Genomic DNA, 119,744 nt, shown 5'->3' on the forward strand with positions numbered 1-119,744 from the left:
GATCCTAAGGAGATTGGCTGACATATGGCTAGCATATGGTTTCAGTTGTTTCAAGAGGACCTTTCATATGATGTGCCTAACGTGGTGGAACCTGGGCCTTACGGATTTTACGGAACAGGTTGTACGGCTGTTTTATTGTCAGTCTGATAATTGGTGTTTATATCTGTGACAACACTTGGACAAGCCTTGTTTCGATGAAGCACACTCCATGGCGATGAGCTGTGGGATGGAGACGAGGCGCTCTTAATGACGGGGTGACTGATATCTCTAATGACTGTGAATGGCCAAGCTGGCTGTGATGGATGAATTGTGCCCTCCCTCCCGCCACACCCCATGTCTGTTTTGAAGTCCTAATCCCCCAGGACTTCCAGGATGTGAAAGACAGGTCTTTACAGAGGTATCAAGTTAGAATGAGGTCATTAGGGTGGCCCTAACCCAATACGGCTGGTGTCCTTATAAGAATCGGAGAATATGGACACAGGCACGCACAGAGGGAAGAGGATGTGAAGAGGCAGGTAGAAGATTCTGGAACAGATCCTTCCCTCTCAGCCCTCAAAGCCTGGTGACCACCCCCCTCATCCCCTCCCCCCACCCCCTGTGACCCACTAAGAGCTCCTTCTTCTCTTAGTCTCAGTCCTTGCCAGTTGGTACTGGAGCAGGGTCTGACAGCAAGACTCTTATTACAAAGGCACTGTGGTCTCTATTACTGCTAGGTCTCTAAGACCTAGCCAAGGCCAAGGGTGGTACCTGCTGCACTGCTGGGGCAGGGCCTTGGAGTCAGGCAGCCTTGCAGCAGCATGCTTGGGGAAATACATGCAGGAAGCACTGCAACCAGCAGGGCCTGGGCATTTGGCTAGAAACCCACAGGGGCGACTCTGCCTTGCTGTTCCTTTGAGTGGCATTTACTGTTATGAAACCTGAGGCCAGCACTTGACCTCGCTTAATTAGCTCTTTCCCATGTGGTGTGACCCCAAGGCCCAAGAAAGTTACTCTGGTTTTTCAAATGACTTGGGGGATACAGAAGAAGTTGTTGAGCTAGCTGGTCAGCGGGGTGCATTTTTGGGGTTATGGGAGGAGAGACAGAACTGCCCCAGAATAGCTAGGAGACAGAAGGAATCCAAAGTGAGGGATTTACTGAGCAAGTGCTTGCTGTATGTCAGATCACTGTTAATTAAGGAGCATATTACTGCTTTTAGTTCTTAAAACTGAAGTTGAGTACCACTGACCACATTTCAAAGAAAATAGCTTCAACAGTGAACATTTAAATTTTATCAAAAATCTCAAGTTCTGGGGGGCACCTGGGTGGGTCGGTGCTTGAGCATCTTCCTTTGGCTCAGATCATGATCCTGGGGTCCTGGGATCAAGTCCCACATCAGGCTCTCCACAGCGAGCCTGCTTCTCCCTCTGCCTGTGTCTCTGCCTCTCTCTGTGTCTCTCATGAATAAATAAATAAAATCTTAAAAAAAAAAAAATCTCAGCAGCTGCCGAGAAGGGCAGTCTGGCACTGGGACGCCCACTCATACCCCCTGCACTCCACCTTCCACCCACCAGTCAGTTGACACTCATCTAACCATAAACTTGCCCGAAGTTAAGTAATCATCATCTGGGGCTGCCTTGGAACTCAATTGTATCGAAAGTGCTGTTGCATTCACTCAACAAATGTTTGATGAGCATCCACCCTAAGAAAGATATTGTGTCCATCCGAGGAAAGATAACATGCAGTCTGGAGACCAAAACCCACAGTTCCTGCCCAAAAGGAAGACCAGCATAGCAGAAATACCATGAAGCAGTTACAATCCTGCTCGATGGACGAAGGTGTGGAATCCTGTGAAATCTTATAAGGAGCCTTGGGTTTGCCTTGAAAGTCCTCACAAATGAATTTATGTTGGAGAAAAACCAAACAAAACTGGTCAGAAATCACCTGCTTAAAAAAAAATTATTGCTGTAGAAAGAGAGAAGAAAAGCAAAATCACTTTTTAAAAAAGATTTATTTATTATTTATTTATGAGAGACACAGACTGTGAGAGAGAGAGGCAGAGACAGGCAGAGGGAGAAGCAGGCTCCTCGCAGGGGGCCCGATGCAGAACTCGATCCCGGATCCCGGGATCACGACCTGAGCCAAAGGCAGGCACCCAACCACTGAGCCACCCAGGCGTCCCAAGAGCAAAATCACTCTTAATCACATAACCATACAAGGAGCCTTATTAATAGCCTTTGAGTCTAAAAATAAGCTTAGTAGGGGTCCCTGGCTGGCTCAGTGGGAAGAGCATGGAACTCTTGATCTTGGGGTTGTGAGTTTGAGCCCCGATTGTGTATGGACATTACTAAAAAAGCAACAAAAACAAGAAGCTTAGTAAACTACAGTTGAATCTTTTATATTATCAGATATGATTTTACAAACCACCTCTAATTTTCAAACCAACCATGGCTTTTCATTTATGGAATTCATCTAAAAGTGTTTGGGGCCTTAAAAAGAATTCAGGTATAAATATCCTTAACAGGAAAGAAAACCTAGCAAGTTTCATTAGCACTGGGAGTCTTCTCATCTTTTTTCTCCTTGGGTGTTAGAAGCTCAAGAACAGTAAATACTGTGGAATTCAAAAATACATTTGCTTTGAGATTTTCTCTGGCCTTCAAATCCAGCTAATGCTTTATTGATTGAAAACCAATTTCCATTCATAAAGGGGGAAACACATCTTCTGATATGATGTTTTTCTCAAAAAAAAAAAAAAAAGAGGTTTATTTGTTTTTCACCCAGATGCAGGAATAGTCTATTTGAAGCATAGCACCTTGGGAATATGATTTGCTTTAGGAAACAAAGATTTATATATTTCTGGAACATAAAGCTCAGGAAAGGGGATGAGGCCGGGCTGTAACTACAAATAACTTTGTTATTTGTTTTGGTTTATTTTGATTTTTAAAAAATAATTCTGAAGAGCCTTTGATGCCTCATAAAAAAGCTGGAATTTAGGGGTCCCCCAATGGCTCAATCTGTTAGGCATCCAACTCTTGGTCTTGGCTCAAGTCATGATCTCAGGGTGGTGAGGTCGAACCCCTCATCAGGCTTCATGCTCAGCAGGGAGTCTGCTTGAGGTTCTTTCCTGTTCCATCTGCTCCTTTTCCCACTCTCTCACTAATATAAATAAATAAAATATTTTAATTTTATTATTTATTCCTGAGAGACACACAGAGAGAGGCAGAGACATAGGCAGAGGAAGAAGCAGGCTCCCTGCGGGGAGCCTGATAGGGGACTGCATTCCAGGACCCCAGGATCACACCCTGAGCCAAAGGCAGACGCTTAACCACTGAGCCAGCCAGGCACCCTAATAAAATCTTTATTTAAAAAGTTGGAATTCTACTGTGATTGGCCAGTAGGCAGTGAAAAGGAAAAGTTCTATCACTCATGGCCCTACTCTCAGTACTGGTCACTGAATGTGCAGGGAGTGGGGGGGTCCCACAACTGGAAGTTTTCCAGTTCTCTGAGGACACCAACTGGATGTCTTACAATTCAATTCACTTCTGACTCTGGAGTTAACATGAGACTCCACAGGTCCAGGTCTCATTCCTGCAAGACTGGCCCCTCCCCAGATGCTGATTGCAAGTACTGGGTCTGCAGGCTACCTGCAACTTCTGTCTGACTTGGTTACAAATTGTGGTTCCTGTGACCCCTTCCATGGGGGTCCATAATTTGCTAGAACAGCTCATAGAACTGAGGAAGACAGTTTATGTACTGGACTACTGGTTTATTATAAAGGATACAACTTAGGGACAGCCAGATGGAAGGGATGCCTAGGGCAGGGGGTGGGGAGAGGGATGTGGAGCTGCCACACGCTGTCCAGGAACGCCACCCTCCCAGCACCAACCTGTGTTCATCAGCCTGGAAGCTCTTGGAAGCTCTGAGTGAGGCTCATTGCTTAGGCACCATCACTAAAATCATTGCCCTTTGGGGGACCCCTGGGTGATACAATCAGTTAATCATCTGACCCTTGGTTTCAGCCCAGATCATGATCTCGGGGTCGTGAGATCAAGCCCCTCATTGGGCTCCTTGCTCAGCTCGGAATCTGATTAAGACTCTCTCCCTCTGGGGCACCTGGGCAGCTCAGTGGTTGAAGGTCTGCCTTTGGCTCAGGTTGTGATCCTGGGATCGAGTCCCATATCCGGCTCCCCGCAGGGAACCTGCTTCTCCCTTTGCCTGTCTCTCCCTCTCTCTATGTCTCTCATGAACAAATAAATAAAATCTTAAAAAAAAACAACAACAAAAAAGAAGACTCTCCCTCTTGTTCTGCCCCTAGGCCCCTTGCGTGCACACACACTCCCTCTAAAATAAATAAATAAAAATTTAAATCATTGGCCTTTGGGGATTAACTCAATCTCTAGCCTCTCTTCCCTTCTTGGAGGTCAGTGAGGACGAGGCTGAAAGTTCTCAGAAGTTGGTTCTCTGGCAAACAGCCCCCATCCTAGGGGCTTTCTAAAGGTCACTGCATTAACCTAAAACACAGGCGTGGTTGAAAGGGGGCTTGTAATGAATAACTAAAGATGCTCCTTTCACTTTATCACTCTTACCACTTAAGGAAATCCAAGGGTTTTGGGGACCCTGTGTCAGGAAGGGAGACAGAGACCAAACATATGTTTCTCACTATAAATTGCAAAGTCACCGGCAGCTACTGAAAGGTTTCTGGCAAGAGTCTGAAACAATGAGTTTTACCTATGTGTATAGTGTCCTTGCTGTCACCCTCTCCATCCCCCTGCCTCTGTCCAGGGGATGGAACCCAGAGGACCAGGAAGACTGTGAGGAGTCAGTATCAATGATGAAGCTCTTCTCGCTGAGCTCCAAACCCACCCTCCTCTGCTTTGCGTTGTGATGCTGAGCTGGGAAACCACATTTCTGCTTTGCCAGATGGTTCTCTGTGAGATCCTGGCAATAGGGTTGTTAGACTGCAGAAGTTGGGTGATGAACTCATTCTGGTTGGCCTAGGACTTTCCCAGCTTCAGCACTCAAAGTTCTGCTGCCCAGGAACCCCTTGGCGGGATGGTAGGACACCCTAGGCAGAAGGAACTTGCCTGCTGTTCCTGAGCGCGTTAGCCCAGCCGTGCTTCTTTGCTGTGCCAGCACCCGAAGCCAGGCTGTGGTTTGCTAGCTCCTGCAAAACCAGGTTTAGCGCAAACATCAGCACCAGCGGGTGGGGGCCCCCATCGTGAGTGGCTCTGTTCCCCCCGTTCTAGGGGCACTAGCTGCTTCCTGCAGCTGCTACTTCTGGGGCCCAAACTCCTAGGCCCAGTTTTTAAAAATTGTGAGCGAGGTAGACCATATCTTTATATCCTTAGGAGACATTGGCATTTCCTTATATGGTGAACTTTCTGTTGGTATATCTTGCCTACTTTCAGAAGGTTTCTTGGTCTTTTCCCCCCTCAATTTCTAGATAATTTTTTTTTTTGTATTTTAGGGTTATGAATGCTTTGTGATACAAAGTGTAAGTATTTTTCTCATTTTGTCATCTGTAGTTTTTAGTTTGTGCAGGGTAGGTTTAAGTTTTGAAGTTGCAAAAGGGTTTCGTTTTTGTTTGGCCACTCAACGAGATTCTCTCTCTTTTTAAAGGATTTTATTTATTTATTTGAGAAAGAGAGAGAGAGAGAGAGAGAGAGATCACAAGCAAGGGTGAGGGGCCGAGGGAGAAGCTCCCTCGCCAAGCAGGGAGCCCAATGTGTAGAATTCGATCTCAGGAACCTAGGATCATGACCTGAGCTGAAGGCAGATGCTTGACCTTGACCGGCTGAGCCACCTAGGCACCCCTAAGATTCTCTTTTCTTGCTTCTTTTGACAAAATTTTAGAAATTCTGATAAACAATTTGGAAAATTTACCCAGATCCTGCATTATTGGGAAACTCAGCAATGTTTTCTTATATCATTTGAGGGTTGCATGTTTTCACTTAGATCTTTGATACACTTTGATTTAACATGATATCTAATGTGAGGAGTGAGTTCCAGCTTTTCCTCCTAGTTGTCTAATTGCTCCATTATTAGTACGTTAAAAACTTCCCCAAAGTCCCTTCCTGAATTAAAAACGATTATAGTATCATATACATTTACATAAGCAATTGGTTCTATTTCTGGATTTTATCATTTTCCCCTTGCTCTGTATGCTTATTCGTGCACCAATAACACATTGTTTTATATTGGTTTTAATATCTGGTAGAGCTACTTTCTGGGTTTTTCCTTCTCCTCCTAATCAAGTTGTTTGGGTCTAGGAAGAAACTCTGATGACATTTTTATTAGGATTGTGATACATTTGTAGACTGAGGGACAATGGATCTGTTTATAATGTTGGTGGCAGCTTGGTTTCCATCCTTGGAGTCTAGACGCCATCTGGTGGCCACTGTGCACAACAGCAATATTTTCTCTTAAGCTGCTCAAAGCTTTCGGTGGATCAGGTACTGGGGAGGCTTGGATGAATGGCTCTGGCTCGAAGCCCTGACAGTGAAGACATTTGCAGGGCTGCCATCATCAGAAGGCTTGACTGGGGCTGGGGGATCCCCTTCTAAGATGGCGCAGTCACACTCGTGGAAGACAATGCTGGCTGTTGGTAGGCCTCAGTTTTTCTCCATAGTGTGCTCATGACAGGCAACTGGCTTTCCCCTAAAGCAGGTAGAACCAGCAACGGGTGGATGGGGAATTTGAACTGTGATCCAGGCCTGAGGCTGGCCTTGACTAATCCTACAAGGCACTCTGGAGCATGGATAATCTACTACAGTTGTCCCTTGTTTGACCCAGAGCCTATTAGAGTTGTCCCCTGTGTGGCTCAGATTCCTGGGTCTTATATGTCTGACTCCCTCAGTCACCAATGGGGATGTCCATCCGTGCAGGGCCTGCCTTTGGGCAAGGTGGTTCTGTGCACCTGAGCGATCTGACACCACTCCCAGTGGCTGGAGAGGCAAGCCTGACCTTGGAGGGGGATCTGGGCAGGGGAATCTCCACATCCAGCATCAATCCCAATTTTCTGTCTCTGGTGCAAACCTACCTCCTGGATTCTTCCCTTAGATGTGTGATGACAACTCTTTCCCTGTTTGTGTCCAAGATCAAGTTCCTGATCTTCTCTCCTAAACCTGCTTATCCCACAGGCTTCCCTGCCTCAGTTACTGACAACTCCATCGGTTCTGGTGCTTATGCCAAAATCTTTGGGATTGTCTTTGATGGACTCCTCTCTTTATTCCATATGTCACCGACTAGTCTGTCAGCAAATCCTGTTGACTTTATTTGTGAAAGATCCCAAATGTGAACACCCTGGGCCAAGACACACATCATCATCTCTCTCTCTTCTTTAATATTTTATTTATTGATTCATGAGAGACAGAGAGAGAAACGGAGACACAGGCAGAGGGAGAAGCAGGCATCCTACCGGGAGCCTGATGTGGGGACTCGATCCCAGATCCTGGGATCACACCCTGAGCTGAAGGCAGACACTCAACCGCTGAGCCATCCAGGTGTCCAGACACACATCATCTCTTCTCTGGGCTTTTACAATTGCCCCCTAGCCGGGCTCTGTCCTTCCACTCCTGCCTGGCTAAATTATTCTCTTGTTGAAATGCAAACCGGATCATGTCCTTTCTCTACTTATTACTGCCAGTGGCTTCCCTAAGAGCAAAATCCAAATTCCCTCAAAGGCCTAAAAGGCCTGGCATGATTGCCCCCTAATCCCCTCCTGGGCCCTATCAACTCTGACTTCATCTCCTCTTCCCCTCCTTGCTCACTCAATCTGTCTGGAATTGCCTTCCCCCAGGATTCACATGGTTCCTTCTCTCCCGTCCCTCAGGCCTCTACTCAAAATTTGCCTTCTGGGGCACAGTGGTTGAGGTTGAGCATCTGCCTTCGTCTCAGGTCGTGATCCCAGGGTCCTTGGATCGAGTCCCACATCGGGCTCCCGGCAGGAAGCCTGCTTCTCCCTCTGCCTGTGTCTCTGTCTCTCTGTGTCTCTCGTGAATAAGTAAATAAATTTTTTTTAAAAAAACAGTTGCCTTTTGAGTGAGGATGTCTGTGGCCACCCCTTTAAGTTCATAGCTCTGCCTCAGTACCCCTTGTCTTCTTGGTATATAATCCCTCCATTGCATTAATCGCCACCTTATGTAATTTACTCATCATTTTGTTTGTTATTTGTCTCCCCATCAGACTGCATAAGATACACAGGGGCAGTGAATAAATTTTCTCCCTTGTGTTCTTGCTGAAACCCCAGCATCAGAACAGTGCCAGACAGAATAGGGGCTCAATAAATATATTTAAATGAATGCAAGAGTGAATACAGCACTTACCACTACCTTAGAATGAATTTGTTCCTTCTTTAATTTTAACTGTACTATTGGTATGTGGATGTATTTTTTAAAAAGATTTTGAGAGAGAGAATGAGCTGTGGGGAGAGGGAGAGAGAGAGAAAATGAGTGCATGAGCTCATGAGCTAGTGGGGGAAGGGGCCGAGAGAGAGAATCTTAAGCAGTCTCTGTTCTGAGTGCAGGCCCCAAAATGCAGACCTTGAGATCATGACCTGAGATTAAATCAAGAGTTGGAGGCTTAACTGAGCCACCCAAGTGTTCCCCTCTGAGTGTGAACATCTTGGCAAAAGTCGTACATTCTTGTGCTTCCTTCAGATCCTCCAGACACAGTATGGTATGGTTAAAAGCAAGAGCTGGCTAAAATCAGACCCTGGCCCAGACATTTACTCGGTGTGCGCAGTACTGAGCAAAGCATTGTGCTGCACCTCAGTTTCTTCATCTGTAAAGCAGGTTACCCACCCCCTAGGGTTGCAGTGGAGATGGAATGCAATGGTGCATTTGAAATACTGAGGACATGCCTTGCACATAATACATGCTCAGCAAAATGCTGCAAGTTGCCAGGGTTGTTTCCAGGAAGGTCTGATGTAGTCAGGGGGAAAAGTTTAAACCATCTACTTAAAACCGAGCACCCACTCATCCCAATTCAATGTCTCAGGCATAGGGTGAAAAAGAATAACAAATAATAAGCGAGACTTGCTTATTAGAAAACTGTCCTTCATGTCTTTGCGTTACCTGGTGCTGACTGCTGTATTTGTGTAAGTTTAACATTGTGCCTTACTACTTGTTCAAAATGTATAATAAAAGTTATATAACTGAGCTTGTATAATTCATGGGAGAATTGAATATAGGAAGAAAGATAAATGGACAAGTCCTGGATGATCATTAGAAAATTGGTAGAAAATGTCTGAGTATCAGTGGTAATATGCTGCGTTTTGGCCAGTGGGATGCTATAATGGTGGCTAATATTTATCAGGTGCTTGCTAAGTGCCAGCCTTTACCATGCTATCTGTCTTGTAACCCTCAACAATCCTTATAATCCTTATAGGTGCTATTATCATCCCCGTATCTTAGATGGGGAAACTGAGGCTCACTGTGGTTAAATGCCTTGCCCAAGAGCCCAACGCTGAAGACCTGAAGCTAGGAAATGGCACAACCAGGATTCTAACCCAAGTCAACCTGACCCATAGTTTATATTGTTTTTAACCATTCTGCAAAAGCCTCTGGTTATCTGTATTTCCAGGAAGTTCTAGTTAACAGTGACTGGATCAGTACATGCTACGGATGAATAAAATCGAAATACTCGTTTTTTTTTTTTTTTTAAGGCTATAAGATAAAATATGAAGCAATGGCAAAGACCAGAGATTTGGGGTCAAAAATACAGTTACAAAAGTTCACTCTACCCTGTGTGATCCCCTCACCTTTTTTAGGGCGGGGAGGGGAAAGGGAGAGGGAGAGAGAGACCTCAAGCATACTCTACGCCCAGCATGGAACTCGATGCGGGGCTCAGTCCCAGAACCCTGAGATCATTACCTGAGCCGAAATCCAGAATCCGATGTTTAACCGACTGAGCCACCCAGGAACCCCTACCCTGTGTGATCTTAAGTGAATTACCTCATTTCTCTGAGCCTCAGTTTCTTCAGCCATAAGATGGGGTCAACCCAGCACTTACCCCCTAGAATTGTGGTAAAGATGAAATCCGACTGAACATATACAGGGAAGCACACAACACTGGAAGCAGTATTGACAATCAGTCTCGTTAAGAACAAGGGCCAATGGGTAAAGGCGGGAGAAAGAAGAGAATTTTGCATGCTCAGAGGTGGGATACCTCTTGGGGGTCCTGGACAGCTAGTCACTCCCCATCCAGAGGAGATTGTTCTTACACCAGGGGGTCTCTTTTCCATTTCTGTGTCTGGCTAACTCTTTCTCCATGGACACTCCAAACTGGTTGCCCCTACTCCAAACAACCTTCCCTGATAGCTAACTCCCTAGTAGGCGGGAAGGTTGAGGGGATGGGGAAGTGCTGAGGTGCCCTTGGAGGCACTTATCTCCATGGAGCAGAAACTGAGAATGGTCTAAAGAATTGGTAACTGTGGAGGAGCAGTGATGGGGGCCCTAGTCCCAGGGTTCCTGAAAGACACATGCCCTGTGGACCTCAATCCTGATCCCCCAGCATCTGAGGCAGTGGTTCTGAGTGTGAGCCAGGGATCCTTTTGGTACTATTTCTATAAGATGAGCATGATATAGAGGTGCCTGGGTGGTTCAGTGGTTGACCATCTGCCTTTAGCTCAGGTTGTGATCCTGGGGTCCTGGGGTCGAGTCTTGCATTGGGCTCCCTGCGAGAAGCCTGCTTCTCCTTCTTCCTGTGTCTCTGCCTCCCTCGGTGTCTCTCATGAATAAATAAATGAAATCTTTTAAAAAAAGATGAGTATGATTTTTTTTTTTTTTGCCCCTGTCACTGTCATTCTCTCACCAGGACTCAGCAGAGTCTTCCAGAGGTTACATGTCTGAGGGTGCCACTGCTCTGTGAGCTAATGGGATGTGTGCCCAGGTATTTGTGTATGTGTGTGTGTGTGTGTGTGTGTGTTGTTTAAAGATTTTGTTTATTTATTCATGAGAGACACACAGAGACAGGCAGAGACATAGGCAGAGGGTGAAGCAGGCTCCCTGTGGGGAGCCTGAGGCAGGACCTGATCCCAGGACTCCAAGATCATAACCTGAGCCAAAGGCAGACGCTCAACCACTGAGCCACCCAGGTGTCTCGTGTGTGTGTGTTTTAATAACAGTTTTATTGAGATATAACTCACATTCACCCATACAACTTACCCATTTGAAGTCTATGGTCCAATGACTGTTCTTATGTTAGCTATAGCTACAATCAATTTCTGAAGGTTTTCATCACCCCAACAAGAAACCCATCACCTAAGAGCAATTACCCCCACTTTCCCCACCCCTGGCCCCTGGCTGTGACTAATCTACTTTCTTCTATATAGATTTGCTTATTCTGAATATTTCATATCAAATGGAATGATTTCAGCATGTAGTCTTTTGTGACTGACTTCTTTCACTTAGCAAAATGTTATTGAGGTACATCCATTGTAGTATGCATCAGTACTTCATTCCTGGTTGTCTTTTTTTTTTTTTTTAAGGTTTTATTTATTTATTTGAGAGAGAGAGAGAAAGAGAATGCATGTGCGAACAGTAGGGAGAGGAGACTCTCCGCAGAGCAAGGAGCCAGATGCCAGGCTCCATCCAGGACCCTGAGATCATGACCTGAGCCGAAGGCAGACACTTAACCGGCTGAGCCACCCAGGCTCCCCGTTAACTTCTAATATAATAAGTACTGATAGAACTCACATAAATATGAGCTCCCTGGGGTCCTCAACAATTTTTAAGAATATAAAGATATTTGAAAACCATGGGACTGCGGTCTGGGGCAAGATTTACAGATCGTTTCCTTCCTGATGTGATGTATATCAGTCAGATACCCACAAACGATCTACCCACAAACTCAGCGGCTGCAGCCAACATTGGGTGACTGCGTCAGGCCCCTCGGTGGTGGCTGGGCTTGCTCCAGGCTGTGGGCTGGTTTGGGGTTTGTTCTGTACGTGTTCATTCTTCGGGCCAGGCTGAAGGGAACATGCTTCTGCCCAAGACTTGATTTTCTCAAGCCAACTGCCACAGCACCTTTGATTCCTCCGTGCCCAGAAGTGTCTGCTAATGTTGCGTTGACCAAAGCCAGGCATGTGGCTACGCCCACCACCTCCTGGGGCGGGTAAGCCCCGCCCACTGCGGAATGGGAGGAGCCAAGGTTTGCTGAACCTAATCCAATCCTCAGAGATTCAGGCAGTCAGTTCCCGGCTCCCATTAATTAATTAATTAATTTATTTGTTTTTATTTATTTATTTATTTATTTATTTGAGTTCGATTTGCCAACATATAGTATAACACCAGTGCTTATCCGGTCAAGTGCCCCCCTCAGTTTTAAAGTGTGGGGGAGCTGACTTGCATCCCTGGCACAGTGTTGCCCACGCAGGACCCCTTCTTGCGCTTGGCCCCCTGTCGCTTTGTACCGCATTCCTAGGGTGGGCCGGCTGAACCCCGAAGGTGATCTGCCAAAGTTGTCATTTGGGGACCTGCAAGTTCACGCTCTGTTTTAAAAAAAAAAACTTCACTTGAAATCTGGCATTGTGATGCCCCCAGCTATGGTTTTATTTTTTAAAATTCCCCTGGCTATTCGGGGTCTTTTCTGATTCCACACAAATCTTAAAATAATTTGTTCTAACTCTCTGAAGAAAGTCCACGGTATTTTGATAGGGATTGCATTAAACGTGTAAATTGCCCTGGGTAACTTTGACATTTTCACAATATTAATTCTTCCAATCCATGAGTATGGAATATTTTTCCATCTCTTTGTGTCTTCCTCAATTTCTTTCAGAAGTGTTCTGTAGTTTTTAGCGTATAGATCCTTTACCTCTTTGGTTAGGTTTATTCCTAGGTATCTTATACTTTTGCGTGCAATTGTAAATGGGATTGACTCCTTAATTTCTCTTTCTTCAGTCTCATTGTTAGTGTATAGAAATGCCACTGACTTCTGGGCATTGATTTTGTATCCTGCCACACTGCCAAATTTCTGTATGAGTTCTAGCAATCTTGGGGTGGAGTGTTTTGGGTTTTCTATGTAGAGTATCATGTCATTGACAAAGAGGGAGAGTTTGACTGCAAAGCTGTGGTCACCAAGACAGCGTGGTACTGGCACAAAAACAGACACATAGATCAATGGAACAAAATAGAGAATCCAGAAGTGGACCCTCAACCTTATGGTCAACTAATATTCGACAAAGGAGGAAAGACTATCCACTGGAAGAAAGACAGTCTCTTCAATAAATGGTGCTGGGAAAATTGGACATCCACATGCAGAAGAATGAAACTAGACCATTCTCTTTCACCATACACAAAGATAAACTCAAATGGATGAAAGATCTAAATGTGAGACAAGATTCCATCAAAATCCTAGAGGAGAACACAGGCAACACCCTTTTTGAACTCGGCCACAGTAACTTCTTGCAAGATACATCCACGAAGGCAAAAGAAACAAAAGCAAAAATGAACTATTGGGACTTCATCAAGATAAGAAGCTTTTGCACTGCAAAGGATACAGTCAACAAAACTAAAAGACAACCTACAGAATGGGAGAAGATATTTGCAAATGACGTATCAGATAAAGGGCTAGTTTCCAAAATCTATAAAGAACTTATTAAACTCAACAGCAAAGAAACAAATAATCCAATCATGAAATGGGCAAAGACATGAACAGAAATCTCACAGAGGAAGACATAGACATGGCCAACAAGCACATGAGAAAATGCCCCGCATCACTGGCCATCAGGGAAATACAAACCAAAACCACAATGAGATACCACCTCACACCAGTGAGAATAGGGAAAATTAACAAGGCAGGAAACCACAAATGTTGGAGAGGATGTGGAGAAAGGGGAACCCTCTTGCACTGTTGGTGGGAATGTGAACTGGTGCAGCCACTCTGGAAAACTGTGGAGGTTCCTCAAAGAGTTAAAAATAGACCTGCCCTATGACCCAGCAATTGCACTGCTGGGGATTTACCCCAAAGATACAGATACAATGAAACGCCGGGACACCTGCACCCCGATGTTTCTAGCAGCAATGTCCACAATAGCCAAACTGTGGAAGGAGCCTCGGTGACCATCGAAAGATGATGGATAAAGAACATGTGGTTTATGTATACAATGGAATATTCCTCAGCCATTAGAAATGACAAATACCCACCATTGGCTTCGACGTGGATGGAACTGGAGGGTATTATGCTGAGTGAAATAAGTCAATCGGAGGACAAACATTATAAACATTATATGGTCTCATTCATTTGGGGAATATAAATAATAGTGAAAGGGAATAAAGGGGAAAGGAGAAAAAAATAAGTGGGAAATATCAGAAAGGGAGACAGAACATGAAGACCCCTAACTCTGGGAAACGAACTAGGGGTGGTGGAAGGGGAGGAGGGCGGGGGGTGGAGGTGACTGGGTGGCAGGCACTGAGGTGGGCACTTGACGGGATGAGCACTGGGTGTCATTCTGTATGTTGGGAAGTTGAACACCAATAAAAAATAAATTTATTATTAAAAAATAAAAATAATAAAAATAAAAAAAACTTCACTTACCTGCCTCATATCTGAACTGGTGGTTTTCATATAAAATCCGCATTTCTGTTTTATCTTGAAAAGTCCTAAAACCTGTTAACACTGGGCACGCCTCCCTCCATGGTGACAGTTGATTGAGCTGAGTGAGGAGAGATCACCAGCCTGACCTCTTCAATTTGCTCCAGTTCCCAACACTCCTTAATGTCCTACACCTGTCTGCACTCACTTACCTTTCCTCTGTCCTCTTTAGGGATATAATTTTTTTTAATTTAAAAAATTGTGGTGAAGTATATATCACATAAAAATTTACCAATTGCCAGTTCAGCCCTTGAAAAGTGTACAACTCAGTAGCATTAAGTGCACTTACAGTGTTGTGCAACCGTCACTGCTAGAACTTACCACTCTAAGTGGAAACTCCGTAAGCATTGAATCGTCCCCTACCCCTGCCAACTCTCCTTCCTCCCAGCCCCAGTAACTGCCAGTCTGCTTCTGTCTCTGTGGATTATGCATATGAATGTTTAATCACTGCTCTAGATAAGCCCCAACTAGTTTAAAATCAGCATATATAGCACGATTTTCTTTTGGTTAAAAGGTATTTGTATATCTCTCTATCTGGAACACTTGCAGATGTTGTCTGTATGTGGCTAGAAAAAAAATGTCTGAAAAACTATGTCACAAATTCTAAGCAGTAATTACCTCTAGGCACTGGGATCGGGGAAATGTTTACTTCTTGGTTTACATAATTAATGAAGGGATGAGAGTGAGTAACTCTGGTTAATTTTTGTGTATTTCTTTCCCCCACCCTGTGCAGAAAGGAAGAGATACAGAAAACATCTGGAGCTGTTTAGCCTATAAACAATGGTGCCTACCCCTTATATGGCTTGTTTAGAAGTGGAGGAACCAAATAAACCACTTATTGTTTGAGCCATTTGATTCAGATTATTCCTCTTGTTTGTACCCTAATTGATAATCTGTGAAGAAGCTCTAACAACTCAAACCAGCAGGTGCTATGATCGTTTCCTACAAAAGGAGCCTGGTGTTAAGAGATGGAAAGTCACTGTCTAGGGACACCAGGTAGTAGATACACAAGATTCGTTTTCTTTTTCTTCCCCCAGATCATCTGCAACTGTCAGAAACAAAAGAATGGTGGAACCTCTGAGGTAAACTCCTCCCTCCACCTGGGCTCTGACTTTGAGAGAGGGTAAGCCCAAGCTCTAGGTCACCAGCAAGGAGTGCTCACACTCAGGGATACTACAACCTGAGGCTCTGGGCCAAGCAGTCTCAGGGAGAACTCCCCATGTGGGGTGGCTGTCCCCTTCTTTTTACCAGGCTGGAGTTTATGCAATTGGCTTTGCTGCCATATGGAGCTGGCACAAGGCACCTTGCTCAGCTATTTATTCATGAGAGACACACAGAGACAGGCAGAGACATAGGCAGAGGGTGAAGCAGGCTCCCTGTGGGGAGCCTGAGGCAGGACCTGATCCCAGGACTCCAAGATCATAACCTGAGCCAAAGGCAGACGCTCAACCACTGAGCCACCCAGGTGTCTCGTGTGTGTGTGTTTTAATAACAGTTTTATTGAGATATAACTCACATTCACCCATACAACTTACCCATTTGAAGTCTATGGTCCAATGACTGTTCTTATGTTAGCTATAGCTACAATCAATTTCTGAAGGTTTTCATCACCCCAACAAGAAACCCATCACCTAAGAGCAATTACCCCCACTTTCCCCACCCCTGGCCCCTGGCTGTGACTAATCTACTTTCTTCTATATAGATTTGCTTATTCTGAATATTTCATATCAAATGGAATGATTTCAGCATGTAGTCTTTTGTGACTGACTTCTTTCACTTAGCAAAATGTTATTGAGGTACATCCATTGTAGTATGCATCAGTACTTCATTCCTGGTTGTCTTTTTTTTTTTTTTTTAAGGTTTTATTTATTTATTTGAGAGAGAGAGAGAAAGAGAATGCATAGGGAGAACAGTAGGGAGAGCAGACTCTCTGCAGAGCAAGGAGCCAGATGCCAGGCTCCATCCAGGACCCTGAGATCATGACCTGAGCCGAAGGCAGACACTTAACCGGCTGAGCCACCCAGGCTCCCCGTTAACTTCTAATATAATAAGTACTGATAGAACTCACATAAATATGAGCTCCCTGGGGTCCTCAACAATTTTTAAGAATATAAAGATATTTGAAAACCATGGGACTGCGGTCTGGGGCAAGATTTACAGATCGTTTCCTTCCTGATGTGATGTATATCAGTCAGATACCCACAAACGATCTACCCACAAACTCAGCGGCTGCAGCCAACATTGGGTGACTGCGTCAGGCCCCTCGGTGGTGGCTGGGCTTGCTCCAGGCTGTGGGCTGGTTTGGGGTTTGTTCTGTACGTGTTCATTCTTCGGGCCAGGCTGAAGGGAACATGCTTCTGCCCAAGACTTGATTTTCTCAAGCCAACTGCCACAGCACCTTTGATTCCTCCGTGCCCAGAAGTGTCTGCTAATGTTGCGTTGACCAAAGCCAGGCATGTGGCTACGCCCACCACCTCCTGGGGCGGGTAAGCCCCGCCCACTGCGGAATGGGAGGAACCAAGGTTTGCTGAACCTAATCCAATCCTCAGAGATTCAGGCAGTCAGTTCCCGGCTCCCATTAATTAATTAATTAATTAATTTGTTTTATTTATTTATTTATTTATATTTATTTGAGTTCGATTTGCCAACATATAGTATAACACCAGTGCTTATCCGGTCAAGTGCCCCCCTCAGTTTTAAAGTGTGGGGGAGCTGACTTGCATCCCTGGCACAGTGTTGCCCACGCAGGACCCCTTCTTGCGCTTGGCCCCCTGTCGCTTTGTACCGCATTCCTAGGGTGGGCCGGCTGAACCCCGAAGGTGATCTGCCAAAGTTGTCATTTGGGGACCTGCAAATTCACGCTCTGTTTTAAAAAAAAAAACTTCACTTGAAATCTGGCATTGTGATGCCCCCAGCTATGGTTTTATTTTTTAAAATTCCCCTGGCTATTCGGGGTCTTTTCTGATTCCACACAAATCTTAAAATAATTTGTTCTAACTCTCTGAAGAAAGTCCACGGTATTTTGATAGGGATTGCATTAAACGTGTAAATTGCCCTGGGTAACATTGACATTTTCACAATATTAATTCTTCCAATCCATGAGTATGGAATATTTTTCCATCTCTTTGTGTCTTCCTCAATTTCTTTCAGAAGTGTTCTGTAGTTTTTAGCGTATAGATCCTTTACCTCTTTGGTTAGGTTTATTCCTAGGTATCTTATACTTTTGCGTGCAATTGTAAATGGGATTGACTCCTTAATTTCTCTTTCTTCAGTCTCATTGTTAGTGTATAGAAATGCCACTGACTTCTGGGCATTGATTTTGTATCCTGCCACACTGCCAAATTTCTGTATGAGTTCTAGCAATCTTGGGGTGGAGTGTTTTGGGTTTTCTATGTAGAGTATCATGTCATTGACAAAGAGGGAGAGTTTGACTGCAAAGCTGTGGTCACCAAGACAGCGTGGTACTGGCACAAAAACAGACACATAGATCAATGGAACAAAATAGAGAATCCAGAAGTGGACCCTCAACCTTATGGTCAACTAATATTCGACAAAGGAGGAAAGACTATCCACTGGAAGAAAGACAGTCTCTTCAATAAATGGTGCTGGGAAAATTGGACATCCACATGCAGAAGAATGAAACTAGACCATTCTCTTTCACCATACACAAAGATAAACTCAAATGGATGAAAGATCTAAATGTGAGACAAGATTCCATCAAAATCCTAGAGGAGAACACAGGCAACACCCTTTTTGAACTCGGCCACAGTAACTTCTTGCAAGATACATCCACGAAGGCAAAAGAAACAAAAGCAAAAATGAACTATTGGGACTTCATCAAGATAAGAAGCTTTTGCACTGCAAAGGATACAGTCAACAAAACTAAAAGACAACCTACAGAATGGGAGAAGATATTTGCAAATGACGTATCAGATAAAGGGCTAGTTTCCAAAATCTATAAAGAACTTATTAAACTCAACAGCAAAGAAACAAATAATCCAATCATGAAATGGGCAAAGACATGAACAGAAATCTCACAGAGGAAGACATAGACATGGCCAACAAGCACATGAGAAAATGCCCCGCATCACTGGCCATCAGGGAAATACAAACCAAAACCACAATGAGATACCACCTCACACCAGTGAGAATAGGGAAAATTAACAAGGCAGGAAACCACAAATGTTGGAGAGGATGTGGAGAAAGGGGAACCCTCTTGCACTGTTGGTGGGAATGTGAACTGGTGCAGCCACTCTGGAAAACTGTGGAGGTTCCTCAAAGAGTTAAAAATAGACCTGCCCTATGACCCAGCAATTGCACTGCTGGGGATTTACCCCAAAGATACAGATACAATGAAACGCCGGGACACCTGCACCCCGATGTTTCTAGCAGCAATGTCCACAATAGCCAAACTGTGGAAGGAGCCTCGGTGACCATCGAAAGATGATGGATAAAGAACATGTGGTTTATGTATACAATGGAATATTCCTCAGCCATTAGAAATGACAAATACCCACCATTGGCTTCGACGTGGATGGAACTGGAGGGTATTATGCTGAGTGAAATAAGTCAATCGGAGGACAAACATTATAAACATTATATGGTCTCATTCATTTGGGGAATATAAATAATAGTGAAAGGGAATAAAGGGGAAAGGAGAAAAAAATAAGTGGGAAATATCAGAAAGGGAGACAGAACATGAAGACCCCTAACTCTGGGAAACGAACTAGGGGTGGTGGAAGGGGAGGAGGGCGGGGGGGGGAGGTGACTGGGTGGCAGGCACTGAGGTGGGCACTTGACGGGATGAGCACTGGGTGTCATTCTGTATGTTGGCAAGTTGAACACCAATAAAAAATAAATTTATTATTAAAAAATAAAAATAATAAAAATAAAAAAAACTTCACTTACCTGCCACATATCTGAACTGGTGGTTTTCATATAAAATCCGCATTTCTGTTTTATCTTGAAAAGTCCTAAAACCTGTTAACACTGGGCACGCCTCCCTCCATGGTGACAGTTGATTGAGCTGAGTGAGGAGAGATCACCAGCCTGACCTCTTCAATTTGCTCCAGTTCCCAACACTCCTTAATGTCCTACACCAGTCTGCACTCACTTACCTTTCCTCTGTCCTCTTTAGGGATATAATTTTTTTTTAATTTAAAAAATTGTGGTGAAGTATATATCACATAAAAATTTACCAATTGCCAGTTCAGCCCTTGAAAAGTGTACAACTCAGTAGCATTAAGTGCACTTACAGTGTTGTGCAACCGTCACTGCTAGAACTTACCACTCTAAGTGGAAACTCCGTAAGCATTGAATCGTCCCCTACCCCTGCCAACTCTCCTTCCTCCCAGCCCCAGTAACTGCCAGTCTGCTTCTGTCTCTGTGGATTATGCATATGAATGTTTAATCACTGCTCTAGATAAGCCCCAACTAGTTTAAAATCAGCATATATAGCACGATTTTCTTTTGGTTAAAAGGTATTTGTATATCTCTCTATCTGGAACACTTGCAGATGTTGTCTGTATGTGGCTAGAAAAAAAATGTCTGAAAAACTATGTCACAAATTCTAAGCAGTAATTACCTCTAGGCACTGGGATCGGGGAAATGTTTACTTCTTGGTTTACATAATTAATGAAGGGATGAGAGTGAGTAACTCTGGTTAATTTTTGTGTATTTCTTTCCCCCACCCTGTGCAGAAAGGAAGAGATACAGAAAACATCTGGAGCTGTTTAGCCTATAAACAATGGTGCCTACCCCTTATATGGCTTGTTTAGAAGTGGAGGAACCAAATAAACCACTTATTGTTTGAGCCATTTGATTCAGATTATTCCTCTTGTTTGTACCCTAATTGATAATCTGTGAAGAAGCTCTAACAACTCAAACCAGCAGGTGCTATGATCGTTTCCTACAAAGGAGCCTGGTGTTAAGAGATGGAAAGTCACTGTCTAGGGACACCAGGTAGTAGATACACAAGATTCGTTTTCTTTTTCTTCCCCCAGATCATCTGCAACTGTCAGAAACAAAAGAATGGTGGAACCTCTGAGGTAAACTCCTCCCTCCACCTGGGCTCTGACTTTGAGAGAGGGTAAGCCCAAGCTCTAGGTCACCAGCAAGGAGTGCTCACACTCAGGGATACTACAACCTGAGGCTCTGGGCCAAGCAGTCTCAGGGAGAACTCCCCATGTGGGGTGGCTGTCCCCTTCTTTTTACCAGGCTGGAGTTTATGCAATTGGCTTTGCTGCCATATGGAGCTGGCACAAGGCACCTTGCTCAGCCCCAGGCTCCTCATGAAGACTGAAGTGGCAGTGAAGGAATGCCTGGTTTGGGTCTGGACATCTCTGAATGATGTATGTCTAGAGGCCACTTCCATCTGTTAACAGAGGAAGCCATCATAGAGAAGGGCATGGATGTACCCAAGATCATTGAGGCTCGAATTTTTTTTTTGGAAAAAAAAAACACCTATGTCCTCCTGCTTTTGAGTCCTTGGTTTCTTTCTTTCTTTCTTTCTTTCTTTCTTTCTTTCTTTCTTTCTTTCTTTCTTCTTTCTTTCTTCTCTCGATTTATCTATTTATTCATGAGAGACACACAGAGAGAGAGAGAGGCAGAGACACAGGCAGAGACACAGAGGGAGAAGCAGGCTCCTCGCAGGGAGTCTGATGTGGGACTTGATCCCAGGACTCCGGGATCATGACCTGAGCTGAAGGCAGATGCTCAAATGCTGAGCCACTCAGGCATCCCAAGCCTTTGGTTTCTTACACTCAATTGACTTTTTTTTTTTTTTTTTAAGATTTGTTTATTCATTTTAGAGAGGGGAGGGGCAGAGGGAGAGAATCTTCAAGCAGACTCCTGGCAGAGCATGGAGCCCGATGTAGGGCTTGAACCCACAATCCATGAGATCACGATCCATTCAATTTACTTTAAAGACAAAAGACAAGTAGTCTTTTCTTCCTCTCATGTCCTAAAGAGATATACGTGTGCAAAGTTGGAAAGAACAGAGAGAGAGAAGCACTGATATTAATAACATTTATATAGCACTTACTGAGTGCCAGGCACTGCTTTAGGCACCTTAGCTTCTCTGCATTAACTAGTTTACCCCTAATAAGGTAGTTGTTATTATCACTCTCATCCCCATTTGACAGAGAAAACCAAAGCACAGAGAGATTATATCACTTGCCCAGTGCCACAGAACTAGTGAGTGGTTGGTCTAGGATTTGAGTCTAAGATGTGTGATTTCAGATTCCATGAGTCAAACCCCATTCTCAGGAAATATGAGTAATTTGGCAATATGTAGACCCCAACCTCACATAGTTTTGTTTCTTGTGTCCTCCATTAAATCAGAGATCTGCAACTTCCTCTGCTGTCATCAGCATGCCATTTCTGGTAATGCTTGTGGCTGCTGTCTGTCATTGAACTCCTACTATGTGGCAGTGCTTTATGTAGATTCTTTTTTTTTTTAAAAATATTCATTTATTTATTTTAAAGAGAGAGAGAGAGAGAGCACAAGCAAGAGGGAAGAGCAGGCTCCCCGCTGAGCAGGGAGCTGGATGTGGGGCTCAATTCCAGGTCCTCAGGATCATGGCCTGAGCCTAAGGCAGACGCCCAACCAACTGAGCCACCCAGGCGCCCCGTGTATATAGTTCTATTTTTTAAAAATATTTATTTATTTATTTATTTATTTATTTATTTATTTGAGAGAGATAAAAAGCAAGGGCGGGTAGAGAGAGAAAGAATCCCGAAGCAGACTCTCTGCTGAATGTAGAGCCCAATTTGGAGCTCAATACCAGGACCCTGAGATCATGACCTGAGCTGGAATCAAGAGTCAGCCACTTAACTGACTGAGCCACCCAGGCACTCCAAGATTTTAAAAAAATATTTAATTAATTCACTCATGAGAGACAGAGAGAGGCAGAGACATAGGCAGAAGGAGAAGCAGGCTCCCAGCGGGGAGCCCAATGCAGGACCAATCCCAGGACCCCAGGATCATGACCTGAGCCAAAGGCAGATGTTCAACCACTGAGCCACCCAGGTGCCCCCAACATTTTTTGTTTGTAAGTAATCTTTACACCCAACGTGGGGCTTGAACTCACAACCCCAAGACCAAGAGTCACATGCTCTTCTGACCAAGCCTTCCAGATAACCTTAGTCTTTCTATTTTTATAAACACACGAAAAGAAGAATTTTATCCCCAGTTTTATTTTAAAGATTTTATTTATTTATTCATGAAAGACACACACACACACACATACACACACACACACAGAGGCAGAGACACAGGAGGAGGGAGAAGCAGTCTCCATGCAGGGAGCCTGATGTGGGACTTGATCCCGGGACTCCAGGATCATGCCCTGAGCATGAGCAGACGCTCAACTTCTGAGCCACCCGGGCATCCCTTATCCCCAGTTTAAGATGAACAGAAGATCAAAGAGGAGGATCAAAGATGTAGCATAATTTGTCCAGATCAAACATTTAATTAGGAAAGGGGCTTCTTTTCCATGGCTAGGTGGACGACTCTGGATGCAACTGAAATTTCAAATCAAAGGAAAGTAGACAGCAGAGTAGCAACACTTAAGCTGATTGCTAACAAGTGCTGCCGAGTGTGTGTAGAAGGTGATGGGCTCATAAACAATTTGGTGGGAATGTAATTCAATATCCTTTTTTTCGGAGAGAATTCTGAGGATGGTCAATGTAGTATACAAACACATGTACCAGGGCACCTGGGTGGCCCAGTGGTTGAGCATCTGCCTTTGGCTCAGGTCATGATCCTGGGGTCCTGGGATCAAGTCCTGTGTCGGGCTCCCTACGGGGAGCCTGCTTCTCCCTCTACCAATGTCTCTGTCTCTCTCTGTGTCTCTCATGAATAAATAAGTAAATTCATTTTAAAAACACCAAAAAACAAAAGCAAATTAATTAATGTTGTTAAGATTATTGTGGGTTTTTAAAAATCTTTTTCTGCGTCTATGGAAATGATCATGTGGTTTTAATTTCCTTGTTTCTTCACTGGGACATCTGCACCCCGATGTTTATAGCAGCAATGTCCACAATAGCCAAACTGTGGAAAGAGCCTCGGTGTCCATCGAAAGATGATGGATAAAGAAGATGTGGTTTATGTATACAATGGAATATTCCTCAGCCATTAGAAACGACAAATACCCACCATTTGCTTCGACATGGATGGAACTGGAGGGTATTACACTGAGTGAAGTAAGTCAATCGGGGAAGGACAAACATATGATTTCATTCATTTGGGGAATATAAATAATAGTGAAAGGGAATAGAAGGGAAGGGAGAAGAAATGGGTAGGAAATATCAGAAAGGGAGACAGAACATGAAGACTCCTAACTCTGGGAAACGAACTAGGGGTGGTGGAAGGGGAGGACAGTGGGGGGTGGGGGTGAATGGGTGACGGGCACTGAGGGGGGCACTTGACGGGATGAGCACTGGGTGTTATTCTGTATGTTGGCAAACTAAACACAAATGAAAAATAAATTTATTATTAAAAAAAAGAAAAAAAATTCTTGTTTCTTTATATCTATATTTTTGAATGTTTTCCTAGCATTTGTCTCAGGCCATACTTTCTTGTTTCTTTGTATGCTTCATAATATTTTTTTTGTTGGAAACTGGACATTTTGACTGTTATAATGGCAACTCTGGAAATCATATACTCCCCTCTTCCCAAAGTTTGTTTTTGTTGCTATTTGTTCTAGTGATTGTTTTAGTGACTTTTCTAATATTTATAAACTGATTCTGTAAAGTCTGTGTCCTTACTTGTGTGTGGAGACTGAAATCTCTGCTCTGTTATCTTATGAATTAGCTAGTGATGGACAGAAATGTCTTGAGATGCCTAGAGCCAATTCCACAGGTTTTGCTGTCTGTATGTTGGAGCATGCTTTCAACACTTAGCCTGGCAGTTTAAAACTCTGCTTTCATGTTCACTTTCTGTTGTGCAGAGCTTCAAGGTCAGTACAGTGTGTAAGCATAGGACTTTCTCAGGTCTTTCCTTGGCATGAACACAACCTTGGGCATATTTATAAAGCTCCATGAACATGTATGGCTTTCTAGATTCTCAGACTATGTCAGAGATTCTCAAAGCTCTTATAAAGATTTTATTTATTTATTTATTTATTTTTAAAATTTATTTTATTTATTTATGATAGGCACACAGTGAGAGAGAGAGAGAGAGAGAGAGAGGCAGAGACATAGGCAGAGGGAGAAGCAGGCTCCATGCACGGGGAGCCCGACGTGGGATTCGATTCCGGGTCTCCAGGATCGCGCCCTGGGCCAAAGGCAGGCGCCAAACCGCTGCGCCACCCAGGGATCCCAGATTTTATTTATTTATTCATGAGAGACACAAACACAGAGAGAGGCAGAGACACAGGACGGGGGAGAAGCAAGCTCCATGCAGGGAGGCCAACGTGGGACTCGATCCTAGGTCTCCAGAATCAGGTCCTGGGCTGAAGGCGGCGCTAAACTGCTGAGCAGCCCGGGCTGCCCTCAGCTCTCAGACATCTCATTCTCCAGCTCACCCTTTTAAATCTTTGGTTAGTTTATTGTTTGCCTGTACTGTTATCCTCCACTTCAGGCAGCCATGGGGTTGAACAACTGCCTGTATCTTTTTTTAACAGATGCCACCACCTGTAAAAAGGCTATTTCCACTGGGAAAAGCTCTAAGTCAAATACAGACAGCCTTGCAAATGGGGCCTTCCAAAGATCCATAGGTCAAATAATGACAACTCTTTGTGAACGTGGCTTTGAGAGAGCTCTGGCCCTGTTGTACTTCATCTGGTGGCTGCAAGGCTGCTGGTTTTCATCTTGAATGAGAGCTGTTATCTTTCAAGGCTCCTGTGAAGCTGAAGGGCTGGAGAATGGGACAAGGATAAGTTAAAATGCCACAAAACTCTGTTCTTATTGAGTTTCTGCCATTTTTCTTGAATGAATGCTTCTCACGTTGCTGCAAGCCTTTGATTAATTTCCAGAATCCCGAAAAAGTTATATTCTGGACATTTTTTTTTGGCCAGTTTTCTCACTAATGTTATGGAGGAGAAAAAAATTTTGGTGGTCCTTACTCCACCATTCATGTTGATGCCACCCCTATAATTTTTCTTATGGCATAGAAATATTTCTGTGCACCCTTGTCCTTATCCTAGTGATAAAAGTAGATTGAAATTTGGAAGGAGTGGTTTTGGGAAAAGGAAATGAAGATGAAGGGGTGCGTATAATGAACCTTTGCTGCTTCGGTGACCGTGGAGTCACTCATGGTGTGAAACAGTGCTGAGCTATAGTCTCTTGGGAGAGGTAAAAGCTGCCAATGGAATATGAAAATAATACAGTTGACCCTTCAACAACAGGGTTTTGAACTGGGTGAGTCCACTTACATGCAAATTTTTTCTATAGATACAGTATAGTGCTTTTCTTCCTTGTGATTTTCTTATTAATTTGAGAGAGAGAGAGAGCACAGAGGGGTGGGTAGTGGAGGAAGGCAGAGGGAGGGGGAGAGGTAGACTCCTTACTGAGCAAGATGTCTGAAGTGGGGCTCCACCCCAGGACCCCAAGATCATGACCTGAGCCGAAGTCAAATGCCCAATCAACTGAGCCACCCAGGCACCCCTCGTTATGATTTTCTTAACACAATTTTCTTTTCTCTAACTTACTTTGTTGCATATATTATATAATTTAATATATAATACATAAAACATAAAGTATGTGTTAATCAACTGCTTATGCTGTCCGTAAGGCTTCTAGTCAACAGCAGGCTATTAGTAGTTAAATTTGGGGGGAGTCAATAGTTATACACAAATTTCGACTGCAGAGGGGCGTGAAGGTTGGTGCCCCTAATGCCTGTGTTCTTCAAGGGTCGGCTGTGGATCACCTCCAGGGCAGTTGGCTCAATGGATGCTCTGGCTACTTTCAGCAGTACTGGCTAAAGTGAGGGGGAGAAAACATCCTGAGTGATGCTTGTAGTTTTTGTTTTCTCCTCCAAAAGGAGGAGAAAGGGCTCCTAAGTCCCCTCTCTCCTTCCCCACTTGCATTCCAGCCAGGATTTCTCCTGAAAGTTATAATATTAACCCTGTAAATGCTAAATTTATTTCTAGAGGTTTGAGTAAATTTTCAATGGGGAAAAAAAGGAGGGATATTTTAATTGCTTCATATCTTGTTACTCTTGTGTATGGATGTATGATAAAAACTGATATAAAATGTTAAATCCTTGGCTGCCTGGATGGCTCAGTTAGTTAAGCATCTGGCTTCAGCTCAGGACATGATCCCAGGGTTCTGGGGTGGAGCTCCTGCTCAGCAGGGAGCCCGCTTCTCCCTCTTCCTCTGCTCCTCCCCTAGCTTGTGCTCTCTCTCACTCTCTCTCAAATAAAGAAATAAAATCTTATTTAAAAATGTTAAAAGCTTGGGTGCCTTCCATGGTGAAGTCAGTTAAGCATGGGACTCTTGGTTTTGGCTTGGGTCCTGATATCAGAATCATGAGATGGAGCCCTGCATGGGGCTCTACCCTGAGCGAGGAGTCGGCTTAGGATTCTGTCTCCCTCTGCTCCTTGCCCCCCAAGTAAACAAACAAATAAAAAAACAAACAAACTTTTTAAAAATATTAAATGCTTTTAATTTCATAGGTGCTGGAGGGATCAGCTTATAGAAAAGGCTGCAAAGAAAAAGCGTTAGTGGGACATGATTTCCTTGCTTTGTGCCACTGGTGGGTGGATTAGAATGAAATTTCTTTAGTATTGGAAACAGAACAAGTGTCCATAGCTGATGATTTTTTTTTTACCGTGATTTTTGTCAGTCTCAGGAGAAAAGGAGACAACATAAAAAGAGAGGCATTCTCCAGTTGGAGGTGTATTTCTGTGGCTTTAAGGAGCAGTATTCAGTTGGTTGATGACAATCCGTAGAGGCTGAGGATTTTCTGGCCTGAGGTATCCAATTTGAGTGGATCAATCTGGACTCTAAGTTTGACAAGCTAAAAAGGGCCTTTACCTGTCACTTGAGCTTGGAACATGGTTGTCTGGTCCTGCAATGGCTTTGCTGCTGAAGAAAATTTCCTGAATGAACAGCTCCTAATTGCCTGGTCCTGACTCTCAGTGAAAACACAATCTGAACTGTGTTGAATACACAGGTATAGGCTCAATAAATAGAACTCAGACTCTGAGACTGTCACAGATTTAGGGCATACCTCAGTGGGGGCCAGAATTATGTGACAACATTGTGCATGCTGGCCGGACCATCTGGGTCACTTACAGGTGCCCACAGGAAAGGACTATTCTCTGATATTTAAAATTGAGCTTCTAGTCAGCTCTGTATTTCTGATGCAGACTAGCTGCCCTCCTAACTTGTGATTCCTGTCTTAGCATTGCAGGTTGGAGTAGGACATCACTAGAACTGTGACCCCTTCACCCACTCCTGACAGATCTGACTCTTGACCCCTCTCCTGGGGTATGTCTTGTTTCTCTTAACTCGTGCTCACTTTTTTCAACTAGTTTCAGTTTGTAGCCATGGACTGAGAGCCTGACTGTTTTTCGCTTCCCTTTCTCCTGGTACAGGTACCTCTGGAAAGTAGTATTAATTATTATACAGCTATCCCAGAAAGGGATCAATCACTTCTAGACTACTGACTGGATAAGGGATCAGGACGAAAGGGGCAGGAGATTATGGAAACTACTTTAAAATTCTTGAAAATTCAGGAATCCATCCGGATCAGTTTCTGAACATAATGCATCTTTCTGCTTGATAGATTAAAAAAGTATTTTTTTCCTATGAAAATACCTTTGTTTCTCTTTCAAACAACCCCTTCAGATGAAAGATCTGAGAGAGAGCAAGGGAGAAGGAAACAAATATAGTGATTGTTGAGTGGGACATGCTAATTTTGTAGTGATGGCAGGGGGAAAAAAGCCCTGAAACATCTATCCTAGGGATCCCTGGGTGGCGCAGCGGTTTAGCGCCTGCCTTTGGCCCAGGGCGCAATCCTGGACACCTGGGATGGAATCCCACGTCGGGCTCTCGGTGCATGGAGCCTGCTTCTCCCTCTGCCTATGTCTCTGCCTCTCTCTCTCTTTCTCTCTCTGTGACTATCATAAATAAATAAAAATTAAAAAACACACACATCCATCCTAGCCTCTGGGGAGCATGGGAATAAGGGAGGACATTAATGGTCTCTTGTTTTTCAAAAATGCTCCTGGAAACTTTCCCCTCCTAAAGAAAAATGCCTCTGTTGGTTTTCCAAACTACTGCACCTGCTTTAAATTCAAACTGACTGTGTTCAGCTCATATCTGATGACTGACCAGGGGCAGGAGGGAGCCCTGGCTCCTGCATGTTTCCAAGCAAACATCTTTAGATGTTGTTCATGCTCAGGTGGCAAACGACTGGTGTCACAGAAAAGCAAAGTGTTTAGGGACATCTGGGTGGCTCAGCAGTTGAGTATCTGCCTTCGGCTCAGGGCATGATCCTGGAGTCCCAGGATCGAGTCCCACATCTGGCTCCTGCATAGAGTCTGCATCTCCCTCTGCCTCTCTCTCTGTCTCTCTCTGTCTCTCTCTCTCTCTCATGAATAAATAAATAAAATCTTTAAAAATAAATAAATAAAAGAAAAAAAGAAAAGTGTTTAGAACTGCCTGTCTCGGGCATTCCCTCTGAAAGCAAAGAGTGAACTGAACCATCTGGACTGGTCTGGCAACCCTGGGGTTCCCTGTTAACCCGTCCTACTTGATCAGTGCGTGTCCTGCTTGGGATGCCCTAAACCTCCTTCCAGGGTGTGCCCTCTGAGCCTGTTCTTCTTATGTGTGTTGTGCCTTGATGATGCCTGGGCCCAGGAGGCTTTCAGGTCAGCTTCCGCCAGAGTATGCCATGCCTGAGTTGGCACCTCTGGCCAAGCAAAAAAAGATTCAAATAGAAACTCAAGGGAGGAAACCACTTAAATTTCTTTTTTTAATTCTAGCGGTAGACTTTTGCCCCCAGGGTAAAGTCTGAGTTCTCTCTTTCTGATTGGCAAATAACCCAAGGGAGAAAGTCACTGTAGATCCTCAGTGGCAATTTGCCACCCCCTAGAGAACTTCCAGATCCCACCAGCTGTCCTCAAGGACCTCCCCCAGGGGAGGAGACTTTGTCTCCTGCGTACCTGGATACCATGGGAAATTCAACTCTGGTTTTCTGGAGGGGGTGGGGATTGGATGTGGTTATTTAGCCTTCTGCTTGGCCCAGTTTTGTAATTCAGCAAATGTCATAAGTAGGATTCAATTTTTTGAAGCTCCTCCACTCTCTAGTTGGCCCCTCTACCCTCACACAATTTCCAAAAGCTCTCTGGGTTTCTCTGTGGCTCCGCAGTGACCCTGTGCCTGGGGAAGCTGGATACATAGTCTTTGGGCCATACCCAGAGTTTGCAAATAACTCCAGAGAGACTTGACAATCCTCAGCATTTGTCCAAAGGAGTCTTCCTTCTCTGGGATTTTATCTCCTTGATCTTCGTTGTTTCCACAGCTCTCTGATAACTTTGAAATATGGTTGTAGTAATTGATCTGGTTTCTCTAGTTGTTCTGATCAAAAGTACTGGTTTGGTTCAAACAACTCCATCCCACCCAGGCATGAAGGTCTTTTTCTGTTTAAGTCAACTTTATTGCAGTATAATCTACAGACAGGAAAATACACCATTATAAGCACGTTGACCATCATAAGGTCAATGGGTTTTGCCAGATGTATACATCCATGTAACCACTACTATGGTCAAGATAGAAAACATTTCCACCATCCCAAAATGTTCTGTCCTGTTCCTTTGCAGTCATTTACACCTTCTTCCATAGCTACGGGCAACTAGGCAACCACTGACGTGCTTTCTGTCACTACAGATTAGTTTTGACTTTTCTAGAATTTCATGTAAATGGAATCATACAATATGTACTCTCTTGTGCCTGGCTGATCTGTAAAGCAAAATGTTTTTTTGAGTTTTATTGTAATTGTATCAGTTGTCCATTCTTGAACAGAATTCCATTCAATCGTATCATTGTTCGTTGCTGAACAGTGTCCCATTCTACAAATATACCATAATTTGTTTATCTAGTCCCTGAATTTTCCCAACTTTTAGCTATTATGAATGAAGCTGCTATGAACATCATGTATAAGTCTTTGTGTGGACGTATTTTTCATTTCTCTTGGATAAATATGTAGAACTGAAGTTGTTGAGTCATATGGTGAGTATAGGTTGAGCTTTATAAGAAATTGCTGAACTGTCTTCCAAAGTGGGTATTAACATTTCATATCTGCCAGCAATACAGAAGTCCAATGTTTGCTGATCTTCAGTCTTTTCAGTTTTAACAACTTGAGTAGTTGTATGGTGGTATCTCACTGTGATTTTGTGTTTCCCCGATGTCTGATGATACTGAACATTTTTCCAAGTGCTCACTGACCATTTATATATCTTCCTTGGGAAGAAAAGAAATACCATGACTGATATTTCGTTCACTTAAAGATGGGGTTGTTTGTATTCTTCTTATAGATTTCTAGAGTTGTTTATATATTCTGGATAGAAGTTAGAGATAGTGCTGTAAATATTTCCTTCCAGTCCATGGTTTACCTTTTTATGTTCTTAACTATAATTTTTGAACATAAAAAGCCTTTAATTTTGATGAAATCCAGTTTTTTCTCTTATGGCTTGTAATTTTTGTGTTCTATTTAAGAATTCTGCACCTATTTTGGGGAAACAAATATTTTCCTCTGGTACATTATAGTTTTAACTTTCATATTTAGTTCTATGATCAAATTTGAGTTTATGTTTGTGTATGATATAAGGTACAGGTCCAGGTTTTCTCTCTTTCTCTTTTTTTCATATGGATGTTGAGTTGTTCTGTATGTCTTTATGTGAATTTTTAAGGTGAATTTCTTATGGATACCTAATGGTTGGGTCTTGCCTTTTTGTTTTTTCAATTTTATTTGCTTAAGTAATCTCTATACCCCATGTGGACTCAAAGTCATGATCCCGAGATCAAGACTTGCATGCTTCTCTGATCGAGCCAACCAGGCACCCCGGGTCTTGCCTTTTTATCCAGCCTACTATTCTCTGCCTTTTAGTTGAAGTATTTGTACCATTTATAATGTGATTATTCATATCATTGAGTTTAAATCTACCTTTTTTGATATTTTTCTAATTTTACCCTGTTTTGTTTGTTCTCCTTTTTGCTTTTTGGATTAATTGAGGGGTTTTTGTTTGTTTTTAGATTGTTATGTCTATTGGCTTATTAGCTGTATATCTTGTTTTACTGTTGTTGCTCTAGGGTTTATAATAGACAACTTATCAGTCTACCATCAAGTAATATTGGACCACTTCACACGTAATATAATAACAATAATATATTATATATATTATTAATATATATAATATAATATATATAATATATATTATATATAATAATAATATATTTTCATCTCTCCACTTATTCTTTTTTTTTTAAAGATTTTATTTATTTATTCATGAGAGACACAGAGAGAGAGAGAGGCAGAGACACAGGCAGAGGGAAAAGCAGGCTCCACGCAGGGAGCCTGATGTGGGACTCGATCCCGGGACTCCAGGATTACGCCCTGGGCAGAAGGCAGGTGCTAAACCTCAGAACTACTCAGGGATCTCCTCTCCACTTATTCTTTATGCAATTGACAGATTTTATTTCTATGTTAAACCTCACAACCTCATAATTTTTGTTTTAAAAATAATATTTTAAAGAAATCAACAATGAAAAAACTTTTGCATTTACCTATGTATTTCCCATTTGCAGCACACATTTTTTATTTGTTTAAATCTAGGTTTCCATCTGGTATCATTTTTCTCCCATTTGAAGAACTTCCTTTAACTTTTCTTCCAGTAAAGTTCTGTTGGTGATAAATTCTCTGTTTTTGTTTATCAGAGAAAGCCTTCATTTTTATTTTTTGGAAAGTATTTTAAATTCCCTTGAGAGAAATATTTTATTTGGATATAAAATTCTAGGTGGACAGTTTTTTTCCTTTCAGCTCTATGAAAATATAATTCAATTGTCTTAGGGTCTGTGTAAATTCTGATAAGAAATTATTAACATTTCTTATTTTTGTTCCTCTTCTTTTTAAAATGATTTTATGTATTTATTTGAGAGAGAGAGCACACACTCAAATGCATGCATTCATAGGGGAGGGGCAGAGGGAGAGAGACAAGCAGACTCCCCACTGAGCAGGGAGCCCTACACTAGGCCTCCGGGGCTCTATCCCAGGAACCAGGGATCCCAGGGATCATGACCTGCACTGAAGGCAGACTCTTAAACCGACTGAGCCACTTTTGTGTCCCTTTTCTTCTTCTAAAGTGTATTTTTCTTTGGCTGCTTTTAAGACTTTATGTTTAACTAGTTTTCAGGACTTCAGTTTTTATGAAGTGTGTTTCTCGGATCTGTGAGTTTATAGTTTTCATCAAACTTAGTAATTTATTATCCATTATTCCTTCCAAAATATGTATTCCCCTCCCCTCTTACAAATATTTTATTAATTTACTTGAGAGAGAAAGTGTGAGCACAAGCAGGGGAAAAGAGCAAAGGGAGAGTGACAAGCAGACTCCCTGCTGTGAAGGGAGCCCATTGTGGGCCTCAATCCCAGGACCCTAAGATCATGACCTGAGCTGAAGGGAGATGCTTAACTGACTGAGCCATCCAGGTGCTCTGTATTTCTCCCTTTTCTCTGAGGATTTTAACTATGTGTATATACCAGCCTGCTTCATATTATCTCACACATAAATGGAGCTCTACTATCTTTAAAAAATTCACTCTTTTATTTTCCTCCTTTGCTTCATTTTGGATAGTTTTTACTGATAATTCTTCTAGTTTACTGATTTTCTTTGTGTAATCCATTGTTAATTGCATCTAGTGACTAAACAAACAAAATATATAAATGGGTCTGTTTTATTGTTTTTTTTTTTCCCTCCTGTTTAGGGGCATATTTTTCTGGTTTATTGGCATACCTAATAATTTTTAATAGAATGACAGACATTGTCAATTTTACTTTGTTAGATGCCTGGTTTTATTTTCTTTTTGAAAAGAAGTATCGGGCAGCCCTAGTGGCTCAGCAGTTTAGTGCCACCATCGGTCTGGGGCCTGATCCTGGGGACCTGAGATCGAGTCCTGTGTCGGGCTCCCTGCATGGAGCCTGCTTTTCCCTCTGCCTGTGTCTCTGCCTCTCTCTCTCTCTCTTTCTCTTTTTCTCTCTGTATCTTTCACGAATAAATAAATAAAATCTTTAAAAAAAGAAAAGAAGTATTAGGCTTTCTTCTAATATACAGTTAACTTATTTGTGGTTCAGTTTGATTCTCTCAAAGCTTACACTCAAGCTTTGTTAACTGGGTTGAGAATAACATTCTTTGTAGAGACATTTAGTCCAACCAGTAAGGCATGACCCCTCTGGTGTCTCCACTGAATGCCCAAAGTGATCAGTGAGGACTGTTCTTTCTGGGTGGTCATTACTTGAAAACTTCCAGCTTTGAATGAGCTCTGGGAGATGTTTAGTTTATAGTTACCCGTCTTTTATATGTGCAACCTGATGGAGTTTTACCCTATGCGTGCACAACATAGTGTTCAGCAAAGACTTAGGGGAGCCCCATGCAGATTTCCGAGGCTCTTTTTCTGCATAGTTCCCTATTCTCACTTATTGCCTCTCAAGCCTGTTACATACATATTCTTAGTTTCCTTTTTTAAAAAAAGATTTTATTTGTTTGAGAGAGAACAAGAGTGAGAGAGATCATGGTGGGGGGAAGAGAGAGAGGGACAAGCAGACTCCCTGCTAAACAAGGAGCCTGACTCAGGGCCCGATCCCAGGACCCTGGGATAATGACCTGAGCTAAAGGCAGATGCCTAACCGACTGAGCCACCCAGGCACCCCACATATTATTAGTTTTCTGTCATGTCAATTTATCCCAATATTTCTTTCTTTCTCTCTGTAGTGTGATTTTCTGGTCAGTGTTTTATTAATTCCAGTATTCTTAATTCTTTTCTTATTTTATCACTGTGACCTGGAAAAACCTCAGCATTAATTGAATCTAGTGTCCATTTCCTCCTTGTGGCTACACATAGCAATTTTGTGCAGTTGAATACACAACTTGATAGGTTGGTGTTAGCATAAATATTCAGGCAATAACCTGAATTCCTTCCATGATAATGCCTGGCAGATCCCTTCTATTTCATCTTTCAACTCTTTCTACCATTATCTGGCCACTGGGCTTTCAAATATTCTCAATTATCCTCAGATCTTATGCTTCTCTCTTTTAAGATATACTTGTCTCCTGCATCATAGAGAGGTTGAAGTTATCTGTTGAGAAATCCCTGTCTTTCCTTCCACAATTCAGAATGATCCTCACTTTACACTCATTCTTTTTTAAAAGTTTTATTTTTAAAATAATCTCTACACCCCACTGGGGCTTGAACTCATGACCCAAAGATCAAGAGTCACAGGCCCCTCTGATTGAGCCAGCCAGGTGCCCCTATACCCATTCTTTTTCCCCAAACTTATGTTAAATGGGTAATTTATTCCTCTTTAAGACTAAGATTAATTTTTTGCTAATGAATGGATCCTGTGTTGTTCCTTCTCCTTCCTCTTTCTCTTCCCCTTCGTCCTCTTCCTCTGCCTTCCTCCTCTTCCTCTGTCATCTTCTTCTTCTTTTCTTCTTCTTCCTCTTCCTCTTCCTCTTCTCCTTCTTCACCTAGTAATGGGCTTTGATCTAATTAATATTAAATATGTCTTTACCGTAATCCAACAGATCCTGATCTACCAGATCTATCATCAGTATTTAAACTCTCTTTTCCCCGTGAAGTTCTGGTTACTCTTTTACAGTTACATTTATTGATAGAGTGATCCATACTCCCCTCCATTTCCTCACTCCCATACACCAAGTGCAGAGTAAATTAGCCTTTAATCACACTGCCTATCTCATTTACTTCATCTTTTATAATGAATCTCTGTCAATACTGCTGCCTTGCTTATTTGCTTTTTTAAAATTTCATGTATTTGTCTTTAGTCACCTCTACACCCAACGTGGGGCTCAAACTCATGACTCTAGGGTCAAGAGTCACACAGTCTTCCAACTGAGCCAGCCAGGTGCCCTTCTTCTGTCTTGTTTAGATATCCCCCACACTCTTTCCTTGGAAGGCCTCTTTTCTCCCTACCAAATCTTGGATAGGTGGAAGTCATTTAGGCCTATGGGATCTACAAATTCTCTCTTAGGAAATATAACCCTCAGAGATTTTCAGAGTCACTGCCTATCACTGTTTAGACCTCACTGTTTAGATCTTACAATTATTTGACCTCATCCCTGTAGGGAGTGCAGAAAAATATTTTCTTCCAGTTCCCTCTGGCAGCATCTTGGGATATTCTCTTGAAAGACTCATAATTAATTTGGATAATTAGTATACTGAGAAAAGATGTTTAGAGATTTTTCTTGGAGGCACTGTCATTGATGCTAGAAATAACATAATAATCACAGCTCTAAGGAGATGAGGTCAGTAAAACCAAGCCTGTAACTGAGGGTTCAGCTTTTCCCTCCCACAACAAATCTGATAAACATTGGGCCTACTACCTTCTCACAAAGGCTGCGCAGGTGAGTGGAGTTTTATTTCAGATTTAGAAACTGTCTGGGAGAGAAAAGGGGTGAATATTCAGAGGTGGGAATCTATACAATGTTTGGATAATGCCTTTTCATGAGAACACACAAGAATCCATGGTAGAGCCTGCTTTACTGAGAAGGGATGTTCGCTAATCATTTGGACATTCTCTTCTTCCTCTTGCCCATTTGTCTATAACATCCCCATAATTTTTTCCCTGCATTAGTTCTGTCCTAATTTTTACTCTGTTCTTTGGTTAAGCCCTAGTCTGATATTCCTTAAGCGTGGGATCAAGATGAATTAAATATATAATAGAGAAAATTATAGGCCTGATGCATAGAATATCTTAAATAAATTAATGTCTTCTATTTCCACTGGACCTTGTCTGGATGTGACTGAATTTGGGAAATTTATTTACATGGGAGAGTGCTATGTGTGCACTTCATGAAAAATTTTAAGACATTGTCTGCATTTTAGATTGGTACACTAAGGAATTATATGTTATTGTAGATTCTGATCTTCAAATCAAAATAATACACCTTGGAATATATGCTAGACCCAATTATGTAGGAAGGCATGCTTACCAGTGAATATCCTCACAGCTGGGTCTTCATTCCCATTAGCATACTTGGGTGCAAGACCAGGATTCTGAGATGTGGTATTGGTCTTATAATCAGAAATCCGATGCACATTCTACCTTCTGCTGTGTGTTCCAGGGGACATAAAAGTCCTGAAAATAAATATGACAGATCAGGGCTGTGGCTAGCATAGGGTCAGTGCTTACAAGGGCTTAAGGATTTAGTGAAATCTCACTGAACCTCAGAGTACATGGACTTTAGGGAGGCGTCTTCACATTTTGTTGCTCAAGCACAGAGACTGTGCAGAATTCGTCATCAGCTACAGTACTCGTTTCATCAGCTGTACCTCTGCTATTTCTATCTGCGTGTGTGTGTCTGATTCCTGCTCTTTCCAATGATTTTTTTTGCCCTGAAATTTATTTGTCTGTTAAAATTTGATTTAGCAATCCAACTTTATATTTTTCAAATCATTCACCAACTTTTCTTGTCCCTCATACCAAGCAGCTATTTTCTAATTTGATGAATTTTCTATTTATAATTTTTTCTGGACACTTCATCCTGACCCATTGATATGCTTGACTTTTCTTCATTTGTACCCACACTTTAATTGCTGTAAAAGTTCTAGGAAATCATGTGGGCAATCCATTGTCATTATTATTATTATTTTTAAAAAAGAATCAATTTCTGTATGTTTGAAAACTTTGATAATAAAGTGTTGGGATGGGGATCCCTGGGTGCCTCAGCGGTTTAGTGCCTGCCTTCAGCCCATGGTATGATCCTGGAGACCCGGGATAGAGTCCCACATCTGGCTCCCTGCATGGACCCTGATTCTCCCTCTGACTGTGTCTCTGCCTCCCTCTGTGTGTGTGTGTCTCTCATGAATAAATAAATAAAATCTTTTTTAAATACATAAAATCTTAAAAAAATAAAATGTTGGGGAAAATGACTTGGATTTCTTGTGCAATTATAGCTAAATTTTGAGACAAATTGCTCAGCAGCACCCCCCATCAAATTGTCTTGCTATTTTGACTGACATTGAATTGAACCCACACATTTGAGGAAGTTTCAAATCTTGACGTGTTATGTCATCTCATTCAAGAAGAACATGGAATGAGTTCCACTCATTCAAGACTTTTTTTGTGCTATTTAATTTTTTTTTACTTTTGTATTTTCAGTACATTACTGATCTAGTTTGGTTCTAAGATTTGAAAAGTGTTCATGCATAATATATTTTAAATTTTTGCATATTTTGTAACATTTGAGCAAATTACTATTATTACTTCCAAAATATTTCAGTATGTTCTTCAAAAGTTACATATAAAATGATCTAATTTTCAAAGACTAATAACTTTTTCCTGCTATTTTATTGACCAAGTCAGAGAAATAATGAATAATTGTGTGCCTGAGGTTATGTTAGTCTTTCTTCCCCATGAAATGAGATTGCTTCTAATATTCGTTGTCATATTAATCATGGGTAGTCTTGGAATATATCTTTGTTAATATTGTATTATTATTAAGATATAATATACTGCTCAATTCAGTTTAGGTCCTTGATTCAAGAGTTGTATTAAAAAGTCACATTTGTTTATAGAAAGATAATGTTTGACAGAGTATTGGATAGGACACAGTGCAACATAAGACATTTGCATACCTATCTCTCAAGTAGGCTAAGCTTCTACATAAATGAAACAAAGCAAATGCTCAAATCAAGCAAGAACATGCAGTTTCAAATAACACAATTAGTGAGCTTAATGCACTATTTTAAACTATTAAGTAGAGAATATTCATTCTGTGTTAAGAATCTGTTAATGTAAAAGATGTATTGAAATAATAACTTTTGGCATGAAAATAATGATTCCATTCATTATTTATTTATTCATGTAATAGGTATTTATTGGCTGCCTACTAGTAACAGATTGTTCTAGACCTTGGATATAGACTGAAAACAGGTAGACAAGACCCCCGCTTTCATGGCTCTTATAGTTCTGTTGGAGGAAATTGTCTTCCTTTGATAGAAATAAGGTAATCCAATAAGATAATTTCAGTTGTTACAAGTACCACAGGAGGTATAGTAGGGGATGAAGAGGAAAAAAAAATCTTTAGGGATCGAATCTGCGCATAAGAAGAGTATAGGGTTCCCAGAAAGAAGTTTTTTTTTTTTTTTTTTTTTTTTTTTTAAGATTTATTTATTTACTCATGAGAGACACACACACACAGAGAGGCGGAGACACAGGCAGAGGGAAAAGCAGGCTCCCCACAGGGAGCCCAGCTCGGGACTCCATCCCAGGACCCCATCCTGGGACCCCTAGATCACGCCCCAAGCCAAAGGCAGATGCTCAACCACTGAGCCACTCAGGCATCCCGAAAGAGGTTTTTAAAGAAATTTGGTGAGAATTGTATTCACTTGACTTGAAGACATTCCTGTGTTCCTTCTGTTTCTTTCCAGGTGCTATGGATCTGAGCAAAATCATCATACCTCAGTCACCTAAGCAATGATTCTTGTTAACTTGGCATTTGGTATGCTCATCCTTGCTCAGATTGGAATAGGTACTGTGGGTAATGCTTTACTCTTTTGTCATTATGTCTGCTCTCATTTTAGGAGACATAGATTGAGACCATTTGGGCAAATAATCAACCATCTTACTTTAGCCAATACTTTGATTCTTCTTTGGGGAGGAATCCCTGGGACAATGGCAGCCTTTGAGTTGAAATACTTCCTACATGATATCACATGTAAATTTGTCTCTTATTTTTACAGAGTGGCCTGGGGAAATTCTCTTAGCACCACCTGTCTTTTGAGTGCTTTCCAGGCCTTAAGTATTAACCCCACAAACTATAGATGGGCAGAACTCAAATTCAAATCCCCAAAGTACATTAATGCTCTATGTATCCTGAGTTGGATGTTTCATTTGCTGATAAATATCATTGTTCCCATGAGAATGACTGGATCAAAGAATAGCAGAAATATCAGTGTGAAATCAAATCTTGGGTATTGCTCTCATAGATTTATTAACACAATTACAGAATCCATATGTTTAGTTATTTTCACCTCTATTGATGTTATTTGTTTGGGACTCATGATATGGTCCAGTGGATCCATGATATTTTTCCTTCACAGGCACCAACAGCAAGTCCAATACATTCACAGCACTAGGCAAACCTCCCAAATATCCCCAGAGAGCAGAGCCAAAAAAGCCATCCTGATACTTGTGAGCACTTTTGTTATATTTCATTCTCTCTCTTCTGTTTTTGAAATGTATGCTTATCTTTTTGACAACCCACAGTTTTGGCTTGCAAACACTATTGTGCTTCTAACATCTTGTTTTCCAACCCTCAGTCCCTTTTTGCTTTTAAAAAGTGACCCTCATGTCTCTAGGCTATGCCATTCCTGATGAGGAAGTTGTGGAATTTACCCAACTACCGACAGCCTTGTACAACATTCATTCATCCAATGATCTCATACAGTGAAGTATATGAAGTATATTCTCTATACTACTGATGTGTTAGACACAGTAGTGAACAGTAAGTGTGTCTGCTCCAATAAAGTCTGTGGGGAATCCAGATATCGAACAATTATATAATTGCAGTTGCACAGGTTGCCACAATGAGGAACTTGGGATAATATGTTTAAGGATCATGGAAAGCTTCCCTTTTACCTGCAGTTTAGGCTACTTCCTGAATATTTTGGAGAAATTTACCAGCCATAGTGGATGCTTTAGGTAAATGGGAAAGCACATTTGAACACCATTTGTAGGAAAGAACATAGAACATACAAAGAAATGAAAGAAACCTCATGTACTCTGTGTGCCAGGAACAAGGACTTAAGCATGATCTGAAAGATGGCATGACAATTTGCCAGGTTTTACAGATTAGGTTAAGACTTTGTACAATGAATCTCAACAGTAATTTCAGAAATTTTAAGGATTTTCTCAAGGAGAAAGAAGCCTTTTTAAAAATGTCCAGTTTGCATAACAATTATGAGCATGGTTTATTGGATTGAGCAAGAGTGAACTTGGGAAGAAGATACAGGAGACATCTGAAGTCAACCAGGTGAGAGAGGACGATGCTTTTTTTTTTTTTTTTGAGGACGATGTTTCTGATAAAGATGATGAAAATCAACATGAGGAAGAGAGCATATGGACTTGAGAAAAACTTCCTTAGAAAGAAGTATGCATTGAGGCATGTAGGTGGCTCAGTGGTTGAGCATCTGCCTTTGGCTCAGATCATGATCCTGGGGTCCCAGGATTGAATCCCTTATCAGGCTCCCTACGGGGAGCCTGCTTCTCCCTTTGCTATGTCTCTGCCTCTCTCTTTATCTTTCATGAATAAATAAAATCTTTTAAAAAAGAAAGAAGTATGCATCGAACTTAGTGATCATTTTACAAATGGTTATTTAAGGCTGGTGTGGACACAATTGTGGCTCACAATTCTTCTAAGACTTGGGCAACTGTATGGATTGTGGTGGTGTTTCTTGATCTTGAGAGATTGGGAAGCTGTCCTTTGAGTATGGAAATACTACACATTCTTTTTAGCACATAGAGTGTGTTATGTCTCTAAGGCATCTGTGTCTTGCATGTGTCTGGTGATGTATCACACACATATATACAAGTAGGGGATAGATGGAAGATTTGCTTTGGAGATACACATTTGGCTGTCAACAACATATATTGGTAATAGGAACTTGGGTAGGGTTGAAATAAGAGAAGGGGCATTTTGAGAGTGGAAAGAATAGGCCTGAGAATTTAGTAAAGCTTACTTCATTTAAAGATCAGATAGAGGAGATAGATATACATTTCTACTTCGTTCATTCATTTATTAATTCATCTTAACAAGAATATTCAATGTTCCCTTACCATATGTCAGTCACTGTTATAGGTGATGTTATATATAGTAATATATAGTAATACATGTGATAGGAAAAAATAGTAGTTCTTGTCCAGTTTCCATTCTACTGCAAGTGGCAGAAATGTTAAATAGATAACACCATAGTATTTCAGCTGCTGCTAAGTGCTCTGTTGAAAAGTAATGAGTAGGAGTGGGACAATGAACACCCTGCATGATCAGGTTTTTTTTTTTTTAAGATTTTTAAAATTTATTTCTTTGAGAGAAAGAGAAAGAGAGAGAGAGAGAGAGAGAGAGAGAGAGACAGAGACAGAGAGAGTGTGTGTGTGTGTGTGTGCGCGGTGCGCGCGCACGTTTGTGTGTGTGTGTGCATGCCCAGGAACGGAAGAAAGGGGCAGAGTGGGAGGGAGAAGGAAAGGGAGAGAATCTTCAGCAGACTGATCCTGAGCATAGAACTTGATCTCATGACTCTGAGATCATAATCTGAGCAGAAATCAAGAGTTGGGCACTTGATTAACTGAGCAACCCAGGCACCCCCTAGGTGATTCAGTTTTAAATAATTTGGTCAGGAGATACTTCCTGAGACTGTGATATTTGAGCAGAGTCCAGAAGAACTTGAGGGATGAAATAATGCATTTGGCCTTTGGCAAGAAGATAGGGGGTGGAGGAGATAGGTAGAGGAAAGATTGAGGAAGGACAGTTATTGGTTTGTTGAGGGAATAGTAAGGTGACCAGTGGGGCTGCTGGGAGACTTGAGAATGAGCAAATAGGAGGAGTTAAAAGTCTAACTATTTTGACTCTTACCCTAAAAGAGATAGGGAGCCATTAGAGGTTTTTGAACAGATGAATGACATGATCCAATTTATTTTTCTGAAAGAATGATGGTGGTGGTTTTATACTGTATCAATTCCAAGAACTCCCTTCCAAAATGATTTCAGGATAGGGTTGGCGGAGGCGATGTTTGTGCCATATTTAGAAGTTGGAAGAGAAGCAACAGCCATATGCTCTGAAGGGCAATGTGGGCTCCAGGTGCTGCCATAGCTCCCCACGGTGCTGCTCATCTGCTGACTCACCTGTGGGCATGATGCCCCAGTTCCTGCCATGTGACCTTGTTCAGCTTCTCCTAGCACTGAGCCAGGTGTGTGTGCAGCCCATGACTTGGTGCCAACTTCAGCAGGTCACCCACATTGTAGGAGGTAGTGGTTTTGAGACACTGACACAGGTTCCAGTTTGTGTTCACTCTCTCATATTTCACATCCAGCTTTTATATCCTGACTATGTGGCTTGCCTACCTACAATGACCTCAGGCCCAGCACTGGACCTGCGTGGCATCCCAAAGACTTCTTTAGCAGCTCCCACAATTATGAAAGATCTAATCCTTTTAAAAAACCTTGTATTCCACATCCTTCCCAGTGGTTCTACTTCTCTGATTGAATCCTAACTGATACAATGATGTTCCTCCTGAGTTCTTGCTCAGGAGATCAAAGAAGGATGCTAGAAGGCAAACAGCAATAATCCAGGTGTGGTGTGATTAAAGTGGTGAGCATTGTGCAAACTTGCATATATTTTTATGCATTTGCCTTTTTCCTTTTCCCCAGGCAAACATAAGTCTTTATTGTCTTGTTATTACTGTGCCAGCTTCCAACACAGATGAGATTTATAAAAATTCCAGGCTCTTGTTTACTCAGCCTGATGTCTTTTTCTTCCCACCATAAATTTTATGGCAGTACAACATTCATAAGGGAAGAGGCCCAAATCATAAACGTACAAACTGACATTCTCACAATTAGCATTTGGTTTCTGATGAAACCAAAATCAAGATTAAGAAGAGACTAATAAGGATCCCTGGGTGGCGCAGCGGTTTAGCGTCTGCCTTTGGCCCAGGGCGCGATCCTGGAGACTGGGGATCGAGTCCCAAGTTAGGCTCCCGGTGCATGGAGCCTGCTCCTCCCTCTGCCTGTGTCTCTGCCTCTCTCTCTCTCTGTGTGTGACTATCATAAAAAAAGAGAGACTAATATCAAAATCCTAGGATTGATTTTTATGTCATAGTGAAGTCACTAATCCCAAAGGTAATCACTATCCATATTTCAAACACTGTACATTAGTATGACTGTATTTGAGCTCTTATAGATGGAGTTAAGCAGTATGTACATTGCCCCTGACTTCTGTGGCTCAACATTATGATTCTGAAACTCACATATTATTGCATGTAGTTGAAGTTTTTAAGATTTTTAAATTTTTAAGTAATCTCTACACCAAATGTCGGGCTGAAACTCACAGCTCTGAGATCAAGAGTCACATGCTCTACTGATTGACCCAGCCAGGTGCTTCTGTAGTTGGAATTCTTTTATTCTCATATCTGTATATTCTTCCATTGTGTAAATACAAGGCAGTCCTTGTGTCCTTTAGTCCTTATGTGTACGTGTTCATCTGGCTTGCTTCCAGACTTGGGTATTAGAATAGTGTTGTTATAAATATGTTTGTACATATCTTTTGAGATGTTTATACATGAATTTCTTCTGAGAATATAGTGAAAACTGTTGGATCACTTGGTAGACATACTTTAGTCTTCATAGACAATACCAAACAGTTTTCCAAAGTGGTTGTACAAATGAATTGATATTTCTACCAGTAGTGTGTGAGAATTCTGTTGCTCTAAATATTCTCCCAACATTTGATATTGTCTATTCTCCCCCCCCCATTTAGCCATACTGATGAGTATGTAGTCATATCACACTGTGATTTTAATTTTCATTCCCCTGTGACTACTGAAGTTAAGAATATTTATGTATGTTTGTGAATTCTCCTTCAAAATGTTGCTTTGGGGATCCCTGAGTGGCTCAGCAGTTTAGCACCTGCTTTCGGCCCTTGACGTGATCTTGGAGACCTGGGATCGAATCCCACATCGGGCTCCTTGCATGGAGCCTGCTCTCCCTCTGCCTATGTCTCTGCCTCTCTGTGTGTGTCTCTCATGAATAAATAAATAAAAATCTTTAAAAAAAATGTTGCCTTGATGTGCCTGGCTGGCTCAATCAGTGGAACATGTGACTCTTGATCTTGGTGAGTTCAAGCCCTAATTCAGTGTAGAGATTATTTAAAAATAAAAACCAGAATGTTGCCTTGTTTTTCTATTGATATTTCTTTTTCTTATTTATTGTTGAGAGGTCTTTACATATTCTTAGTATGAGTCCATTGTAGGAGATACTCAATGCTTTTCCCATTCTTTGGTTTTTCACATTATTATTCATGTATAATTATAAATAGAATTTTTTTTGGAGGGAGGTACCAAATTACTTAACTTGAAGGAATTATACAAATGAAAGAAGCTGAGTAGATGTTTTGGCAGAATTTCTTAATTTTAAAGTAGTCCATTGTATTTTTTTTCTTTGCACCTTTAACCAATTTCCTGTTGAGGAAATCTTTGCATACTCCAAGGTCATGATCATATTCTTTTTTTTTTTTAATTTATTTATGATAGTCACAGAGAGAGAGAGAGAGGCAGAGACACAGGCAGAGGGAGAAGCAGGCTCCATGCACCGGGAGCCCGACGTGGGATTCGATCCCGGGTCTCCAGGATCGCGCCCTGGGCCAAAGGCAGGCGCCAAACCGCTGCGCCACCCAGGGATCCCTCATGATCATATTCTTATCTGCTGCCATCTAAAAATTTTATCCTTGGGGTGCTTGAGTGGCTCAATCAGTTAAGCATCCACTTTCAGTTCAGGTCATGTTATTAGGGTCCTGGGATGGTGTTCCATATCAAGCCCCACACTGGACTCCCTGCTTAATAGAGAGCCTGCTTCTCCCTCTGACATTCCCCTTGCTCATACTCACTCTCTCTCTCTCTCAAATAAATAAAGTATGTTTTAAAAGATGATAAATAAAAATTTTTTATCGTTTATGCTTTCATATTTATGCATATAACATGGATGGTTTCATTGTTGTGGATGGTGTGAGGTAGACATCAAAGACTTTTTACTTGTGGACACCCAACTATCCAAGCACCATTTAGGTACCCCTAGTGCATTTCCATACCTCTGTTGGTTAAGCGGTTAAGTGTCTGCTTTCACTCAGGTCATGATCCCAGCCCCAAGTCAGGCTCCCCGCTAAGCAGAGAGTCTGCTTCTCCCTCTTCTTCTGCCCCTCTCTCCCACTTGTGCACTCTCTTAGATGAATAAATAAAATCTTTTTTAAAAAAGAATTTTATCCAAGAGATAAAGTCGATAATATGAACTACCTTCACATAGTGACTTTTGATCTACATTGATTTAAATGTAACTTCATTTAATGAATGTCAATAATTATTGACATTTGATATTTACTATTTCCTTTTTTTCCAGCAATGTTCTTCCAAGATATTTGGTGTAGCTTAACTAAGAGCTGAAAAGCAATATAGCAATATTCCAGATATGTGTTACAAAGAACAAGATTACATTTTCCAGGGGCAGCCTGGGTGGCTCAGCGGTTTAGCGCTGCCTTTAGCCCAGGGTGTGATCCTGGAGACCTGGGATTGAGTCCCATGTCGGGCTCCCTGGGTGGAGCTTGCTTCTTCCTCTGCCTGTGTCTCTGCCTCTCTCTCTCTCTGTTTCTCATGAATAAGTAAATTAAATATTTTTTAAAAAAAGGAATGGGTGAAGGGAGTCAAAAGTTACAAACTTCAAAAGTTCTAAAATAAAGAAGCCCTGGGGTTGTATTATACAGCATTGTGACTATAGTTAACAATACCATATCATATATGTGAAAATTGCTAAGATAGTAGATATTAAAAGTTCTTATCACAAGAAAAAAGTGTAGCTATGTTTGGCAATGAATGTTAACTAAATTTATAGTGGTTAGTCACTTCACAATGCTTGCATATATCAAATCATTATGTTGTATACACCTAAAACTAATACAATGCTATATGTCAATTATATCTAATTGAAAGAAAAAAAAAAAAGACTTGCTAGGAGCATCTGGCTGGCTCTTGTGACTCTTGATCTCAGGGTTGTCAGTTTGAGCCCCACATTCATTGTAGGGATTGCATAAAAATAAAATCTTTAAAAAAATATTTAAAGGACAGCCTGGGTGGCTCAGCGGTTTAGCGCCATCTTCAGCCCAGGGCCTGATCCTGGAGACCCAGGATCAAGTCGCACATCAGGCTCCCTGCAAGGATCCTGCTTCTCCCTCTGCCTCTCTCTCTCTCTCTCTCTCTCTCTCTCAAATAGATAAAAAATCTTTTAAAAAATACTTACCTATTTCATAAGTCATTCAGAAAATGGGTCAGAGCAGCACATTCAAATGGTATGTATGTTTCCTTTAAACTGTAAAGAAATCAAATAAACATTGTGCTTTTTTCTTTTCTTCTTCTTTTTTTTTTTTTTTTTAGAGAGAGATTGAGCTGGAGGGCTGGGGATGGGCAAAGGGAGAAGGAGAGAGGGAATCCCAAGCAGACTCCATGCCCAGTGCAGAGCCTGAGGTGGGGCTAGATCCCATGACCCAGGGATCATGGCCCAAGAGCAGGACACTCAACTGACTGAACCACCCACACGCCCGTAACACTGTGCTTCTAAGTAGAAGGAGTTGCTAAACACAGCAAAGACTTTCATTTGGGTGACATAGCTGAGACCTCTATACTACTAGCATCCACTATGAGTTTAACCTGCCATCATCTAACACAGAGAAATTAGGAATACTGATTGATTTAATGATAAGCTACAGTCATTGTCCAAACTCCATCCATTTTCAGCACAAGCTAAACAAGTGAAGTAAGGAGAGGTATGATAAGTCACCACATTTGCATCTTTTAGATTTGGATGATGCACTATCCTTGCAATGCCATATACACAGTATCACTTGCAAATTGCTATTCCAACAGCAGATTAATTTCCAAGGGCTTTCCAAAGAATCCTCCTACAATAATGGTACTCACTCTTCATATTAAGCAGTAAATGTAGGGATTCTGCTGTCATCAAACATGCATCAAGAAATGGGATAAATGACCACAGTTTCAATGTGCAAACCTTTTGGACCAACTGTGAGATAGACTCTGCCCCAAATTCCACTTACCTTTGGAATACTATCAGCCGCATACTGACTAGTAGTTTTCTATTACTGCCATAACAAATTACCACAAATTTAGTGGCTTAAAATAACAGAGTTATATATATTTATATATTCAAATTCACATTCATATTCACATATGTATGTATTTGGTGATAGGCAGGGGGCATTGTTCTGCGTACCATACTGACCCAAGGGATCATAGATCCCTCACAAATTTTGTTTACTTGAATGACATTAAACTTCCTATTTTATATAAGGGAATCTTAAGTCATGTCTCTCACATGAAAAAATTAAAATAAGGTTTTGAACTGACAGAGAAAACAATGAGATTGTAACCTAAAGCCTCCTGAATGAGTGTTTTCTTCCTATGTCCTTTTGGAAAATGTAATCTTTTTTTAAAAAAGATTTTATTTATTTATTCGTCAGAGAGAGAGAGAGAGAGGCAGAGACACAGGCAGAGGGAGAAGCAAGCTCCATGCAGGGAGCCCGACGTGGGACTCGATCCCTGGTCTCCAGGATCACACCCTGGGCTGAAGGCAGCGCTAAACCACTGAGTCACCCGGGCTGCCCCTGGAAAATGTAATCTTGTTCTTTGTAACACATATCTGGAATGTTGCTATATTTGGAATATATATATATATATATATATATATGTGTGTGTGTGTATATATATACATATATATACGTATATAGGAATGTATATATCACATTACAATATATATTGGAGATACACATATATATATGTATCTCCAGGCAAAGAGCAGTTACTGGACACAGAGAATCAGAGCTTACCAAACAAAAAGTGATGAGACCTATGGTGTGTGTGTGTGGGGGGGGGGAGGGTCAAAGCCAACCTTGACTAATCAGGTAGAAAGAGAGCCAAGGAAATATGTAGTCTAATTTCACTCTCTTCCCGCTCGCCAGTCTTATACTGGTGTAGTCCACTGATAGAGCCCATAATGATTAGCCTTGGAGGCACAGAGCAATGTAGGTGGGTAGAGAATAGATCTGGGGAGACAGGGAAAACATACATTTTGATGATCCTTTCTTTCACAATCCAACTTATTCACAAGTGCCTTTGGCTCTATTTATGAAATATTACCTTTCTATATATATTGCTTCCACGTTTGTGCAACTCATTATTTTTGCCATGAATTATTGTGATATCTTCCTAACTAGTTTTCATTTTCTAACTTATGCCAGGTTTCAATTCTATTACCTCAAAGAACCAAGTTTTATTTTTTTTAATTTTTTATTTATTTATGATAGTCACAGAGAGAGAGAGAGGCAGAGACACAGGCAGAGGGAGAAGCGGGCTCCATGCACCGGGAGCCCGATGTGGGATTCGATCCCGGGTCTCCAGGATCGCGCCCTGGGCCAAAGGCAGGCGCCAAACCGCTGCGCCACCCAGGGATCCCAAGAACCAAGTTTTATTATCGAAAACTATATGCAACAAAAACCTCCCTGCTTAGAATTCAGCTTCCAAATTTCATGAAACTAGAATTAGAACTAGGAAATAAATAATAACATCAAGCTTAAACAAATTAGAAGGAAATAAATAATAAAGGGCAGAAATCAATGAAATAGAAACAAATGTACAATAGAGAAAAACTGCATCAAAATCTTGCTATTTATGAAATTGGTTAGTCCAAGACAAAAAGAGAGAAAATACAAATGAACAATATCATGAATAAAAAAGAGAACACTGCCTAACTATTTTTGTGAGCCTAGAATAAATTTGAATGCAAAAATCTCATGAGGATATTACTGAAAACAATATAGATCAAGCTCTCATAAGGACAGATGCAAAAATAGCTAACAAAATATTAGCAAATCAAATCCAGTGGTATATAAAAAGATATTACATCATGAAAAAATGAGGTTATTCCAGGAATGAAATATATTTTCAACATTCAATGCATTTTACCATGCTAATAAAGAAAAAACCTCCATACAATCATCTTGGTACATAAAAAATTAGTAAGTAAAGAACATTTGACAAAATGCAAGACCCATTCATTATGAAGCCTGTAGAAAACTGAAGCCAGGAGGCAACTTCTGTTGAGGGATATCTTATCCACCCCCATAAACAAATCAACAACAAACATCATACTCAATATCAAAATGTCAAAATCTTCCCCCGAACAGTAAGGATAAAACAAGGATGTCTGCTATTAAACAACCTCTACTTGATATTGTACTGGAGGTCCTAGCTATTGAAATAAGGGGAAAAAAATAACTAAACGACATACAAATTAGAAATTAGAAAATACATGCAAATTAGAAATGAAGGACTAAAACTGTTATTTTTTTTAAGATTTATTTATTTTGAAAGAGAGTGGAGAGGGGCAGAGGGTGAGGGAGAGAGAGAATATCAAGCAGACTTCCCACTGAGCATGGGGCTGGATGCAGGGCTGGATCTCATGCCCCTGAGATCATGACCTGAGCTGAAATCAAGAGGCGGAAGTTCAACTTACTGAATCACCTAGGTGCTCCAAGACAAAGATATTTTTAACAGGACACAAGAAACATTAACCATGAGTTAAAATATTGCAAGTTGTAATATATTAAAGTCAAGAACATTTTTCATCAAATGGCAACAATAAGAGAGTGAAAAATCAACCCACAGAATCAGAGAAGATATTATATATATATATATATACACACACACACACATATATACACAAATATATGTTTAATAGATCTATATCTAGATCTATAGATCTATATCTATAATTATGTATATATATTACATATTATATTATATATTCAATATATCTATATAACTGATATGGGATATATATTCACAATGTACAAAAAATTTCAAATCAGTAAGAAAAATACATCTCAAAAGAAAAAAGGGGCAAAAAATGTAGTAAACCACTTCACTAAAGAGGATATTCTACAGGTCAGTACACATGGGAAAAGTTGATCAAAGAGACTGCTACCTACGCATCAGAATAACTACACTGAGAAAGAATAAAAATGCCAAGTACTGAGGTGGATGAAAAACAATTGAACTCCTCTACACTTTCCATAAACATGTCAATTCATACAATTACTTTTAAAACTTTATTGATGTATGATTGATGTGTAAAAAGCTGCACACATTTAATGTATATAACTCAATGAGTTTGAGGATAAGTATACACCTGTGAAACCATCACTATCATCAAGGTCATAGACATATCCATCACCTACCAGAGTTTCCTCCTGCCTTATTATTACTGTCATTATTACTTAAGATCTACACTCTTAAAAAAAAAAAAAAAGATCTACACTCTTAGCACATTTTATTTTTTATTTTTATTTTTTAAAAGATTTTATTCATTTATTCATCACACACACACCCACACACAGAGGCAGAGAGAGAGAGAGAGAGAGAGAGAGAGAGAGGCAGAGGGAGAAGCAGGCTCCATGCAAGGAGCCCGAGGTGGGACTCAATCCTGGGACTCTAGGATCATGCCTTGGGCCAAAGGCAGGTGCCAAACCACTGAGTCACCCAGGGATCCCCACAAATTTTAAATATACGTCAAAGTATTGTTATAGGCAGTATGATGCATCGATTTCCAGAATTATCTTTATCAATAATATTTAACAATATTAATTCTTGATAATTTATCTTGTATAACTTTGGGTAACTTTGTACCTCTTACCCATCACCTAACTGTTCCCCACCCTCCTCCCCAAGCTCTTGGCAACCACTGTTTTCTCTCTGCATCTATGGTCTTGACTATTTTGGATTCCACATATAAGTAAGAGAGTATTTGTCTTCTTCTGTCTGGCTTATTTCACTTAGCATATGTCCTCCAGGTTTATCCGTGTTGTCACAAATGGCAGGATTTCCTTCTTTTTAAAGGGCCAATAATGTTCCATTGTATGCATGTGCCACACTGTACATCCCTCCATACTATTTTCTATAGTGGCTGCACCAATTTACATTTCCACCAACAGTGCACAAAGATTCCTTCTTCTTTACATCTTCACCAACACTTATTATCTTTCCTTTTTTTCTTTTAATAATAGTCTTTCTGACAGATGTGAGGTAATATCTCATTGTATTTTGATTTGCATTTCCCTGATGATTAGTGATGTTGAGCACCTTTTCACATACCTGTTGGTCATTTGTACTCCTTCTTTGAGAAATGTGTATTCAGGACCTTTGTCTACTTTTAAATCAAATGTATATATTTGAGCTATTGAATTATAGGAGTTCCTTTTTTGGATATTAACCCTTTATTGTATATATGGTTTACAAATATTTTTCACCTGTATCTTGCCTTTTCATCTTGTTTCTTTTGTTATGAATTAGGCTCATTTATTTTTGCTTTTGTTGCTTGTGCTTTTGGTGTCATAGCCAAGAAATCATTGCCAAGACCAAAATCAATGAGCTTTTTTCTATGTTTTCTTCTAGGGGTTTTGTGGTTTTAGGTCTTATGTAATTTTAATATATTTTTAGTTGATTTTTTGTCTATGGCATAAGATAAGGGTCCCATTTTTTTTGCATATGGATATCCTGTTTTTCCTGCACCATTTATCCAAGAAACTATCCTTCTCCATTATATATTTTGGCACCCTTGTTGACGATTGTTTGACTGTATATGTATGGATTTATTTTTAGGCTCTCTATTCTGTTCCATTGATCTGTGTCTGCTTTTATTCCAAGACCATGCTGTTTGATTACTATGGCTTTCTTTCTTTCTTTTTCCTTTTGTTAGATTTTGAGATTTACTTTAGAGAAGAATGAGGGAGGGCAAAGGGAGAAGAGAAAGAGTCCTCCTCAATCAGACTCCCTACTGAGCACAGAGCCCAACCTGGGGCTCTATTCCAGGAACCTGGGACCATGGCCTGATCTGAAATCAAGAGTTTGTCACTTAGACACCTGCACCCCGATGTTTCTATCAGCAATGGCCACAATAGCCAAACTGTGGAAGGAGCCTCGGTGTCCATCGAAAGATGAATGGATAAAGAAGATGTGGTTTATGTATACTATGGAATATTACTCAGCAATTAGAAACGACAAATACCCACCATTTGCTTCAACGTGGATGGAACTGGAGGGTATTATGCTGAGTGAAATAAGTCAATCGGAGAAGGACAAACAGTGTATGTTCTCATTCATTTGGGGAATATGAATAATAGTGAAAGGGAATATAAAGGAAGGGAAAAGAAATGTTGGGAAATATCAGGAAGGGAGACAGAACATAAAGACTCCTAACTCGGGGAAATGAACTAGGGGTGGTGGAAGGGGAGGAGGGCGGGTGTTGGAGGGGAATGGGTGACGGGCACTGAGGTGGACACTTGACGGGATGAGCACTGGGTGTTTTTCTGTATGTTGGTAAATTGAACACCAATAAAAATTAATAAAAAAAAAATAAACAAACAAACAAACAAAAAAAAGAGTTTGTCACTTAACCGACTGAGCCACCCAAGTGCCCCCTACAATGGCTTTATAATATAATTAGAAGTCAGGAAGTGTAATGCCTCCAACTTTATTGTTCTTGCTCAAGATTGCTTTGGCTATTCGAAGTCTTTTGTCCTTCCAACTGAACTTTAGGATTTTTTTTTTTTCTAAAATGCCCTGGAACATTGATAGGGATAACATCAAATCTGTAGATCACTTTGGGTAATACGGACATTTTAACAATATTAATTCTTCCAATCCATGAACATGAAACGTCCTCCCATTTATTTTTTGTCTTCTTCCATTTCTTTCAAGTAGAACTCAACTCATGCACTTCCTTGGTTAAACTTGTTCCTAAATTTGTATTGTTTTTGATGCTATTATGAATGAGATGGTTTCCTTAATTTGTTTTGTTGTTTTATAGAAACACAATTGAGTTTTGTATGTTGCCTTTGTGTCCCTAACTTTACTGAATCCTTCATTCTGAGTTTTTGGGTGGAGTCTTTAGGGTTTTCTATATATAAGACTCTGCCTTCTTTTTATATTCATTTGCATTTTTCTCCTTAATGAGAAAAGTAAGTTACACTGAGGCTCTAAGAAGAAGCAATGTTCCTTCCAGAGGAATCCTCAGAGTCACCAGCAGCCTGCACCTGCGTGCTCCCGGCGGCTGGGACTCCCACAAATCCCTGGGCTCGGCACCGCTAGGGGCGGGTCCAAGTTGCACGCCGGGAACAATATGAGCCGGAGAGCTCTAGGCTTCTGAGGCATTCCCTGCTTGGGACTTCATTTCCCAGTGGCCTCCACGCCCAACTAGCCGCCACTTCCGGCATCCGGGGGTCCCTGTCCTGGAGGGACGAGGCCCTCGGGTGGAGGAGAGAATTCGTGGCTGCCAGAGGCCTCTGCTGACCAGGACCCCAGCCGGAGGGACCCGCCAGCGTGGGTGGGCAGAGAGAGGCGCTCAGGACAGGGCGCTGACAGGCACCCGAGGGAGGGCGCCTGAGCGCGTGCGCGCGCGCAGCGAGGAGCGGGACTGTGCGACCGCGAGGGGCGGCCGCGGAGTGTGGCGGTGCGTGCGTGAGGGCGCGCTTGGTGCTGCCGCGACGGGGAGAGGGGGCGTGCGGACGTGAGCGCGCTCCGCCGCGGCTGTGTGTGAGTGTGTGTGTGTGTGTGTGTGTGTGTGTCAGTGTGAGTCACGGGACCGGCGGCCCGCCGCTTCCTCCCCTCCCAGCCACGTGGCTGCAGCATGCCCGTGGCCCCTGTAGAGAGGTCAGACGCTGAGCCTAGAATGAAAGGTTTCCTGCAGAAAGCCCGGGCCTGGCCTTGGGATGGGGATTTTAGCCCTGGAAGTGCCTGTCTGGGCCCCCCCCCCCCCCCCCCCCCGAGGGCAGCTACCTGTTGCGAACCACCGCATTCTCAGAGTTGCGTCCCCAGGAACAGCTTCGAACGCGGGGACCGATTCCTCCTTTGACTCCCATCCCATTTTGTGCGAAGTAAGGGAGGTGTGGCCCTGGAGGGTACCTTTAAATTTAGTCTGCGTTCCCAGAAAAGCCTGGGGTCTCATGCTCGCCTTCTCCCTCTCCAGTCATACCATTACCCAAAAGAAGGACTCCGAGAAGGATGGGAGAGTATTATTACCACACGTCTAAAGTCAAGGGTGAGTTTGTGCTTTGTATTGCCTGAGAAATGCGTTTTTGTTTTCTAGAATAGAGAGGTGCCTGTGAGTTTTCAGGAAATGTAGGGAGACGTGCAAATTGATACCCCACCATTTGGTCCCCCATGGCACCTCACCTCTTGACAATATTCCCTGGGTAAGTAACTTGGTAAATACCAAAAACAGTATCGTAAATAGTTCACATCTTCTTGAGCATTCCCTTTGTCTGAGATAACAAGGAAATAAACCAGCAGTTAATGTTAAAGCTTTATTTTAGACTCTGATTTGGTAAGAAGAAAATTAGGTGGAATCACACACTGGGTACCTTTTGCTCTTTAAGGACCTGCTTTTCTTTTCTTTCTCCTTTTTTTTTAAAGATTTTATTTATTTAGTCATGAGACACAGAGAGAGGCAGAGACACAGGCAGAGGGAGAAGCAGGCTCTCCATGCAGGGAGCCTGTCGTGGGACTGGATCCCGGGTCTCCAGGATCATGCCCTGGGCTGAAGGCGGCGCTAAACCGCTAAGCCACCCAGGCTGCGCTCTTTTTGTTTTTTTTAAAAAAATTTTATTTATTTATTTATGAGAGAGAGAGAGAGAAAGGCAGAGACACAGGCAGAGGGAGAAGCAGGCTCCCCTTGGGGAGCCCAGTGCGGGACTCGATCCCAGGACCCCAGGATCATGACCTGAGCCACCCAGGCGCCCCAAGGGCCTGCTTTACAAAGCAAGAGAAGAGTGGAGATGGCTAGCTGATTTTAGTCAGTGTGAGGCTTTCAAAAATGGGAACATGATAGTAGCAGAAGCTAGTATCAGTAAGAGCCAGGATTTTTCCAGGGAATTCCATCAGCTGAAGTTTGTATTATTGGCCACATCTCTTTGAAGTTTGGCAGTTGTGTGTTTGGCTTCCTTTTGTGTGAGCTGTGAGAAGCAGTGTAGTGTGATTGAGAGGAGGGGCTGTAGATCCAGACTATCTGGGTTGGAATATTGGCTCTCTCTTCCTGGCTGTCTCAGGTTTGTAATGAATGGTAGATGAGTTAATATGTATTAAATCCCCTTAGAGCAGTGCCATCCATACAGTAAGTGCTTGATAGGTCTTAGCTGTTGTTCATGTGTGTTTTAACTCATTCCTCTCAGTTTCTATACAACGAGGGCATCAGCAATATGTGATCCATGGTTATTGCTGCCTGCATATTAAGAAAATGAGTGAGATGCTCAAACAGTATAGAATAAAAAATTTTTGGAAAGCCTGGATGGCTCAGTTAGTTGGTTAAGCATCTGACTCCTGATTTCAGCTCAGGTCATGGTCTCAGGGTTGTGGGATCAAGCCCTGTGTGGGGCTCTGTACTGGATGTGGAAACTACTTAAGATTATCTTGCTCTTCCTCTGCCCCCCTTACCCCCCATCTCTCCCACTCTTAAAAAAAGTAATAAAAGTGCTTAACCCTGAGTTGCCGTGATTCTACTTCTGGTCTCCGGGGACCAACCACAAATCCCTTGAAATAGTATACCAAAGGGTTATGGTGGGGTTTGCAGGGAAAGTATATAATTTCATGAGATTATTCAAAGTATGCAGGACCTAAAAGGCTTGGACTCATCAGTATAGATAAGTAATTATTAACAGGGGGTGATTTTGCTTTCCAGGGGACATTTGGTAATATTTAGAGGCAACTTTGGTTGCTGTAGTGGGGGGACAGTGATACTTGGATCCAATAACTGGAGGACAAAAATGCTACTAAACATTCTACAATGCATAGGATAGCCCACCCCACCCTTCTCCCCCCAGCAAAGAATTATCTGGCTCAATATGGTATTAATGCTGAGGATGAGAAACCCTGTCTAACATCAAAAGACTGATACTTGGAGTGATATGTAGAATGATCTTGTACAAACTGAGCAAATCACACTAGACTAGATACTCCATCTAGTGATGGAGTATCATGCACTTAAAAAAACTACGTTGATAAATAATCATGAAAAGAGAAAACATTTGATCTTATGTTAAGCAGTATTCATGTTAGAAGAGTAGTACCCAAGAAGATGTTGTATATAAATCCCATTTACTAAGTGAGGACATTCTATAAGGATTCTCTCCAAAATGTTTTCATCAGTTTTTTTTTAAGATTGATTGATTGAGGGATCCCTGGGTGGCGCAGCGGTTTGGCGCCTGCCTTTGGCCCAGGGCGCGATCCTGGAGACCCGGGATCGAATCCCACATCAGGCTCCCGGTGCATGGAGCCTGCTTCGCCCTCTGCCTATGTCTCTGCCTCTCTTTCTCTCTGTGACTATCATAAATAAAAAAAAAAAAAAAAAAATTAAAAAAAAAAAAAAGATTGATTGATTGATTGATTGATTGATTTATGATAGACATAGAGAGAGAGAGAGGCAGAGACACAGGCAGAGGGAGAAGCAGGCTCCATGCAGGGAGCCCGACTCAGAACTCGATCCTGGGACTTCAGGATCACGCCCTGGGCCAAAGGCAGGCGCTAAACCGCTGAGCCACCCAGGGATCCCCTTCATCAGTTTTTTAGTGAAGAAGAGAACTGAACATGGTACTGTGTATATCCCGTGCATTTTCTTATTTGGTCTGCAGGTGCTGCTTACCTGCATTGTGTTCTTCAGAGAAGAATCCTGATCATGAAAATTTCTAATTATATTGGTGAGATACAGTTAAGGATGTTAGAACTGGTTCTGGTTAGTTGCTACAGTCACATTGATTTCTTTGTTGACTCTCTCACAAGCTCGGTTCTTTAACGACTGGAAGTACCCAATTCCTGATAGTTCTGTTTTTATTTTTATGGTTTAATTTGGAAGTAGCTTTATTGTGGTGAGGTTTTTTGTTTTTGTTTTTTAGAGAGAGAGAGCATGTGCAGGGGGAGGGAGGGGCAGAGAGACAGAGAGAGAATCTTAAGCAGGCTTCAGGCTCACAAGAAAAAGGGAAACAGTGGAATTAAATTTCTTTAACAAATGCGATTTTCAGGGCACCTGGATGGCTCAGTGCTTAAGCATCTGCCTTTGGCTCAGGTCTGATGCCAGGGTCCTAAATCAGGCTTCCCATAGGGAGCCTGCGCCTCCTGCCTATGTCTCTCATGAATATATAAATTTAAAACCCCAAACAAATATAATTTTTATTATCCTTAGTAATAATGATTAAGGAGTTAATATTAATGATAGGATACTATATTTGAAATTAGGTATACATTTAATTATTTAGATTTTATTCATTTATATATTAGAGAGAGGGAGAGAGAATGAGAGCAAGCAGGGGAAGAGGCAGAGGTAGAGAGAGAGAATCTCAAGCAGACTCTGCGATGAGTGTGGAACCCACGCCAGGCTCGATCTCAGGACTCTGAGATCATGACCTGAGCCAAAATTAAGGGTTGACAGCTTAACCAACTGAGCTACCCAAGTGTCCTTGAAATTTGGTATCCTTTTTATTTTATTTTTTATTTATTTATTTATTTATTTATGATAGTCACAGAGAGAAAGAGAGGCAGAGACATAGGCAGAGGGCGAAGCAGGCTCCATGCACCGGGAGCCTGATGTGGGATTCGATCCCGGGTCTCCAGGATCGCGCCCTGGGCCAAAGGCAGGCGCCAAACCGCTGCGCCACCCAGGGATCCCTGGTATCCTTTTTATTTTTATTTTTTTTTTTTATTTTTTTATTTTTTTTTTATTTTTTTTTTTTTATTTATTTATGATAGTCACAGAGAGAGAGAGAGAGGCAGAGACACAGGCGGAGGAAGAAGCAGGCTCCATGCACCGGGAGCCCGATGTGGGATTCGATCCCGGGTCTCCAGGATCGCGCCCTGGGCCAAAGGCAGGCGCCAAACCGCTGCGCCACCCAGGGATCCCTCCCTGGTATCCTTTTTAAACCCTACTTGCCTCACTTAGTACTTGACTTTGAATTTTTGCCCCCATCAATTAATAGGGACTGTTATAATAAATAACGGCATAGTATGCCATCGTACAGTGGACCATCTGCCAACTATTAGATAAATTTAAGTTTCTAATTTGGGGTCATTATAGAGCATCCTCTGATAATCATCTGTGTGTGTATCGTGTGCTTCCATAGCTGTTTCCTATGGAAGATTCCTGGAATTGGGATTTGTGTTCATTGTAAGATGCTCAGGTACCTGCAATATGTTGGATATGGTGATAATGATGGAGAGGACACAGCCACCATCTGGGTTGGAATATTGAGATTACACGGAATCTTTTAGGTTTCTTATTACTCTAGCACAGATGAAGTCTGAACAAGAATAAATGTATAGCAGAGTATGACAAAGTCCATCAGAAAAAGTCACCTAGTGTACTTTGAGAGTTTACAGGAATAAATATATATATATTCATATATATATTATATACACACACACACACACACACACACAAGACTAACAGACATTGACAGAAAAAATTTCCAGAAAACTGTATGTCACATTAATAGTTCTTATCACTGCACTGTGGCGCCAATTCTCTACATTTTGCTTAAGGGTGCTTCATAATTGTAACTATTGTGTGGCATTAACTTGGAATTTATAGAGTTATATTTGAAATATATATATATATATTTTATAGATGGGATCATTCTGCATCGTATTTTGTAACCTGATTTTTCTGCTGACCATGTATCTTGAATATGTAATGACTACATAGTATTCCATTACGTGGATGCCCTGCTGTACTTAACTAGTTGGCTTTGCTGGACTTAGAAAGCTGAACACTGCCTGAGCAATTCCATCTACATCCAGTTTTCTTTGTTTTTTTTTTTTCAATGTTTTCTTTTTTTTTTTTTTTAATTTTTATTTATTTATGATAGTCATACAGAGAGAGAGAGAGAGAGAGAGAGGCAGAGACACAGGCAGAGAGAGAAGCAGGCTCCATGCACCGGGAGCCTGATGTGGGATTCGATCCCGGGTCTCCAGGATCGCGCCCTGGGCCAAAGGCAGGCGCCAAACCGCTGCGCCACCCAGGGATCCCTACATCCAGTTTTCTACCTTGCCCTACTTCTCCCAACCCTGAATTTACAAAGAGGTTCCAATTTGGATGACAGGATCCGTTTTCAGCCCTGAAAAGTGGGACACAGGGAGGAAGATCTGCACAGAGCAGGATATGGGGCCCAGCCCTAGGTCTTGTCATTTATCCCAGGAATGTAGGATTCCTTATGCTGAGATATTTTGGAGGATAGCATGTTCCCCAGGACTTGAGGGAGGGCTCAATTTTGTCTAGACTCCTCATGTTTGATGCCAATTTGTATGGGGGGCGGGAGGGAGCAATTGGAGGATCAGAGGGAAAGAGAGAGTGTGTGAAGCAGAGAGGGATAAAAGAGGCATCTTAGGGAGTAGGTGGGATACAGAAATGGAAGAAAAAAATTGCTGTATTAATTTAAATCACCTAGAGAGCACCAAGGCACAGGTTGGCTTAAGCCTTTTTTTTTTTTTCTCTAGGAGAGGAAGCATGAGGAAGATGGACCAATTTTGTTGTTCTAAAAACATGGCCTACGTAAGTTGGTATTTGTTTTCCTGAAATATGACTTCACATTTCTTTAGCCATTCCCAGCCATGCTGAGGTCAGTAGGTTATCCCACAGCACACAGGAAGTTTGCTCTGCAGCAGCAAGAGTCTTCAAGAACTTGCAGGCACCCTATGAAATTCTACATTGCTCCTGTCTCGCAGTGCTGTTCTTCGCCTCCTCTTTGTTCACCTTACAATAATCTCCTTCAGTTTCACTGTAATGCGTGTGTGTGTGTGTGTGTGTGTGTGTGTGTGTGATTTCAGGGATCTCTGTCATTCAGGGACGTGGCCATCAGCTTCTCCCAGGAGGAGTGGGAGTGCCTGGACCCTGCTCAGAGGGCTTTGTACAGGGATGTGATGTTGGAGACCTACAGCAACCTGGTTTCACTAGGTAAGACTGTCTCCCCCAATAGTAGTTTGTTCTAAAGATTTTTTTTTTTTAATTTTTATTTATGATAGTCACAGAGAGCGAGAGAGAGGCAGAGACACAGGCAGAGGGAGAAGCAGGCTCCATGCACCGGGAGCCCGATGTGGGATTCGATCCCGGGTCTCCAGGATCGCGCCCTGGGCCAAAGGCAGGCGCCAAACCGCTGCGCCACCCAGGGATCCCTGTTCTAAAGATTAATTAACATGATAATAAAATTGATATTGAGCGAGTATAATTAATAATTTAATTTGAATTTTAATAATTTCATTGAAGAACTTAATTTGAAATAATTTAAAACAATAATTTAATAAATTGTTAGTGTCTCTTTTCTGGAATATCAGCTTTCCTTTCAGTGAGTTTCAGGGTCATCTGTTAAGAAATAGCTGAGTTCCTTCTTGTTCCCAAAGGAAATAGTTTGGGATTCGTCAGGTTGAAAACGGGCATGTCCGCAAAGTGCCTGTGTCTTACCTACCTGTATCTGAACTTTCTCCCTTACACTGGCCCTCTCTGTAACTGCCTCTTTCCTAATGACCACGGGATACAATTAGGACTCTCAGACATTCATTATATGATCATTGTCTAAGAAAACAGCTTTGTATTGTGTTTGATCTTAGAATTACTCTAAATGTTCTGGGTCTGTTTTTTTTTTTCTGACCTACTTGGAAGGAGACAGTGTTCTGAGTTTTTCTATCAAAAGCGCCTCTATGATTTATATATTGATTGAGTCACCCAAATTCATTTAAAATTCCATTTCCTTTTTTTTTTTTTTTAATTTTTATTTATTTATGATAGTCACACAGACAGAGAGAGAGAGAGAGGCAGAGACACAAGCAGAGGGAGAAGCAGGCTCCATGCACCGGGAGCCTGACGTGGGTTTCGATCCCGGAACCCCAGGATCGCGCCCTGGGCCAAAGGCAGGCGCCAAACCACTGCGCCACCCAGGGATCCTCCATTTCCTTTAATACACATTCCTTTTGTTTTTTCTTTTTTAATTGTATTTGTTTATTCCACAGAGAGAGCAAAAGCAGTGGGAGCAACAGGGATAGAGGAAGAAGCAGACTCCCCACTAAGCAGGGAATCTGATGTAGGGCTCAATCCTAGGGCCCCAGGATCATGACCTGAGCCAAAGGCAGACACTTAACCAACTGAGCCACCCAGGCGCCCCAACAAACATTCTTTACCTGCTTCATAGTTGAAAGTTTCAGGCCATGAAGTGTGTATATTTCATGAAATGAACTTACTAAGAATGAACCAAAATGTCTAAGGAGACAAAATAAATAACAACAATACAAGTGCTAGTTAACTTTGTAGTACTATATGCTAGGCAATGTTGGAAGTGTTTTACATATATTAACTAATTCAATTTTAATATCAATCCTATAAAGTAGGTATTATTATCATCCCAATTTTAGAGATGGGAAAACTGATGGACAGAGTTTAAAGGGCTTACTTGGGGTTGTATCGCTACAGGATAGCAGAGACCAGGATTTACATTGGCCACTCTGGCTTGAAGGTTCATGTTTTCAGCTACTGAATTGTATTTCCTCTTAAAGGACAAAGTCTATATGAGTTTAAATAAAATAAGTCCTTTTTCTAACCTTGCTGCTCTCATTCAATCCTCTCACCCTTCTCTGAAGTCTTTCTCAATATCATTTTGACTTTGAAATTACTACAAATGGGGATGCCTGGGTGGCTCAGAGTTTTAGTGCCTGCCTTCGGCTCAGGGCGTGATCCTGGAGTCCTGGGATCAGGTCCCACATCGGGTTTCCTGCATGGAGCCTGCTTCTCCCTTTGCCTGTGTCTCTGCCTCTCTCTCTCTCTGTCTCTCATGAGAGACAGAGAGACGTATTTTTTCATGTGTTTGTTGGCCATCTGTATGTCTACTTGGGAATAATGTCTATTTCATGTCCTCTGCCCACTTTTTAATTGAATTATTTGTGTTTTTGGTATATTTTGGATATTAACCCCATATCAGATATATTATTTGCAAATATGTTTCTAGGAATTTATTTCTTCTAGGTTTTCCATTGGTTGGCATACAGTTTTTCATAGTATTCTTTATAATTCTTTATACTTCTGTAGTATTGGGTGTCAGGTCTCTTCCTTCATTTCTGATTTTATTTATTTGAGTCCTGCCTTTTTTTCTAGATATGTCTGGCTAAAGGTTTATCAATTTTATTTCAAAGAACCAGCTCCTGGTTTCATTGACCTGTTCTGTTGTTTTTTTAGTCTCTATTTGATTTATTTCTGTTCTAATCTTTATTATTTACATCTTTCTACTGGCTTTAGGTTTTGTTGGTTCTTCTTTTTCTAGCTCCTTTAGGTTTAAGTAGGTTGTTTATTTGGGAGTTTTCTTATTTCCTGAGGAAGGCCTGTGTTGCTATAATCTTCCCTCTTAGAACAGCGTTTGCTGCATCCCAAAGATTTTGGACCATTGTGTTTTCATTTTTCATTTGTCTCCATGTATTTTTTGATTTCCTTTTTGATTTCTTGGTTGGCCCATTCATTGTTTAGTAGCATGTGGTTTAACATCCATGTATTTGTGTTTTTTCCAGATTTTTTCTTGCACTTGATTTCTAGTTTTATACTGTTGCAGTTGGAAAAGATGCATGATATAATTTTAGTTTTTTTGTGTTGAGACATGTTTTGTGGCCTAACATGTGATCTGTTCTGGAGAATGTTCCATATGCCCTTGAAAAGAATGTGTATTCTGCTATTTTTGGATGGAATGTTCTGAATATATCTATTAGGCCCATCTGGTTCAATATGTCATTCAAAGCCACTGTTTCCATATTGATTTTCTTCCTGATTGATCTATCCATTGAGATAAGGGGTATTAAAGTCCCCTACTGTTATTGTATTACTGTTAGTTTCTTCCTTTATGTCTGTTAATAGTGGCTATATGTATTTAGGTGCTCCCATGTTGGGTGCATAAATATATACAATTGTTATATCTTGTTGAATTGTTCCCTTTCTCTGTTATGTAGTGTCATTCTTTATTTCTTGTTACAGTCTTTATGTTAAAGTGTATTTTGTCCAATATATAGTATTGCTACCATAGCGTTCTTTTCACTTCCATTAGCATGGTAGATATTTTTCCATTGTTTCACTTTGTCTGCATGTGTCTTTTTTTTTTAATGTTTGTGAACTTATTTTTTTAAGATTTTATTTATTTATTCATGAGAGATACACACACAGAGAGAGAGAGAGGCAGAGACACAGGCAGAGGGAGAAGCAGGCTCCCCCACGTGGGACTCGATCCTGGGTCTCCAGGGTCAGGCCCTGGGCTGAAGGCAGCGCTAAACCGCTGAGCTTACCCGGGCTGCACTGCATGTGTCTTTATATCTGATGTGAGGTCTTGCCTTTTTAATGCATTCAGTCATTGTAGTCTTCTGATAGGAGCATTTTGTCCATTTACATTTAAAATAATTATTGATGGGTATGTACTTAGGGCCATTTTGTTACTTGTCTTATGGTTGCTTTGTAGTTCTCTGTTACTTTTTTTTTTAAAGATTTTATTTACTTATTCATGAGAGACACAAGCAGAGGGAGACGCAGGCTCCATGCAGGAAACCTGATGCGGAACTTGATCCCAGAACTCCAGGATCATGCCCTGAGCCAAAGGCAGATGCTTGACTGCTGAACCACCCAAGCTTCCTTTCTTTTCTTCTCTTGCTTTCTTCCCTTGTGGTTTGATGGCTTTCTTTAGTGTTATGCTTGGATTCCTTTCTCTTTATTTTTTTGTGTATCTATTATAGGTTTTTGATTTGTGGTTACCATTAGGTTCATGTATAACATCTTAGGTATATAGTCGTCTATATTGAGTTGTTAAAATTTGCTAAAATTTTAATTAGATGGTTGCTAAAATTTGAATTCATTCTAAAGAACTAAGTTTTTACTCCCTCCATTCCATTTTATGTATATGATGTCATATTTTACATCATTTTATTTTGTAAATCCCTTAGCTGAATTTTATAGATATAATTGATTTTACTACTTTTGTGCTTTAACCTCCAAGTTGGTTTTGTAAGTGATTAATCTACTTTTATTATATGTTTGCATTTACCTGTGAAATTTTCTACTATCATAATTTTCTTACTCCTGATTATGGCCTTTTTCTTTCCATTCAAAGAATTCCCTTTGATGTTTCCTATAAAGCTAGGTTAAGTGGTAATGAACTCCTTTAACTTCTGTTTGTATGAGAGACTATCTCTCCTATTCTGAATGATAACCTTGCTGGGTAGAGTATTCTTGGTTGCAAGTTTTCCTTCCAGTATTTTGAATATGTCATGCCACTCCACTTTGCCCTGCAATGTTTCTGCTGAAAAATCAACAGAATAGCCTTACCGATTATCTCTTGTATATAACTTTTCTTTTCTCTTGCTGCTTTTACAATTCTCTATTATTACCTTTTGCCATTTTCATTACTATGTGTCTTGGTATGCAACTTGTTGGGTTAATTTTATTGGGGGCTCTCTGTGCTTCCTGGATCTAGATGTCTGTTTCCTTCTCCAAATAGGGAAGTTTTCAGCTATTATTTCTTCAAATAAATGTTCTGTCCTCTTTGCTCTCTCTTCTCCTGGGATCCATATAATGCAAATATTATTATACTTGGTGTTGCTAAGTTTTCTTAATCTCCTCATTTTTAATTATTCTTTTTATTTTTGCTATTCAGCTTGATTTCATTACCCTACCTTCAAGGTTGCTGATACATTCTTCTGCTTCCTTTAATCTGCTATTGATTCCCTCTAGTGTATTTTTTGTTATTGAGTTCTTCATCTCTGATTAGTTCTTTTTAATGTTTACTGTTTGTTTTCAAAGTTCTCACTAAGATCATCCACTCTTTTCTCAAGTCCAATGAGTATCTTTATGACCATTACTTTGAATTCTTTACTAGGTACAGTGCTTATCTTTGTTTCGTTTCATTCTTTGGCCATGATTTTGTCCTGTTTTTTCACTTGGGACATTTTCCTGTCTTCTCATTTTATAGAACTCTTTATGTTTGTTTCTGTGTATTAGGAAAATCAGTTACAGCTTTTGATCTTAAAAGTAGTGGCCTTACGAAGAAGAGGTTCTGTGGTATCCTGGAGTGCAGAATCCATTGTTTACCAGAACCAGGTGCTTCAGAGATGTTGCTTGTGTGGGTTGCCTATGCTCAGCTGTTGTGGCAGAGCCTCTTTTGCCTTCAGTCCATTGGCTGCTGCAGTGGCCCACTTTGTCAGTTCTGGGCAAGGTTTGGTCACTGTGCTGTTAAGGGACCATTGGGGACTTGTAGTTCAGTGGTGTCAGCAGTCAGACTAGATGTGTGCTCTCAACCTATTTGTTGGGTCTGTATTTGCACCAGCTTGCAAGGTATTCTCCCTGCCTTGTCCCTCAAGGGGGGGCAAGTTTCCTTGTTTACTGGTAGATGGGGTTGGCAATCAGACTGCCTGCTCTTAGTCCATCTGCTAGGGCGGATGTCGCACTTTCATCAGCAGGGTATTCTCTGTACTGCTAGCTATAAGGTTTGGTTGCTGGAGCTGTGGGCACACTGAAATGTGTGGTTATCCTTCCCCTCCCGACAAAGCAGGAGTCACTTTGGGGGTGGTACTGGTCCTGACTGGGGCTGCTTGCAGGGTGTGTTGGGGCTGGAGCCCCTTTGGAGTGGGGTAGATTGGATGGGAAAGATCCTCAGGAGAATGTGAAGGTGGGACATGCAGGGCTAGCAAGGTAGGTGATGTGTGTTTGCACTGGTTCCCTAAAGCTTCAGCTATCTAGGTGGCAGTTGGGGGTGGGCAGGGAATGGTTCCCACCAGCTCTTGTGTTCTTGGGGAAGTTTTCTAAAGATCCCCATCCCTCCAGCACACATTCTGAGATTAATAAATAAATGTTCTTTGTGTATACCCCAGGCGCTTTTCAAACTGCTGCTTCTGGGACTCCTGGGTGGTTGAGCATCTGCCTTTGGTGCAGGTCGTGACCCTGGGGTCCTGGAATCGAGTCCCACATTGGTCTCCCCAGGGGCAGCCTGCGTTTCTCCCTCTGCCTATGTCTCTGCCTCTCTCTGTGTGTCTCTCATGAATAGTAAAAACAAACAAACAAACAAACAAAAAAACAGTTCTTCAAACTGCTGCTTCTATTCTGTATCTCAGCAGGTTGTTTGTTATGTTGGCTCTTTAAGGATGGCAACTCAAGTTTCCTTTCACCCTCTGGCTCCTCCAGAACTAAGCCTGCTGATTTTTAAAGTACCCAGAGTAGGGACGCCTGGGTGGCTCAGTGGTTGAGTGGCTGCCTTTAGCCCAGGGCGTGATCTTAGAGTCCTGGGATTGAGTCCTACATCATGCTCTCTGCATGGAGCCTGCTTCTCCCTCTGCCTGTGTCTCTGCCTCTCTCTTTCTCTCTCTGTGTGTGTCTCTTATGAATAAATAAATAAAATCTTTAAAATAAAATAAAGTACCCATAGTTAAGCCCCACTGATTGTAAAAACTTGTGAAGTTAAGTCCCACTGGCTTTCAAAACCAAATGTAATGGGATTCATCTTTCCAGTGTGCCTGAGGTGCCTGGTGTAGAGTCTGATTCTCTTGCTTCTTTCTTCTTGTGGTGACCCTCCTTTTGTGGTTATTCTCACTGAGGGTTTGGTTCCCAGCTGTGTCTCCACCTTCTTTTACCCTTTTTGATGTGGCTTCCTCTCTTGATCACCTATGGAAAGTCTGTTCTGCCACTCTCAGGTCATTTTCATAGTTGCACTGATATGGCTGTTATCTTGGTGTGTCTTGGAAGGAGGTGAATGCAGGATCCTTCTACTTTTCAGAACTTTTCAGAACTCTCCCTATATCTTCTATTTTTTACTGAGATTTTTTCATTTTCCCATTTGTTTCAAGAGTATTTGTGTTTGCTTATTAGAACATTTGCATAATTATGGTTTTAAAGTCTTTGTCAGGTAATTCAAACATCTGTCATCTCAGTGTTGGCATCTGCTGATTTTCTTTAACATGGTGATGTATTTCAGCAGGTAATCAACCTAGTTAAGGCTCAAGCTTTAAGTTTCTTTTCTTTTTTAAGATTTTATTTATTTATTTATTTATTTATTTGAGACACAGAAAAAGAAAGAGAGAGGCAGAGACGTAAGCAGAGGGAGAAGTAGGCTCCATGCAAGGAGCCCAGAGTGTGGGACTCGATCCCAGATTCCGGGATCACGTTTTGAGCGAAAGGCAGATGCTCAACTGTTGAACCACCCAGCCACAACCAACCATCCCTCAAGCTTCAAGTTTCTACCTGCCTTCTGTGGTTTGTTTTCCCATTGTGACCTATACATGGCCAATTGAGGGCTCAGATGTGCATTTGTTCCCATTTGAAACAAGTAATATGAGGACGATTCTATTTATCAATTTCAGTAGTTTTGAATGAATGATTATTGTGATAAACTTTTCCCAGTGGCTCACTTTTGTATTATATACCTTTATTATCAGTGCTTTACCAATTACTTAAAACCTATTCTGTGCTATGGGATTATTATTCAGTGGTGAATGCTATCAGGATTGTGTCTGCTCTTAGGCACATTTAGGAATAAGAAAATACACAATTAGAAATGAGCTAATGAATGAATGAACATATAATTAAAAAATTGTGAAGGCAACGAATGAGACTCTTAAATAAAGGAGAGGGATATAATTAGGTGGGCCTAGCAGGTATAGCTGTTCTGAGAAGACATTTGTTTTGGGCCTTAAAAATGAGAATGTTACAAGCAGCTCAGGCCACAGGATTCTTGTGTGATCAAACAGTCTGACCAAAGCATAAAGATATTAAAGAAAGGTTATATCATGTTCAAAGCACTAAGAGAAGACAGTATGGTAGAGATGGGGTCCAAAGGATGACAGTGGCTGCATAGGTGGTCTTGTTATCCATGGTAAAGGTTTTGGATTTTATTATAAGCGTAAGTACAAACCATTCAAAAGAGTTTTAAGTACGGATCCTTGAGCTTTGATCTGCCTTTGAATTAGATGTTAAAAATGCTAGAGATACTAAAAATACAGCATCTTAGTACTTATTCCTAAAAATTCTGATTCTGTGCATCTGAGCTGCTTGAATATCAGTATTTGTAACAAGCCTACCAGAAGATTTTGCTTAACACCTAAATTTCACAAGGTTAATCTCTTCCCCTATAATGAGCATCACCATCTAACATAAACTTTCTTCATTTTTGGAGCTTTTATCCTTTTTCAAATTCTCTGAAAATGTATTACATATACTTCAATATATGTGTTATTTTTTTCTATATACCTATATATTTTTGTATGTATATTTTTTAATGGATTTTGTATATATGTATACAGAAAGGTAAAATGTGTTTGCTTTCTCCTTTTCTTTCAGATTTGCAGTCAAATTATGGAGCTGAGAAGTTATCTCCAGAAAATGATATTTGTGAAATAAATTTGCCTAAACAGAGTATAAAGAAAATAAGTAAAACTCTTTGCCTCAAGACCTCCAATTTGAGAAATGACTCAAAATGCAGAAATAGATTTAGGGAACAACAGGAACATCAAGAGGCGTATATCAGTCAAAAGATAATAAGCTATGAAAAAATGCATACTTCTCATCGTATGTCTCTTATTCACACTACAAATACACCATATCAATGTAAGGAGTGTGGGAAGTACTTTAGTCGTGGTTCAAATCTTATTCAGCATCAGAGTATTCATACTGGAGAGAAACCCTATGAATGTAAGGAATGTGGGAAGACCTTTAGACTTCTTGTCCAACTTACTCGACATCAGAAATTTCATACTGGTGAGAAACCCTTTAAGTGTAAGGAATGTGGGAAAGCTTTTAGTCTTCCCACCCAGCTCAATCGCCATGAGAATATTCATACAGGTGAGAGACCATTTGAGTGTAAAGAATGCGGGAAGTCCTTTAATCGTAGCTCAAACCTTGTTCAACATCAGAGTATTCATACAGGTGCAAAGCCATATGGATGTAAAGAATGTGGGAAGGGCTTTAATCGTGGCTCAAATCTTGTTCAGCATCAGAAAATCCATTCTAGTGAGAAACCCTTTGAATGTAAGGAATGTAGGAAGACCTTTAAATATCATTACCAATTTATTGAACATTGTCATATTCATACTGGTGAGAAACCCTTTGAATGTAAGGAATGTGGGAAGGCATTTAGTCTTCTGATACAGCTTGCACGACATCAGAACATTCATACTGGTGAGAAGCCATTTAAATGTAAAGAATGTGGCAAGGCCTTCAGTCGTGGCTCAAATCTTGTTCAACATCAGAGTATTCATACTGGTGAGAAACCCTATGGTTGCAAGGAATGTGGAAAGGCTTTTAGACTTTACCTACAACTTTCTCGACATCAGAAAACTCATACTGGCGAGAAACCTTTTGAATGTAAGGAATGTGGGACAGCCTTCCAGTATCAGTACCAACTTGTTGAGCATCAACGAATTCATACAGGTGTGAAACCCTATGAATGTAAGGAATGTGGGAAGTTGTTTCGTCGTGGTTCAAATCTTATTCAACATCGGAGTGTTCATACTGGAAAGAAACCTTTTGAATGTAAGGAATGTGGTAAGGCCTTTAGACTCCATATACAACTTATTCGACATCAGAAATTTCATACTGGTGAGAAGCCCTTTGAATGTAAGAAATGTGGGAAAGCTTTTAGTATTCTCACCCAGCTTAATCGCCACGAGAATATTCATACAGGTGAGAGACCATTTGAATGTAAAGAATGCGGGAAGTCCTTTAATCGTGTCTCAAACCTTGTTCAACATCAGAGTATTCATGCTGGCATGAAACCATATGAATGTAAAGAGTGTGGGAAAGGCTTTAATCGTGGCTCAAATCTTGTTCAGCATCAGAAAATCCATTCTAGTGAGAAACCCTTTGAATGTAAGGAATGTGGGAAGACCTTTAGGTATCATTACCGACTTACTGAACATCATAGAATGCATACTGGAGAGAAACCCTTTGAATGTAAGGAATGTGGAAAGGCCTTTACTCTTCTGACACAGCTTACTCGACATCAGAACATTCATACTGGTGAGAAACCATTTAAATGTAAGGAATGTGGCAAGGCCTTCAATCGTGGCTCAAATCTTGTTCAACATCAGAGTATTCATACTGGTGAGAAACCCTATGGTTGCAAGGAATGTGGAAAGGCTTTTAGACTTCACCTACAACTATCTCGACATCAGAAAACTCATACTGGCGAGAAACCTTTTGAATGTAAGGAATGTGGGACAGCCTTCAGACATCAGTACCAACTTGTTGAGCATCAGCGAATTCATACAGGTGTGAAACCCTATGAATGTAAGGAATGTGGAAAGAGCTTTAATCGTGGGACAGACCTTAGAGTACATCAGAGAATTCACACTGGTGAGAAACCCTTTGAATGTAAGGAATGTGGGCAGTCCTTTAGACATCACTATCAATTTCTTGGACATTACAGAATTCATACTGGTGAGAACCCCTATGAATGTAAGGAGTGTGGGAAATGCTTTACTTGTGGTAGTGAACTTAGAGTACATCAGAGAATTCATACTGGTGAGAAACCATATCAATGTAAGGAGTGTGGGAAGGCCTTTAGTCGTAGCTCAAACCTTATTCAACATGTTAAAATTCATACTGGTGAGAAGCCCTATGAATGTAAGGAATGTGAAAAGGCCTTTAGCAATAATTATGAACTTACTGTACATCAGAGAATTCATACTGGTGAGAAACCTTATGAATGTAAGGAATGTGGGAAAACTTTTAGACTTAGTTCAGTTTTTACTGCCCATCAGAGAATTCATACAGGTATGAAACCCTATGAATGTAAAGAATGTGGAAAGACCTTTAGTTGTAGCTCAAACCTTATTCAACATGAGAGGATTCATACTGGTGAGAAACCTTATGAATGTAAGGAATGTGGGAAGGCCTTTAGACTTAGGTCAGTTTTTATTGCCCATCAAAGAATTCATACAGGTCTGAAGCCCTATGAATGTAAAGAATGTGGGAAAGCCTTTACTGTGAATGGTCAGCTTACTCGACATCAGAAAATTCATACTCACCAGAAGTCCTATGAATATAAGGAATGTGGGCAAACCTTCACTGGATATGAACAGCTTACTCAACATCAGAAAGTTCATAGTGGCAAGAAATCCTATGAATATAAAAAAAGGTGGGAAGACCTTTCATCATGGACTCAGATTTGCGCAACAGCACAGTATTCCTACTGGTGAGAAACTGAATAGAAGTAACGTGAAAAGATTTACAGTCACAGCAAACACCTTAGTGTTGAGAGGACATTCTGGTGAGAAAGTCTCTGAATGTAAAGAAATATGGGTTAGCCTTCATGTTCATAATTATGAAAGATTTTGCTAGGTATGTTAATTTCACATACTTAGAAAAGCCTTCAAACCCCAACTGGAGGAAAATTGTTGGAATAAATGTAAGTTAATGTCTACCTGAGGCAGATACTTTATCACCATTGCCATTTCATTACCTGTGTGACGTTAGATGCCTACCTCTGTGCATCATTTGTAAATGGCAACAATTTAAGTACATACTAGTGCAATTACAGGAATAAATGTGTTCTAGTACATGGAAAATCCTTAAAAGAGTATTTGGCACTTGTGCTCATAAAGAACAGCTTTTTTTTTTTTTTTTAAAGATTTTATTTATTCATGAGAGACAGAGAGAGAGAGAGGCAGAGACACGGGCAGAGGGAGAAGCAGGCTCCATGCAGGGAGCTCGACGCGAGACTCAATCCCAGGACTCCAGGACTACACCTTGGGCTGAAGGCAGGCACCAAACTGCTGAGCCACCTAGGGATCACCTAAAGAACAGCTTTTATGTTTCATTAATGTTGTTGGGAAAATAGTATTATTGTGAATAATTTAGAAAAACCTCATCCATTCCTTCATTATTACATTTTAAATAACTTGTTTTGTATAAACTTTCATGGGAAGTAAAGAATATGAGAGGATTTTCATTAAGAGTTCATTCCTTAAAACCCTATGGGTTTAGTGAGTGAGGAGATGTTGAAAAAACAGCTGTTGAAGAATCAGGGAGAGTTTTTGAAGTGATAAAAATATCAGCAGGCAGAAAATGTAGAATTTATTTCTCTGTCCAGAAGTTAAGATCAATATTAATGAAAGAATAGCAGAATAATAGCATCCATTTATGTACTCAATTTTATCATGAAAATTGCTACACATATGAAATGTTGAATGAACATCAGTATACCCATATGTAGATTCAAAGTACTTAACAGTTTGACATATTTATTTTTCTGTATATTCTATGTTGTACCATTGAGAATAGGCTTTAGACATCGTGATACTTTGACCTTTATTACATCAGTATGTATCCCCCAAACATAGACAATGTCACATATAGCCATGGTACCATAATTGCTTTTAAGGAAATTCTCCATAATTCATAATATCTTACCAAGTTTCTTCATTGGCTTCTAAAATGCCATTTACAGGAGTTCATCTTCTAAGTAGAATGCATTCCAGATTCTGTACTGCATTTGGTTGTTAGCTCTCTTTATTCTTTTTTAGTCTAGAACAGTGACTCATTTTCTTGGGTATCAGAATCATCTGTGGATTGGTAAAAATACAAAGATCCAGACCCACTAAGTCTCCATCTTTACTAGCTCTCAGGGGATTTTAGTGTGTACTATAATGAGCCACTGGTCTAGTACAATTCTCCTTTTACAAAAAAGTTAAATAATGTTGACTTTTGAGAAGTCCAGGAAAATTGTCTATCAGGTGTTTAATCTTTTAAATCATGTAAAAAGCAAGAAGTACAACTACAAACCATTGTTTACTAGTTTGTCTAATTGCTCCTGTGTTTACTTTTTTGAGATTTTTATTTCTCTATCTGGTTTGTGTTACCATCTGTTATCTTCATTTCACCTTGCAAGACTCCTTGAACATTTTTTTGCAGGATAGATTTAGTGAGCACCAACTCCTTTGGCTTTTGTTGATCTGGTAATGTCTTAATTTCTCTGTCCATGTTCAAGGACAGTTTTGCTGGATATAGGATTTTTGGTTGAAAGCTTTTTTTTTTTTCCTTTCCCATTTTGCATATATTGATCCACTGTCTTCTGGCCTCCAAAATTTCTGCTGAGAAATCTGATAATCTTATTGAATATTCATTGTATGTAGTAATGATTTACTTCTCTCCTGTCATCTTCAAGATTGTCTTTTGAAAGTTTGTAGTGTCTTGTGGATCTCTTTTTATCAACTATTTTTTTTTAAATTATTTATTCATGAGAGACATAGAGAGGCAGGCTCCATGCAGGGAGGCCGATGCAGGACTCGATCCCAGAACTCTAGGATCATGCCCTGGGCCGAAGGCAGACACTAAACCACTGAGCCTCCCAGGGATCTCTATCAATTTTTTTCATTGAAGTATAGTTGGCATAGGGATGGATCTTTTTTATTTCATTTTGTGTGGAGTTTGTTGTGCTTCTTGGATGTGTATGTCTTTAATCGAATGTGGGAAGTTTTCAGCATTATTTCATCAAATAATTCTTGAAATTTTTTTCTGCCATTCCTCCTGCCCCTTTCTCTTTCTTGGACTCCCATGATGCATATATTAGTCCCCATGATGGTATCCCAGAGGTCCTTTAAGCTATTTGCTTTTCCTTAATATTTTTCTTTCTGTTCCTCATACTCAGTAATTTTCATTGTTCTATATTCAGGTTCTCTGAGGCTTTCTTTTGCTTGCTCAAGTCTGGTTTTGGCTCCCTCTAGTGATGTTTTCATTTCAGTACTTTTCAGCTCCAGAATTTCTTTTTTCTTTTTTAGATTTTATTTATTTATTTATTTTCTTTTTTAGATTTTCATTTCTTTATTGATACACATTATTTTCCTGACTTTCTCCACATTTTCCTTTAGTTCTTTGAGAATTTTTTTTAAAAGATTTTATTTATTCATGAGAGACACAGATAGAGAGGCAGAGACACAGGGAGAGGGAGAAACAGGCTCACCGCAGGGAGCCCAATGCGGGACCTGATGCCAGAATTCTGGGATCATACCCTGAGCCAGAGGCAGACTCTCACCCACTGAGCCACCCAGGCGTCCCTCTGAGCATTTTTAAGGCAGTTGTTTTAAAGTCTTTGTCTACTATATCTGCCATCAGTTCTTTTTTTAGGAACAGTTTCTGTTGATAAATTTGTATTTTCTTTAAATGCTCCACACTTTCCTATTTCATTGTATGCCTTTTGATTTTGATGTTGTAAGCAAGTAAGGAGATGGGGCAGAGGGAGAATCAGGCCCCCCACTGAGCAGGGAGCCCAATGTGGGACTCAATCCCAAACTCTAAGATCATGACTTGAGCCAAAGGAAAATGCTTAACTGACTAAGCCACCAAAGTACCCCAGGGATTTTAAATTTTATTTTCCAGCTTTACTTCTTTTTTTTTTTTTTTTAAGATTTTATTTATTTGAGAGAGAGTGAGCACATACAGGAAGCAGCAGAGGGAGAAGCAAGCTCCCTGCTCAGCAGGGAGCCTGATGTGGGGCTTGATCCCAGGACCCCAGGATCACAACCTGAGCCAAAGGCAGATGCTTTAACTAACTGAGCCACCCAAGTGCCCCATCCAGCTTTACTTTTTTTACTTGGGAATGAGTCTGCAGAGATAACTTTTTGTTCTATAATATAGAAGTGGAAACTAAGGCCTTAAGTCAGAAAAGATTTAAGATCTATAAGCTTCACACATCCTTGGCACAGAGATGGCCTACAATAATCAAAAACCAGAATTAAAACCAAAAACCAAAAAAAAAAATAAAAATAAAAATAAAACCAAAAACCAAAACTAGGGATCCCTGGGTGGCTCAGCGGTTTGGTGCCTGCCTTTGGCCCAGGGCACGATCCTGGAGTCCCTAGATCGAGTCCTGCATTGGGCTCCCGGCATGGAGCCTGCTTCTCCCTCTGCCTGTGTCTCTGCCTCTCTCTCTCTATGTCTATCATGAATAAATAAATAAAATCTAGAAAAAAACAAACAAAAACCAAAACTAAACAACCTCCAAAAAACCCCAGCAAACTCTGGGGAAGAGAGAGAATCTGATTTCCAGGGTTACCACATCTATTAGATCCAAATGGCATCCCTACCATCATTTTTTTAAAATTTATTTATGATAGACACACAGAGAGAGAGAGAGAGAGGCAGAGACACAGGCAGAGGGAGAAGCAGGCTCCATGCCGGGAGCCCGCCACGGGACTCGATCCTGAGACTCCAGGATCGCACCCTGGGCCAAAGGCAGACACCAAACTGCTGAGCCACCCAGGGATCCCCCTTACCATCATTTTTGAAAGATAACTTTACTGGTTATAGGATTGGTTGGTGGGTTTTTTTCTTTTTAGCAATTTGAATGTTATCCCACTGCCTTCTGGCCTCTTGTTTCTGATGAGAAGTATGCTGTTAATCTTATTGAGGTACCCTGTGGGTGATACATTGTTTTCCTCTTGCTGCTTTCAAGATATTCTCCTTGTCTTTGACTTTCAGCATTTTTTACCACGATGTATCTGTGAGTGTCTGCACACATCCTGCTGGGAGTTTGTTGAGCTTCTGGTAGGTATAGATTAATGTTTATCAAAATAGTGGAGATGGTTTGGGGCACCTAGGTGGCTCAGTTGGTTAAGCATCTGGCTGTTGGTTTAGGTTCAGGTCATGGTCTTGGGGTCCAGAGTTCAAGCCCGGTGTTGGGCTCCATGCTCAGTGTGGAGTCTGTCTCTATTCTCTCTTTGTTTCTCTCATAAATAAATAAAATCCTTTTTAAAACTGGGAATGGGGGATGCCTGGGTGTCTTAGCAGTTGGGTGTCTGCCTTTGGCTTGGGGCATAATCCCAGGGTCCCAGGATCGAGTCCCACATTGGGCTTCCTGCAGGGAGCCTGCTTTTCCCTCTGCCTATGTCTCTGCCCCTCTCTCTGTGTCTCTCATGAATAAATAAATAAAATCTTTTTTAAAAATTGGAGATGGTTTTAGCCATTATTTCTTTAAATATTTTTCCTCATTTTTTTCTTTAAGATTTTATTTATCTACTCATGAGAGACAGAGAGAGAGAGAGAGAGGCAGAGACAGGTAGAGGAAGAAACAGGCTCCCTGCAGGGAGCCTGATGTAAGACTTGATCCTGGGACCCTGGGATCACACCCTGAGCCAAAGGCAGACGATCAACCACTGAGCCACCCAGGTGTCCCTCTCATGAATTTTTTAATACTAGTTACACTATTCTTCAACTCTAGAATTGCCATTTTGTCCTTTTTATTACATGCATCTCTTTATTAATATTCTCTACTTGATAAAATATTGTCTTCATACTTTGCTTTGTTCTTGTCCCTTTTTCTTACTGAAAACTGGATATATTAGGTAACATATTGTAGCAATTCTGAATATCAATGCCTCCTCCCACCCCCAGACTTGCTTTTGTTGTTGTTGTTTGCTTATTTGTGTTGTGTTTTAACTAGGCTATTTTACTGAAATCCACTTCCCCTTGCAGTGTGAAGCATTTAGTGTTATGCTTGTGTGTGTTCTCAGTCACCTGGGATGACAAGAGTCACTGACTATCTTTTTGCCTGATCTCTTTGTGAAGCAATCCGCCTCATTTGATATTATTTCCAGCTCATTATGCTCCACTGATTTCCTGCTGATTGCTCTGCTGTTTTCAACAATTGCTTGGAGGCATAAATTTCTTAGTAGTCTGATCCAATTTAATTCAGGAAGGGCTAGTTTTTAAGGTCAACCTTTGAGGAGTGTTTTAATCTCAGGATTTGTAGCATATATAGACATTCATATCTACATATACTAATCACAGAAAGAGGGAGGGTGGAATGGAACTATATAGGAGTAACATTTATATAAGTCACTGGAATTAAGTTGCTATAACTTTGAAGTCAATTCTACATTAGGATGTATGTATATGGTAGGGACGCCTGGGTGGGTCAGTTGGTTAAGCATCTGCCTTCAGCTCAGGCTATGATCTTAGGGTCCTGGGATCAAGCCCTGCATCAGGCTTTCTGCTCAGCAGGGAGTCTGCTTCTCCCTCTCCCTCTGCTCCTCTCCTCTGCTCTTGCTTTCTTTCTCTCTCTCTCAAATAAATAAAAATTTTAAAAAATCTTTTAAAAGATGTATATAATATGTTTTAGAGAATCTATTTAAAAATAATTTTTAAGTACAGTGAATGATTGCTCACTTTGGCAATACATATTCTAAAATTGGAACAATACAGAGAAGATTAGCACGGCTCCTGTGCAAGGACCATACACAAAAATTCATGAAGCATTCCACATTTTTTTAACTATAGAGAACAGAGTTTCTGGAGGGAAGGTAGATGTGGGGCTAGGTTAAATAAGTGATGGGTTAATAGGGCATTTGTGATGAGCACTAGGAGTTGTATGTAAGTGATGAATCAATCCTTTTTTAAAAAAAAAAGATTTTGTTTATTTATTCATGAGAGATAGAGAGGCAGAGACACAGGCAAGAGGGAGAAGCAGGCCTCATGCAGGGAGCCTGATGCGGGACTCAATCTTGGGACTCCAGGATCACACTCTGGGCCAAAGGCAGGTGCTAAATGGCTGATCCACTCAGGGATCCCTGAATCGCTCAATTCTACACCTGAAACTAATATTACACTTTATGTTAACTGGAATTTAAATACAAAACTTGAAAAAAAATGTAGTGAGTGAGTGAGGAGAGAATCAAAATGTGCCACGGTGAAAAATCAACTAAACACAAAGGAAAGCAATAATGGAGAAAATGAGGGACAATAAAACTACAAGATAAAGGAAACAACAAAATGTCAAAAGTAAGTCATTATCAGTAATTGCTTTAAATGCAAGGTGATTAAACTCAACCAAAAGATGTAAATTGGCAGAATGGATATAAAACAGAATCCAACTGTATACTGTCTACAAGAGATTCACTTAAGATCCAAGAAACACACACACACACAATAGATCCAAGACACATAAGTTGAAAATGAAATGATTGAGAAAAATATTGCAAATACCAATTTAGAGCAGGAAGGGCTATACTAATACACAAAATAAGCTAAATTAAAAACTGCTACAAGAGACAAGGACATTATATAATACAATGATAATGAGGTCAGTATAGCAAGAAGATATATCAATTAAAACGTGGCAAACATCTGGGCAGCCCGGGTGGCTCAGTGGTTTAGCGCTGCCTTCAGCCCAGGGCGTGATCCTGGAGACCCAGGATTGAGTCCCACATCAGGCTCCCTGCATGGAGCCTGCTTCTCCTACCTGTTTCTCTGCCCCTCTCTCTCTCCTTTCTGTGTTTCTCATGAATAAATAAATAAAATCTTTAAAAAAAAAAAAAAGTAGCAAACATCAGAGCTCTGAAATATATGAAGCAAATGTTGCCAGAATTGAATGGAGAGACTTAAGTACCCTACTTTTTTTTTAAATTTTATTTATCCATGAGAGACACAGAGAGAGGCAGAGACACAAGCAGAGGGAGAAGCAGGCTCCATGCAGGGAGCCCGATGTGGGACTCGATCCTGAGTCTCCAGGATCACGCCCTGGGCTGAAGGCAGCGTCAAACCGCTGAGCCACCTGGGCTGCCCAGTACTCTACTTTCAATAATATATAGAACAAACAGGCCATCAATAGGAAAATAGAGGACTTGAGAAATACTGTAGGTAATTGGACCTGACAGATATACAGAACATTCCACCCAACAATAGAATATGTTTTTGTCAAGTGCACATGGAATATTCTTCAGGGTAAACCATATGTTGAGCCACACAACAAGTATTAATAAATTTTAAAAGATTGAAACTAGAATTCGGTAGCACAAAGAAAACAAAAAACTCAATATGTGGAAATTAATCAATACCCTCTTAACTAATGAGTTAAGAAATCACAAGGGAAATTAGAAAAGATCTTGAGACCAATGAAAACAAAAACACAAACTACCAAAATTTGTGAGATGCAACAGAAGCAGTACTGAGAGGAAAATTTATAGGATTAAATGTCTATATTAAAAAGATTTCAGGGGATCCCTGAGTGGCTCAGCGGTTTAGCCTCTGCCTTCGACCCAGGGCATTATCCTGGAGTCCTGGGATCGAATCCTGCATCAGGCTCCCTGCATGGAGCCTGCTCTCCTTCTGCTTGTGTCTCTGCCTCTGTGTGTGTGTGTGTGTGTGTGTGTGTGTGTGTGTGTGTGTGTTTCATGAATAAATAAATTAAATCTTAACAAAATAAAAATAAATAAAATGATTTCAAATCAACCGAACATTACACCTAAGGAACTAGAAGATAAAAACTAAACCTGTAGGTACTAGAAGGAAAGAACTAATAAAGATCAGAGTAGAGAAAATAGAGGATAGAAAAATAGTAGGGACAATTACTGAAATAGAAGAGGAAATTAATGAAACCAAGAGTTGTTTCTCCAAAGAAATCAACACATTGACAAGTCATTAGCTAGGCAGACTAAAAGGAGAGAAGACTCAAATAACTACACTAGAAATGAAAGAGATGGAGGTTTCCCAAAATGTTAAAAATAGAACTACCCATCCAGCAATTGCACTACTAGATATTTACCCAAAGGATACAAAAATACATATTCAAAGGGATACATGCACCCCAATGTTTATAGCAGCAGCATCAATAGCCAAACTATGGAGAGAGCCCAAATGCCCATTGACTGATGAATGGACAAAGAAGATAGGGTATATATATACAATGGAATAATTACTCAGCCATCAAAAAGAATGAAATCTTGTAACTACATGGATACAGCTAGATGTATTATGCGTAGTGAAATAAGTCAGAGAAGGACAAATACCATATGATCTCACTCATGTGGAACTTAAGAAAGAAAACAGATGAATAAATAGGAGAGTGGGGAAAAAAAGGAGAGAGGGAAACAAGCCATAAGAGACTTTTAATGACAGAGAACAAATTGACGGTTGATGAAGGGAGGTGCATGGGGGATAGGCTAGATGGATGATGGGTATTAGGGAGGGCACTTGTTATGATGAGCACTGGGTGTTGATTATAAGTTATGAATCACTGAATTGTATTCCAGAAACCAATATTGCTGTATGTTAGCTATCTGAAATTTAAGTTAAAAAAATAAAGAAATGAAAGAAGTGATAATATCAATTTTACAAAAGAGAGTATTATGAACAATTTTGTGCCAGCAAACTGGATAGTCTAGATAAAATGGACACATTCCTAGAAACACAACCTACGAAGACTGAGTCATGAAGAAATAGAAAATCTAAAAATACTTAAGAAAGGAGATTGAATCAGCAATCCAGTGCCTTCCAACAAAGAAAAGCTTAGGGCCAAACAGCCTCACTGGTGAATTTTTCCAAATGATTTTAGATCTTAATTCTTTTTTGGTATCATAGGCATGTATGTAAAGTTACAAATTTCCCACTAAAAACATCTTTTAACATTGTCTCTCTTTCTACGGCTTGTTGCATTTCTCCCAAGGTACCTGGAAAGAGTCCCAGGGCCAGCCACAGTGTTATTGCTCCAGCAGTAACAGCTTGATTCTCATCTCAGCTTCCCTTCTGATCTGAACCCAGGTGTCTGACTCATCTGCCTTCCATATTTTTCTTCCTTGCTGTTTTTTGTTTTGTTTTGTAAAAAAGAAAATGAAGGAAAACATCCAAACAAGTGAGAATAATATATAACTCTCTCAATTTTTGTAAGTTTGTAATAACACTTTATGTGATTACCATCTCTTGCTGTGAAGAACAAACCCCAGGCTCTACACTAAAATTACCCTGTAGCTGCCGCATCCACCCACCCACCCAAAGAACTTCTGTTCTTTCCTCCTAGGCACAAGGGCAGAGAACTGCATTGGGCTGGGGTAGCCCTGCAGACCCATGACTCTGGAAGGCTGCAGACACTGCCTTCCCTCATCATTAGCTGGCCCTTCGGTTCTCTGAGCAGAAGACTTAACTGTGAACAAGCAGACCAATAAAACTAGAATTTGTACTGTCAAAAAAAATAATAAAACTTGTAAATGGATCTTTATGACAGTATTATCCACAATAGCCAAAACGTGGAAACAACTTACTGTCCATCAACAGGTGGATAAACAAAATGTGGCTGTTGTGAGACGAATTTGTCTCCCCAACATTTATATATTGAAGTCTTAGCACCTAGTACTTCAGAATGTGATGGTATTTGGAGATAGGGTATTCAAAGAGGTAATTAAAATCTAGTGAGGTCATGAAGGTAGGCCCTAATTCAATGATTAGTGTCTTTATAAAAAAGAGATTAGGGCACAGGCTTGTCCATACAGAAGGAAGACCATGTGAAGAGAAAGGGAGAAGATGGCCAAGAGAAGAAACAACTCTACTGACACATTTATGTTGAACATTTAGCCTGGACAACTATGAGAAAATACATTTCTGTTGTTTAAGCCACCACTCTGTGATACTTTGTCATGGCAGTCCTCACAAACAAATATAGTGGAATATCCACACAAGGAGTTATCATGCAGCCATAAAAGGAATGAAGTAGTGATATACACTATAACTGGGATGAACCTTGAAAAACATTATGCTAGGTGAAAAGAATATAACAATAGTCACAAGAGACCACATGTTATATGATCACATTCAGATGAAATTCCAGAATAGAAAAATCCAGAGACAGAAAGTAGACTAATGGTTGCTTATGGCTTCAAGGACTAGGGATGGGGTGGGGAGCAGGGGTTGTCTTTTTATTATTGAGTTGTGGTTATGTGTAAAATTGCTATAAACATTCCCAAACAAGTTTTCTGTAGGTATATATTTCTAATTCTCTTGCATAAATACCCAGGAGTAAAACTACTAGATCATAGTGTAAATCCATGTTTAATTTTTATAAGAAATGCCAAATCGCTGTACAAAGCTGTACAGTTTATACTCTTATAAGCAATACATGACAGTAGCAGTTTCTCTATAGTCTTGTTAACATTTGACGTTGCCTATCTTTTACATAGTAGACACGTTGTACTTGCTGTTGTGATTGCTTTGTGTTTTTCTTGGTGACTTGAGGACTCATCATAATATAGTTTTTACAAATGTTGTATTATCTCCAAATGTTTTTAGACCCTGGCTAGAAGGCAATCAGTTGCTCTTCTTGAGCTACTGGTTAAGCACACACCCTAACTAACTCTCTCATTGGGCATTCACATTCCAAGACACTATACACTTGCCCTAATTGCCCCAGGACCAGGTACCAGACAACCAGGGACAGCCCCTCTTCCCCAGAGCCTGCTGAAATTATTCAAAGTAGCAGTCCTAAGCCTGTCTATCTTGCCTCCTTCATTCCTTTCCACAGAAACAACAATAAAGATGATCGCCCACGGTTTTCTTCTCTCCCACAGCCTTGTGTATGACCCTGGCACTTCTCCAGAGTGACCCTATATGGCATGCTGTGTTCCTCCCTGGGAACTGTAAGTATAATAAACTATAAAACTCTTTGTCCTCTGGATCTGCATTACCATACCTCACATTACTTTTAACCAAGTAATGTGGTTAAAACACTCATGCTGTGGACTCTTTTATTTGTTTGTTTCTGTGGTGCTTATTGGACATTTGTATATCTTTTGTGAAGTCTCTGTTTTCATCTTTAACCCATTTTTTTGTTGTTTTTGACTTTCATCCTATTAAGTTGTATTTCTTTAGATATGCTAGATAAAAGCCCTTTTTTGGATATGTTTCATGAATACTTAATGCCAGTCCCTAACTTCATTTTCATTGTCCTGATGGTATCTTTTTTTTTTTTTTCCTGATGGTATCTTTTGATGAGAATTTTTTAGTTTTATTGAAGTTCAATTTATATGTTTTTTAAAGATTTTATTTATTTGACAGAGAGAGAGCACAAGCAGGTGAAGCAGCAGGCAAAGGGAGAGAGAGAGGCAGACTCCCTGCTGAGCAGGGAGCCCAATGGGGAGCTTGATCCCAGGACCCCAGTATCGTGACCCAAGCTGAAGGCAGACGCTTAACTGACTGGGCCACCGAGGTGCCCCTTAACCAGTTTTTCTAAGGGTAAGGCTTTTTGGGTACTCCAAGGTCATGATGATATTCCACCATATTTCATTCTTGAAACTTTATAATTGTTTATATCTATGATCCACCTTGATGTAATTTGGGGGTATGGTGTTAAATATAGGGTAAGATTAATTTTCCCAAGTTTATCCAGTTGTTCCAGCACCCTTTTTTGAAAGAACTGTCCTTTCCCACATTGAACTGCCTTAAAGATTTTAGGACAATGAAATGACTGTACAAGTGTAAGTCTACTTCTCAATCCTCTGTTTTATTCCACTTATCAATTTATTATTATAGCAACACCACATTGACTTGATGATTCTAGCTTCACAGTAAATCTTGAGTTCAGGTAGTGTAAACCACCACTACCTCCCTTGTTCTTCTTTTAAAATATCTTGAAGTGTTCTAAGTCCTTTGCATTTTCACATATTTATAATCAACTGAGCAATTTCTGCAGAAGTGCCTGTTGAGATTTTGTTTTGTTGTAAAGATTTTATTTATTTATTTACGAGTGACACCGAGAGAGGTAGAGATAGGCAGAGGGAGAAGCACGATCCCGGCCGGGAGCCTGATGCGGGACCTGACTCCAGGACCCCTGGATCAGGACCTGAGCCAAAGGCAGACACTCAAGCGCTAGGCCACCCAGGTGTGCCCATCACAGCTGTTTTCCAATGTAGTCAGGCCTTATCTCAGGGAAAGTGTGGTCCTTCATTCCTCAAGGGCAATGTTCTGCAAATCCCCAAGAGTAGGTTACTTCTGCTACAGATCAAGGGACTTAGGTCAACAAGCAAGGAGTGCACACGCTTAAAGCGAGTTGACCCTTAAGTCCAGTTGGGGTGCTGTTGCACTATTCTAATTCCCCTGTCCAAGTAGCTTTTAAAAGCTCCATTATGCAAACGACATCTTGCAGGGCAGATTTATAGTAGTAGAAACAAGTCACCTCCAGCCAGAGAGGGCAATGGGTTCCGCAGCCCTGGCAGACAGACTGCCGCTGGCACATGCGCTCACGAGGCCAGGTATGCAGGGCCACGCGCCCCATTCTATAAAATACACCCAGATAATCCCGCTGGGACTGGCTAATGAGAAGAGTCAGCCGAGGGTCGCCTGGGTGGCTCAGTGGTAGAGCCTCTGCCTTTGGCCCATGTCGTCAGGCCGGAGTCCCGCGTCAGGCTCCCCGCAGGGTGCGAGCTTCTCCCTCTGCCTAGGTCTCTGCCTCTCTCTGTGTGTCTCTCCTGAATAAATAAATAAAATCTTTAAAGAGAAGAGGAGACAGCCGAGAGTCCACACGCTGGAGGACCCAGCGCCTGGATGAGCGGCGAGGCTCCCACCGAGCAGCCAGCCCCAGGGTGCGTGCGAGCTAGGCTCTGCCGGAAGCGGTGGCGGACCCGGCTGCAGCCCCCCGCGCCCCGGTCTTGCGCCTGCGCCTTCGGAGCCCCCGCGCGCCCACCGCAGAGCGCGTCTTCCACCAGCCGGGTGCGAGTGGTGGTCGCGGGGACTCCCTGGCGGCGGGGGGTGCATTGGGGTGGCTCAGCCTCCGCGCCCCCCCCCCCCCCCCGTGAGTTAGCAGCAGTCAGAGGAAGAAGGCGGCGCTAGGTGAGGCGGAGGCGGGCTCTGAGGATGGAGCTGCCGCCAGTGAAGAGCCCAGAGCTCGTGGGGCCCGGAGCCCCAGCCCCTTGCGCGGGTGAGGAGCAGCGGAGGGGGCGTGCGACCGACTGTGACTCGCCGTGCGTGTGTGTGCGCGCGCCCGGCTCTGTGGTGCATGTCACCGACCCGCTTTCCTGCTGCTTTGCCCGCTCTCCCTTCGCAGCCCCGAGTGTCGGCGCAGAGCACTGTGCTCACGTTTCCCCAAGAGGACAGTCAGTATTGGGCCCTAGGCAGAAGGTTCCCAGCAGGAAGGCACGGACCTGGGCTTGGGGTGGCACTTTTAGAGCCAGCAGTGTCCCTGAGAGGGACGCCCTGGAGGAAATGGTGGGAGAGACCCTACTTGCAGGCGCTGTGGGTGCAGCTACGTTTGTCCGAACCACAGCATCCCCATACCTCTGATCCTAAGAATCTTGGCTCCAGCCTCCTGCTCACAGTTGGTAGTGTGTGTGACATCAGGGCAGATGTGGCCCTGGAGGGGATTTTCTCCGTCTGTATAGCTCTTAAAAGGGCCTGGTGCCTCGTGATTTCCTTCTTCCCCAGTCCCGCTATTCTACAAAAGAAGGATCTTGAGAAGGAGGAAAAACTGTTGCACATCTGAAAGTGTAGATTCGTTGAGTTTGTTTTCATCTTTGTTCTAAATGCATGTTTGTTTTCAGTGCATGGAAACGTTTACTTTTCTTTTCCTGAAATGTCCAATGGCCTATCCTAGGCCTGCCTTCCCAGTGAATGCTGGGCCAGGCAGAGAGATTCCTCCCCTCCTTTTTCAAATCATTGCTCTGCACTCACTATTGGTAATAGTAAGAAATGCACATTTTGCAGTCTAGTGAAAGTTTTGCTTTATTGATATTAATATGTTGGTTGAATCATATCATGAGTCTCCAAAACCTCACTTTAAAAGTAAGGCAATATTATTCATGGCAGTTTGACTGATGTGACGAATGACATAGTTGTTTGCTGTTTAAGGCTTTTGGGAGCAGGAATGTAATTGGAAGTCTGAGATCTGTGTCATCAGAGGCACAGGTTTTTCCAAGGAATCAATGGACTGAGACTTATGCTTATAGAGTTTGTTATAAGAAAAGAAAGTGCATATAAGTAAAGTAATATTCATAATGATGAACAATAAAACTCCCAATTTCAATTTTTTTATGAATCTCCTTTACTAAAATTTGGGATTCAAAGACATTTTACAAGGATTATATCCAACGTTGAGTAACGTTGGTTACTCAGTGGAGGAGAGAGAATCATATACTGTTCTGTCTTCTTTGACCAGATTTTATTATTCAGTCTGCAGATACCCTTCACCTGATTTATGTTCATTCAAAGAAGAATCTTAGCAGTAAAAAGATCTCCTATTGAAGAAGAATGTTCAAGAACTGGTAAGCTCTATTTATGATGGTCAAATTGATTTCTGCTCCCACATATATCAAACCAGTTTGCTTCTTCTAAGATTTAAAACAAGTTTTAATTGGATATAGATTTATTTTATACTTAAGATTATGGAATTAGTGTTCACTTTTTGTAATTATTCAGTTACATCACATGGGGAAATTACAAAGAAGAAAATTAAAACAGCCTCAATATCTCTATTAATATTTTGGGGAAGTATATTTTAGCAAAATTTTTCTTTGCACTTGTATATATATATGTGATGTGTGTATGTATTTCTGCAGAATAGAAGTTGTACTAAGTGAATATTCAGAGGGCACAGAGACTCTCCAACTCCTATTTAGTAAAAGTCATTCTAGCTGACCACAAGTTTCTTATACCTCCATGAATATAGGAAGAAGACCAAAGTGCCAGTGAACTTTTCTAGTTTGATACCTTCCAGGTGTTTATACCTATTAGGGTTTTATAAAGCAATTAAGGGTAATTATTATGGCACAATTTATCGAATAAGCCTTTCAGGATTACACTTTTTTTTAGATTTTTAAGGTTGCTTTTACAACCTTATATCTGTAACTATAGCCTGAGTAGGATGAGGAGGGTGTTCATGCAGGGGGTGGCTTGGTACAGGGTGATAGTCCAAGTGGTGGCAGTCCAAGGGTGGAATGCACCAGCAGGGGGTGTCAGCCTGAGCAGGATAAGGAGGGTGTCCACATAGGATGACTGAGGTGTCGGCATGAGATTTCAAAGCCCAAGCAGAGTAAAGAGGACATCTGGATATTAATACTGCCCAGCTTTGGGTGTTGGGCCTCAAATAGGAGGAATGTTGGGGACATTCATGTGGGTCAGGTAGGAGGTAGTGAGTGTCACAGTCCAGGTAAGATGAGGAAAGCATCCACACGGAGCAGGGGGCAGGAGCAGTGATGGGAGTTTGTTATGTCTGGGGGTGGGGAGGGGGTGGGAAGAGACTGTCAAGTCAGTCAACACATCTAGGGTAGTGGGAGCCAAGCTTTTCCCTGTGTCACAGCAGGGAGTCACACATATCAAAGGGGAAAAAATGAGATGGGGCTTTGTGATGTTAGGTTAACTAGATGTAATAGTCTGAACTTAAAATTTTCTATGTGGTAGATATAAAAAATATAAGCAGATGCTGGGCCGCTCAGGTTGCCAGATTCACATCTGGGGATTGCACCACCCTGCTGCTCCTTGTAGGGCTCTGGATTCCAGCATCTGCCTGGCCTGCTCTGTTGCTGCTTCAGCAAGAGAAGTCACTGTGCTGAGCAACTCCTATCCTATCACATTACACAGTATATGCACCTTAAGATCCTGATGAAAAGGCAAAATGTCCAAGTAATGTTTAGGGATAATTTGTGAGGGCAAGTCCAAGAAACGATGTGGTCATCAGGATGTTAAGCACCATTTTCTTCTGGATGAGTTATCCTGATGCTTCATTATCCTCCTCTTGCCCTGCGGCTGACATAGAAGACAGTGTTAGAGTCATCGGAGTTGGCTGTGCTGTGACCCATGCCATCAGGACATGGCTTCTGGTCTGTGCCTACTGGGGTGATGTTTGTCATGTTGCTGCATTGGTGCTCTGTGACAAGCAAGAGAGTCATTTTTAACAACTTAGCGGTACACGCTCTGTCATCTCATCTGAGATGTTTACTGACTCTGTGTAGTACCCAAAGGAAATATTACCAGAGAATCCATGAATCCTGCGGAAGTGATGGAAATGATTGACAGGTATCCAAAGTGTTGCTGCATCAAGCCAGAGTGCACTTACCATTGCTGTAACTGGAGGATGTATTCAGAAAATGTACCATCGCTGCTTGTAGGTGAACAGTTGTGCAGGAGTTTCTTTTTCAAGATGGTGTTTACACATCCTGAATTTATAAGTTGTTATATTTATGTTATTATATTATATGTTTATGTTGCGAGTACTTTTAAGTGTGTTATTTTTTTAAAAGATTTCATTTATTTATTCATGAGAGACACAGAGAGAGAGAGAGGCAGAGACACAGACAGAGGAAGAAGCAGGTTACAGTTTCACACTGCCCAAGTGTGTTATTTTTTACAATTAAAAACAAACAGGGGGGCAGCCTGGGTGGCTCAGCAGTTTAGCACTGCCTTCAGCCAAGGGCATGATCCTGGAGATCCGGGATCAAGTCCCACGTCGGGGTCTCTGCATGGAGCCTGCTTCTCCCTCTGCCTGTGTCTCTGCCTCTCTCTCTCTCTCTCTCTCTCTCTCTCTTTCTCTCTGTGTGTGTCTCTCATGAATGAATGAATGAATGAATAAATAAATAAATAAATAAATAAAATCTTTAAAAAAAATAAAATAAAAACAAACAGGGGACACCTGGGTGGCTCAGCAGTTGAGTGTCTACCTTCAGCCCAGAGCATGATCCTGGAGACACCCAGGATCGAGTCCCACATCGAGCTCCCTGTGTGGAGCCTGCTTCTCTCTCTGCCTGTGTCTCTGCCTCTCTCTGTGTGTCTCTCATGAATAAACAAATAAAATCTTATAAAAAAATAAAAAATAAACAAAAGTGTTTACGTATATTTAGCTTTTTTCTTCCCCTTGTTTGTCTTTGCAAAGTGGAACACAGTAAAGAGATGTGTGCAGGGAAACACTTGTTTTAAAAACTCCACTTCTGGGGTGCTTGGGTGGCTCAGTCAGGCATCCAACTCCATCCAATTTTGGCTCATGTCATGATCTCAGCGTCATGAGATCGAGCCACATATCAGGCTCCACATCAAGCAAGGAACCTGTTTGAGATTCTCTTTTCCTCTCCTGCTGCTGCTATCCCCCCCCGCCCCTAAAAAAAGGAAAAACTCCACTTCTAAGATATAGAGTATCCAGGCTGGTACCATCCTTTTTCCCTCTTAACACAGTAGCATGTAACAGAATGGAAAAAGCAACCCCTGGCATCCAGAAACAGTCTGACATTTCCAGGTAGGCCTCAGTGATATTGAAAGCTGGCCTGGCACTCACAGCTAGGCCACGTTATTCTCTTGTTGAACATAAACAATCTCATAGAACACCCACATCAAGATCAGTCTGAGACCATAATGAGAGATGAAAAAGACCACTTCATAATTTTGTCTAAGCATAGACAAAAACAAGGTCACTGGGCAGCCCACAGAATACACCAAATATCCCTCTCCCCGCTAATATGAGTGGCTGCTACTTCTTACCAGTTACAGCTTCTGCCTCGCTCTGGTCTGCCTTCACTCTAGCTGACATTTATTACAGTGCCTAATCATGATAAACTTCCCTCTTGCATCCGGACAGCATCCGATTCAGGGCACAGCCCTGCTTCCTGAAACCCTCCCCCCAAATCACCCACCACAAGCCCAAGTACTATAATCATTTCTGACACCCTCTTCCTGAAGCACTACACAGTTCACCATGTTGTATGTTCTTCCTTGTACTGAGTTCTAAACTACGGGGTGTGTTCCTTGGGGACTCTAGCTGGATGGCGTTGGCAATAAACATGCAGTTAATTGTGGCAGCTTTTGCTGTTGGTGGTCTGGCCCACGCTCTCTTTTCTTTTTCTTTTTTTTTAAGACTTTATTTATTTATTTATTCATGAGAGACAGAGAGAGAGAGAGAGAGAGAGAGAGAGGCAGAGACACAGGCAGAGGGAGAAACAGGCTCCACGCAGGGAGCCCGATGGGGGACTCTATCCCTGGCCTCCAGGATCACGCCCTGGCCTGAAGGCAGGCGCTAAACCGCTGAGCCTCCCAGGGATCCCCTCATGCTCACTTTCACAATGCAGAAAGTAATTTTGTTTTTTTGTTTTTTTTTTTTTAATTTTTTAAAATTTTTTATTTATTTATGATAGTCACAGAGAGAGAAAGAGAGAGAGGCAGAGACACAGGCAGAGGGAGAAGCAGGCCCCATGCACCAGGAGCCCGACGTGGGATTCGATCCCGGTCTCCAGGATCGCGCCCTGGGCCAAAGGCAGGCGCCAAACCACTGCGCCACCCAGGGATCCCCAGAAAGTAATTTTGAAACACAGAGCACTGCTCAAGAGGCCTTGGACCCCTGGAGGAATTATATTAACCAAGGTCAGTTCTGACAAGTAGTTTGGGGTCATTTCACCTAAATGAAATGGAGAAAGGCCCTGTAAAGCATCATGTTGATGAAGAAGAAACATCCACTTTCCACTTTCCAGGATCTCTCTACATCTTCTCAAAAATACTCCAGGAAATTGAAGTTGGATGAGTGGTCAGGGCATATGTAAAAACGGCTTGAGAACATTGGAGAACCATATATATATATATATTTTAAATATATTTATATATATATATTTTTATATATAACCATTAATTAATTAATTTTAAGAGAGGGTGGAAGTGGAGAACAGAGGGAGAGAAAGAATCTTAAGCAAGCTCCACGCCTGGCAGCCCAGCGCCAAGCCCAACATGGGGTTCGATTTCACGTGACCAAGATCACGACCTGAGCCAAAAATCAAGAGTCAGATGCTTAGTCAACTGAGCCACCCAGGTGCCTTTCAAGCTTAAGTTTGCTTAAGTTTGTCTGCATTCCCAGCCCTCCCCTTTAGGACGTGGCACCTGTGATCTCTGAAGTACCAGTCTGTTCTGAGCTCCCCTTTTAGTTCAGGCTCAGCTGGGTTGATGAACAGTTTTCTGCCTCTCCCCAAAACTGTGTTGCTACTATATCCTCTCTTCCTGTGTCCTTGTGAGTACTCTCTTATCTCATTACTATTATTTTAGTGAGGTTCCAGGGAGGAGGAAAGGTTAACCTCTCCACTTAACCAGCCATGCTCATCTGCAGAGGAATCACCATCTCCTCAAGGACCTGTGACTGTACTTACACTTTTCTTATATTTCTTCCTGTCTCACCTCCAAATATATAGTGACATTTGTTGTGTTTGTTCAAGAAATATTAAGTGAGTATCTACCATGTGTAGGCACTGGGACTTGAACTGTGATGAAGCTGCAATCCCTTGAGTTCGGAAGAGTGACCGGCAAGCATGTGAGAATGTCTAAGGTGATATGAGAAGTGCCAAGCAGAGCATGCACATGGTTCCAGTGGAGCACAGAAGGGTTCCTTCCCAACTTGGGGCGTCAGGGAAGTCTCCCCAGAGGGAAAGGTGTCTCAGCAGAGACCTCAAGAGAGAATGGCATTGGGTCCAACCAAACACATTTGTGCCCTAACAAAACCATATGGAGAAGAGCCAGAGACATTCACAAAACCCAGCCATCCAACCTACTTCTTGCAACCCTCATCCCTACTCTTGGGGACTCTGCGGGGCTATCTCCTTGTCCTTGAACTTCTCTCTGCATGTGAAGAAGGCAGGAATCACCAAAGACTCAAATGGTGGGGAGATGTGCGGGGGCTTTATCTTGTGGTCAAGGGCTGCGACTTGAGGTTCAATTTCCGTTCTTTTCCCCAAATTTCTAAAGTCATTTGATATGAATTCTTTGCTTCGCTCTCAAACCATAACCCAGGCCCTGCACGTCACCCACTCATCTGTCAGGAGAGCAGGAGGGGACACACCATCCTATTCACAGCCCAGTTTCCTCCAAAGGAGTTACACTTTTAGGAAGAAATTAAACAGATTCAATCTTTTATCTTTATTGAGTAAACCAATCATGGGTAAAGAAAAAACAACACTAGGTTTTGGGACAGCGGTTGGGGAGGTGAGAGAAGTCCCCTTCCCTCCTCTCCCCTCACACCACAAGGTCTGGGTCACTTATAAAACTCATGCTCCTGCTCGTCCTTCTTGATGACAGTCTTGTATGCTTTTTCAAAGTCCTTTGCCAGAACAATGTAGCGGTTCTCACGGACGGCCAGCATTCCACTCTGTTGAGGGATGAGAATGAAAATCTACTCCCAAGCCCTAGTGATGGTGGAGGAAGAGAACTGGCCCCAAGCCCCAGGGAGGCAATGTGGGACATGAGGGGTGCAGCAGAGTGGTCTCAAAGGGGAAGAGTCTTCATGCACCCCCTGCCTGGATCCAGAGAAAAACCCTCCCTCACTCACCTCCTGACAGATGGAGTTGATATCAGCTCCTGAAATCTTATCTGGCCGGGCCACATCTGCAGCAGGTGATTAAGGAAATAAATGCCTAGAACCAGAAGTCATCCTTGAGCTATATTTATCACCACTCCCATCCCTGGAGTCTCCCGACCTTACAAGTTGGGTCCCAATGAAGGCAGAGATGGAGATGAAAATCCAATCCACATTCCCAAACAGGACCCTCCCCTCACTTCCAGAGCAGGATACAATCTTCCAAGTCAACCTCCTCCGAGAGGTTCATCTTGCTGGTGATAGTGGAAAAAATTAACCTCTTCTGGCGGCGGTCAGGGAGCGGAAATTCAATTTTACGATCAAGACGTCCGGGCCGCAGCAGGGCAGGATCCAATGTGTCTGCTCTGTTTGTGGCCATGATCACCTGGCATTGGGGACATGCCAGCTCAGACCTCTGTCCCCACTACACCCTCCTTCCTGTCACGATATGTGTTCCCTCTCATGCCAGCCTCCATCTTTCCCTGACTCCCACACTACACTTCCCCTTGCCATCCTGACCCCCGAACCTTGACATTAACGTTCTGGTCAAATCCATCCATTTGATTCAGTAGCTCCAGCAGGATTCTCTGAACCTCCCTGTCGGCTGCAGAGTGCAACATGGTCAGTCCAAGGCATTGCATACAAGCCTGCCCAAGACCCCAGGCCCTGCTTAGGTATCACTCACCTCCTGTCTGGGCATCAAATCTCTTGGTGGCAATGGCATCGATCTCATCTATGAAGATGATAGCAGGTGCATTCTCCTTGGCCAGGCGGAACACGTCCCGGACCATGCGAGGGCCCTCGCCCAGGTACTTCTGGACAAACTCTGAGCCCACGACCCGGATAAATGCAGCTGATGGCAGGATGACAAGGGTTAGATGAGGAAGGGCCTCCCATAAGGCCCATATTGCTTTAATGAAACTGAGAATTCCCTGGAGACATCTTTGAACACCCACTCCAAGAAGCCAGGTCATTCTCTCGTGCCCTGGGGATGGGTCTCAGATCCTGCTGGGAGGACCAGTCATCTGCCTGTACTCCACAACCCAGCAGCCCAAATCATGAATCCTACAACAAATGCGTCAGTTCTTGGCCCAACATTTAAAAATCAGGAAATTATTTTTAAAAATGCGTCTGTACTTCAATATTCCCATATAGAGAACAGCAAGAGACGTTCATGGAATCCAACATAGACAAAACAAAAACCCTGGATTTCCAGAGTGTTGGAAAAAAATAAGAGAAAAAAAAGATAGGCTGTCTATACACTGAGACATCATACTAACTACCTCACCAAGAGTGAGTTCCACTTGGAATTCCGCTCAGGATGGAAAAGGATCCACTTCTGAACATCATGCAAGATCAGGGACCACAGGCACATATTCTGACATGATCAACAAGTGACAATGTGGCTGAAGAAAGGCTTGTTCTGGGCCTCTCCTTTTGAACTTACTTCTTTAAGTCTAACCTATTCTTTAACTAGATGTGGCCTTGTGTTGCATGGAGCAACCCTCCAGAACCCTCCTTTTAGCTACCACTGAGAAGGGAAACACACAGTCCATTATGCAGACCTTATGTCCTAACTAGGAGCTGTGCAAGTTGCAGTCCTGCCCTGACAAGCACTAAAATCCAGAACCAACACCTGGCTCAAGGTGTCCTTCCTCTCTGATACGTACATCACCTAGGGGCTTGTTCAACCCCAAACCTCCGGGTATCTAAACACATCTCAGTGTTGGCTTTGGCCACACGTTCCCTGGGCTGTTCTGCCGGTGTTCAAACCATTACCCATGAAATCCTAGTCCCTGAAACCTCCCATCTGACTCTGGCTCCCGTCTGCCTCCCCATTCTGCTGCTGTGGTGCTCTGTCCCCCCAACCCCTTCCCCGTCCTCCTAGTCTCTCATACTGTGTTTCAGTGAAGACTTCTACTTCCTGGTCATTGAATTAGTTATGTCCCATACTCAATCCATCTACCCCCACACCAATCTGTTTCCCCTAATCTGGCCCAAGTGAGAAGATGGAAGTTGCTCCTGACTCCTCCCACTTGCCAACATCTTATAGTTAGCAAATAAATCCTGTCACTTCTGCCTCAAGTCTACCCTTCTCTCCCCAACCCACCCTGCCAAAGCCTCTGCCCAAAGCTATAACTGTCAGTCCTCCGGCTCAGTGCAAAGTCTACTAATTGGCTGTCAGATTTCTCTTGCCTCCAAGTTCACTTCTATCTGCCAAAATAATCTTTCAAAAAGCTAATCTGAAGGATGCCTGGGTGGCTCAGTCGGTTAAGTGTCTGCCTTCAGCTCAGGGCATGATCCTAGGGTCCTGGGATAGAGCCCCACATTGGGCTCCCTGCTCAGCAGGGACTCTGTTTCTCCTTATCCCCCTGCTCATGCTCTCTCAAATAAGTAAAAAGAAAATAAAAATTTAAAATCTCAAAAGGCTAATTCCACTACTTCTCTAATGTGATGGCCACTGGCCACATGTGGCTGCTGAGGAACTGAAATGTGACTGGTCCAAAATGAGATAGGCTGTCACTGTGAAATACCAGACTTCCAGAAACTTAGTAAAATTAAGTGTAAAATCTTTTTTTTTTTTAAGACTTTATTCATTTATTCATGAGAGACACACACATAGAGAGAGAGACAGACAGACAGACACAGGCAGAGGGAGAAGCAGGCTCCATGCAAGGAGCCCGCTGTGGGACTCAATCCCGGGACCCCAGGACCACGCCCTGCGCTGAAGGCAGGCACCAAACCGCTGAGCCACCCAGGGATCCCCTAGTGTAGAATGTCTCAATAAATGTCCATCAATAAACATCCAGATAAGTAAAACATGGTATATACATACAATGGAATATTATTTGGCCTGAAAATGGGATTATATTTTGACACCTGCTCCAACATGGATGAGCCCTGAAGACAACTGCCTAAGTGAAAAAGCCAGTCAAATGTAGGGTCATCTACTTATCTGAGATACTTCTATATGATAGCTAAATTTATAACCACTGCAAGCAGAATAGAGGTTATCGGGGGCTTGGGGGCGAGGGAGTGTGGAGAAACACGGAGTTAGTGTTTAATGGGATGATGAACAAGTTCTGGAAATGGAAAGTGGTGGAGGTTGCACAGCATTGTGAATGTTCTGAATGCCACTGAATTGTACTTAAAAATTGGTTAAAACGATAAATTTTGTTACATATATTTTACTAGAGTAAAACAATGGGAAAAAATCTCAAATTTTCTATTTGCTACATGTTAATAGTATTTTGAGTAATTTTCTATTACATGTTAATATATTTGGAGTATACTTGCTAAATACATTGTTTGTCTACTTATTCTAACTTATTTTTTTAATGGGTACTTAAACTTCTTGAATTATATATGTGGCTTGCATTGTATTTCTAGTGAGCCCTGCCTTTCCAAAACCACCCTGCTCTCAGGGCAGTGTGCAAAATCCCTGAGATTAGTGCTAAGACTATATTCACAGCCTTTCTGAGTTCTTCAGCCTCACCTCCTGAACCTTCCAAGCACAGCCCTCCTTCAGCCAGCCCCCCGTGTGCTAAGAAAGTACCACAGTGCAGTTACTGGGCAGGCAGTGGAAAGGTAGCAAAGGACAAATGTGGAAGGTCCCTACCCTCACGTAATATCGTCATGGTCTACTCATGATTCGCTGAATCAAAGGTTCTTTCCTACCCCAGGCCTTGGCACATCCTGTGCCCCATGTCCTGGATGTCCCCTCCCAACTGTGTGCCTGACAGATTGCTTACACCTCACTTCTTCTGGGAAGACCTACCTGAGAGGTGGAGGTAGAAGGGACCAGCACGCCCTCTTGTGAGGGTGATCCCCCAATCCTTCCTGCTTCCCCGGGGCATTTGCTACTTTGCAGGCTGCTCCCACTCAGCCTTACCTCTGTGAGCCCCCTTGCTCACTCACTTCAGCTACAGGAGCCTCCTTGTTATTCCTGGACCATGGGGTGCATTCCCACCTAACCAGACAGTCCCTGAGTCCAACAAACTTCCTCCTCCAGACATCCATGTGACTCAGTACCTCAAGTCTTTATGTGAATGTCACCTCTTAAAAGTCTTCCCTGACCACCCCTCATTCTACCATAAAAAGTGGCAGCCCCCACTATTCTCTATCCCCTTGCCCTGCTTCATCTCGTCACGCATTTAGAACCACATGATACATAATCTATTACCTGTTCAAGGACTTCCCCAACTAAAACATCACTTCCACAAAGAAAGGAGAGACTTTGTTCTGTTCACTGCTGTGTCTCCAGAACATGGTGTGGCACACATTAGGTACTCAATATTAACTCAATGACTGAATTCTAAGTGTTTTTTTTTTTTTTTCCTCCAGCCACACCGGGAAATTCTCCAACACAGGGGACATGTCTGAGCAGCTCAGGGCCTGGCAGAGCAGAAGTCCATGAACCGCTAAGCAAATGAATGCTCATGACCATGACTAACATTTATTGTTCACTCTACGTGCCAGGTATGGTTTTAGAAGCTTTATATTGATTTAATCCTCCGAATAACCCAGATAGAGAAGAAACAGGAGTCACAGAGAGACTAACTTATTGAGTGGTTACATAAACTAACTTCTGTAAGCAGTTGCAGGGGAGCCAGATTTCAATCCCAGTCAGCCCAGCCCAGAAAACACTGTCTGACCACTGCCTTCTACTGCTCCCTGCCTCACACATGCTGAGATTTAAGATGTGCTGAGCCCGATCCTCAGGCTTTACAAACAGTAATATGGTGACTTTCAGATGTTTTTGTCTGGAATCTACAGTAAGAAATATGTGTGTAAACAACCACAAGCATATGTGCATGCAACAAGTTTCACAAAGCAATAAGAGCTCTTACTACGTGGGATGGACACTGATGTTTTGTTTCATTGCTTTAAATGCTGATTGCAACCCATGAATTTGAACTCACACTAATGGGTGACAACCCACTGTGAAGCAAGTCTTGTTAGACAGAGAATGGAGACAGGAGGAAGTGAAGCCACCTCCCTAGGATGGCACTGCCAGTAAGAGGCACACCAGGGCTTTGACACCATGGCTCCTGTTCTAATCATCTCACCTCACCACTTCCGGGGCAAGATCAGAAAGTAGGGAGCAAGGTTATGAGAGCCCAGAAGGTCAGAGCCCCAGGGAAGAACCAAGGGCTCACCTGTCGTGTGATGAGCCACAGCCTTTGCTAACATGGTCTTCCCGCAGCCAGGAGGGCCGTACATTAGGACGCCTCGGGGAGGGTCGATGCCGATCTGAAATGCAGAGGTGAAGGATAAGGCAGGGAGTCCTTTCACCAACTTGAAACACGAGGGTGGGCGTGGAGGGGGCAGTGGCTTTCCTTTCCGTACCACTTTCAGCTCCTCACCTGCTTATAGAGCTCAAAGTGTGTAAGTGGAAGCTCCACGGCCTCCCGCACCTCCTGCTTCTGGATGTCCATGCCCCCGATGTCTGCATACATCACGTCTGGCTTCTGGTCTGGTAGGAGAGCAGAGCTGGGGCTCCCAATCTGGCCTACAGGGTCCCCTCAGGCCTCCCCCTGGCCCTGGGCTCCCCTCTCACCTGAGGTGAGCATCATGATACTGCTGTCAGCCTCAGGAGGCAGCACATCCACCAGGGCGTTGCTGTGCTTGTGGAGGGCCACAGACGCGTTCGGCTTGAGCAGCTCCCGGTCAATGGTGCTCAGGATGCGCACGTAGTAGTTGGAGCCTTTGGGAGACAGGCAGGGAGCAGGGAAAGTGAGAAGTACCAGAACCTCCAACCTGTCTCTGTCCCCAAACCTCACAGTCATACACTCTAGGCTACCAGTCCCTTTTACTCAGACTCCGAACAGCCCTCAGTCTCTAGTCTTGCCTCCTCTGGTCCATCCCCCACATTCAAGACAACAGCTCCCTTGTCTATCTCTACCCCGGACTGTCTAGCCCCAGGTGACCAGCAGCCTCCTGGAATGCCTCCCCTGCTCCTCCGGCATGTCCCCAGGGTCTCTTCTCACTCACTGTCCCAGTGTGGTCTCAGTATCTTTTCTCAAATCGTGCTGCTTCTCCTGGGGCCCTGTCTCAGGGAGCCCCATGGTCCCTAGTCACCAGCCAGAGTCCCAAGCCTCATGTTGGACCTTTCTCCCCTCCACACCACAGCTCCTCAGTCACTATGCTCTTCCAGCTAGCCTCCTGAATGTCTCCAACCAATCTCCTCTCCTCCCCACAGACCCAGCCTGATACACCCTTCCGCTCCCATTGAGGTCTCTGCACCAGAGTCCTCCCTGCTCGTCCAGCCTCCAGGCTCCCTGCCCCCATCCACCTTCTACTCTCTCCTGACCTTCACACCCGGCTGTCTGGCATCCACCCGGACCCCTCCCTGTGAAGTCCTAGACTGCCCTTACTGTCTCCCTCCAAACCTACTCTTCTCCCCATGTCAGCATCTCAGGGATAGTCCCACTGTCCCCCTAAGTCCTACAGGTCAAAGACACAAGCCTTATCCTGAGTATCTCCCTCCCTTCACCACCTCACCTCCAGCCTATCAGTCCATTTCCAGGCCCAGTCACAGAGGCCAGAAACAGGAAATGACAGATAATGCACAGACACAACAACCATCCTGAGCACAGGGCCTGAACCCATGTTAACAACAACAGCTACCATATACGGAGTCCTACCAGAGCCTAGTCTCTTCACACTTTACTCAGTTTCAAACTGCAGGTCCCAACCCAGTAACTGCCATGAAATCAACTTAGAGGGTCATATCCAGAACACTGTTTAAAACAAAAACAGACTAGAACAGAATGGAAAACACCAGAATCTGTCACACGTAATAAGGCCAACTATCATTTGACGAAACTTTCAATATATACTTAGTGTATGCGTGGCTATGTATGCAGTTGACCTTTGAACAACGCAGGGTTTAGTGGTGCCAACACCCCATGCAACTAAAAACCCACACATAACTTGACTCCCCAAAAACTCAACTACTAATAGTCCACTGGTGACCAGAAGCCTTACCAATACCATAAACAGTCAATTAACATGTGTTTTGTATGTTTTACATATTATATACTGTATTCTTACAATCAAGCAAGCTAGAAAAAGAAAGTGTCATTGAGCAAATCAATAAGGAAGAGAAAATACATTTAAGTATTATACTGTATTCATCCAAAAAAAATCTGTGTATAAGAAGACCCATACAGTTCAAACCTGTGTTGCTTTAAACTTAACCGTACATGTAGGTTCATACATATACACGAACACATACAAAATACATACACATGTGTAGAGAGAGTATGTAAAACATATGTCTACTTTTGTTATTAGAGTTAGAAAAACACCATTACATTGCCCTCCCTTGTTTGCTCTTCTAAGACCCCAACACACTTCCCAGTCCAGGACAGGAAACAGTTAACAGACGTTGAATGAACAGATGAGTGAATGAGGTGTCCCTACCCAGGCACCCACACACCTGTGGTGGAGCCCACAATAGCTGTATTCTGATCCACAGCCTCCAAAAACTGCCCGATGACCAGTGGGATGCTCTGGATTCGCTTCACCTCCTCCTGAGCATGGAGGAATTCCTTCTTCAGGTTCTTCTGCTCATCCTTGATGTACTCCTCCTGCACCTCCAGGAATTCCAGCTCTTGCTGCAGCTTCTGTGAGCGGAGAGGCAAAAGGTAGAGGGTTGGCTTTGGCCCTGCTGAGCCAGGTGGTTGTAGAAGGCGGAGGGAGTCCGGGTTGGGGCTGACTCTACCTTGTAGCGGCTGTACAGGTCCTCCAGGTCCTCAGGCTCAGGCCCCAGGAAGGAAAGGCCAGTCTGGGGCCGTGACACAGACAGTGCTGGGATCTCATCCTAGAACAAGGGAGAAAACTCTGGTTGGAAGAAGAGCATCCCCTCATGATAGAATCTAAAGCATCCTCCCCACTCCACCATGAACCTCTCAGCCCCCAACAGCCTCCTGACATCATTCAGCCCCTCTAAATAGATCCTGCAAGCCTCTCAGCCCCCTAAATAGGCTCCTGATGCCACCCAGGCCCTAAGAGGGTCAACTAGCCTCCCAAACAGATGTTTTACTATCATATGCCACTTGTAACATAACCCCAATGTCACCTGACTCCCAACTAAGGTCATATCAACTCTTTACTGGACCCCAATGGCCCCCCCCCAACAAGTTCCTAATATCACACGGCTGTCTTATTATAGGCTGTTAAAGTCAACCTCAAACATTCTCACATTACCCAGTTTTCCCCAAAAGATCCCTCATGTCACACAACCCAAACTCACATTAGGTCTTTATGTCATCCGGTTCCCTATGTAGGCCCCAAACACCACTCGGCTAGATCAGATACTGCGGAGCCTCCCAACACCAGCCAAGCCCCGATCATCAGTCAGCTCCCCGGCCCAGCCTGAGACATCATTTGGCCCAAGCCCCATCTATCACTCACACCCCGACCCATCCGCAGCCCCGCCGGGCCCCGATGTCATTAAGCACTCCTAGCTAGCCCTCGAAATCCTTCCGTGCCGAAGAACCTGTAACATCACTCATTCCTGCAGCGGCGCGTTCTGAGCCTTTCTGCCCTCCTAACATCCTTCAGCCACCGAGCCAGGCCTCGGGGCGACACAGAGCTCCCCACCGAGGCCTCCAGAACCAGCCGGACCCGGGCCGGAATTCCCGCAGTCGCTCAGCACCCCACTCCGGTCGGCCTCGCCCTCTCCCCACGAGCCTGGCCCCACCGGACCTGAGCTTTCTCCACCAAGATGCCTATCTCCTCCATAGTGACCAAGCCCGCCTCTGTGGCCCAGCCAGATCTAGTCACCGCTTCCGGCGACGCTACCGGAAGGCCAGGGCCTCCGCGGATTCTGGGAAACGTAGTTCAAGGCTTCGCTAGAGCGGGCCGAATGGGCCGCAAAGGGTGGCGGGAAGGGAAGTCTTTGTCCTGGGCTCCGCCCCCAAGGCCTGCGCGCGGGCTTTCCGTAGCTGGGCTCGGGGCGGTGCGCGTGCGCAGTAGTGCGGTGTCCGCGCGCGGTTTTTCTCGCCAGTAAGCGGCGCTGCCTCGTTGCTTTTTCGGTTAAGGCATTCGCAAATCCGTCCGGGAGAGCCTGGTGGCCAAGCTCTGGTGGCTCTCCTTTAGTGCCGGGGCCGGAGATACTTTGGGCGGGGCTCCCCAGGGGGGGTTCCTTTAGGAGATCTAAACGTGGGATGCGCCGAGGGTTGTCTCCCGCGTGGAGGCGGGAAGCACCTGGCTCCACCCTGGGGGTTGATGTGCTGTGGGCCAGGAGGAGGGGTGGAGAAAGAATTTTTTAAAATAAGATTTTATTTATTTATTTGAGAGAGAGAGAGAGAGAGAGAGAGAGGGCGCGAACTGGGGGGAGGGGCAGAGCAGGGAGCCCTCCCCGGGCTGGATCCCAGGACCCCAAGATCATGACCCCAGCAGAAGTCACTTAACTGACTGAGCCACCCAGCCGCCCCTGGAGAAAGAATTCTGGAGATGTTTTTGATGGAAGAAGGTGCTTTATTATATATAGCAGGGGGACAGGACCTGTGGGCTGGAAATGTTGCACTTGTGTTTGTGGGGAGTGTCTGATTAAATTAAACCTTCTAGTTTGGGGAGGGGGCGGTGCTAACGATAGTAAGTCTCTAAGGAATTTGGAAGTAAAGCTTTCAAGACCTTGAGGGGGCTAGGTGCTGCTAAAATAAGGTTATTTACTAATTCTTAGTAAAACATCAGCTTTGAGGGGCACCTGGGTGGCTCAGTGGTTGAACATCTGCCTCTCTGGCTCAGGTCGTGATCCTAGGGTCCTGGAATCAAGTCCGCATAGAGCTCACTGCAGGGAGCCTGCTTCTCCCTCAGCCTGTGTCTCTGTGTCTCTCATGAATAAATAAAATCTTTTTTAAAATCGGTCTTGAAGCCCTTCAGATATGTATCACTGGGCCTCATGCTCAGGAGGTCATTGCAAATACATCTTGAGGAGTGACACCAACAAGAGCAATAGAGGAAGTCCTTGAGAGAGCTGTAGGAATGTTACAATCTGTAAGCCTCAGGAATTCCACCTGGGGAATTCGAGCCCCAGCAAAGTGTGGCCTTTGTGTCTCCCATCCGGGGTGAGGAGCCCCCAAGCCCCGCCCCCTTACTTGTTAGCAAATCCGGTAGAAACCACACTCAGGGCTGGAGAAAATGAGGCAGCAGTGTCAGGAGTTGGGTCCCACAGGAGACCGGCAGACCTGTGCCAGGCCCTGCCTAAGTCACAGGGGCCTCAACTCATTGCATCTTGATAGACAAAATGTTCCCTTTTACAGAGAAGAAAGCAGGCTGAGAGCTCTGAAGCTACTTGTCTGTCACAAGGGTCAGAGTGTAGAGCCCCGGATCTGTCTGTCCCCAAAGCCCATGCTTCTGGCTCCACGGATACACTGCTCAGTGTTTGTTAAGTAAACGTTTTATTGAAATATAAATACAGAGAAGTCCACAAATCATTAGGGTGCAGTTCAATGACTTGACACAAAGTTAACACACCAGTAAAACAAGTACTCAGTTCAAGAGACCAAACATTAGCCACCACCATCCCCCAGGTGTCCCCTGCATGTTCTTTTCCTGCCATACCATCCCCCTCTGAAAGTTTCACTTATCTGGATTTCCAGCAGTGTACATTATTTTTATCTGTTTCAACCTACATAGCACGTACTGTGTGTTTGGCTTCTTTTTCCTTAACATCACTCTTGTGACTTTCACTTTGCACGTGGGAATAGTTTGTTTCATTGTTTTCATTTCTGTATGCTTTCCATTGTGTGACTATGCCTCAAACTGGATATTTTCCAGCTTGAGGTTATTCTGGTTTTATGAATATCCTTGTGCATTTCTTCGATAAACATATGGATATATCCTAGAGTGGAATTGGTGGTCAGAAGGCGTGTGTTTAGCTTTAGTAGACACTCAAACTATACTAACATATTCCTACCACTTGTGCACACACTTGATACTGTCTCTTTTAAATTATTTTTTTCCGGGGATCCCTGGGTGGCTCGGCAGTTTGGTGCCTGCCTTTGGCCCAGGGCACAATCCTGGAGTCCCTGGGATGGAGTCCCGCGTCGGGCTCCCTGCATGAAGCCTGCTTCTCCCTCTGCCTGTGTCTCTCTCTCTCTCTGTGTGTCTCTCATGAATAAATAAAATCTTTAAAAAATAAAATAAAATAAAAATCCCAGGACTTTGGGGATCCCTGGGTGGCTCAGCAGTTTAGTGCCTGCCTTCGGCTCAGGTCGTGATCCCAGAGTCCCACATCTGGCTCCTGGCATGAAGCCTGCTTCTCCCTCTGCCTGTGTCTCTGCCTCTATCTCTGTGTGTCTTTCATAAATAAATAAAATCTTTAAAAATAATAAAATAAAATCCCAGGACTTTTATTTCTACACAAAAGGGAAACAACGATGACAACCAGCCATCTTTCTCTGCATTGACAGCCTTTAGTTCTGTCTAAACATCTCTGTCTCCCCCAAAAGGCATCCCAATTTCTACGAGTCTTCGAATCTATCACGTCAAACAGGCACTCCTCATCTCCTTCTTTTGCCCCTTGCTCCCTAGCCTCCTAGTTTCCAGACTTCAGACTCAAACCTATGTGAGAGCTTTGCCTTTACTTCCCTAAGCCCCATCAACCACCACTGAGCTCTTTTTACCATCTTCCACAATGATAAATCAATGAATCGTTTTGGAGTTTTTATGGATAAAATTATAAGTAACCATTTCCTGAACACTGTGTACATGGCTCTTCGCTAAAACACTTTACTGTATTATCTCACTGAATCCTCACAACAACTTTACAAATCAGGTAGTAAAAGTAACCAATGTTTATACAGAATCTTTACCTTCTGCCACAGAATCATAAATGTTTTATACACATCATCTGATTTAATGTCATATTAAAGTGGGATTTCAAATGGAAACTGTTATCTTACTTCCTACTTTCTCAGGTCCGACATAAAATACTAGGCTCAGAGAGGTACAGTTGCTTGGCCAAGTTCACACACCACAGAAATGGAAGAGCTGGTATTCAAATCCAGAACCTGGGCTCTTAACCTCACGTGATAGTTATCATTTGAATTTGCAGATGATTTCAATAAGTAAGCTAGCCATTCTCAAGCAGGAGAACATCAGATCATTTAGGGAATAAAGCTAGACCCACCTTTACTTATTTTAACATTATGACCCTTCTTCTCATCTTCTGGTTAAGAATCACCCATCTAGATCATTTAACAGATGGGCAAATTAGAGCCTGCATCGGCCCAACTGACTAAAATTTCTCTCTCCTGGCTCAAGTCCAGGACTTTCTTCCTCTAAACTATACTGCCTTCTATCACAAGTCAAGCTCTTGTGTTCAGTGAGGGCGTTCCCAGATCTGGGTCTTTAGAGCCCTGCATGAGGTTGGATGCATACAGGGGCGAGCAAACAAGTAAGTAAAGACAGTTGGGCTGTCAGAGAACCTAATCCTCATCTACAGAGAGCAGCTGGACTCCACGCGTGATAACCATGCCAAAATGTGTGCCCATGTTGCCAGATCTGATGTTTCAAGAAAGCCAAGAATTCAGATTTTCAAGTGAAATCTTCTCATTTTTAAAGCGTGGCAATAAATTCAAACACTCAAAAACACCATGCCACAGGGCGCCTGGGTGGCTCAGTCAGTTAAGTGTCCAACTCTTGACCTCAGCTCAGGTCTTGATCTCAGAGTCCTGAGTTCAAGCCACACGTTGGGCTTCATGCTGGATATGGAGCCTACTTAAACAAGACAAGACAAAACAAAACACCATGCAGGCCAAACAAAGTGGGCTTCATGAAATGAATAGAGGCCCCTGGTCTCGGCTCATCCTGTCCCCAGTATTGCCATCAAAGGCCCAGGAATGAAAAGCTTTACTCAGTCCCAGGGTGGAAGTAGAGGGAGAGGTCTGAAACATTCAGAAGGCAGCAAGAATATGAGGTAAAGGATGAATAAGGATGAAATTCAGGGAAACACAAATGTAAATATCTAACAATAGCTGATTTGTTAAATAAACTGAACAACCTTTTATTATAGACTATGACACAGTTTTTTTAAAATGGTGTAGAATATTTAACAATGTGCCATGATCCCGGGATCCGGGGTTGAGTCCTACATTGGGCTCCATGTGGGGAGCCTGCTTCTCCTTCTGCCTGTGTCTCTGCCTCTCTCTCTCTCTCTCATTAAAAAATAAATAAATCTTTAAAAAAATCCCAGTAGTAGTTTAAAAAATTATGTGCGTACACATGTATATATGGCAAGATATATGCATAATATGTATGTGTATTATACACACACGTATAAGAATACATATATAAGGAAAAAGACAATGATAAAGTATATGTTTAAAATGATCACATATGAGGCATCTGGGCAAAGAGTTTTATTTTTACCATTCTTTTAAGTTTTCTGTAACTGAAATATCAAAATAAAAATATTTTTAAAAAGGGTTTATACTTATTGCCTTGACATCTCTTTTTTCTTCTAGGTATTACATATTTTGTGAACACATGGCACATCTGAGTGTCTGCCACTCAACTGCTAAGCCACCCAGGCATCCCTATACTGGGATTTTTATTTGGATTGCATTAAATTGTAGATCAATTTGGATAGAACTGGCATGTTAACAATGCTGAGTCTTCCCATCCATGAATATAGTACATCTCTCCATTTATTTAGTGCCTTGATTTCCTTCATTGGTGTTTTGTCCCTCTCAGCATACAGATTCTGTACATATTTCGCAGATTTATACAGGCATACCTTGGAGATATTGTAAGTTTGGTTTCTACTACATCTGCAGGGACTTGCTCCACTGAAGTCTTGGATCTCTCAAATTCATCCATAAGGATTGGAATCAACTCCTGTTCATGTTGATATTTTTACATCTTCCCAGGAATCACAAATGTTCCTGATGACATCTAACATGGTGAATCCTTTCCAGAAGGTTTTCAACTTGCTTTTCTCAGATCCACTAGAAGAATCACTGTCTATGGCAGCTATAGCCTTATGAAATGTTATTTCTTAAATAATAAGACTTGAAAGACAAATGACTCCTTGATTCATGGGCCTCAGAATGGATGTTGTGTCAGCAAGCATGAAAACAACATGAGGAGAAAGAAAGAAAGAAAGAAAGAAAGAAAGAAAGAAAGAAAGAAAGAAAGAAAGAAAGAAAGAAAATAACATGAGGGATGCCTGGGTGACTCAGCGGTTGAGCGCGTCTGCCTTTGACTCAGGCCAAGATCCTGTGGTCCTGGGATCGAGTTCCTCATCAGGCTCCCCGTGAGGAGCCTGCTTCTCCCTCTGCCTGTGTCTCTGCCTCTCTCTCTGTGTCTCTCATGAATAAATAAAATCTTTTTTTTTTTAAGAGAACAACATGAATCTCATTGACCATCTCCATCAGAGCCCTTGGGTGACCAGGTGCATCATCAGTGAGCAGTAGTATTTTGAAAGGAATCTTTTTTTCTGAGCAGTAGGTCTCAACCGTGGGCTTAAAATATTCTGTAGACCACGTTGTAAACAGATATGCTGTCATCCAGGCTTTGTTTTTCCATTTATAGAGTGTGGGCAGAGTAGTTGCAGCATAATTCTTCAGGGCCAGAGGATCTTCAGAGTGGTCCTTGAGTGCTGGCTTCAACCTAAAGCTGCATTACCCCTAACAAGAGAGTCAGCTTGTCCTTTGAATATTTAAAGCCAGACATTGACTTTTCCTTTCTACCCATGGAAGTTCTAGATGGCATCTTCTTCCAATAAACGGCTGTTTTGTCTATACTGAAAATTTGTTTATGATAGCCATATGTTTAATTAATTATTTTAGCTAGATCTGGATAATTTGCTGCAGCTTCTATGTTAGCACTTGCTGTTTCATCTTGTACTTTTATGTCATGGAGATGACTTCTTTCCTTACACCTCGTGAACCAACCTCTGCTAGCTTCAAACTTTTCTTCTGCAACTTCTCCACCTCTCTCAGCTTTCATAGAACTGACTACTAAAACTTCCTCCAGGGCAGCCCTGGTGGCCCAGCGGTTTAGGGCCGCCTTTGGCCCAGGGTGTGATCCTGGAGACCTGGGATCGAGTCCCACATTGGGCTCCCTGCACAGAGCCTGATTTTCCCTCTGCCTGTGTCTCTGCCCCTCTCTCTCTCTCCCCCTGCTCTCTGTGCCTCTGATGAATAAATAAATAAAATCTTTAAAAAATAAAATAAAAATTCCTCCATATCAGCAATAAGACAGTTTTCCTTTCTTATCATTCATATGTTCACTGGAGTAGCACTTTTCATTTTCCTCACGAACTTTTCCTTTGTATTTACAACTGTTTGGCACAAGAGACTGAGCTCTCGGCCTGTGTTGGTTTTTGACATGCCTTCCTCACTAAGCTTAATTATTTCAAGCTTTTCATTTAAAGTGAGAGATACATACACTCTTCCTTTCACCTGAACATTTAGGGACCATTGTAGGATGGCTTCCTTCCTTTCACCTGAACATTTAGGGACCATTGTAGGATGGCTCGCTGTCCTAGGTGGGTGAGTAGGGTTCATGGTGACCCCAAACAATTTTAATAGTAACATCAAAGGTCTCTGATCGGTGATCACCATAAAAGATATAATAATGAAAATTTTTAAAATATTGTAAGAATCACCAAAATGCAGCACAGAGACATGAAGTAAGCAAGTGTTTTTGGAAAAACGGTGCCAATAGGCTTGTTCAGTGCAGGGTTGCTCAAAACCTTCAATTTGTAAAATTACAATATTTGCGAACCACAATAAAGCGAATGCAATAAAACAAGGTATGCCCTTACCTATTTCATTTTTTCAAACAGTTTAAAATAGCATCTTTATAAAAACAGGTATAATTGATATATAATAAATTGCACATATTTAAAGTATACAACTTGCTAAGTTTGGGTGTGTGTATACACATACAAAACCATCATCACAATCAAGATAATGAACCCACCAATTACCCTCAAACATTCTTTCAGGTTCTTTTGTACTCCCCTTGCCTCCATCCCAGAACACTCTCATTCATTTGCATTTTTTAGAATTTTGTGTAAATGGAATCAGACAGTACCTACTCTTTCATTCAGTATAAATTTTCTCAGTTATCCATGTTATTGTGTGTGTCACAGTTCACTCCTTTGCATTGTGGAATACTCCACTGTGTTGATTAACAGTCTTCAGCTATTACAAGTACCATTGCTATGAATGTACAAGTTGGACATGAGCTTTTATTTCTCTCGGATAACAAAGGTAGGTGTGGAATGACTGGGTCCTGTGGTAGCTGTATGTTTAACTTTTTAAAAAACCACTACACTAATTCCCAGCATGGTTTTGCCATATCACATTCCCATGAGCAAAATGAGAGTTCTAGTTGCTCCACATCCTCACCAAATACTCCCAGACTTTGAAATCAATCTTTCAACTTCAGACATTTTAATAGATGTGATTTTTAAACTGAATTTACCTAATGACTAATAATGTTGAGCCTTTTATCATGTGCTTATTTACCATCCACATATTTTCTTGGGTGGGGTGTCTTTAAATCTGATGCCCATTTTTAATTGTGTTGTTTTCTCATTGTTGAGTTTTGACACTTATTTATATATCCTGGTGCCTTAGTCTGCTTGAGCCACCATAACAAAATACCACAGACTGAGTAGCTCAAACAAAATAAATTTATTTCTCACAGTTCTGGAGGCTGGAAAGTTCAGGATCAGGGTGCTAGCTGTTTTAAATCTTGATGAGGGCTCTCTTCCTTGCTTATAGATGGTTTCCTTTTCATGTCCTCACATAATGGAGAAAGAGAGCTCTACTCTTCCTCTTGTAATAAGGGTACCATGTCTATAAGATTGGGATTCATGCTTAGGACCTCATTAAACCTTTACCACCTTCACACAGGCCCTATCTCCAGATACAATAATAGTGGGGGTTAGGATGTCAACTTATGAATTTTGGGGGGACACACTCAGTCCATAAGACTTATACAAGTCCTTTATCAGATATGTTACTTACAAATACCTTCTCAGTTGTGTAGCTTGCCTTTTCATTCTCTTAATGTTATCCTTTTTTTTTTTTTTTTTTAAAGATTTTATTTATTTATTCATGAGAGAGGGAGGCAGAGATACAGGCAGGGCTTCCCTGCAAGGAGCCCAATTCGGGACTCCATCCCAGGATCCTGGGATTACAACCTGGCTGAGTTGGTTAAGCACCTCTGCCTTCAGCTCAGGTCATGATCTGGGGGGTGGGGGAGGGGGGGGTTCCTGGGATCAGCCCTGCTTTGCTCAGCAGGGAGTCTGCTTCTTTCTCTGCTTCTGCTCCTTCCCCTCACTCATGCTCACACACTCTCTCTCTCTCTCAAATAAATAAATAAAATCTTTAAAAAAAAATAAAGTGAGTTTCTTGTAGACAGCGTGTTAAATATAATCTGACAATCTCTATCTTTAATTTGGTATACTTAGATCATTTACATGTGATATAATTATTGACAAGCTGGATTTAGACCTATAATTTTATTGTTTTGTTTCTTCTCTCTGTGTTTTGTTTTTCTCTTTTCCCCTTTCTGCCTTCTTTTGGATTTGAAATTTTTTCATTTAATCTTTCCATTGGCTCCTTGCTTTGTCCCCTCATACTTTTTGTTTATATGTGATCCCTCCCAGTTCTCTGACCAGAAAGTGAGTATTTCTCAGAATGTTTCTGTCTGCATCTGCTGCCCAGGTCTGGGATTTGGATCACACTCTGGTTAAAGTAGGGAGGTATGGGAGGCAAAAAAAACCCACAGAAACTTCACCACCATATCACTCATCTTTCAAATTTTGACTTCCCTCTACTATCTGGCTATTCTCAATTACTTTTCAGTGACCTCAGGTAATTACTTTATGTATTCTGGCCAGAGCTTTTAGTTGTAATCAGTGAGATATTACTTAGAGTAGGCTTAAGCAATCTTAATGAGAAGCATAAGTACACACATAGAAAATTCTTTTGTTAAGAGTGACATCGCTTTGAGTTTTTGTAAATCTCTTTAAATGTCCAGCTTAATAGAAAACTAGATTCTGATATCTGCTTCTGCATTCAATGTATTATAATATGTTGTTTTGATGGAAGTACATGAAGAAAATCCAGCCTCACACAGAGAAGTAATTTTTTTTTTTCAAAATTTATTGAGTGGCAGTACAAAGCTCCCAAAGAGGGAGGGGACCCAAAAGAGTTACTCGGAAGTGATTTAGATAGAGAAGTGTATTTAACAATCTTTTCAGGTAAATGTGGTACTTCTTTTATACTATACCAAAACTACAAATGTTTGTTTCTTAAAGATTAGTTACAATGAGAGTCTGAAACCCTATCAACAAACTTAAATATCCATCAGTCTACCTTGAACTTTGAATAGATCTTTTACCTATTCCTACTTACAACATCATGCATCAGGCATTTGGAAAATACTGGTTTGCTGAGTTATTCAGCTTTCCATATGTTGACATATTTTATTATATAATATAAAAAAGTCATAGTCATAAATATCCATATTGATTTCACCAGAAAGGCTGTGAGTATTTAGATCACTATCAAGCTATGTTTTTTTTTCACCCTGAAAGGTAAAATCCAAAGGTTAGATTTTATCATTTGTAACGAATTCATCAGTTATTTTCCTTAAAGGGACAGGTTCTGTTCATTTTTTAGAAAATATCTGCCAGATACTCAAATCTGTATAACTATAGTTTTTAAATTATTTTTTCTGTAAAAAGAAATTATACTATGAAACAAATTACTAGTACGGTTCATAATCTAAAAAATCAAATGCTTTCCAGCTTTATACATATACCTTGCATTTTTTACACAGAATGTTAAAATGACATATGTTCAAGAATAATGATTTAATGAAATCAATAATTTTTACTGCATCAAGGACTTTTTTTTTTAATTCATGAGAGACACAGAGAGAGAGAGAGAGAGGCAGAGACACAGGCAGAGGGAGAAGCAGGCTCCATTCAGGGGGCCTGAAGTGGGACTCAATCCTGGGTCTCCAGGATCACACTCTGGGCTGAAGGCGGCACTAAACTGCTGAGCCACCTGGGCTGCCCCATCAGGGACATTCTTAAGTGAAACTGGTTTTTGTTGTCTTGGTTTTATTTAAAAAAAATTTTTTTGTATATATATTTTTATTGGAGTTCGATTTGCCAACATATAGCATAACATCCAGTGCTCATCCCATCAAGTGGCCCCCTCAGTGCCCATCACCCAGTCACTGATTTTTTTTTTCTGTGAATGAGTAGTTGTGGAGAATACAACAATTTCTAGATGTTTAGTGCCACCACCTTGATTTGGGACAAGGGCCAGCAGTTTTATCCACCATTGTTTTTGCTCCATCAGTGCAAGTTTCAACACAATGAAAAAATCTAAATAACATCTTAGTTTCATTATGAAAATAATTTTGACCTCAGGGACCCTCTAAAAAGGTCAGGGATACACAGGGGTCTGCAGATCCATTCTGAGAACTACTCTACTAGGGGTAAATATAGGGGAAGAGTTCAGGGCTCCTAAAGAAATAAAAATAACAGCACTTAGCCCAGCCAGGAGATTATAGCCAAACAGATTTGAAGAACAGCAGGAATTAGTTGGATCAGAGGAGAAGGGCACTCCAGACTAAAAGAAGAAGCAGGGCAAGTGAGAGTATATGTGTGGGAGACATGTAGGGTGAGACCAGGAGCAATGGGTTGAGACAGAGCTGGAGCCGTATTATGGAAAGTCTCGAATGTCATCTAAGGAGTTTAAAATTGATCCCAAGAGTTTTAAGCAGGGGGATGATTTGACAAGACTTTGTGTTTGTTAGGATGATCACTCCTACTGCAGCATAGATGTGGACTCAAAGGCAATAGGACTTTTGAGCAAAATATTCCAGAAAGCTGTTGGAATAATCCAGGTGAGAGATGACTGCCTGAATCCATTGGTAAAATGATAATGGACTTGGAAATCAAAAGATTAATTGGAAAGATATAAAGGAAGTATAAGTAATAAGATTAAGTGACTAATTAGAAGTGAGGATGAAGGGAAGAGAGAACTAAGTATGATACCCCTAGCTTGGGCTGCTGGGCAATGGTATATTCTGAGAAGACATGGGGGGAAGGGCCAATTTAGAAGGTGAGTGATGATGTTGAGCTAAGGTACCTGTGAGACATTCCAGTGGAAATATCCCATAGTCAGTTGGATACATGGGACTGTCTGATTCCATTTGTAAGACATTCTTGAAAAAGACAAAATTATAGGGACACCTGGGTGGCTCAGTGGTTGAGAGTCTGCCTTCACTTCAGCTCAGGGCATGATCCCAGAGCCCCAGGAATGAGTCCCACATCAGGCTTCCCGAGGGAAGCCAGCTTCACCCTCCTCCTATGTCTTTGCATCTCTCTGTGTCTCTCAAGAATAAATAATTTAAAAAAAAAAAAGACAAAACTACAAGAACATAGAACAGATCAGTGGTTGCCAGGGTTGGGGGAGAGGGAAGGTGTGACTGAAGAGGATAGCGTGAGGGAGGATTTTGGATGATGGAACTGTTCTGTATCCTGATTTTGGTAGTGGTTACATAAATCCACACATGTCAATTGCACTGTGTGTTGATTTAAAATAGACAAAATTTACTCTTCCTTGCAGAACTGGTGCCAATAGTGGCATCATTTACTGAGATTCAGAAGGGGGAAAGGACCTGGGGTGAATGGTGAGAGACTATGAGGTTGGGATATACTGAGTTTGAGGTGACTTTGAGACATTCAATAGGTATCAAGTAGGCAGTGAGACACACCATCTGGAACTCAAAGGAGAGCTGTGTCTGTTGTTAAAATTTCTAAATTCCTCACTTAGTATAGAATCATGTTTTTCTTCTGAAGTTCCACATGAGTTATCAAGAATTACCATTTCAGGGCACTTGGGTGGCTCAGATGGTTAAGTATCTGCCTTCAGCTCCGGTCATGATCCTGGGATCAAGCCCTACATCAGGCTCCCAGCTCAGTAGGAAATCTGCTTCTCCCTCTCCCTCAGCCTCTGCCCCTCCTTGTGCTCTCTCTGTCTTTCTCTCTCAAATGAATAAATAAATTTTTAAAAAGAAAGAGTTATCATTTCATGTTCCTATCACTGATGTTTACACCAGCCTAGCACCAGCAGACTTAATCCTTTCATGTCAACCATTACGTGATGGTAAATAATGAGTTTTGGTAACTTCTGTATGTGGGCAGGGGAGTAGGTGGGTGGAGGTGTCTTGCTTACAATAAGAAATATAACAAAGACAGAAGGTCATTTAGAACCATCATGGGGCATGAGTTACCATGAGTCAGTGGTATTTGAATCCAAGAAAGGATTTGGGAAGGCTTAGGAAGACTAGAATATCAGAAGGGGCTTGAAAATGAGAAGTGACAGAGGATGAGCTTGAAAGTTGCAGTCAGTGGGGTTGGTGGGGGACCAGAGGAGTGGTTGGGTTGTGTGTGTGTGTGTGTGTGTATATACGTACATCAGTATGTGCTGCCGGAAAAGCCAATGGAAGGAGAACATTAGAAAAAGGGGTATTTATTCTCTGAGAGCAGGAAATGTTCTCAGGACTTAATTACAAAAAGGTTATTGGCAGCCTTGGTTAGCATTAACTCAGAGTAGTTAAAGCTAGACTGCAGTTGGGGAAGGATATGGAAAGAAAATTGGTCAGGGAGTGTACTGAGAACAGTATTCTGATGGGGAAGTCCTTATCTTCAGTCTCTTTAACTTTATGTTGGAGCCAGAGCCAATACCAGTTAGAGACATGAGCATTGGAAACTATCTCTAATTTTTTTTAAAGATTTCATTTATTTATTCATGAGAGACGCACAGGCAGAGGGAGAAGCAGGCTTCTCGCAGGGAGCTTGATGCGGAACTCCAGCCCAGGACCCCAGGATCACACACTGAGCCCAAGGCAGACAACTGCTGAGCTACCCAGGCATCCCAGAAACTATCTCTATTTAATGATAATATGATTACCTAAGAATCAATGGAAATGAAAGAATTTAGTTAAGTAGCATGACATAAAATTAATACACAGAAATTAATAGTCTTCAACAGTATCCAGTTAGAAGAAAAGAACAGAAAGACAAACCCTATGCATAAGAACAAATAGTAGTAATAATAAAATACCTAGGCATAAGTTTGACAAGAAATGTGCAAAATTTATAGGAGGAAAACTATAAACAGAGAAAGACACAAAAGTAAACACAAACAAATGGAAGGGCAATGTTTTTGGACAGAAGACTCCCATATTAAAGATTTCAATTCTTTCAAAGTTAATTTACAAATGTAGTACCATCTTCCCCAATAGTGCCATCAAGCTTTTATCAAGAATTAGAAAAAGATTGATTGTAAAACTTATTTAAAAGAATAATCAGACAAGAACAAACAGGAAAACTCTGAGAAAGAAGACCATGGTAGGGGGGCACGATTGACCCTACCAGGTATTAAAATATATTATAAAACCCCTGTAATTACAACAATGTGGTATTAGCACATTCATGGATAGACAAACAGAGCAGGATAGAAAATCCAGGAAGAGACCCAAATGCATACAGAAACTTAGTATATGGTGAAGGTTGTATCTCAAACCATTGGAGAAAAAAAAGTGGATAACTATGTGGAAAAAGTTGAAATTAGATCTGTTCCTCACAACACACATCAGGATAAATTTCAAAAGGGCCAGAGATCTACATTTTTAAAAGTGAAACTGTACAAGGACTAAAAGAAACAATGGATTCCTTTATAACCTTGAAGCTGGCAAAATTATGCTAACTCTGATTCAAAACATAGAAGCAGCACAGGAAAAGCTTGATATATTTTGATGGGAAGAATGAAAGCAAAAGAAATGTAGATAAAAATTAAATTTCTGAGGGGGGGGGATCCCTAGGTGGCTCAGCGGTTTAGCGCCTGCCTTTGGCCCAGGGCGCGATCCTGGAGTCCCGGGATCGAGTCCCGTGTCGGGCTCCCGGCATGGAGCCTGCTTCTCCCTCTGCCTGTGTCTCTGCCTCATTCTCTCTCTCTCTCTCATAAATAAATAAATAAATATTTTTTAAAAATTAAATTTCTGGGGCGCCTGGGTGGCTCAGCGGTTGAGTGCCAGCCTTTGGCCCAGGGTGTGATCCTGGAGCCCCGGGATCGGATTGGGTTCCACATCAGGCTCCTTGAGGGGAAGCTGCTTCTCCCTCTGCCTATGTCTCTGCCTCTCTCTGTATGTCTGTCATGAATAAATAAATAAAAATTTTTAAAAAATTAAATTTCCTTACAACTTGGAGCTCACTGACAAATGCTGGAGACAGGCAGAGTATGACAATCCTCAAGGAGTTCACGACTACCTTAATGTTGATGCTTTCCTAGAGGCAAAAAGCAACCTTAGCTTGACATTAGCCAGACCTCCAGGATCCTGTAAGTCTTCTTTGACATATAAAAATCCTTTTGGGGGACGCCCGGGTGGATCAGTGGTTGAGCGTCTGCCTTTGGTTCAGGGCGTGATCCTGGAGTCCCTGGATGGAGTCCTGTATCCGGCTCCCTGCATGGAGCCTGCTTCTCTCTCTGCCTGTGTCTCTGCCTCTCTCTGTGTGTGTCTCTCATGAATAAATAAATAAACTCTTTAAAAAAAAATCCTTTTGGAAACTTCCTTTATTTCTAACCCACCCCCAACTTAAGAGTATATAATCAATTTCTCCTCACAACCCCAGTGCAGCTCTTCTTGCCCAGGGGTCCTGTCCTCATGCTTTAATAAAAATATCTTTTTGCACTTGAAAACACCCAAGAATTCTTTCTTGACCATTGCTTCCAGGCCCCTCACATCATTTTGGTGCCCAGCACGGGGCCTGAGTCGTCTTATCTCGACACCAAGCCTTGGTGAGTACTTGAGTACTTTCTCTTCTCTTATTTTCATTTTGGGGGCTTTTCAAGGAGTGCAGTCTTATTGAAATACTTTCATGTGGATTGTTCAGGTTGCATTCCTCTAGCCCATGGCTACTCAACAGGGAGGAGAAAGCCTATATTTTGGCTGGAAGTTAGTGCCCTGACAGTAATGGTAATATGACCCAGAAACTTGGTGCCCTTTCTTTATTTCTTTTCTTCAACAAAGTTGTCTGTCTTGTGCACAGGACAGCCACCTAAGTCAGTAGGACAGCTGCCAACACTAGGACTCTCGTGTGAGGTTTCCTCCTCATTGTCCTAATATGATCCCCTTCATATCTCTGGTCTAGCTGCTTCTGGCCAGGAGACCTCTGCTCAGAACTGGCCAAAACTGATACCCAATTGAATTAAAACTCAACTAAGACTGTTTCCCAGGGAAGTGGCCTGTAAGCACTGCATGAGTTAGAATGTCATTTAGATCGTGATGAATTTCTATCTTTACTGTTTTCCATCAATGTCCCCTACTAACTACTTAAATTACAAAATTGGATAATGTCCCCTTATAAAACTTTTCTAGAGTTTTCCATGAGTTAAAAACAGCAGGTTCTTCATAGTCTACACAGCGTGGCACAGTATTTTGGTTCGTTCTCTGGCACCCATTTTGTAGCCTAGGATGCAATGGGGAAGTGAGGGTCGCTGGCATCCCTCCTACAGAGCAGAGCACGGGCAGTGATCATAGAGAATTCATTCAAGGGACACCTTCTATTGCTTTAACACCAGGAACCTGTGACATATCCTCCATGGAATGCCACCCAGGAGTGGAGTGGGGGTGAGGATTTTCTTGGTGATGGGCCTTCTCTACTTCTGTGGAAGCATGGGATATTCAGGATTCTTCCTTGGGATGCCTTTTAACCCCCTGAATATAATTCAGATTGCAAGATTTCAGGGGGAAAAAAAGACTGATCTTCTGTAACAATGCATGGCCTCAGTACTCCTTCTGAGACAAGGAAAAATGGCTCATTAACAGGACATTAAGCTTCAATATGATCTATCAGATCTCTTCTGCAGGAAACAGGGCAAATGGACAGAGGTACTCCATGTCCAGCCTTCATGGCCCTAAATCAGGACCCTGACCTAAGGGCCTCTTGCAGAATGTGTTTGGCCACTAAACAGGCTGATAAACCCCCTCCTACCATATTGGATGATGATTATCTAAATAGGGCTCCTCATAATAGACGAAGTTGCTGGAGGAAACACAGGCCATTCCTGACTATCTCTCTCTCTCTTACTGTTTCTACTCCTAAAATAGAACCAGGTTCCTCTTGTTGTATATGAGGGTTTCTCCCTCATTCATTTCCCAGGTTAATGGCTATGATAATTGGAGGCAATTGCCTCTGGTTAGTCTACCTTGGAATGAGGACTTTAAAGACTATTCCCAAGCAGCCCTCAAAACTTTTGTTTCAGGGAAGTTCCCTGTCTTCTCCAGCCTGACATGGACTGCCTATTTCCACTTGTTGAGGAAAAAAAAAAAACAAAAAACAAAAAACCATGCATCTGCTCATCTCTCTGAGCTGATGAGCTTCAGGACGGGAGTCCTCTTTCTCTGCCCTCTAGGCTTTTATCTGCCTTCAGCCTTCTGGCAGCACCTCACCTCTTTTGCCACCCCCTCACCACCTCCTGTTTCTGCATAACAACAGCTATTTGATATCTTCAAAATCATAAAACTATGGGTAGAAATTTCCAAAACTAACTTTAAAAAGCTGCATTCAAACTGAACAAGAATTAGTAACATGGGACTAAATGAACCGAGGAAGATGATTATAGTTTTTGTGACTCTTTGAAACATTGCTGGCTCTCTCATTTTTGCTCTTCTAGATTAAGGACACTTTCTCTTAAGGTAGCTGTGATATACAGAAATGTGATAAAATAGTCCTTTGTGAACTATAAATTGAAGCCTTTACTTTTCTCTCGACCTTAACCCTCTGAGATTCGAAAGGTCTCCAGAAATATCCTTTTTCCCATGGTAATCAGAGTTGATGAAGTTTTGGAATATAGGTGAGGTTTGGTGGGGTGAAGTCCAGGGCCGATGACCAAGAAAGAATTCTTGAGATGTCTTTGGTGCAAAATGGGGATTTTATTAAAGCAGGGAGATGGGACCTGTTGGCAGAAAGAGCTACCTGCTGCCCCAGGATTGTGAGGGGCAACTGATTGTATACTTAGAGGTTGGGGGAAGTAAAGATAAGGAAAATTCCAAAAGGATTTTCGTATTCTAAAGGAGACTAGGGGGCAGCCCCGGTGGTGCAGTGGTTTAGTGCCGCCTTCAGCCCAGGGTGTGTTCCTGGAGACCCTGGATCGAGTCCCACGTCAGGCTCTCTGCGTGGAGCCTACTTCTCCCTCTGCCTGTATCTCTGCCTCTCTCTCTCTCTCTCTCTCTCTGTGTGTGTGTGTGTGTGTGTGTGTGTGTCTCTATGAATAAATAAGTAAAATCTTAAAAAAAAATAAAGGAGACTAGGATACCGGATACCAATAGGAGGCCTTGCTCTTGCCAAAGGTTGTTTTTTTCCTCTAGCAAGACATTAACATCAAGACAGTTGGGAACTTCCTAGAGGAACATTATACTCTCCCTGTCTCAAGTATTTATCAGTGGGCTGCAGGTTACATGGACATTTGATTTTATTTACATTTGCTTCTGCCTTTGTTTCCCACATCAGTAGTCATTTGCAAAAGTTCAATATGAATCTGTTTTCCTTGTAACTGGACACCATTGGAAATATTGGTTATTTTACTAAGGCTTTGACTGGAATGTCATATTTGAGACACTTGCATAGACTCAGATATGACCATACAACTTTAAGAAACTAAGATTGACTTTATGAAGCATGAAGCCAATAGAGCCCCTTGGAAATGCTGGCCTGATACCTTGCTTACAAAGTCCCCAGAAGCCTTACCAGGTGAAGAAAGAATGTCATTTCTGGCAGGTGCAGGAACCTCAGGATATTTTGGGGACCCCGAGAAGAAGAATTTGCTTAAATCTGAAAGTATTGCAGGCAGGTCTGATGGCAAATATTTGGCTTGACTTCTGGCCTTGGGGCTACTAAAAGTTCAATCTAGAGATTCCTTATAAAAAGTTCCAACAAAACAGATTTTTTAAAAAAGATTTTATTTATTTGAGAGAGAGCACAAGTAGGAGGGAAGGAAAGAAGCAGACTC

At 42.0% G+C, this 119,744-nt stretch overlaps 2 protein-coding genes and 1 non-coding gene across 17 annotated transcripts; 2 read left to right on the top strand and 1 right to left on the bottom strand.

Annotated features, from left to right (window-relative positions):
* The first annotated feature begins 53,820 nt into the window (after positions 1-53,820).
* On the top strand, positions 53,821-97,823 carry LOC121484696 (zinc finger protein 780B-like). 15 transcript variants are annotated; one of them, XM_041744247.1, is made up of 8 exons: positions 53,821-53,960; positions 54,603-54,674; positions 60,113-60,167; positions 60,443-60,569; positions 68,952-70,964; positions 82,940-83,008; positions 86,532-86,623; positions 97,015-97,823. In XM_041744247.1, exons 3-7 carry the CDS (start codon positions 60,123-60,125, stop codon positions 86,579-86,581), a joined length of 2,304 nt encoding a protein of 767 aa, XP_041600181.1. In that variant the 5' UTR covers positions 53,821-53,960; positions 54,603-54,674; positions 60,113-60,122; the 3' UTR covers positions 86,582-86,623; positions 97,015-97,823. The 15 variants fall into 15 exon arrangements, with proteins under 15 accessions (XP_041600181.1, XP_041600182.1, XP_041600168.1 ...); XM_041744248.1 differs by lacking the exons at positions 82,940-83,008; positions 86,532-86,623; positions 97,015-97,823 and adding an exon at positions 76,089-76,290; XM_041744234.1 differs by lacking the exons at positions 82,940-83,008; positions 86,532-86,623; positions 97,015-97,823 and adding an exon at positions 57,259-57,324 and having other exon boundaries at positions 68,952-74,448.
* On the top strand, positions 77,766-77,875 carry LOC121485924. The gene has a single exon (XR_005986427.1). It is a non-coding gene; the product is annotated as a U6 spliceosomal RNA (small nuclear RNA).
* PSMC4 (proteasome 26S subunit, ATPase 4) lies at positions 92,220-101,527 on the bottom strand. The gene is made up of 11 exons (XM_041744249.1): positions 101,386-101,527; positions 100,400-100,498; positions 100,115-100,301; positions 98,231-98,377; positions 98,037-98,146; positions 97,830-97,923; positions 93,356-93,523; positions 93,198-93,274; positions 92,887-93,055; positions 92,644-92,699; positions 92,220-92,463 (listed from the first exon to the last, which is right to left on the bottom strand). Exons 1-11 carry the CDS (start codon positions 101,419-101,421, stop codon positions 92,350-92,352), a joined length of 1,257 nt encoding a protein of 418 aa, XP_041600183.1. The 5' UTR covers positions 101,422-101,527; the 3' UTR covers positions 92,220-92,349.
* Between the last annotated feature and the right edge of the window lie 18,217 nt (positions 101,528-119,744).

This window comes from Vulpes lagopus, chromosome 2 (genome assembly GCF_018345385.1).
Source record: "Vulpes lagopus strain Blue_001 chromosome 2, ASM1834538v1, whole genome shotgun sequence".
Taxonomy (NCBI): domain Eukaryota; kingdom Metazoa; phylum Chordata; class Mammalia; order Carnivora; family Canidae; genus Vulpes; species Vulpes lagopus.

Coding starts and splice junctions, on each gene's coding strand:
- PSMC4 (XM_041744249.1), bottom strand. CDS start 101,421: ATGGAGGAGATAGGCATCTTGGTGGAGAAAGCTCAG. Junction 100,499..101,385: donor TCTTGGTGGAGAAAGCTCAG/GTCCGGTGGGGC, acceptor CCCTTGTTCTAG/GATGAGATCCCAGCACTGTC. Junction 93,056..93,197: donor ACCAGAACGTTAATGTCAAG/GTTCGGGGGTCA, acceptor CCCCAATGCCAG/GTGATCATGGCCACAAACAG.
- LOC121484696 (XM_041744234.1), top strand. CDS start 60,123: ATGAGGAAGATGGACCAATTTTGTTGTTCTAAAAACATGGCCTAC. Junction 60,168..60,442: donor GTTCTAAAAACATGGCCTAC/GTAAGTTGGTAT, acceptor GTGTGATTTCAG/GGATCTCTGTCATTCAGGGA. Junction 60,570..68,951: donor CAGCAACCTGGTTTCACTAG/GTAAGACTGTCT, acceptor CTTTTCTTTCAG/ATTTGCAGTCAAATTATGGA.